The sequence below is a fragment of the Myotis lucifugus genome, unplaced genomic scaffold, assembly GCF_000147115.1.
Source record: "Myotis lucifugus unplaced genomic scaffold, Myoluc2.0 scaffold_16, whole genome shotgun sequence".
Taxonomy (NCBI): Eukaryota; Metazoa; Chordata; class Mammalia; order Chiroptera; family Vespertilionidae; genus Myotis; species Myotis lucifugus.
The window spans coordinates 6,555,854-6,700,032 of NW_005871064.1; the positions used below are offsets into that span (position 1 = coordinate 6,555,854).

The window sequence follows — 144,179 nt, forward strand, 5'->3', positions numbered from 1 at the left end:
AGTAGTCATATTGATATTTAGAAATTTAAACTTTCATAAAAAACTAATATGAATATTTTTAAAAAGAGTAAGTGAAAACTCTAATGTTAGCATTTTAATTTAAATTATGAATATGAGCTCCTGACTTTTAAAATATATATTGGTATTTAAAGACCCTGGCCCAGCCGACGTGGCTCGTGGTTGAGCGTCCACCTATGAACCAGGAGGTCAGAGTTTGATTCCCAAACAGGGCACATCCCTGGTTGCAGGCTTGATCTCTCTCTCATCATTGATGTTTCCTTCTCTTTCTCCCTCTCCATTCCTCTCTGAAATCAATAAAAATATATTTCAAAAATAAAAATAAAAACGCTGAAAGGATCTAGAATCAATGTAATCTCAGCAGCAATGAACATCCTCATGCTCAGATTATGGCGTTGGTTACTGCTCCCCATGAAAAGAAACTAAAGCTCCTTAGCTGTTTCTAGTCTGGGAGAGAAAAGGAGACAGGTGAGCCTGGAACCTCTTGTTGGGTCAGAAAGCAAAGGAGCTGCAAAGATTAGTGGTGTCGTGCCAAACAGAACCAGGAGCCAATGTGGAGAGGCTATCACTGGTCAAAATTGTGACAATTTGGACCTCAAAAAGAATAATGACTGTAGGGGATTGAAACAGACTGAATCAATGTAAAGTCAATGAGTGCATAATAATATTATAAAAAAGAAAAGTCATGGAAATCTTACTTGTCACCATTTGAGATATGTATTAACACAACTCCTCTGAAAACTGAAAAATAAAGGGAAAAAACTTATCATCTATCTTGTCTTTCTTGGGGGAGCTGGGTTTAGGCTAATAACCCATGTAGTGAGGGAAACCTCTTTTTTTACATAGATATGCAGCTATAATTAAAGGAGTAGTGGGTTTTTAAAAACATTTTAGAAACTACTTTAATTGACTGCTCAGGCAAGGATTATCAATTGGTGTCAAAACCAGTAGGTGAATGGTTTGTACTGTTACACATTCATAAGGCAAAGGAATAGCACACAGATAATATTCTAGTCCCAAGAGAAAAAAGTAATTCTACAAAGGAAGGACTAAATTGTCCTTATTTTAATCTAGGGGTCAATGTTACTGTCATTAATGACAGGTCAACCAAATGTTATGTCTTGTGACAGACTACAATATTGTGTATCTGAAATCATCCAGAAATGTTTAAGTTGAATGTATTAAGCCTTTCAACATAACTTCCAGTATATAGCAAACACATATAAGATGTATGTGGGCAAATGACCCCCACAGCCAGACAAATGAAGATTACAATACATTCTACAGGACAACTGACCGATTTTCTTTAACACATCAGTGTCATAAGAAAAAAATAAAAAGGTGGGGTGCTATTCTACATTAAAAGATACGAGAGGCAAAGGCCAGCTGGTAAATGTTTCACAACCAGGGCAAGTAATGGGGAAGCCCCGAATTGCAGTGCTTGCCGGTGTTGCTACTGGAACACCCCTACTAGGGCAATTTCAAGCTACCCGTGTGACATCAAACAGCTAGCAGCATCCCTGGTGCTTAGTATAAGCCAGCTGTCCCAAGCCACTGCTTAGGGGACATAAGCTATTCCACGTGGTCCTGGGTTGACACTGGAGAAACCAAATGGACAAGTCATTTGAACATTATTTGGGAGGATATTTGATGAGTTTACAATTCAGTAAAATGAGACAATGGACATCATCAGTGAGAAAAGAAGCAGGTTGCAGAAGAGTATATACAGCATGGTCTCATTTGGGTGTCAAACATGGCACTTATGCACAGATGGGCTATCAACCGGTACCAGCAGTGTGATCGCCAGGTGATGAGTACATGCTGGTGTTGGGTTTTTAAAAAAAAACTTCTGTAAGATTCAACAATACACCTCTACTGATGCTAATACATGGGGATGTAACATTATAGTGGTATTTTTCAGAGAGAGATGACAAATGAGGCAAAACTGACATTTTGGAGCAGAAGGTACCATGATAGGTGGTGTTAGAGGAAACTTGGCTGCACTGGTAGAAGCTCACAGATAAAATGGAGCTCACAGCTCATCCGTTTTCCCTCCTTTGAGCTCTCGGTGATCCTTGCAGCCCAGACCACCATGAGCTCCCCCGTAGCTTCAATCTGATGGGGCACTTTTTCATTCGTTTATTCAGACACTCACTACTCCACTCCGCAAACTGTTCTTGAGCCCTGGCTTCTTGGGAGGTTGACAGAGAAGCTGGGTATGAAAGAGGATGCCTGTTCGCAGCCCTCGGTGTCTCACCTGGGATTCAGCTTGTTGCTCTTCCTCTTCCCATTACACAGTGTTTAGAGGTCGTTCATTCTTCTTAATTTATGTTGCAAAGTTTAGCACAGGACTATTTCCATACAAGGTACTCATAAAATAATTACTGACTACCAGATGGACTGACTCTGCTTTTGTAACTTCCTCAGGCAATAACTAAACACACAGCTAGTACAGGCTATTGGCTGGTTATCTCCAAATGTTTTTGATCATGTACTCTTCTCCTTAGTTTAAAAAAAAAAAGTGAGCATTATCTCTCAAAGTATGCACATTTTTATCTATAAATTATGTACACATTACATACCACCATGCTAACATAACATGTCTAAATGTTTCTTATTTTTTTTTTGACAGCACATTATTTCATTTCCACAACCTCTAGAAAATACTGGACTAAATGAGCCTTCTTGTTGTCCCTTTTCCTCTTCCTTGCTCTCCTTCCAAAATCCCCAAGGATGTGGGAATTGTCTTTACCAGAAGTTAAAGGCAGTTGTCCCAACCTCCTCCTATTCAGCCCCCTGCATCTGGAGAAGTGTCACGTGAGGGGTCTTGCTCATGGGACTTCTACTCACACACACTCACACCTTTTGGATCTGGAATGAAGCCAGGTGATTGCAGCTCTGTCACCCCCTCCGTAAGTATCACCAGCCTTGAGGCGCGTCCATGCCTCCAGGCCAGGGCTCTTCACCTGCCGCAGAGGAAATAACTTGGAGCAAGTGTGTCATTTCGGCCGAGAGCTAACCGGGTGAAGTTCGTCTGAATGAAATAGGAAGAGCTATCAGGGCTTGTCCATTACCCATGCAGGCGAGACAGGAATAGGAACATCCACTCTGTCACAGCAAGCAGCCGGTGCTTTCGCACTCTTAGGCTCCGGTTAACATCAAGGTGTCTCCAGCTCTAAATGAAATGTCAAATATAATTTGACTCTGGATTCCCAAGATATATGACTGCCCTTGGAGGAAACTTGATAACTCAGCATGCTTGTGTCAAATGTATATCTGCCTGATAGGCCACTCTATAAAGCTGGTCCCCCCTCCACTCTCCCTCTGCCACATAACACCCCCCAGCCAGCCTGAGGAGCCGTGCCCCAGTCCTCACTTTAAAGCGCCCGAGACCTCCTAAAGAAAAATTGTGTGTCTGTGAGGCAGAGGCCAGTGTTCAGAGTTCTCTCTGGGAATCCAATCTTCACAGAATATGACAGCCCAGCATTAAAATGCAGAGACTTTCAGAGTCTCGGGACACAATTGGCATAGCACACATATTCCCTCCTCCTCCGTCTTCTAAATTCCTCATCTCACTGTCCCTAGCTTGGCATTCACTTTCTTCATCTGTGGGAGAATCAGCCTCAGTGCCAAAATCTAACTGAAAAAAAAAGGTAAAGAAAAAAAAAATACAGTAGCCTGTTTCCTTAAGGCAGGAAACTCACAGTGTAAACTTGGAAGCATGAGGGGCTGGTATTTGCTCAGCAGCTATTGGAAAATAGTGATAGATTAGGTAGTGAATGCCATCAAAAGACTCACAATCTGATCCAAAGTGATTTTTAAAAACTAACACGGTAGGTAAAAATTTCTGACAGCCTTCGCCCTGAGTGTACATAAACCGTTCAGTGGAATTTGATCTGTAGAAAACGACCTTTCTCATTGAATTCCAAACCACAGTCTGCATGCGGAATGTAAATATCACCATGAGGCGTGTCTCTGGGAGGGCAAGGAGCCTTCCTCTTCTGAACATCCACACTGCTCCTCACTGAGCATTTAAAAGGAGCCTGGCCTAGCCAGGGCCCTGGCTAGATTGCTCAGTTGGTTGGAGCATGGTCCCATATACCAAAAAGGTGGTGGGGGCCATGCAGGAGGCAGCTGATCAATGTTTCTCTCTCACCAATGTTTCTCTCTCCTCTCTCTCTCTCTCTCTCTCCCCCTCCCTATTCTCTAAAAACAATAAAACCATATTGAAAAAAAGAAATTCGGTCCATTCTCCTTATCGGAGAACTGCCTATCATCATGGAGAGAGTAACAGCCTTGTTGGAAAAACAATGGAGTCCAGGAGGTGCCTGCCCCTTGCAACCCCAGACCAAATTGCCTGTAATCAGTAACATTATTCCCATTCTTATTCCTTTTGCCTACTTCCCTATGCCTGTAATTTGCCTACTTCCCTATGCAATCTTTGTCCTTCTACCCAATGTAAGCAGCTGGTTCATGGGGTGAAGGGGTGGTAGAGCAGATTTTTGTGGATTATCTGCTGCCCTCCCATGCTGCTGACAATATTGGAAAATAAAAACACTCATATCTGATTAAAAAATAATAAACAAACAAACAAACAAACAAATAAATAAATAAATAAAAGGAGCCTGGCAAAATACTATGGAGGTTTCTCAAAAAAATTAAAATGGAACTGCCTTATGACCCAGGAATTCCACTTCATATAACAAGGCTAGGGAATGTCTGTGAAAAAACTCAAAACACTAATTTGAAAGGATATATGCACCCCTATATTCATTGCAGCATTCATTGTGGCATTGTTTACAACTAGAGGCCCGATGCATGAAATTCGTGCAAGAGTAGGCCTTCCTTCCCCCGGCTGCTGGCACCGGCTTCCCTCTGGCACCAGGGACCTGGGCTTCCCTCGCAGCCCTGGCTTCGTCCAGAAGGTCATCTGGAAGGAAATCTGGTCTAATTAGCATATTATGTTTTTATTATTGTAGATAGCCAAGATAGGGAAGCAACTCAACTGCCCATCAAAAGACGAGTGGATAAAAAAGTTGTGGAACATATATACAATGGAATTTTACTTGGCCATAAAAAAGAACAAAATCTTACCATTGGCAATAATCTGGCTGGCCAAATGCATTGACTAGGAAGATGGAACCTCCCAAGTTGTCCTTTAGAAAGATGACTTCTCTGCACAACCAGGCCTATGTAAGGTCCCAGGAGTAAATGACATTTCTATGGGAGAAAGTGATGGTAAAGTAGGTGGAGGAGGCAGCTTTGGAGTCTTTTCCTGAAAAAACTACTTAAAGGGATTGTGCTAGTCATCTATTGCTATGCAACAAACTACCCCAAAATGTAGTCTCTTCAAATGACTATTTTGTTTGCTCACCCTTTTGTGGGCCAGGAATTTAGGAAAGGCTGAACCACGCAGCATTGCTGGGAGCCTGGGGGTGGGGGTGATGAGGGCGTGAAGCAGCTGAAGAAGAAGGGTTCACATCCAATATGGTATCTCCACTTACTGCTCTGAAGCCTGGGCTGGATGCCTGGCAGCTGATTCTGGCTGGTGGCTGGGAGCCCAGGTGTGGCTGTTGGCCAGAGAGCTGACACTCGGTATCACCACGTGGCTTGGGCTTCCCCTAGCAGGTGGCCAGGTTCCAGAGAAAGCAACCCAAGAGTGAGGGCACCCAAAGGCTCAGGCAGATTCTGGGTGACTTCTTATGACTGATCTCAGACAGCCTGGAACATCATTTCTGCCACATTCTTTAGGTCAACCAACTAGACTCCAACTCTCATTGAGAAGAATAACAAAGAGAAGAATAACAAAGACTCTGTAGCCAGTTTAATATATCACAGGGATGTTGAGATGAATTCCATGTGAAGACCTCATCTTTACATAAACGTGGTATAGAATAGATATAATAGTGAAATAAAAGCCAGGCCTTCCTTATGCCCGAAGTTAACTAATTATTATCACAATGAGCAAATCACGGAACCATTACACACACACATACACATATTTAAGCATATATCTACTTAATTGACGCATTTAAAAACTAGGTGATGACGCATGATCTCACTTATTTGTGGAATCTAATGACCAAAACCACTGTATGAAGGTGGGCACTAAATCTTGAGTCCCCTAAAGTATAAATCAGAAAAAAACACTGCCTGGAACAGTTGGCTTCGGCAGGATATAGCACTGGAGGGTACTTTATTTTTTTTTCCTTTAAGAGGGGTCTTCAGCCCTGGCTGGTGTTTCTAAGTGGTTAGAGCATCAGTCTGTGCACAGAAGGGTCATGGGTTTGATTCCCAGTCATAGGCACACACCTGGGTTGCAGGTTTGATCCCCAGCCCTAGTCTGGGTATATGCGGGAGACAACCAATCAATGTGTCTCTCTCACATCAATGTGTCTCTCTCACATCAATGTTTCTCTCTCTCTCTCTCCTTCTCTCTCTCTCTCTCTCTCTCTCTCTCTCTCTCTCTCTCTCTCTCCCTTCCTCCTTCTCTTCTACTCTACCTTCCATTTTCTTTTAGAAAAATAAATGGGAAAAATGTCCTTAGATGAGGATTAACAACAAAAAAAGAGGTCTTCAAAATAGGAAGGCGAGGGAGGCAGAGACACATTTTTCAGACCTTTTGAAATTCACTCTTCCATCTAAGAAAAGCCCCAAGTGAAGACAAGGCTGGGGTTCCCTTGGCTTTCTCGTTCTGCAGCCTCCTCCCTGGATTATAAATTGTGAAGAGCACTGAACTGGTAAGTCTGGAGTCTTGGATTTGGTGGTTCTTGCATTAAATAGCTCAGTAAGCCAGTAGAGCCCTTTCATCCTTGGAACCCTTAACAGCTGCCTCTGAAAACTAAAGAAAGTGGTTAAGATGTTCTCTCAGGACCCTTTCAGCTCTGAGGTTCTTTGAATCAAATCTGCTCCCCTGTAGAGTCCTACAGTTTTGTGATTAGATAAATTCCTTAGGAAATGCTGGGCAGAGGTAATAACAGACGTGGGAAGTGAGGCCATGTGGTTCAGAAAGCCTTCTCTCAGTGTTTGAAAACATGGGGAAGCACTGTCATTGAAATCTTAGGGTTCATGAATAGTGCTTGGTGACTACACACATAATTTGGGGGTCAAAGTTGCACCTGAAAGACTGACATCCAGTTAAAGGAAAGGGGAAAAAGACCATCTAACTTTAATCAATGATGTACTGGGAAGAAGAGGGGATTGAAGAAGTTAACAGATTGTGAGAGTTCATGAAGATGTAGAATATTCAAAAGAGCCAATTCATTCATTCATTTATTTCTTCATTCATTCTTCCAGCAGATATTTATTTACTCCTTCTATGTGAAAATAATTTAAAACTATGCTGAAAAATACTTCTTTGAATAGTGCTTTATAATGTAAACAGTAATGTATTTCATAGTTTCACTAGAGGTCCTGTGCACAAATTCATGCACCTTGGAGTCCCTTGGCCTGGCCTGTGGGATCAGGCTGAAACCAGCTCTCCAACATCTCCCGAGGGGTCCCAGATTGAGAGAGGGTGCAGGCCAGGCTGAGGGACCCCACCGGTGCACAATCAGAGCCAGGAGGGATGCAGGATGTTGGCCAGCCAGGGAGGGACCTTGGGCGTGTCCAACCCTTCTCACTCAGTCCCCATTGGCCAGACTCCAGGAGCAAGCTAACTTACCAGTCAGAGCATCTGCCTCCTGGTGGTCAGTGCACATCATAGTGAGCAGTTGACTGGCTTTAGCATATCATTAGCATATTATGCTTTGACTGGTTGAATAGTCAACCAGACGACTGGACACTTAGCATATTAGGCTTTTATTATATAGGCCTGTCTTAACTCTGTAGGGAATAAATGGCAGATTAGCATTATTCCTGCTTAAGAAGAAAACAAAGCTCAGAGAGGTTGAGTTGAATAAATGTCATAGAGATAATTCATTGGAATTAAAATTCAGGTTTTCTAGTTCAGCTGGCTCAGTGGTGGAGCATCAACCTATGAACCAGGAGATCTGGGTTTGATTCCCCCATCAAGGCACATACCCTGGTTGTGGGCTCGATCCCCAGTAGGGGGCATGCAGGAGGCAGCTGGTCAATGATTCTCATCATTGATGTCTCTACCTCTCTCTCCCTCTCCCTTACTCTCTGAAATCAATAAAAACATATTTTTTAAAAAATTCAGGCTTTCTTATTTTATTAAGTCACAGCCATGGCCATCTGCTCCTACAAGTTCCTAGTTTTGCCCTATCAAGGGGATGACCATGGGTCCACCATGTTAATGTCTGTTTTCCTTCATTTGGCTACTGAGAACATAGGCATCTAGATTATGTCCAATAGGAGGTGGGAATGTGTACACTCTTCCCTTGAGGTAACACACCCTTAACCCTGGACCACAGATGAAGAGGCTGAAGTTGGGCTCCTGGCTCTGACAATAGCTTCACATGAACTTCTCTGAACCTCAGGCCTACACATGCCACACAGGTGATAACACCTACCCAATCCAGTATAGAGTTTGTTTCTAGTCCCATGTCAGGTAGAATATGTAGAAGACTTTTGAAAACAAGAAGTGAAGCACAAATGTGTGGTGTGGTTGTTATGGTTGTTAAGTGTGTGGTTGGGAGCATAGATAATAGCCGATGCTGGCTTGACTTCTGGCTTGGAGATCAAATAAATCCAGAGAAGAGGGACTTGGAGACAATTCCTCAACAAAAAAGCAAAGTCCACCAGCAGCTCCATGCTTAGCAAACAAGGGACAGCTGGTCTCACAGCTCGGCCAGGCAGGAGCCTTGGCACCGCTCCTCAGATCACTGTGTCTGCCTGCTGAATCACGTGGGCCTCGCCAGGGGCTAAGCAGCAGCCTCCTTCTGGCTGGAGAGAAGCGGAGGAGGTTGTGACCACCTGTTCTGCTCAGGATGACACTGTACCTCTTCACAATTTGCTGCAAAGGCAAACCGGGCCTAAGCCAGGTCCTGGGCAAAATCGCAGAGTAAAAAAAACTTCTATCTTCATCCTCCCCATTAATTCTTCGATCTCCCCATTTCCCAAAGGCATAGTGCCCCTCGAGTGACCCCTGCTAGCTCACACCTAAGACTCTAGTCAAAGCCAGTGTGTGGGGACTTTGACATCTCTGCTCCCAAATCCACTGAGACTGTACTGCCCCTCCCTTGTCCTGTGCTCAGCAAATGGCCAGCTGGAAATCTGGGCTGATAAGCCGCTCACCCTGAAGACCTTAACATGATCAAATTTAAAAGTAACTTCTCTCAAAAATATGGGCATGTTGATAATAGGCTCTTAAATAATTTTCCCAAAAGAAAAAAAATCATAAGTGCCAAAAGGATTATCTGCAGGAAAGTCAATGGGATGTCAGGGTTGATATATTTTTTAAAATATTATTTTATTTTTTTAAAATATATTTTTATTGATTTCAGAGAGGAAGTGAGAGGGAAAGAGAGATAGAAACATCAATGATGAGAGAGAATGATTGATCTGCTGCCTCCTGCCCGCCCCCTACAGGGGATTAAGCCTGCAACCCAGGCATGTGCCCTGACCAGAATCTAACCATGACCTCCTGGCTCATAGGTTGATGTTCAACCACTGAGCCACACCGGCCATCCAGGGTTGATATCTTGAAGCTAAGGCTTGAATAGGGGCAGAACTCTCCTTAACTCTCCACCAAAAACCTTGCATTTTCTGGTCCTGATAAAGTTCTCTTTAAAAAATAGAATCATTAAATAAGAACCACAAAACGCCCCCCCCCCTCCCACTGGAGATGGAGCCTGCAATCACGGCATGTGCCCTGACTGGGAATTGATCTAGTGACCTCTTGGTGCATAGGACAATGCTCAACCACTGAGCCACATGGGCCTGGCAAAGTAGTGATTTTTAAATATTTTGACATGATGCACTATTAGAAACATATACATATATTTTAAATCAAACACTGCCTGTGTGTATGTGTATAAACCAAAATTTTCATGAAACAATATCTGATCTTATTATGTATAGTGTACTTTGCCATTGGTTCTAGTCTATCAAAATTGTTTAAATGCTGTCATTAAACTGATTTTATACCTGACTGAAGGGTTATCACCAGGTGCCTAAGAAACCCAATTCTAGAGGAGACCCTCTAAGACAGTGGTTCTCAACCTTCCTAATGCCATGACCCTTTAATACAGTTCCTCATGTTGTGGTGACCCCCAACCATAAAATTATTTTTGTTGCTACTTCTTAACTGTAATTTTGCTACTGTTATGAATCGTAATGTAAATATCTGATATGCAGGATATATTTTCATGTTACAAATTGAACATAAAGTATAGTGATTAATCACAAAAACAATATGTAATTATATATGTGTTTTCTGATGGTCTTAGGCGACCCCTGTGAAAGGGTCGTTGGACTCCCAAAGGGTTCTCGACCCACAGGTTGAGAACTGCTGCTCTAAGATTTCTTGTAACCTTTTAATTCAATTATTCTCTCACACTAACCTTTCTCTTATCTCTCAAGCTTCTCCAAGCAACTGGCCATTTACTTAATCTATATTTAAGCCCTTTGTGTCCGTGTGGAGTGACATTCCAAATCCAGAAAAGACCCACGTATGGAGTAATGTTGGCCACTTCTAACACATCCTGCCCACTGACTTCCAACAGCTTCGAAATGCCCTTGCCTTTGTTCTATCTGCTGCCTCCCGACCCCTCCTCCCCCCTGCTGCCCAATTTTATGCTGTCCTTTTTATTGGTAAAGAAAATCCACTTTCTTCCCAAACCTCAACTTCATATAACAAACCCCAGCCCATGGCAAAAGGTAGCTTCAAGAACAGCACAGGAACCGGGTGTTCTCAGGAGCATGCTCCGCCCCTACCCTTTCAGCCCTGGAGGAGCTGGGCTCTGAGAACATAATGGTTGCACCAGAACTGCCTCCAACAAAGGACAGGTGCTTGTGAAATAGAACTGTGCACCAGAATGAAAAAAAAAATTGCACTTTCTGATAAAGAAATAACATATTCCTGGTTTTCTGAAGAGCAAATTGGGCCAAAGATGACCCTCCGTTGCTGTGTTTGGTTCATTTCCCAAGAGAAAAGGAAATTTCTAAAGGTGGTGAATACAAGGAGTTTTTCAAATGTGTGTTATAAGAATGTGACTTGCTCATGTTCGAGAGGCCGTTAACTGCCTACTGGCCTTACTTAGAGAATATAATTTTGTGAAAATATCGTGGAATCAGAAGATAACATTTTAAGTCTGGCATCTCTTAAATGCAGGTTGATACAAATGGTGACTAAAAACCTACACTCCTCACTGAGGAATCAGCAAAATATACAACATGAGTTAATAAAAGGTAAATAGGTAGAGCAAAGGGTTTTTGTAGGATTGCATAATAAACATGAAATCTCTACCACCTAGGAATTCACAAATGTCAGCTCCCTTTCACCACACATGTCAAACAGGTGGCCTGCCAACTACAGAACAGCAAAAGGTCAGGGGAGGCGTAGGGGGGACTGGAAGCATCATATTGATGGCCTTGGGCAGACTGAAGTGGGTGGGGTGGGTTTCCAGAGTGCATGAGGAGGGGACTCTGCTGATTATCTTACTAGGGAAATAATGAAAAAAATAATGTGGGTCAAGTGAAAAACAACAGTTTGAATCTCACATCTGCTTTCCAATGCTGATCTTGACTAGGGTTCATTTCATATGAATCTCAAACCCTTTATGTATCAAAAAAAAGGTTAACATTGCCTGCCTTTACTATGTAAACTTCATGTTTTATTAAAATAGTTCTGGCAAAAAATTTTTATAAAATTTAAAGTGTCATAGAAATAAAATTAATAATATTCGTTCCATAAACATGTGTTGAGAACCTGGGCTGGGGTGATTTCCCTGGCTTCCTTACAACTATTTGCAATAAAATTAAATGGGAGGAGAGAGCTAGGTGAGGTTTTATAAAAGATGATACATACCAGTTTCCTGAATGAGAAAATGTCACTCATTAGTCATAGAATGCAGCAGGGTTGGGGGAGGCATGGCTGGAAGGGAGACTTGAGAGAAAAGAAGACTCCCAAAGAAAAGAAGAAATAACATGAGCAGAGATCTGTAGTCAGTTCAGGAATCACATGCCTATGTCTTGAACTGGGGAACTGAGAAGAATGGAACACAGGTTCTGACCCCCACCCCCAAGGTCAATGTAATGTGGTACCTCCCATGAGAGGGGCATGCCCAGGATGCAGCAGGTGAGTCAGTCAGTGCATAAAAGTTAGCCAGATGACATGGGAGGAGTAGACCACATCTCAGACCAGGAGCCTACCTGATTCGAGTGTATGTATACCATTGCATGTGAAAGCGTGTAGCACGCAGGGGGGTGAACATGGCCAGTCTGAGAGAAAGCAAAGAGCCCAGCCTTTCTGTTTTATGTTAATGGGGATGGAAAATAAAGATGGCTTGTGCACGGCTTTCAATACACAGCGAATGAGTGTATTCTTTAGCCTGTGAGTGGTGGGGCACAGAAGTCTCCTGAGCAGACAAATGATGGTGTTAGGAAAAGTCATTCTGGCAACAGTGAGCTGGACATGCTGAGGTGGAGAAGAACCAGAGGTAGAGAAAACTGGTTAGCTGGCTGCAAAAACAAACCAGGCCCAAAATGGTGATGGCCCAGACTAAATTCATCAGGAGAAATGGAAGGATCAGACATGTTCTTTCATCGATCAGATGGAGGCGGAGTGTGTTCACAGTATCAATCAAAGGTATTCACTAAGATTTATTTCATTTCATTTATTTAATAAATTTATTTTTTAAATATATATTTATTTGATTGATTTCTGAGAGAAAGGGAGAGAGAGAGATAGAAACATCAATGATGAGAGAGAATCATTGATTGGCTGCCTCCTGCACACCCCCTACTGGGGGGGATCGAGCCCGCAACACGCTCATGTGCCCTTGGCCGAAATCGAACCTGGGACCCTTTAGTCCACAGGCCAATGCTCTATCCACTGAGCCAAACCAGCTAGGGCGATTTCATTTATTTATTTATTTATTTATTTATTTATTTATTTTACTTCTGATGTTTCATTTTTATTCTACTTATTTTAATAGATTTTTTTTAATTGTTGATAGTATTAGAGATATCTCCCATTTCCCCCTCTTTCAATGTCTTCAATACCCTATTGCCCATGTCCATGGGCTATGCATATCAGTATATAAGTTATTTGGTTTATCTCTTCTCGTCTTCCCAATCTCCCATCAAGATATGTCATAGGAGCAACTTTCTGCTCTTCACTAATCAGGCTGCATTGAAAAGATCAACCTCAGAGCCACCCAGCACTGGGAGCCCAGCCCTGACCTGGACCCATGAGGAGATGGAGGCTAAAAAAGAGAGGACTGTCTTAAATCGGCCAGTCTTGGTGGCAGATAAATGAGAACAGCTTCATTCTTGTGACCCCAGTGCACCTCTTGTCACACCAGAATGTTGCCCTAGAAACCATCCATCATTGTCCAGAGTGGACGAGGTACAGAGAGAGGGCTTGCTCCTGAGAGAGGCGGCTGAAGCTCTCAGCTCTAGGTTCTCCTTTGCTCAAAGAGAGAAGCACAAGTCCTTCATCCCTGGGGCACAGGCCTCCCCATCACACCTTCACCGACCAATGTTCACTGAACCCTGCAAAGAAACAGCCCTGGTGCTGGAAATGCAAACACAACGAGGTCTAAAATGAGTCCTGCCAAGGTGAGTTGCGTTTTGCTGAGGTGGACAGCTTGGGCCCACTGGTCAGTAGAGTTTGGCGTTATTTTTGCTGTTGCTAAGTCGGGAAATACTACTGATAGCACTCCATGCGTTCTCAGGAATTGAAGCATTGATTTGAAACTCGGTCTCTGTTGAGGAGATGCCTTCAAGCCTGCCTTGTCAACCTCTCGCTCAGGGCCAGCCACGTCCCTGAAATCTTTAACCGCTGACTGGTCGAATCCAGACAGCCTGCCATGGATCGGACTTCGGCAGCCCTGCTGACCAAAGACACTCACTGCTGTGTTACACCCATATCAACATTTCTTGAATTCTGCTTGAATTGAATCCCAACTTACCTTATATTTGTAGTCAGGTATTGTCACTGCAGGCCGCCTCATTAGGGTCAGCTCCGTTCATTTCTTAGTCCTAATGCTCCTAGTCCAAGGGACTCCTCTGCACATACTCCCTACTGCAATCCCAAAATGCCTTGGAGCAAAACCCCCTGAGAAGGACAAAAGCCACAGGTGTGGGAGCCGGCATTTTCCAGGAAACCCAGAATAAAATGGGGCCCCCTAGGTATTGGCAGCAAAGTACCAGGAAGTAGAACAGAGAGGGCAGGTGCATGCACAGTGCAGCGCCCCTGAGACAAGCGAACACCAGACCTGCGTGTGTTTGGTTACTGGTTCACTTTACTCAGAGTGTATTTAATCTGGCTGAACTGTCCCAATTCATCTGTTTGGGTTATTTATGCGGAAGTGTTGAGCTGTTGTGGCATTCTCCACCTACAGCTACCAGGTTTATTTGTGCTTCAACCTAACACCACGGTTCTCAGAACAAGATGAAAAGTAAAACAGAAATAAACCACCCGGAGCCATCGTAGGGGGGGCTCCTCCCTCCTCTAATGAGCCACGAAAGCCAAACAACGAGGCTTTCTGATGGTGCACACATATTGCTGTAGCCATGGAAACACACTTAGCAACAAAGAAACCTTGACCTTTTCCCATCTGTTTAGAATCCTCACAATGACACATTAGCTTCAACATATGAAAATAAAAAAGGGCATACATGTTACATTTCCTATGATTCCCAGGCAGCACCTAGCCCAGTGTGGATACAGCTCCTAGATGAGGAGGGAATGAGGCAGTTAGTTTTAGCCCAACTAACACTCTGAGGGGGGATCCGGGAGACATTCTACTTGCATTAAGCGAGATGACTCAGATCTGCTCTGCTGCTGACCGAGAGTCCAGGAAAAGCTCAAATACTGGGCCAGGGATGGGCAGCAACAGGAAAAACGCTAGCCAGCGTAAATATTCCCAAGAGACAGTAATGGAGAGCTCTAACACCGAATCTTCTGTGAGGGCTGGCGCTTTCTTCCAGGCAGCTGCTGTTAGCAGCCGGAGGCTGGGACAATCGAGACGGATGCAGTCCAGTTCTGTCCAATCCGATAAGCATTTAAGGAGGCTGTCTCTGTTTTCATGGACAGATAAGAACTGGGGATAGAAATACATAAGACAGGGTCTGTCTCTAATAGTTCTCTCTCTCTCTCTCTCTCTCTCTCTCTCTCTCTCTCTCTCTTTTGTGGTAAATAAAAAGATATTAACTCACTTAAATCAATTACAAAAACTCTGTGAAAGGCAAGATGGATGTTGCAAAAGTAATAAGGGAAGGTCAGTGAAGTGTCACTTGAGCTAAACTTGAAGACGGCAGAAGATTTTCAATAACTTAACTGTCATATGAGGAGAGAGATGAGTCCAAGAAGTATTAACTCTTTAATGAAGGAACCAGCAGGACGGCAAAGCCAATTTGAAGGCACTGAGAAACGGATAGGTGTCAATTGGGGGAGGGGGGGTGGAGAACAAGGGAAATATTGCAAACTTAGATTGGAAACTGGGTAATGCCCAACAGAACAATAAAAACATAGCTTGAAGGTATCTTTTCTATACAATAAAAATCATCTGCAACATATAAATCTTCCACAATTTAGCACCCAATTTTAGAGAATCTGAGCCCTAATCAAATAATAAATAATAAGCCAAACAAAGTTCCCTTCCTCCAGAGTGTGAGATGACCTGTGGGTGCCCTTGCTATGAACTGTTCTAAGATGACCTTGAAAGGGATGAGGATTCTTTCGGCCTTAGTTCCAAGTTTTGGAAAAATTTCCTTAACAAGAGTGGAATATGATTAGGAAAGCAACAGTGGAAACAAGCATCATTACAACTGAAGGAAGAGCTGGGATGACAAGGTCATTACTCAACCCTCCACCCAAGTGCATTATTAGGAGAAAAATAACACTCTAGGCTTTGGAGGGAGTAAGAGAAAATAAGATTCAGTTTTAATCTGAGAACTAGAGGCTGGAGTACATAATCTTACAGGAGTAGAAAGATGTTGAGAATTATTTATTTTCATTTGCTAAAAATCCTTGTGAATGGACTAGTAATGGGGTAGGCAATCACTTTTGAGAATTACTGACCCCACAGGAAAATAAATAAATAAATCAAGAGCTCCAAACAAAAAAGAATGTATTTGTTGCTGCTCCCCACTTAGAGAAATATGAAATGCTTAATACTTGCTATTTTTAATTCAGAGTTAACTAATACATTGAATGCAAGCAATGTGTATGAAAATATGTACTAACCTTCAATTCCATCTTTACAGAAGTTGGAATGGAAGAAAGTGGGGGGGGGGGAAGGTGGGGAAAAGCAGAGAAATGAAAGAGAGAATATAAAGGAGAAATGAGTGAAAGACCAGAGTAGGAATCAAAGAGTCAAAAAAAAAAAAAAAATGAAGGCTAGGAGGAACAGGGAGGGGACAACTGAGATGGAATCAGATCAAGTCACAACCAGGAAGGTGCAAGAGACATCAGAGATGAGTTAAAAGAGCAAAGTGAGAAAGTATAGGTCAAAACTGGGAATAAAGGCATGTTGAGATTTCCATTCTCTGATTATTCGCTTGCTCTGTGGGTTTCTTTGTGATGCTGTTAGAGGGAAGCAGTGATCAGCGCCTGACCATTACCCAACATTCTGTGGGGAAACCCAGAGGGGAGAAATAGCTCTCTAATCCATAGGGGGTGTCACGTGGTCTGAATGAACTCAAGCTGGACCCAGATTCCCTCAGGTGAGAGGTGTTTGCTCCCCAAGAAGCTTAGCAGCTAAGAAGAGGTGACTCATGTTCAAAGCCCCCCCAGACTTCCAGCGGATGGTGTGACCTAAGCGAGTCTCAAGCACTGGACACCACCTGGTGTGGTGTGGCCATAGTAACGTGCCCAATGGACTTCCAGGAGCTCATAGAGTTGAATGAAATGACAGATGAGAACACACTGGCAGGGGTTCCGCAGCCTTCCCAGCCCAGGTGTGGTGCCTGCTGTCTGGATGGAGCAGGTGAGGGGCCACGCCCTCCAGGCCACACACACACACACACACACACACACACACACCCCATGATGCTAAACCCCCTTTCACTCTCCTGTTTCTCTTAGTAAACCTTCTCCCACTTCACACTCAGTGCCCAACACAACCAACTCCGCCTTGGAGAGGTTAACACAAGTTAGAGAGCGGCTACTGGGCCGTTTTCTGCTTTTAATTTCTGTTTAATGATGTATTAGCCAGGGAGCTATCACATCGCCTTAACAGCCTTTCCTGGACGATAAACTGTGCTTGGCGCCCACCTCGGCCCACAAACCCCACAATTAAGTGGTCGTTTGTCCTCGAGAGCCTGGCAGGAACAGGAGTCGGAGGCGGGCTTGCAGGAGCCCGGATTATTAAAGTCATAAATAACCTGGGTGCCCCCACCCAGTCCCCCTTCTTATTTACTTCCTTTCTGTCGCTTTGGAGATGGGAAGATGGGGGACTTAATTGCTTGGAAAGAAAGTTGCCTACGGACTGCATAGCTCTGTCCTCCCAGAAACAACACCATAAACCTGGGAGGCTCAGGGGTTACAGCTCAATCAGGGCTCTGCTGCCTGGGTCTGGGCTTGGCGCTACCCTCACTCCGCGCACGAAAATGCTCCAAGAAGGTGCTCCATGAGGCAGAGAGCCGCCTCTAGGGCCAAGCGGAGGCCCTGGAAGACCAGGTTCTTATTCACCTTGTTCCGTCTCCTGCATTCAGTTTTTAGTAGGGTTTTCATTTTTAAAAATCATTTGGCAAGTATTATTTTAGGTGTAGAAATCACTGAATAGTACCTTGTATTTAATATTCTTAGATGTCATTGTTTTACTCAGATATTCTATCTCATCTGATCACAGATTTTAAATTAGTATTACAAAATATACATGGATGGCTAAATAACAGTTATCTAGCCAGAGCTCATCTCTCTACAGCATTCTTACATCCAAAACATTATATAAAAGCATTACATAAAGCACAGCAGTTTTCTAGAAAGTGGAAATTGATGTCATACATATGTATTTCACTTTACACACAAACCTCACAAATGTCTGTACTTTCCCAGTCCTCAATCTAGAAAGTAATAATCCTTCCAACGGGCTTATTTTTAGGGACCACTCAGTCCCCTCCCTACTTCTCTTGTCCAAATTTAAGCTTGTGAAATTCATGTAACATAAAATGAAGGGAACATTTCCGTGGCATTTGGCACATTCACAGTGTTATGCAACCACCACCTCTATCTAGTTCCAAAACATTCTCATCATCCCAAAATGAAACCCCATACCCATTGCTCCTCCACATCGCCCCTCCCTCCAGCTGTTGGCATCCAGTGATCTGCTGAATTTATGGATTTGCCAATTCCATATATTTCATATAAGTCTCATAACACGTGACCTTTTGTATCTGGCTTCTTTTATTCAGAATAATGTATACAAGGCTCATCCAGACTGTATTGTGTATCAGTACTTTATTCCTTTTTAGAGCTGGATAATATTCCAGTGTGTGGATATAACACATTGTTTTTTTATTTTTCAATTTTTGACCATTGTGAACAGTGCTGCTATGAACATTTGTGTACACATTTGTATACAAGTATTTATTTGAGCACCTGATTTCAATTCTTAGGGGTAAATACCTGGGAATTTTATGTTTAACTTTGTGAGGAACTGACAAACTAGTTTCCATAGCAGCTGAACCATTTTTCATTCCCCCCAGCAGTAGACAAGTGTTCCAATTTCTCTAATTTTATTTCACACATGATTCTCACAAATATGTTTGTATACTTTCCCAGCCTCTTGTCTAGAAAGTAGTAATCCCACTTGAGGGCTCACTGTTAAGGACTAGTCACTCCCCTTTTACTGGTATCGATGTGCCTACTTATACCAGCCCACAGTTTGGCCCCAAATCTGAAAATTCCCATTAAAACTTAGGCAAAGTTGCCGTGAAAAAAACGGTGGTTATTTTAAACATTAAGTTCTAAAAAAGGCTTTTCAGATACGTAAGGTCCCCAACATTTTTATGTACCTATTCCAACCTCCATTCCAGACAAACTTGCTCAGTGCCGTCACTATTATACTCATGGAAAACTGTGCTGGAGGCAACTGGAAGGAGAGGGAAACAATTCTGTACAGAGAAAACAAAGCCCGGCTATTTAAAGTCAAGGTAATTGTTAACTTAATCATGTAACAAGGTAAAAAGTGAGAAAGGGAACAACCAGAGTAGATTATAATCATAAGAATGTAAATACAATTATCAAGTTAACCAAGTCTCACAACATAATATCGAACATGTCAAGAATACAAGTGAAAACCACTCTTCATACCAAGGACCAGGACAAACACAAACTGAATGATAAAAGACAAACAACAGGTACCAACAGTGAGATGCCTCGAATTTTGGAATTATCTGACATGGATTTTAAAGCAGGCATCATAAAATGTCCTCATTTAACAACTATGAACACTCTCAAAACAACTGAAAATTAGAAAATCTCGTTTTTGTAAGCCCGTATTTTGTCTAGGATATCAAAGTTCTTTCTTAATACCTATCTCTATTTTGAATCATGTAAATCAAAGTTTTACCAAAAGTCCAATCTCCAGAAATTTACTTTATAAACTGTTGCCTCTAACACGTGTGTTAAGATTTGCACCATGATCCTAACGACGCTAAATTATGGTTGAGCAGAGAGAAGTTAAAAAGATTCGTGGTCGGCAAACTGCGGCTCGCGAGCCACATGCGGCTCTTTGGCCCCTTGAGTGTGGCTCTTCCTAAGTTAATAACAATGTACCTACCTATATAGTTTAAGTTTAAAAAATTTGGCTCTCAAAAGAAATTTCAATCATTGTACTGTTGGTATTTGGCTCTGTTGACTAATGAGTTTGCCGACCACTGCTCTAGGCCATACAGTGAGTCTTTCTTCTTTTAGTTATTTAGAGGGGAAAACTAGGCTTCTAAACTAGAAAACCAGCTCTGTTGACAGTGGGCAGGGCCCCAGGCCTCTAGCTTAGTGGGCATCGCCATCTAGTGGCAGCACTTTGTTTCTGGTTTCAGTGTTACTAGCATTAGCTGGATGGCTTCAGAAAAGTCACTTAACTCAAGCATCAGCAGTCTCCTGCATAAAATTTGGGATTACAGTGCTGGTACCTTCTCAGCTCCTGAGTGAAAAAAAAAAAGTATATATATGAAGTAATGCAGAGCCTCGGGGTCTTTATTATTAGTTCATAGTTTTGCTGGAAAGATGAAAGTTAGTTTTTGCTTTGATGCTAACAGAAAGCAGAATCCTCAAGGTCCTGTGAATTTAGATAAGTTTGGCTGAAAACTATTGGTTTTTTTCTCCTGCTAGAACTGTGGCATATGTTAACCTATTTAGTGTTTCTGAAAATGTATGAAGTGACTGCCCAGGACCTTTCTATGGTCTGTGGCCCACACAAGGCAATTACAAAGGAAAATTATGGGCCCAGCTCTGATGCCATCACTGGTAAAACTCAGAGGGGTCCATGGAGGGGACGCCATCCTCAGTGAAGAGACAGACAAAAGCAGACTTGGGCTTCTCCCTGGCTTGGTAACAAGGTCCTGCCCAGGACTCTACAGGGATTGAGGTGCCCTGTCTGAGGCCCACTAATTGCCTTTCCTAGCCTCTGGGTTCTTCTATTTCTCACTCTCATTCATATTCAAGACCATAATCTGAAACCTTGAACAGATATGCAAAGTGTTTCTTAAATGCAGACAATTGAAATAGAAATGTTCCTCCCTTGCGCTATTAATTATTTTATAGCTTTCCCCAAGCACCCTTTGTATAAATAGTGACTTAAATGGTGACTATAAAGTGTGCAGAAGATCTCCCCCCCTCCTTTTTCTGTCCCTGCTTCTCAGTTGCAAGTTCCATGGACACCCAATCCTCCCCTCTCTGAGTATTTGAGGAAGAACCACTTTCCTTTTTTTAGTGAGGTTATAAAGAACCTGAAGACCTTCCAGTACAACCCCTGCCACTAACTGCCCATGTGACCTGGTTCGGTGGCCCTCACACTTCGCTGTAGCATGGAATTAACTAGCTAACTCATGAAAAGCATCAGCAGAGCCTGGTACATAGTCAGTCCTCAATAACAAATACTTGAACAATGACAAGCTGGCTGACCAACTTGTTAGCCTGCAAGGAAAAAATTCCCAGACATCAATTCGACATCAATGCTTCTGACACCGTTGTAATAACCTGGTTATGTAACAGGAAAGGAGTGAAAGCCCAAATAATATAGGCATGCATTTACACAGCTTTGCCAAAAAGCTTCCACTAAAGGAAGTCCCTCCCTCTCTATCTTGGCTCCAGGGCGCCTGGCTCTTGTGACCCCTGAGGCAGCAGGCTGTGCTCTCCTGTGCCCACATGGGCTTCACACGCAGACTGATGGACTTTAATCTGGCCTGAATGCTGAACCACACCCACCTACCACATGGAGACTGGACACTGGCCTTATTTCTGACATTGCTGAACTCCCAGCTGCCCCTTTTCCAGGACTGGTATAAGGGGCAGGGGACTTTGGAACCCAAGAAGTGTAACTTCAGCAAATAAAGCCTTCTTCCACATTCCATCCTCCCTTGCCAGTCGTAAAAAATTCACTTTCTGAAGATAATGCAAGAGCCTCAAGCCCACTGGGATCTGAGAAGTCTGGCCCATTAATTCCTCCAGTACAACTTTGAGTTTGTTTTCTGATCCCCAAAATGCGTCCTCTGGATGGACGTTATTAGGCAGCCAAGGTGAGAACTCAATGAAGTGGGACTCTATCTCCACTTAGAACTGGAAAGTATCGATTAGCTATTTCATAACAGAAAAATCTTTGCTTATCTAAATTAGACCAGTTTTCTTTTTTTAACCCCAAACCAACTTGCGTGTAAACACTTGTATGTATGTATGTATGTATGTATGTATAGCCAGAACTGTCCTCTTATTTGAGCCTTTCTTGCCCCCAGGACGGAGAAAGCAAGTGTGAGGTGCTGATTATCAGCAATATCAAGTGTTGGTTATTCACTATAAGCCAGGAACATTATGTGCATCTCTCAGAGTCTCACAATTCTTCAGTCCTTTTCCATTCTACAGATTGTGAAACTAGGTTGAATACCTTGCAAAGATCACACAGCCAGCATGCTGCAGAGCTGGCTTGGAACTGAATTATCCTGACTACAAGTGGGTTCTACTCTACATTATTCCTCAAGAAGAGGTATAGCAGAGGTCATCCACAAGGGTCTGAGTGCTTCACCACCAAAATTCTCTCTCCCTCTTCTTCTATCCTCTGCCCAAAACTCCATCATTAGAGAAGATAGTGCTGTATCAGGGGAGAAAGACATTCAAGTGAGATAAATGAACCCTTAATCTGAGGACTGAGGCTTACTGTGGCTTTAAATCCCATGCCTCACTGAATATCACTTTTATCGCCTGTGAAATATACATAATAAAACCGGTCCTTCTGATCAAATAGGGCTTTTGTAGTTTAGAATGAAAAATCAAAATGAGGTAATATACGCAAAAGCACTTTTTCAGCCAGGTTTGCTTTTATTGTAGAAATTCTTAAGGAACTCCGTTTCTTTAAATCTTAGATTCTTAAGTTTTTAAAAATGTCCATTTAAAACTCTTGCCGGCACTGCTGGCTCCGATGGGCCCCGACGAGAGCAGGTGCATTTTACATGATAACTAGATGACAGCAGAGCACAGAGGATTAGGATACAGTTTAGTCCTGTAACCTGGAGGTAACGAGAGAGAGAGAGAGAGAGAGAGAGAGAGAGAGAGAGAGAGAGAGGGGGGGGGGGAAGGCTCCTATTTCACTAACTACTTATACCCAGCATTGACCCCAAAAAGTCACACTTCTCAAGTGCAAGCAAAACCTAGGACTGGCATGAAAAATACCCCCTGAGCTTTTCATCTTCATTTCAAATATTGATTTATTTTCCAAATAGAAGCTGGAACACCAAATCAACTAAGAGCACCCATCTGATAAAAGATATGCAAATATGTTTATAAATATTACAGTATCATCTATAATGTTGACAGGTCAGATAAAGGCACCAACCTTCAGCTAAAACTAAATTCTAAGTACAGGATGAAGATACAGAGTTTTTACACACACGCACTCAATCTACTTTATTTTCAGCTCCATAGATGGTTACAAATTGCATCTATTATTCATAGACTCCCCAACCCCCACCCACCTTCAGGTACAAACCAGACTCCAATATTGAAGGAACCTCCAATATTTGAATGTTAAAAATCAATAGGTCATCAGATTTATCAGAAAGTATTCTAGATGTGTTGCAAAAAAATGCAAACAAAATTCTATTTAACAAAAGCCTAATATGCAAATTGTCCCCTCAATGGGGAGTTTGACTGCTCGCTATGATGCGTGCTGACCACTAGGGGGAGGCGTGGGACATGTCAGCGTCAGCGACTCGGTGCTGGCAGCGGGCAGCAGTGGAGGCACTGCTGGCTCCGATGGGCCCCGACGAGAGCAGGACCATGGCGGGATGGTGGAGCAGGTGAGTGGGTGGCACCAGGCCAAGGCAGGTGGGAGTGGGGGCCTAATCATCCTGCCAATCACCCCACAGATGGCGACCAGCAGTAGTGGTAGGGGGCGGGGCTGCTCCCCAGCTCCCAGGCGCTGAGGGAACCGGGCGGGGGCCTGGACCAGATCCACCACCCTGCAGACAGCGACCAGCAGCCAGTAGGCCCTGATCGCCTGATCGGGGCCGGGCCCTGGGCTGGGACGAGGAACTGGGGGTGGGTGGCAGTGACCAACCTCCCACGGCACCTGGGCAGTGGGCGGTGACCTCTTGCCGGCTACCTGGGGGTGGGGGTGACGGGGATGGAGGTGTAGTGAGAATGCAGGTTGTCCACGGAGCTTGCTCTCACTTCCCCTGCTACCCTTCCCTGGGACACCAGGGCTCAAGCGCTGGGGAAGCCTCAGTGAGGAGCCCACCTCGCACCCATGCATCCTCTTCTGGGTGAGCCAGGCTGCAGCCGCCGGGATCGCAGGGGCCGGTTGGGCTCCCTGTGGGTTTGCACAGTAGCCGGTTTATGTGAGGCCGGCTAGGAGAGAGCGCACTGCCTGCCCAGCTTCCGTGTGCGGTGCCACTGGCCCGCGGTGTCCAGCTGCGCTCACTGCATCTCCACGTGGAGACTCGAGCGCCGCGACTCAGGCGAGGGGGATGTGTGAGGGCCTGTAGGCCCAGGTGCTGCCCAGGGGCCAGAGGTCAGCTGGGACCTGCCCTTCCTGCCAGATGCTTGTGGTTCGATCACAGGCCAGGCCTAGAGACTGCATCTGTGCACAAATTTTGTGCACTGGGCCTCTAGTTTAAAATAAAAACAAAAACCTGGTTAAACATTTGCCAAGCAAGAGTCCACCCCTGAAGCAGCAGCCCAGGGAGACCTCCTGCTTTCCCCAAGGGCTCCATCCACCATTCCTTTTTGTCTCTTTAATAAATAATTGAGATGTAAAATCCCTGAAGGCAGTGGGAGGGCCCATGTAGAGAAGGCAGGATGTCTGCACAAAGGTGGCCCTAGGATTGATCTGACAAGTGACTGCCCGGGCAGGTCTCCCTTGGACGGGCCAGCCCTGAGTTAGAAGTCCCTGGGAGATGATGGTTTTGCACTGACTTTCTGAAAGGAAGGAGCCTGTGGAGAGAGGTCCCAATTTGCAGTTCTTTTGTTTTTGTGAGCACTGACCTCTAGCTCCCTCCTGTCTCCTTCCTCCTCTCCTCCCCCACATAATTCTTTGCCTCGAGAGAATCAGAATAAAAATAAAGAATAATCAGAGTCAAAAGACCAGAGGGCCCATCTCTGATGTCTTGTGTGGCTGATGAGGCCTTGGGCTCCAGCATATCTGACAAGACATCGATGGAATCGATGAGGCTAAATGAAAATGTGCAGAACATCCGTGTTTTACATGCAGCCATTGGGAGAGAGGAGGCCCAGCCAGCAGGGTCTGGAGGAGCATGTAAAGGAGGAACTGGCCTGTGAGGCTCTGGGACAGGAAGCCAGCAGGAGCCGAGGGAAACCCAGGCATGAAATGAGTAGAAAGAACACTCAAACCAGGTAAACACTGAACACAGGGCTTCTTTGTTTAGGTTGGAGGGGTCTTTTATGAGATTGTCAAGAATGTGCTCATTTTATAAAGTTGGAAAAGATGGGAACCCTAAAACACGGTAGAACTTTTGCTGAATGGGTGAAGGTATGCAGGTGAGTCCTACATTCAGTGGCACGGGTTGAGGCCTCACTGCCAGGCATTACCTGGGCTGGGTATGCACACTCACCTTTCAGTAGCCTAAGGCACCTGTGTATAGCAATTCAGTGCCTGACCTGGGCAAATCCAACTGCTGACAGGCAGACACCGACTGCCCTGGGCTAACGGGTTGGCATGTTCATTCCTACTGGGCTTCAGTCAAGTCACTTAGACACTGTTTGAGGCATTGACCAAGATTTAAAAATTTTTCCGAGTTCACTGAATGGAAGATTAATTACTGTATATATTGAACCAGGCTTCAATGCTTCTTTAAATCCAGCGAACGTATAATTTGAATATTCCACTCTGACAATTCAGCATTTCGTCTTCATGAAGCCTCGCTCAAAGAAATTTCAATAATGCTGTTTTTAATTAGCTACCTCCTGTCCAGTTAATAAAGCTAAAGTACTCAAGTCGCCCACTACAGTCCCAAGTCTCCTGTTCAAGACTGATGTTCTTTGTTCCTCCCACCTCCACCTCCACCCCTCTGCCTCAAGCCCACTGAACCAGAGGGATGAACCAGAGGGTTCATCTGAGTGGCACAGTAATTACGATAATAGCTGATACTTACATGGCAATTACTACGTGCCAGGATCTGTTGTAAGTGCTCTACGTGCATTAACTCATTTAACCTTCACACGACACTATGAGGTAGGGACTATTATTATCCTCATCTTACGTGTCTAGTGGGTCTCTGGAGTGGCTTACTCAGGGGAACCACAGTCAAAGGAAAAGGGGAGAGAAGAAATGTCCTTAGTTCAAGGACATTTACTCAGGATTGGAGGGATGAAGAGATTCTGAGCCCAGCTGTGTTTCTCAGTCAGCTTCTCCTGTGGTCCAGCTTCTCCTAATCCAGGCCTGGAACTAAGTTTTAAGGGGATGAGACAACAAGTAACGCCTCGCTGGGTCCTTGCATAAGGAGAGTGCTCAGGGGGACTGGTGTCTCGCTCCAGTCTAGGAAACTCGGAGGACAAGAGGTAGTCCGTGCATGACTTTGGAGGAAGAGTAAGACGAGTCACTGTTTTGGTGAGGCAAAAAAAAAATGCTTAAGAATTTTTCATGGACTAGAGGTGGCCAACACATGAGAGAGAGCTGGGCTAGAACTATGCACGCTCCAGAAACAGCCTCAAACACTAGTGGACCAGAACATCACAGCTATGTCAGGGCAGTGCTTTTCAGGTAATGACTTTCTAGGCCCCTTACTCTCCTCCCTCCTTATCTCCCTGGTGGAAGGGTCAGAAACGGTATTAGCCAGGCAGTAAAGGAAAGGTCTACAGGAGAGAAGGTGGATGCATGGTGATCCAGAACTCATCTTCTCATCAAAATTCTGATTGTCTCAGAGATGGTATGCCTTCTCACCTGGGAGGTTTCATTCCTTTAGTTACAGACCCCTTTGCAGTATTAATCTTCCTTCTTTTGACTCATCACCATCATCTTATGGCTCTATTATTGTGTATGTTAAAAGAAAAAATCATCCCTTTACCCAACATCCTCTTTCCTCTGTCCCCTCACTTATCTCCTCTACAGGAGATGCAAATGTAACAAAAACACCCCACTTTACTAAGTGCCAATGAAAAAGCTATAATTAAAGAATTACAAGAATTCAGAAGGTTGGAGAGGTCACTTTCAACAGGGTTGTTTTGAGAAAACTTTGGAGGAGATGCCAATAGAAATAGAACTAAAACAAGAATAGAGATAAGTTAAAAGCTTGTAGGCAACAAAAATGATTTAAATATGTAAAGCAAGGAAAAGGCAAGGGAGAGGATGGAGCTTGCCTATTAGTTTGGGCATAAACTCTCATATGAAGCTATGCCAAGGACTTTTCATCTTTACCAATTCTCTAATCTGCACGTGTACTTTATAGAAATCACAGTCCAAGTGCCTCTAGGATGTCTCCTAATTACATGCTTCCTTTCTAGGTGGTAACTCCACTCTAGAGACAAACTCACAGATGAGAATTTAGGGACAAATAAACATTATAATTAATGGCATTTTCTGAAACGGTGACTTAAGTAAACCTTCTTAATCTCCTCTGTCACTTGATATTTAATATTTATTTAGCACCAAGAGAATCAACTATTCTTTTCCTTTCAAAACAAAGTCACAAGACTATGCAACACGTTAATTTGCAAGGATTATTATTGCATTGCTCTTCTCAGTTTTTGTTTATTCCTTTTTCTCAAAGTTGCCTGAGGCAAAAAAGCTAGATGGATTAGTGGGACTTCTAGTCTTAAAAGACAAAAAAAAATCACTTGGTTAAAGTCAGAGAAGATATATTAATAGTTCCAAGGGAGCTATTTCAAAAGTCATTTAAAAACTAAGCTAATTCAAAAAAGATTTACTTCAGAAAGACAGTTTATGCTTAAACATAAATGTAAAAATACCTTGGGCTCCATACTGAAGGCTGCTGCGGGTTACCTTTTGGCTACATTTTCATATCCTACTTTAAGTATTTACAACCTAGGAGAAATGGGAACTATAGTTTAAAAAACAACAACAACCCAAAACCAGTATTTATAAGAGAAAATGAATGTCTTATTTAAAATAAACTGTAAAAGAATGAGCTATAACATGTAAATCTTTAAGTATTGTAAATTAGGCAAAAACAAATACTGTAGACAGAAGGGAAGGGAGAGATGAACAAAACAAAAAACTTCTAAACTGAGACAATTCATCCAAATTCATATAACTGCTCTCCTGATGTGATAACGGAAAAAAAGGATATTTCAAACTCAAAGACTATAGTGTTTTACTATCTATACTAATAAAAGGGTAATATGCTAATTAGACCAGATAGACCAGACGTCTTCCGGACGTTTTTTCGGACAAAGCTGCAGCTGCGAGGGCCGAGGCAGACCGCCACGGCTGGGAGGGCCCATCACAGAGCCCCGGCCAGGTGGGCAGGGCAGGCAGGGCCTCCCTGTGGGCAGCGATTAATGGCAGAGCCCCGGCCTGGTGGTAAGGGCCTCCCTCTGCTCTGCGATTGATCCCAGAGCCCCAGAAGGGTGGGCAGGGCCTCCCTGTGGGCAGCGATTCCAGGTGAGGGTAAGGGCCTCCCTCTGCTCTGAGATAGCTGGCAGGCCCCGTCCACCCACCACAGTGTCACTGGCCGGTGGCCTTGGACTCCCTCTGTAGGGTGATGGATCACGGGGACCCCAGATCGATGACCCACAGAGGGAGGCCCTGCTCACCCTGCCGGGCTCTGCGATTGATGGCAGCCAGCACAGGAGGAGGCCCCACCCAACCTTCCCAGGCTCTGTGATCCATGCTGCACAGAGGGAGGCCCTGCCCATCCTGCTGGGACTCTGGGATCAGTTGCGGAGGAGAGGGAAGCCCTTCCCACCAGGCCTGGGCTCCACCATTGATCCCCGCCCACAGGGAAGCCCTGCCCACCCTGCTGGGACTCTGGGATCAATCACAGAGCAGAGGGAGGCCCTTCCCACCGGGCTGGGGACTGCCATTGATCCCCACCCACAGGGAGGCCCTGCCCACCCTGTTGGGACTCTGGGATCAATTGCAGAGCAGAGGGAGGCCCTTCCTACCGGGCCTGTTTTTGTTGTTTTCATATCATGTTTTTGTTGTTTTTATATCATGTCTTTTTGTTACTGTTTATTTATAAATAAATTTATATATTATTTTCATATACATTTTACTAATTTTCTTTCATCTCTGACACTTCTATTATAGTCATATAGCAATATTAAAATATTTCCTCTAATTAATTCCTTTTCAATGTGCATGAATTTCATGCACTGGGCCACTAGTCCTATATAATGAAAGGCTAATATGCAAATCGACCAAAAGGCAGAATGACCGGTCGCTATGATGTGTACTGACCACAAGGGGGCAGACGTTCAATGCAGGAGCTGTCCCCTGGTGGTCAGTGCACTCCCACAGGGGGAGTGCCGCTCAGCTGGCTCATGGCTAGTGAGCGTAGCGGCGGTGGCAGAAGCCTCTCCCGCCTCTGCTGGCTGCAAGTGGGCGGTAAGAAGCAAGGGGTCCCAGACTGTGAGAGGGCGCAGGCTGGGCTGAGGGACCCCCTCCCCATCCAGTGCACGGATGTCATGCACCGGGCCTCTAGTTTCAGAGCATAAAATTTCTCCCAAACTCTCATATGTACATGAGCCTAGAATTAGCTTCTCATGTCCTAGGTTATTAATAATGTGTATATTTGAAAATAAATATATACAATATTTTAAAACAAAACCCTTCAAGAACATATTTAAGCACTGACATCCAAGGGATTCAGACACCATGTAACATTTAGGATATATGGTATCTGGAAGATTAAACATTCTTGCTTGCTTGTTACTCTGAAGTCTTCATTATACACAGGTTGCTTCTTGGGGGACCAAACCCAGTTTCATTTTCTCCAGTACTATAAAAATTAACAACATAAAGAAACAAAGAGAACATAATTAGATTCAATGTTCACAAAGAAAAATAAACAATAGTTATCTAATCTAATAAAAGAGAAACATGCAAATTGACCATAACTTTGCTATGCCCCAAGCCACGCCCACCAGCCAATCAGTGACTATATGCAAATTAACCCAACCAAGATGGTGGCCAGCAGCCACGGAGCTGGAGCAAGCAGGAGGCTTGGTTGCTCCGGCGATGGAGGAAGCCAAGCTTCCCACCTGCCCTGGCCGGCTGTGGCCTCCGCTAAAGGAAACAAAGTTTCAATTATAGAAGATAAGTAAATCCCAGATACCTGCTTCCAGCCAGCCTCCACTGGGAGCTTGGGTGGCTGGGGGCCGTGATCAGCCTGCAAACAGCCTTCAGCCCCTCACCCAGGCTGGCCAGGCACCCCAGCAGGACCCTCCACCCTGAAGGAGGTGTGGCCAACCTGAAAACAGCCCTCAGACCCTCTCCCAGGCTGGCCAGGCACCCCAGTGGGACCCCCATCCTGATCCGGTTCACCCTTCAGGGCAAACCAGCCAGCCCCCACGCATGCACCAGGCATATAATAAAAGGGTAATATGCAAACTGACCCTAACAGCATAACAACTGGGAATGACTGGTCATTATGACACACAGTGACCACCAGGGGGCAGACGCTCAATGCAGGAGCTGCCCCCTGGTGGTCAGTGCGCACCCACAGGGGGAGCTCTGCTCAGCCACAAGCCAGGCTGACGGCTGCCAGCACAGCAGTGGTGGTGGGAGCCTCTCCTGCCTCCTCAGCAGCGCTAAGGATGTCCGACTGCAGCTTAGGCCTGGTCCCCGCTGGCAAGTGGACATCCCCTGAGGGCTCCTGGGCTCCCAGAGGGATGTCTGACTGCCAGCTTAGGCCTGATCCCCCGGGGAGCGAGCCTAAGCCAGCAGGTGGACATCTCCCAAGGGGTCCCAGACTGCGAGAGGGCACAGGCCCAGCTGAGGGACCCCCCCGAGTGCACAAATTTTTGTGCACCGGGCCTCTAGATTTATTAGATGCTTAGAAAAAGATAAACACATACTTTTCACAGAGAAAACCAAACCCTTAGCTTATTCTAGTCCTTTAAAAAACAGTCTTCTGTAGCATGGCTCGGTGGTTGGGGGGTCGACCTATGAACCAGGAGGTCATGGTTTAATTCCTGGTCAGGAAACATGCCCTGGTTGTGGGCTCAATCCCTCCTTGGGGGGGGCGGCAAGCGTGCAGGAGGCAGCCAATCAATGACTCTCTCATCACTGATGTTTCTCTCTCCCTCTCTCTCTCTCTTTCATCTCAGAAATTACAGAAAAGGAAAATTAATTAAAGACCCGAATAGGCTTTGATGACACAGTGGACACTGGGTGAGGGGGAAGTCCAAGCAGACCGACTTTGAGCTTAGGAAATTAGAAGTATTAGTAACTGTGTTAAGAAGTCAGGAGGGAGTTCACAAGGAGAGGCATGTGAGGGTGGAGAGGAAAGAGGCCTAATTTTTCTGTTTGCTAACCATTTTCCTAATCATCATTATGAAATCCATAACTTAAACGGGTTTTAAATCTGAGGTATATCATCATCAGCTAGTGTGGAAAGGTCTTCCCTCATCAGACATTTGTATGAAATATATTGTTAATAGCAAGTCTACAGATACACCTTTTCAGTGTGTGGTATGCATTGCTTTTCTCAGCCTCGAAATCCTTCCCTAAAACTTCACCATGCATCAAAACTTAACACGCGTTAAGTCTCAGTTGGCATGGCCTCCACTAAACCCAAAGTCATTTGCAAGAAGGGCTTATAATCATCACTGATCACAAAGGACGAAGACACCCAAGTTGACATTCCACTAAGAAAATGTAAGTGGAATGTTTGAGAGTTAACTGTGCATGAAACATGTTCACGTCAGATGGCCGGTGAGATAGCAAAAAAGGCTTCACCCCCCAAAACATCCCAGAAGAGTCAGGAGCTGGCATGAGGAGTGTGGCTCCATGAGGACTCTGGGCAGCAGGTGGAGAAGTGGGAAAATATGCTTCCCTCAGGGAACTGACCTGGGCAAACTTGTGAATCTGCTCCACCACTGCAGCAAACAGGGCGTGGACACTCTCGTCAATCAGACTCTGCATGTAATGCACCGCCTCCTCGTCTGACAGGTCCAGGCGGAATTTATCCTGAACCTACAAGGCCACAGTCTGTTAGTCTTCTGAACAAAGAGAACCAGGCATATTTCAAAGACATAGAATTAAACGGATGTAGACATTACACTACAGTATGAGTTATTTCTACGCCAAAGAAATAATTCATGACTTATAAGTTCTGAAAACTGCTCATTTGAGTGTGCAAGTTTACTGCTTTTGCTATATGCTCTTTTAAAAAATGTTTTTATTGATTGATTGGTTTTAGAAAGAGAGGAAGAAAGGACCAGTTATGTCAGAACTCAGGGTTTTTGATGCCAATTACTCTTTTCCACAACCAGAGAAATTTCATCTCTGACACTGTTGGTGCCCTTTAGAAAGTTTACAATTCAAGTTAAAAAAGCTATACTGGGGCCGAAAAAACAAGGGGAAATGGGTTGTTAAATCTTTCATATATGAAAAGTAGACTGTGATGTTCGAGGATATATAGAAATTACCTTTTTCACAGTTTTATCTGGTTCAAGAGCAATATCTGGAATGTTTGCATCCACCATCAAGGAAAATAAGTTCAAAATTAGATTAGAATACCTAAGGGTGATTGGGGAAAAAATAACAATTCGTTAGAATTTTGCAGTTCTTCTCATATCAAAAACACTCCTAGAAATAGTGGTACCTGAATCTCTATAACAATTACTGTTACCCCGAAGGAAAATGGAATGTGAGACTATTCACCAGCTGTCTCAATGAAAGCAAGCCTCGAAAAAGTATCTTACTCTAGGGGCTTAATATAATACCATTTCTAGGTCCTACACTATGGAACAAACTTTTGGAGTAATCACCAAATAATCACTTTTTTTTCTTCAGTTTTCAGGGAATACATTCTTTTTAATGGGGTGTAAGAGAATCCCTTTTATACCTAATTATCATTTGGCTAAGCAATGAATATCTGCCTTTGCTAAATAACGACAAGGATCTGCCACTCTAAGACCACCTCAGTGCCAGGGGTAAATGCATGAAAGGGAAACACTGCCATCCCACTAACCATTCAGGAGTACCCTCCAGAGACATGAATCACCCCTTTAGAAACCAGTGCCTGGGCTGAATAGAAGCAATGCTAAATGAAGGAGAAAACAGCTAGTACTCTACAGTATTAAAAATGAGCAAGATACTTAAATATCATCATCTTTGGATTATGCTGACCCCAACAGGAACTACAGGTTTATCCTCACCAATCCTCAAACTTTCAGCTTACTCCAAACAAAGAGGAGTGCTACTATTCCACATGCTCAGCCAGAGGTGGAGCCCGGGGGACGGAGTACATGGGTGCACAGAAGCACAATCCACCTCCTGCCCAGACCCCCTCCTGGAACAGCCATGCTCTCAGTGGCCCCTCAGCACTCTAGTGATGAAAGGAGGTTCAGGTTAGACTTTGGAGGTGGGTGTGAGTAAGACAACTTTGGTTTCAGAAGAAGGGCCAACACAGGTGCCCTGCACTGTCCTTTCTAGGGCATGGAGGCCAGGATGCAGGAGGTGCAGAATCCTCATTTCAGCCATCTGCCTATCCATAGTGTGAAAAAGCTCAACCTGTGACATAAAAACCATTTACTGCTGGAACTGTGATGATAATGGAACTAAAGACAAAAATGACTATACACATAAACCTCAAATTACCTAATATAAATATTTTATATTGCCCATGAAAGCCAAGAGGGACTATAATGAAAATTTCTACCTTGATATAATCCTCTCATCAAATTAGGCCCTAACTCACTGATTCTCTTTGGGAAAAAAAAAAAAGTAAGATGATATCAAAACAGTTTTAACTTAGCTTGAAGTTACTGGTTTCTTGTGAGAACTGATAAAAAGCATATCACAGATGTCACTTTACTTCTACTCAAATAATTTTATTCATTCAGCCAACAAATATTTACCGAACACTCACTCTATGCACTGCTCTAGACACTAAGGACATAGTGGTGAACTGAACAATCAAGGCTCCTACATTCACGAAGCTCACATTCTGGAAGAGGTTGGGAGCTCATACAATAAGCTGTTTAAGAAAATAATGTCATACCTGGGTGACTGAAACAAGATTTAAAAAATAAAGTAAAACAGAAAAACGGTCAGAGATTGAGGGGTGGGGAGTCACCTTAAGGAAGTATGATTTTATTTTAAATGCACTGAGAAGCCACTGAGTTTAAAGAGTGGAACAGCACACTCAGATTTGCATTTCTGAAAGCTCACATTGGCCACCTTGTGGGGAATAACAATGGAGGCAGGGGAACTTTCACAGACTCCAGGGTAAGAGAAACAATATGGAAGTGATGGAGCTATATTCTGGGGATGGAGTGGGTGACACACAAGTGGAGGTGGAGAGAGAAAACAGGGACTGAATCTCACCGAGGATTTAGCCTAAGAAATGGGAATGCGTGGTTACCCATCAAAATAATAATGAATGAAGAACAGGATTTAGGGCAGGGAATCAAGAATTCCATTTTAGACATACTGAGTTTGAGATGCCTCCTAAATTCTCAGCAAAGATATCAAGTAGGCAGTTAGGTATACCTCAGAGGAGCTATCAGGGCTGATGGGATTAGTTTGATGTCATCAGCATTTGGATCCCATTTAAAGTTACAAGTCTGGATTAAATGCTTATGGAGAGAGTTAAGGGAAAAAAGATCAGAACCCATAGACTGATAATGAAAACTGTAGACATTCATTGTGTAGAGGTAGACAGAAGAGGACAGGAACCAGCAAAGAAGAAGTGACCAGTAAGGAACAAAGAAAACAGGAGAGAGGGCTACACCAAATATAAGAAAGGTTTTTAGAAACAGAGACATGGTCAGCTATACCAAAGATGCGAGGAGCAAAAATGGCAATAGATACACCTGTATATCTTGATGAAATTAGTTTCAACAGCCGAGTAAGACTAGCAGCCTTACTAGAGTAGGCAAAGGAAGGAGGCAAGTGGAAACAGTGAAAACGGAACTTTCTGAAGTAGATGTTTGAACAACTCTACTTTTCTTGCTCTATAAAATGAATTTACCAAAATTCTCTCTGCCGAGCAAACCCACTTACCTTCGCAGGTGGAGGAAAGCCGTGTAGCACTGCTTCCGGAACTCCTGGTACTGCTCCCTCTGCGTGCCCCCCATGCCTTCCACCATCTCTTTATTCAGCTTCATTGGAGGAGGAAGAGGCTTCGGATCCCGACCCAAGATATATCCAAAGTCTATGTGGAAGAGTTTGCCTAGGTGTTGATAAGAAACACATTTGTTTCCATAATTATCTTAAGGAACTAGGAAGTGGATATGTCATACATTTGGTAAAGTGGTTTCTCTTCATAAAGTCTATCAGTTCATGACAAAGTCTAGTAAATTGATGACCCTCTAATCCCAGGCTTGGAAGTAGCCTTCAGAGCATATCTTGGTTCATTAAACTCACATTCATCCAGCTAAAATTATGCTTAAAATCATTCCACAGTAATATTAAAAATTTAAATCCTACTTTTAGATCTCCATAATCCAGTTAGCAAAGCCTGAACAACTTCTTTAAGATGTTAGTATAAATAAGTATCTTGTAGCAAGTTTCTCATGCTAACATTTAAGCGAGCTACCCTTCATATAGCAGAAGACCATTTCTTTTAAGTATTTCTAGGACAAAGCCACAATCCCCTGCCAAAAAAATCCCTTATATTTCACATTATACAGTTAGCTTCTTCTGAAACATTTCCAACTAATCTGTGTCACTCGTTACCTGCAGACTAAGAAACCAAGCACAGTGTTCATGTCAGCCAAGAGCTGAATACAGCTGCACTGCCCATGAAGACAAACCTGGAGCAGTCATCTAAACTCACAGACCAGGTATGTAAGAATAGGATCGTTCGTTCACTTTAGAGCAGCGGTCGCCAACTTTCGGACCTCACGGATCAACAGTAGTCCGTGGGCCACCGGTTGGCAACTGCTGCTTTAGAGAATGCTTCACCATAGAATTCATAAACATCTTGTGATTTACAAGAAGTTGTATAAGGCAGGGATGCTACTATTTGTTTTCAAACATTTCAGCTAAGTGTATATTAAAATTATTTATTTACTTATCTTTCTTCTCCACACTAAACTGTTAAAGAACCATTAAGAGTCTTATAATAAAAAACCTTGTTTCATTTATTTTTGTTATAGTTCTAAAACCTGGGATAATGGAGAGTCAATGTAGCTATTTTGCATTTATTTAACCAAAGTCATCTCAATCTCACATTTACAGCTTAGACAACTTTCAATAACATTGTTGATGTGAAAAATTTTCTTCTAGAAATCTGAAAGTTCTTATAATGGGTCGTTTTGTTTTAAAATTTCCTGCCTTCATTTCCATGAAGATCTATAATAAAAACAAAAAAGGCCGCATGGCCGGGTAGCTCAGTTGGATGAAGCACTGTCCTGTACACTAAAAGGCTGTTGGGTCGATTCCCGGTGAGCAACCCATAGATGTTTCTCTCTCACATGATATTTCTCTCTCTCCCTCAAATCAATAGAAACATATCCTTAAGTGAGGATTAAAAAATAACAACGAAAGAGGCCAAATCTGGATCCTCTGGATGCTACCTTACTAGTAGTACTTTAGTGTTATTTCAGTGTTCGTGATTGAGTTAGTATCCAACAGCAAGGCAACTTTAATTGTTGCAGGCTGATACTAACAGAAGCAGGATTAGTTCTACCTTGAAATTACATGGCAGCATCTTGACAACGGAGGTTATGAAGTAGGTTCAAGTAGAGAAAAGCGGTATAAGAATATTCACATGGGATATATTAACAACACTCTGAACTCAAACTTCCACTATATTATCCATACCATCATCACACTGCAAGTGACAACTTCAATTTACTTTTGTCATATTAATGTTGCTAGATTAAATTTTGCAAGTTTGTAACATGATTTAATTCATAAATCTGTTTTTTAGTTATGGAAGAGAACATGTACAAGAAGTTAATACCAGGTTTTATGTGGTACATATTTAAGATTATAAAATGCAGTATGTCAACACAGGGGGTTTCATTTCTGTTTAAAATAGTTTTGTGTATTACTCATGATTGAAAACCACATTTAGAATTCTAAAATAGGCTCCAGAGGTCTCTAAACATAATAAAATCAAATTTTTGGAAAATCCTGAGTTCACCAAATTCCCAAATGAAGTCCATGATTCCAAAAAGAAAAAAACTAGTTTTAGAATAAGATTTGGTAATTGCAGTACTCCCTGGGAAAGCATCATCTCCTAATCTCTAACTTCACTTTTATTGTTGGCTCTACGACATCTGTTTCCCCCCTTTTGCCCACCTCCACCTAGCCCCACCCCTCCTTCCCTCTGGCCATCACCACTCTGCAATCTGTGTCTATGGGTTATGCATATAAGATACATTCTTTAGCTAATCCCTTTGCCTTCTTTCATCCAGTTCCCTCCCTCCTCTCTGACAGCTGTGAGTCTGTTCCATGTATCCATGCCTCTGTTTTTATTTTGTGACAGCATGGATGGACCTGGAGATTATGATGCTACATGAAATAAGCCAGTCAGAGAAAGACAAATACCATATGACCTCACCTACATGTTGAACCTAATGAACAAAATTAAAACAGAGGCATCTCCTAATCTCTTAAGGTTCAAGGGAATAGGCTATCTTTGAATTGTCTAGAATTTGGTGAAAAGTCCATGGTCAACTTCTGTTAAGGATTTTACTGCCTTCAACTAAAAACAGGATGGGGAAAAGGTGGGTTTAAAGTTGTTCATATGGAACATAATACAATGATTAATAAATCATAATATAAGAATAAACTCTGTATTTCATATACCCACAACTGCAAAACCTGTATATAGCCTCTGTCCAACTAAGTTGAGCACTTCATTTTGTGCTTTATTCTCTTTCTGGAGTTACCATTTATTTTCTGCCTTGTTAGACAAACACCATTCTACCTTTATTCGTACAGGTATAGCTAAAATTCCCTTGGTTTTATTTAATTATGTAAGTGATGCTTTGTTTTGAGTATAATTCTTAATGGTACTCAGCACTTGAGCAGATAACCTATCTGACCAAGCTTTGATTCAAAACTGCACCCTTAATGAATCACGACATCCCAGTATCAAAAGCTATCAGCCATCATACATGGTTTATTTAATGTGCTCTCTGCTTTTAATAGGAAACCCAAACCCAGTCCCACTTTTCTTCATTTCATTACAGGCATTATTGGAATTCCAATGTCAACTATGCCTCGCTGCTTTCAAATGAAGAGTGTATTTCTATTCTTCTTACAAGAAAACTCTCAAGGAACAGGATTACTGCTTAATTATAAGGCATAAAAGATTCAGTATCTAACAATGAAACCATTATTATGCTTTGCAAGTTCACAGAGTCATGTATTTTGAAAAGAGGCTATTAATGCTTCAAGAAAATGTACCTCTTAAGTAGCAAAGGGAATGAATGGCTCTTTTAAAGTTAATACCTGTAAAGGAAACTTGTAAGGATTTAAAAAATGCACTTCAAAAAATTAAAAGTTTAATTAGGAAATTCAGGAAGATTATTCAAATCTATTACCTTAAATAGTCAGGAGGTAAAGTGTACATAAAACAAACTGAATGTTGACTGTAATTATCTCCTATATACAAGTGGTAAGAGGAGTTAATTAAATTTTCCTGTTTTTTGCATAAGTGACAAGAACTTATTTCTAAAATTATAGTTCAAGACATTTGCAGATCTTGGATTAAAGAGAATGTATACTCCTGAAATTAATAATATTTAATAGAGTTTTTAAATTTCCATTTTGTCTATCTAATTAAAAAAAACATACAGCAATCATTAACATTTTCTTTATAAGATTTCAGTAAATACGAGAAGACTTCTTGATACTAAATATTCAAGAAACTTTCAAAAGATCAGATTTTAAATAATGTCTAAAAAGAAAACTATTCACATGAAGATAAGTCCTTCTTATTATTTAAATAACTAAAGGAATGATCAAAGACTTAAAAAAAATTTATGGCTAAAAAGTGAAGGTCTTATGGGCCTGGCTCTGTTTTGTATTGAGGAAAACCAATCAAATTGGTAGATAACAGTATGTCCAGAGTTTACAATGAAAGTTTAGACAGGAAACAGATTTTCCTGGAAACCCTAAGAATGGATAAAAATGACATTAAAAAAAAACCCACAAAAAAACCCTAGTTCATTTATTCATTGTAAAAGCACTTACTGAGTGCTTACTAAATACATAAAAGTGTTTATAGCCCTTTCTCTCATTTCCCAGAAAATAAACAAGCACATTGAGAAAATAAGTCTGTAGTTTTAGGTTTTGCAGCATACTTAATCTACCAAACTAACTTAAATACAAACAGCTGACGAGGCACCACTATTTGAATAGTAACTAAGTTCTTTCCATATCAGAAGATTCTGAATATCATAAACTGTATTATGTCTTGAGGAAAAAAATAAGACAAATATAGTATAGTTTTAAATATCAAGCTTTACCTTAAAACACAGAAAGGATAACATTAAATCAATGAGCAAACTGTTCTCTTCTATAACTTCCTATGCTACTAAAATTAAGAGTCACTCAAAAGAGAATTTAAAGGCGGTAACTTTAAAATGTTTGAAATTTAGAGTGGTAAAAAGGAATTTTTTGAAGTAAGTTAATTATTTCCTTATCTCTAAAACTAGAGGCCTGATGCACAAAATTCATGCAAGGGGCTTGGCCCTTGCAGCCCCGGGTGGCTGCCCCAGCTTCGTCCGAAAGGTTGTCCAGACGGTCGTCCTGCTGTTTGGCCGTCCAGTCTAATTAGCATTATGATGTTACTATAGATTATGATTCCAAATATCAGCTACATAGTCAAAAAATGGAAAGCATTCTTACTTCCTGATGGTAAAGCAAACTAAACCATAAAAGCTAGCCAAACTCAAGAATTATTTGTTACTAGAGGCCCAATGAATGAAGATTTGTGCAAGAATAGGCTTTCCTTCCCCTGGCTGCCGGCACCGGCTTCCCTCTGGCACCCGGGACCCGGGCTGCTTTGCTCCAGCTGCCGCCAGGAACCCGGGACTCGGGCTGCTTTGCTCTAGCCACTGCCCCCACCCCTGATGTGTGTCTGCTGGGGCTGGGGGCGGCATGCAGTACCCTACCGCCCATGTGCACACGCAGCTCCTCCTGAGCGGTCATGATGCAGCATCCTCCTGAGCCGGTTGTGATGCCTGGCTAATTTGCATATTACCACTTTATATATAGATGTGCTCAGTACTATGGGAAATTCTATTATGTATCTAATTCAACCCTCACAACACTACCAGGAGAGAGGTTCTATTATTATTTACACATTCAGAAGAAAAGACTGAGTCATAGGTATATTAGATAACTTACCCATAGTCACAAAATGGTAGAAAGGCAATTTAAACTCAACTAATCTGACTTTGAGACTGACATATTAACTAATGCAATGCAAAACTATTCCTAAGAATTAAAAAACAAAATGAATCAACTTCACATAAAATTAAAGAATGATAAATAAGATCAGGATAGGAAATATATTTAAAAATTATGATTAGGATAACAATAACTTTTTCTTTACTTGGCTCAAAGGGTTATTACTCTGAAGTGTCAAGACAGACAAAAAAGCCATCATTCCTCACTATAGAAATGTGTAAATCCAGATTAGAAGGGCCATCCTTAGGACTTAACTAACTTCTTTGGTACTACACACTTAGCTCCTTGTTTTCATTTGTGAATGTTTTTCCGTTATTTACATATTAATTCTATATGTTAATTCTATTATAAAGTCTATACCATAAACAATGAACAGGTTTTTCAGTTATAGTGGTCCTTTTTTCATCCCCTCAAATTCTCAAATATAAAAATAAGCCTTTCTTCCTTTCTTCAAAGAGCTGGGATAAATCCAAATCATGTTTCATTTGAGTCCTGTCACAAATGATTACTCTGAAAGTTTCCTCAAAGGACATCAACTCAAAAAAATCCACTTGCTTTTCCCCATGTCACACTTACATTTTAAAATTTCTTGCTCAAATAATGCTATATCAATGCATTAATAAGTGAAACACAGTTCACTCCCAAATTTGCTTCAATAAAACAAGGTTACAACTGAGCACATGGCAATACACTGACAAAGGAACTGACAGTGCTTTACTTTTATGGTGGATACACAGCGCCCTCTGCTGCACAAGCTGAAGAAATGTCAACCAAGCTAAATTGTTAAGTCCCAAGGTTATCTGAAACCAAATGAAAAGCATGGGGCTTCTCGAAGAAAATCAATAACTGAGACTCATATTTCACTTTTTTTTTCAAATTACCATTGTAAAGATTTTAAAATTCTCTTTATACAGTGATGTATCTTCCTCCACACAATCCTAAACTTCTCAGTCTGACCCTTTCTGTCATCTGTATTTACAGGGTAGAACAATGTATTAAGATCAAGTCCCCAAAAGACCCCAGTGAAATGACATCTGGGTATCTCCTCTCTCTCGACACCTCTCACACCAGAGAACTGAACGTAGATGAATCAGTGGAACTCTGATTATAATTTCAAATCAAAGCTGAGTTATAGTGTTTAAACTTGCCCAAACTGAGAAATGAGAACAGAAGACAAAAGGTGTTATTTTTTTAAATGGGAGAAATCTTACTTTTCATTAAAAAATGATCCACTAACACCAAGAGACTGTACAGTTACACAAGACAATCTAAAGCTCTAAATGGTTAATATGTTATAGTCTGTATTGAAAGTATAATGGACCCAAATATCCAATGGAAGCTGCTTCAGGAAATTCAAGGCATTTTTTAACTATAGGCACAGAAATGTACTTCCTGCAATAAATGACATTTAAAATGCACTCTGAATAAATAATAGTTGTCTAAACTACACAAAGTCTTTTTACAACATATATGTAATTAATATAACTTGAAACTGCTTTGAAATATACGGACTGTTAGTAAAAGATAAAGACACAAATATTTTAAAACTAGAGACCCGGTGCACAAAAATTTGTGCACTGGGGGGGGGGTCCCCCAGCCCGGCCTGTGCCCTCTCGCAGTCTGGGACCCCTCGGGAGATAACGACCTGCTGGCTTAGGCCTGCTTCCGGGTGGCAGAGGGCAGGCCCAATCCCTAGGTGCAGCCCCTGGTTGGGCTCAGAGCAGGGCCGATTGGGGAGTTGGGGCGCTGCCCCCTGTCATGCACAGAGCAGGGCGGATCGGGAGGTTGCAATGCCACCCCTAGTCAAGCTCAGGGTAGAGCCGATTGGGGGGCTGGGGCACCGCCCTCTGTCACACTCAAGGCAGGGTCGATAGGGAAGTTGCGGCGCCACCCCCTGTCAAGCACAGAGCAGGGCCAATCAGGGGGTTGGGGCTCCGTACCCTGTCACACACAGAGCAGGGCCGATCAGGGGGTTGGGGCGTTGCCCCCTGTCACACACAGAGCAGGGCCCATCAGGGGGGTTGGGGCTCCGTACCCTGTAACACACAGAGCAGGGCCGATCAGGGGGTTGAGGAGCTCCCCCCTGTCACGCACAGAGCGGGGCCGATCAGGGGGTTGAGGAGCTCCCCCCTGTCACTCACAGAGTAGGGCGGATCAGGGGGTTGGGGCGCTACCCCCTGACATGCACAGAGCAGGGCCCATCAGGGGGGTTGGGGCTCCATACCATGTCACACACAGAGCAGGGCCCATCAGGGGGTTGAGGAGCTCCCCCCTGTCACTCACAGAGTAGGGCCGATAGGGGGGTTGGGGCCCCACCACTGTCACACTCAGGGCAGGGCCGATGGGGAGGTTATGGCTCTACCCCGTCACACACAGAGCAGGGCCCGTGGGGGGGGGGGGGGGGTTGGGGCGCCCCCCTCTATCACCCACAAAACAGGGCCCAACAGGGGCTTGGGGGGCTGCACCCTGTCACACACAAAGCCCCAGGGGGATCAGGGGGTTGGGGAGCTCCCCCCTATCAGGCACAGAGCAGGGGCCATCAGGGGGGTGGGGCGTCTTTCCTTGTCACGAACAGAGCAAGGGGGATGGGGAGGTTGTGGCCCAGCCCCCTGTCACACACAGAGCCGCAGGGCGATCAGGGGGGTTGGGCGCTGCCCCCTGTCACGCTGATCTCCGTGCTCGGGAGGCATAATTACTCCTCTACTATATAAGATTAAAAGACTTGGTGCACGGTGGGGGCCGCTGGGCTTGCCCTGAAAGGGTGTCCTGAATAAGATGAGTCCCCACTGGGGTTGCTGGGCAGTCTTGGTGAGGAGCTGAGGGTACGTTTTCAGGCTGGCGGGTGACTGAAGCTCCCAACTGCTCCTTTTTTTCTTTTTTTTTTTTTATTCTGGGCCAGCTTTAGCTCTGAGGCCTCAGCTGCTGAAAGCCGGTTTCTGGCCTTTGTTTTTCCTTCTGTATTTGATACAATGTTGCGGTCAGGCTGGCTGAAGCCTGGCTGACTGAAAGCTGGTTTCTGGGGTTTTGTTTAGCTTCTATATTTGCAACATAGTTGCTTAGAGTTGCTTAGGCCACAGCGGCAGGTGGGGAACGTTGGAGTCCGCCATCACTGGAGCAAGCAAGCCTCCCTGTTCGCTTCAGTGCATGGCTGCCGGCCGCCATCTTGGCTGACAGTTAATTTGCATAAAGATATGCTGATTAGCCAATGGGAAGGGTAGCAGTCGTATGCTAATTACCATGTTTCTCTTTTATTAGTGTAGATGAATCATTATCATTTTTAAAAGTTGAAGAATGAATTATACTTCCATTTGCCTAACAGAACCAGACTTTCCTTATATAACCTAATTTCATTCAAGTTAAACCTGAAAATTGAAAACATCTACCCTAGTGAGGAAGACTTAAGATGCCAACTGTATGATATACATCTGGATAAAATAATTATAAAGAAGTTAAGAAAAAAAATCACTCAAAAAATGCTGTTTTTTAAAAAGACAATGTACCTTTCACTTAGTACATTTTAAGGAAAGTTTTGTTTTTAAAGGCAAATTTGAAGCACCCTCTAGTGGAAAACTGGTAACAAAAAGTTAAAACTCTGTTTCTGAAATTTTGTAATTCAATTGCCATAAAACAAATAACTATAACCTGGGCCAAAAAAAGTAGATTAGGCAGACTCCTCTTTCCAAATGACCCCGCCCCCCAAACAGAGCAATTCTTAAAGAAAAAAAAGTCTATTATTTATCAATTCCCCTCCCCGCAAATATATCTGCATACAAGATCTGCGACTGTAACATCATAGATGTATGCTACTCTATACATTAAAGATCACATTGTTATAAAATGATTAAGTCAAATAAACACATGGAATCACTCTGGTAGCTTGTTCCATGTGGTTAACAGATTCAACCAAAAAGAGAACTAAAGAAACAACCCAGAGCACTTCTTCAAAACTACAATTCTCTCCAAACACATGGTAACATTTCATAAGTAGCTTTTGCTAAACTAACAAACTAGGTGACAACCCCCAGGGCAATCCAGCTACAGTCCTTCGGTCTTGGTTATTAAAGCCATTGCCTGGCACAGACAAGGTTCCCACGTGCAAGTTCTACCACAGATGGTTTTTACATTAGTAATTTAAAACTGAGTAGATGAAATACCAGATTATGTGAATTAACAGGGTTATCCATTAATAATTAGACGGCATACTATGTATTATGTAAATTCTTAGCATCACAATTTGGAGAAATACTACCAAAACAGAAAATGTCCTTAACTGAGAGACCATTTTAAAAAATAATTTAAAATCTATTTTCTGAGGAAGGCTAAAAACAGTAGAATTATTTAGCCTAGGGAAGAAAAGGGCTACATAGAAGAGCAGATAATTGACTACTGATTTATTGATACTTTAACCAGCTGTTATCAATGCTCTGAGTCATGGTGGCTAGCTGGACGAACATGGTCCCTGCAGGAACCTGCATCTTGAATGGGAGAAGATGAATATAAGAAATCAACACCTTTCATTAGGGTCAGGATTTGTGTTTTATTCACTTTGGTATCCCCAGCACTTACAACAATACCTGCCACATAGTAGGTGCTCAATAAATATTTACTGAATTATATAAAAAAGAAACTTCAGCTAGTGATGACTAGTATAAAGAAAACAAAACAAAATAATCAATAGAGAGTAATGGGGAAGGGTGGGGTGGCAGGTATGTTATTTCAGATCGGAGAATTAGAGGAGGATCCTTTTAAGGAAATGCTATGAGAACTTAGACTTAACAACCAAAGTCAGACTTGCAAAGATCGGAAAGAACTTTCCAGGAAGAGGAAACAGGGCGCTGGCTGAGGCAGGAGTGGTCTGACATTGAAACATTCAGACTGGTCGTGTGGGCGAGCCATGGCAGCCACAGTAAAAAGTCAGATTTTACTCAAACAGTCTGGGCAAAAGAAAGCACATAACTTCTTGATCTATTTTGGAGGTAAGGAGTAGACATGATTTGCTGACAGGTCAAATATGTGAGATGAGGCCAAGGAGTATTAAAAATGTCTCCTAAGTGTGGTGCTTAAACAACTGGGTGGATAAGGCTACTTATTGAGATGGGAAAGCGAGGTGAAGAGCAGGTTTCAGACAGGTGATGGAGGAAGGGGACAACTTTTACAATTAGCGATATAATTGGGAGTTCAGGTAAGCGGTTATATATTTCGGTTTGAAGCTAATAAAATAGACTGAGGTAGAGAGCTCTAAGTTCGGAAGTTGTTTCCAGAGATGTTTAAAGCCATGGGACAAAAGAGTTATCAAGAAGTAGGGGGAGGGGGAGTAATTTTTCCATGGAAAAAACAAAGAATTAAAGATAGAAGTTAAAGTGAGTTCACTCCAGCTAGTGTAGCTCAGTGGTTGAGCATTGACCTATGAACCAGGTGGTCACGGTTCGATTCCAGGTCAGGGCACATGCCTGGGTTGTGGGTTTGATCCCCAGTAGGAGGAGTACAGGAGCACTCATCAATGTTTCTATCTCTTTTTCCCTCTCCCTTCCTCTCTCTCTAAAAATCAATTTATAAAACCAACATAAAGTGAGTTAAGTTTGCTGAGAATTTAGTAAGAGAAAGAACACTTTAACATTCTAACTAGAGTTGTACAGAAAGGGAATGGACTGCCTACACACACCATGACTCTCCACCAAAGGAGGGTTTTAAGAAGCAAGGGCTAGATGACCATCTGGAAGATTACTACTAAAGTGATTCCTATAAAGCAGCGGTTCTCAACCTGTGGGTCGCGACCCTTTTGGGGGTCGAACGACCCTTTCACAGGGGTCGCCTAAGACCATCGGAAAACACATATATCATTACATATTGTTTTTGTGATTAATCACTATGCTTTAATTATGTTCAATTTGTAACAATGAAAATACATCCTGCATATCAGATATTACATTACGATTCATAACAGTAGCAAAATTACAGTTATGAAGTAGCAATGAAAATAATTTTATGGTTGGGGGTCACCGCAACATGAGGAACTGTATTAAAGGGTCGCAGCATTAGGGAGGTTGAGAACCACTGCTATAAAGGATGGGAGTTTCCCCTAGATGGCCTTCAAAGGTACCATATGCAGGGGTGGGGAACCTTAGCCCTCGGCCCATATACAGCCCATGAATTCACTTGGTCTAGCCCTGCCATGGCATTAGGGATGAGTTAACTAAATGTTTGAACAAATATATATATAGCACAGGCTAATTTTTAAATTGATAATTTTGTATGGCCCCAGAATGATGTTATAAATAGCCAAATGGCCCTTAGCAGAAAAAAGGTTCCCCACCCTTGATTTAAAGGGACTTTTAAGACAATGATTTACCTTCACTTATGCATATTGTTTTGTTACTAAGGTAAAAAGATTCCTAGGTAAAAGAAAGAAATCACTGGCATATAAAATGTCTATCTGCTAGTAGCCGTTATACGTTACCTGTTTTTGTCAGCAAAAGGTTATCCAAGTGCCTGTCTCCAACTCCAAGTATATACGTAATCACACAATATCCAGCTGCAATAACAGTTAAAAAACAAACACACTGTGAATAACACATGCAAACCAGGTTATATGGAGCGCTGAATACAAAAGCAATGTGTGCTGCTTTAATTTCAAATTGCTTACTACTGTTTTTGATTTCTCACCTAAATTCTCAAATTAAATTTATAAGCTTTGACTCTATGAAGTTTATTATTTGAAACTCAAAAGAAATTACTATTTGCAACAGAAAAAAACATCGTGTAGAATTTTGTTAAATTATAAAAGCCACTTGTTTCAAAAGTGAAACCAGGTTTCAGGTCTTCCATTTCTCATTTATTAGACATGCGTTAAAGATGATGTGAAAAAAAAGTGTCTACAGAAATGCACATAATGAGTCAGTCATCCCACAATTGTGTTGTCTACAAGATAACAAAGTAAATGCAGGGTTTAAAAAAAAACAAAAAACTTTACAGAAACAATTCTGAAGTGCCAGCCAACAGAAAATAAGTAAATTCATTTAAGCAGTAAAGACATTTATGAAATTCACAATAGGACTTATACCTCATTATTACTATTAATCAAAACCACTAATGACTTTTTTAATCAACATTTTATATATCTTAGTCTTCTTATAGAGCATTTTTTGCCTCCCCCAAATCCACATGTTGGAATCCTAATGCCAAAGTGATGGTATTATAAGGTGGGGCCTTTGGGAAGTCCTTAGGTGATGGGGGTGAAGTCCTCATGAATGGGATTAGTGCTCTTGTAAAAGAGACATCACAGACTCCCTAGCCCCATCCACCACATGACACAAGAAGTCTTCAACCCAAAGATGACCCTCAGCTGACCATTCTGGTACCCATGGTTGGAATTCCAGCCTCCAGAACTGGTAATATTGTTATAGTAGCCTGAAGGGACTGAGACACCTTAACACATTCTAAATGTGTATGGATATGGAAATCGCAGAGTAGCCTACTTCCCTTCATTCTAACATATCAATGGAAGGAAATAGTCTGTCAAACTTACCACAGCTTTTAACATACGTGTCCATTACCTCAGCACTGATCCCATAGGGCCCATTGTCACTTGGTGCGTATTTTCTAAAAAAGTTCTGAAAAGATAGTATTTTACATGTTAACAAATTCAATATAATTCTTAAATACATTAGGCATTTCGAAACTGTAAATAATTACCATAGGTATCTGATCCAAAATTTAGTCTGTAATTATAAAATGTGGATTTTAGGAAGCATATTCCTCAGGAATAAGTCTATTGCTATGCTTACAAACTGTTAAGACAAAACAAACAAACAAAAAACACACGTATATGCTTAAAGAAAGAACAATAAATTACTGCAGTATCGCCATCCTTAACATATCACTTGTTTCATCTTTCTTCTGAAAGTAAATATGAGGGCTGTGGGGGTTTTTTATATCACACATTCTCGTGAAAATGAACATGAGTTGTTGTTTTTAATTACAGTAAACACTTGTTATCCAGGGGTTCCACATACATAGATTCAACCAGCCGCAGACCAAAAACATTTGGGGGGAAAAATGTTACCTGTTGCAAAACCTGAGGCTTGAAGGGTATGTTAGGTGGTTCCCAGACCTCCGATAGGTTTGATTTGGTAGATGGAGTCACAGACTCAACATATAGTTGTAGCACAAATAAGATTTATTATAGCAATAAGCACCCTCTGCCTAGCAACTATCAAAATTTTAAAAGGAAAGCAGGTTGATTGCTATAAATTATATTATTTTATACAGCATAGGCACAGCAAACCACCCTTATCAGTTATGGAACAGAGGGAACACACTGAAAGCCAAATTTCCTGATACAAGCCAAGGGCTGCCTGTGCAATCCATCAGGCCTTCTAAAGAAATAGCCTTGGCCTGCACAAAGGGTTAATCAGTCACTCAATGTTCATAGCGAAAAAGCAGCAGAGACAAATTTCAACCCCAGGCAGTTTGATGTTCTGACCCTGAGCTTTTAACCACTGTACATAACTGTACCCCAAACATAAGAACAGAGTAACCACTTGCTCTGCCAAGAAATCAGAGTAATGCTTTCCTGCAAATCTAAACTCCATACTGAATTAGGGACACTCTAAATCTAAAAAGACAAGAACACACTGTAGCAAATGTCCTCTATCAAGCCCCTGTTGTATTATCTTTCATCTCAGGCGTATCGATTATTCTGTGAGAATATCATTCATTTTTCTTACATAGAGAAAAGGAAAAATTATATTTAAAAGTTAACAAAAATAAACAATTAAGATATAATAAGAACAAATCCATATATTTAAAATGTAAAAATTCCCAAAATACACATGGCTTAGTCCTAGGATCTACTTGCCTTTTCTTATATTAAAGGAGGCAGAGATGTTGCAAGAGGAGGACAGGGGCCTGAGAAAATAATTGTGCAAAAATGCACAAGCAAGAGTATCACTAGAGCACTAAACAAAAATTCGAGATAATCAAACTGTTCATTAATGGTTAAATGACAATATTTCCACACTTTGAAATGTAGCCATAAACTTAAGGCATTTTTAATTTGTTCACCAATTAATTACTGATCTCCTATTATGTCCTAATTATGTCTCATATTTGAGAACCTATATGTCCTAATATGGAAGAATTTCCAACTGTTAGCATTGTTTACTTCTGAGGAAATGAAAAAATACTTGCAGGAAAAAGGGTGATAAAAGGAGACTTTCATTTTAACTTACATACTTTTATACCTTGAAATTTTTATAACAAGAATATATTCATGAATTCTATAAATCTTTAAATAAGTATCATACCTGAATGCTTCCTTCTGTATCAAGAACTTCAGCAACAGGAACTGACTGGATAAACTGCATGAAGCCTACACAGAAATAAATGCATAGCCCTGAGCAAAGTTATTGATTAAGCAATAAAAATAAAGGTTCTGCTAAGAATAACCTTCATTTGCAAATGTATACACTACATACCTGAATAACTCTAAAAGGTCTGCAAACACTATTTAGATTCATTCTGGCGGTTATCTCAAAGGATAAGGTAACTTTTAAAAAAATAAGCTAATTTAATCTGTATGTTTCTCTAGGCCAATTTCTATAATTGTACACAAGGAACACAAAAATGTAAGAGGCCAAACTTCTTAAATCTGGCATAAAAATTTCTTCTTTCTGTATTCTGTATTTTTTAAACATATCAATTAAAAATTTTCCATTCCACATTTAAAATCACTTTAAGAATCTGAAATTGTGTAATATCAATCACCTAACCTTAAAACTGTATTCTGTTCATTAGCTTTTTATTTAATACTCCATCTTCTACCTTTTAATGGGAATGATAAAAGAAAAGTGTAAATCCTTTAAACTACCAAAAAGAAGAGGGAGGAGATAGTATACAGGAGAACAAGGAGAAAAATCTGGGAACAGCAGGAATATAAAACAACAAATACATTAAAAAAATCAAAGTTGAATGAAGGAAAGAATTTCAGGATCATAAACAATCATGATCTGGTTTTGGAGAGCCTCATATCAGCTATTTGCATGCAAATTAAGAGATTGGATACTCTGTTAGAATATGAAATGTCTCATCCATTACTATATCATAAACACGAAATAGTCTTCATTAATTCACTTAAAATTTGTTATTGTTTCTTTACTATGTAGCAAGAACTTTGCCAGGTAAAACATAGAGCCTTGACCATGCCTTCATAGACCAAGCTTCAAACTTACAAGCTTGCAAGTTTTATTGGGATAAATACTACAGATGGAAGAGTACTATGAAAGAGAATAGTGTACAAGCATGTCAAACTCACAGCCACTGGGCCACATGCCTCTTTTAAATAACACGAGTTTGACATTCTTGCGTAGGAGACCTAAATTACAATAGAGAACAGAAGGCATCTGGCAATTTGAGCCATGTTTTGAAGGATAATGAGTTAACAGGTAAAGCTGTGGAGGAAAGAATGTAAAAGATAATGAACACAGCATATGTGAAAGCCTGAAGGCTGAAAGACCACAGTGCATGGAGAAAAGGGAAGGTGGCCAGTGTGGCGAGAGCCCCAGAAGCAGGGGTGAGAGGCAGAGGACAGGCCTCAGGGGCAGGCGCAGGGGGAATGTCGCTCTGCAGAACTAAGCTGTGGCTTTTGCCTTCATCCCAAGAGCAAGTGAAAGCTAATAAATCAATATAAGCAAGATAGTCAAAGACCATATCTGCATTTTCAATAAGATCATTCTGAGAGGAAAATGAGAAGAAGAATTAAATTATCAAAAAGATTTGGAAGTGGCTTGGGAAGGGCAGGAAACCTGAGAGATAACTTGTTTCTCTGGGTATCTAAAGGTATGCAACTCTAAGAGAAACAAGACTATGGAACAGGCGTTCCTAGGGAATCTTGCTCCAGCTTCCAGAGGATATTCAATGTCAAAAAGCTGTGGATGCTATCAATCCACATAGAAAATTAGGTCATTAGTGGCTTTTATTAGCAGAGCACAGTACAAAGCCACTCTAGTAGTAACTCTGAAATGATGATTCAGGACACAGATTGCCATGTAAGAAATTACTGTGAATTATAACCAGGTTTAAATGCAAAGAAAGGTTTTAATTTTTCTTCCAAATATGATGTTTAATGATTGGAGAGGAAGAGAGGCAAGGAAAGAGGCAGGCAGGACAGCCCAGCTGGTCTTCGGTACTGCAAATGAGTTCTAGTTCTAGCATTTTTAATACCTTTCAATTAAAAAAGGAGAAGTATACTCAATGACATTGAAATAGACCACCACAGTGTAAAATAAACTTACCATGTTTTGTACTGGTGGCTAATACTTTATAGGGTGTTAACTTCAAATCCAGATTTTCTTTCCGCAGTAGCTGTTGGTCAAAAGGTAAAATACATGAACTAAATGTAAGATTGTTATGGAACAGTTTTACAGGCAAGTATTATAGCAGTTTAATAAATAAGAGTCAGGAAGTGAACCTAAACTAAGATTTAACTAAATTCCTTAGTTAATTTAGCTTTCATCATCAAAATAAATTTATTAAGCACTTACTGGATGGTGTGCCAATTTTTTATCTTAATCTAAATCACTGTCAGTTTTCAATGAACAGACTTCCTCCTACTAATTTATACAGGTGTTTTTTTTCTGCTCATAAAGTATTTTAGACTCAGAAAAAAAGAACTAAAAGCAAATATGTTCCTTTAAAATCCTGGGATAGGGATGGGATTTGAAAATGATCTAGTTGACTAAGAGGAAGGAAATTACTAAATCCAACACTGAACCAATTTAGTTGGGAAAAACTTTTTTATAAAAAGAAACACATGCAGTTTCATTTTATCCCCATCTCAAGAGCCATTCTGCAGTGCACAAAACAGCTGAATTTGTTCAAGGTCAAGTGGAGACTGCAGAGCTTTCTGTGTTGTACTTGAAATGTTACAAATATGTCCTGGGTCCATATACAGCATATGTACTAAACCAGTTTTCTAAAATGAAATGATGTTCCCCACCAACATAAGGCTATGTTCACCTTGTCCATGAGTGAAATGATTTGAAGAATAAGTTGATCTTGGCGTAAGTCATCCCCATGCTTAAATATAACTGGATATTTGCCTCCATCTTCTGTCTTAAAGAACAACTGTGCAGGCATAAGGGCACTCTGGAAATAAAAATATTGCTTTCAAATTTGGATATAAGTTAATGTATGAAAATTGACTACACATAGAAGAAAATGCTGACATGTAAGATTTGCCAACAGGTAAACAGGACCTGAGAAACAAGATGGTTGGCAGCAAGAGGCATTAGGGAACGCTGGAGAAAACAGTGAGCTAGCTAATAGCCAGGACTATTGGGCATACGGAGCACAAGCCCTAAACTCGGTCATTAGATTTCATCTAATTAAGTGAAAGATTCTGGAGAAAACGTATAGTTATTCTAGAATAAAAAATAAAGGTATTTGAGATCACCCTTTATTTCATAAAAAAGTAATTTAAGTCTCAAAACTACAAAGCCAGTCACATACCTGCCATTAGAAGCAAGGGATCTTGACTCTATCTGGTGCATTTTAATGCTGTACTGTTTTACCTCATTTACTCCAGTATGTCTCTAACACTACAAATAATCATGGCGAGCACATCTCTTCTTTATCATGCATGGTGCCGGACTCCTGACCCTCTCTAGTTTCAGATTGCCTTAGCAGCTATGCAGAGGAGGTGTTAGTTTTATCTCACAAGTGAGGAGACAGGAGAAAAAATGTGTGCAAGGTCATCCAGCTCATATGGGGCAGAGCCTGGACCCGTGACCATGTCATTACAATGCCCAGCAGATAATGATGCTGCACAGGTCATGATGGGTCCTGTGGCACAACTGGAGAAGACAGCTACCACCAGCTGGCTGTTTTTAACTATCCAAGAGTTGGCTGGTCAAAAGAAAGCCTAGCATGCCCTTCAGGACTAAAGAGAATTACTGGACTACATAAAAATATGAAGGAGAAAGTTAAGCCATAGGAACAGGTTGAGTAATGTTAAAAAGGTTAACTGGGACTCATATCTAACCAAGTGAACCTATGAACTGAATGCATAATATAAGGTTTTCAATTTAACTTTTTAAATAAAAGCTCAAATGGAAAAAAGTAGGTGTGACTCTTAAAAAGTAGTTAAAAAAATTAAAGATTAAAAAACAACCCAGATATATATAAAAATACTTTACACATTTCGTACTTAAGTGCCTACTGGTAATATAAGATCTGAAATCAAAGCACTGCTAAATAAAGGGTACCTTTCCCCCCAGCATTACTAAATCGAATACAGATATTACCTGCAATGTTCTAGCTTTAAAGAACTAGGTTCCAATCATCCATGTTAAAGATCCATCATGATTACCTTGAATAGTGTAGCTGTTTCTGGGATTATTCCTCTAATTTTCACCTGGGGTTCTAGAGGCAATGGGATAAGTTCCACATCTGACAAGTTCATCTTTTCATTATCTCCAAGCAATGCCTGTAGTCTCTCATTCTAGAAGACAGGAAGGATTAATTAGGTTAAACTTTTTTTTTTTTTTTAAATATATTTTATTGATTTTTTACAGAGAGGAAGGGAGAGGGATAGAGAGTTAGAAACATCCATGAGAGAAACATCAATCAGCTGCCTCCTGCACACCCCCCACCGGGGATGTGCCCGCAACCAAGGTACATGCCCTTGGCCGGAATCGAACCTGGGACCCTTGAGTCCGCAAGCCGACGCTCTATCCACTGAGCCAAACCAACCAGGGCAGGTTAAACTTTTTAAAAAAATAGTTTATAAATCATGGTAAAGACATAAAGACTGATTCCATTAACTTTAAAATATCTGCAAAGCACCACAAAAAATATGTGCCAAGTGAGAGCTTCCAGGGGCAGCATGCTCTAACAGGAGCACTCCTTGGATTATGAAGAGCTGGACTTGCACATGGTCAGGGAACACATTTCTCTTGCTCATCTGAGAATCAGGAATATACTCAAGCTAGACTTAAAGATTCCATTTTTGTTTTCAAATGATATTGAAGCCACAAAGAGAAACTAACTTCATTTGAAGCATAATTTTTGCATGACCAATTATCAAGCAAGAATTTCATGATGCTGCTCCTGTGCAAGTTTTGGGTTTAAAAAGTAAACTCAACCCTACCCAACTTGAACCCTACCGTTTATTGTTCATTAACTCTGACTGATCAATCTTCTCCTAAGAAATCATCATTTATTTTCTTCAGCTCACACCCACACTGCATTGAACCAACATTTCACGTCACAGTGAAATAGCTTCATCACTGAGCAACAGCTGTCCTATTTAGACCAAGCCCTTCCATTCCATTTCAAAATAATATCCATTTCTTTGAATGCTGTGAGAGTCATGCACTCTTTGAACAGGCAAGCTTATTCTTTAAGGGGCAACCTGACTTGTCAGTCCCCCCAGCACAGAGCACTTGAACTGTGATGCTACTGAAAGGATGTGTGCCTCAAAGGGAGAGCTCTGAATCAGTAAGACAGAAGTTCAGAAAAATGTTTAAAGGGCCACCAAGACATAAATTAAATTCTTTCCCTTTAGTAAGACCTCAATTTTCCTTTTGAATCGGCAAGTTCAAGTTAAAATCAACTGAAAACTGGTATGAATTTCTACATATCCCCTACAAAAATCAGTAAGTCTACCGAACCAAATGTGCCATCAGACATATCTATGTATTTGAAAACCCAGCGGGTGAACGGTGGAACGACCAGAACAACCAGTCGACCAGTCACTATGACGCGCACTGACCATCAGGGGGCAGGCGCTCAATGCAGGAGCTGCCCCCTAGTGATCAGTGTGCTTCCACAGCGGGAGCAGCTGCTAGCAGGCCCAGGGTGAGCCCGAGTCTCTGCACCTATCAAATACCTGAGACAATCCAGACTCTGGCCTGACCCCACCACCAGCTGATGCAGGCCCTCTAAGGTGTGTTCTAGAAAGAGTGCGGGGAGCTGGCATAGGCGGATGGCAAGAGGGGACATGACTGTGGACTCCCCAGGGAGGCTGTCCTGATGACTGAGGATCCTGGAGTACGGCTGCCCTTAACATCCCCGATGGTGTCACTGACCTGGCATCACACATCAAGAACATTCACTGAGTGACTTTGGGGTGGAAAGCTTTCTGCCAAGTTCCTCCAGGACACAGAACACACATTTACCCAAGACATTACCCTGAAATATCAGCTCACATTAATTGCCTCATTCAGCAGCCACTCAGAGGGCGGGTCCACAGCCACTAGGCTGACCAGGATGAGCAGCGCTCCCACAGTGGGCCAATCCCTGCAGGCCACGCCCCCCACCAGTGCACGAATCCGTGCACCGGGCCTCTAGTACTAATATAAAGTAACGTTAACTAATTTGAATATCTAGTTATACCATCATAAGCAATTTCTAGTTGGTGTGCTTGTAAACAGTAAAATAACCGGAAGCAGATAATAAAAGAAGGGCCAGAAATCCAGCCACTTATTCCTACCTCCACTGCTCTAAGCCCTGGGGTCCAAGCCACCATCATTTCTCATTTTGATTCCTGCAGCAGCCTCCTGCTGCGCCTCTTCTTCAACCTCTGCCTCTTACAGTCTCTTATTAAAAACAACTAGAGTGCTGCTGCTGACAAGAAAGAAGGCTCATGTCACTCTCCTGTTCAAACCTCCAATAGCTTCCACTCTCACTCAATGTTTAAGTTAAAGTCCTTAAAATGGTGTATATAATGTGTTTCCTCTTTATCCTATTTTCTCCATCTTAACTTTGTGAACATTATTCTATGCACAGATCTCTGCTAGCAATTCTCTCTAGACCTGATCCCCTGTCTCTGAACTCTTGACTCAATTTTTCACCTTTCCCTCTCTCCACTTGCATCTCACAAGCCTGGAGAACAACAGGAACATGGATTGTGTTGTTAACATAGTAGAAAGGCCTGCCTACTATGGGATTAGGTGAAGCAGGGGTGGGGAATGCCCAGCCCACGGCTGTATAAAAGCCCTTGAAATCATTTGGTCTGGCTCTACCAAGGCATTAGGGGTCAGTTAATTAAATGTATGACCAAACATAGCAGGCTAATTTTTAAGTTGATAATTTTATATGGCCCACAAAAGATGTTTTAAATATCCAAATGGCCCTTGGTAGTAAGAAGGCTCCCCACCCCTGAGGTAAAGATAAGATATCAAGTGAGTCCTTCATATTACGTAGGCTGTTGATTAGAAAACAGTGATGCATGAAGAACAGATGCCCAACTTCCTCATCAAGCAGAAGCCTCACTGTTGAGAGAAAGATCAATGCACAGGCCATGCATCAGAGTCAAAGCCAGTGCTGTCCGAAACAACTGTTTTGCAACCCTGGCTAAGCCACTCTGGACCTTCACTTTCACAGATGGATTCTAATCTAAATGATCTCTAGAGGCCCTTTCCATGTCAAATGGGTTATATTCTAGGATGCTAAGATTCTAAAATAAGAGCCAATAAAACATTATAGGTAAAATATAGACTCAAAAAATTTGGGTACACATCCCAATGCTAATCCTTGCTGAGGACACTGGACAAATTAACTTAACCTCTCTATTCCTACTTTTCCTTACAGCTGGGAAAATAATAATAGTACATAACTTATAGGGTTGTTGTGAGGATTAAGTCAATATATAAAACTCATAAAATAGAATCCCATACATAATCAGTATGCTTAAGTGTTCCTATTACTAAAATTAAGTAAGTTTTTCATAAAACATATCAACCCAAAAGAAAGTACCAAAACTCAGAATTTTATGACATCGAGATATTATTAGTCATAAATACAAAGCAAGTCCCATAGGTTTTACCTTTTTCTTACGATTTCCGCTTTCACGCTGCACTGCCTTCATTAGATGCACCAGCCGATCTACAAACGTCTGCTGTGCAGCCAGCAAGGAGCGCATAACTCTGACAGACTTGTCACCCTGAAGGTATTCAACGGGAAGGAAAATTAGTTCTATGCAGCATAATGATCAGGGTTTCTTTAATAGCATGGGCGATCTTTATTTATTCTTCTAATAGCTGCAAACTTCAATGCACAGTGTAATTGAAAAAGATTAATTATCTTGAGTCAGAGATGAGAAACCTGCGATCTTAAACAACACCAGATTTTCCACAGTTGAAATATTAAGTGAGTCTTCAGCAAGTACTAGTCAATCAAAAATAGCACGTTTTTTTCCTCACATACAACCATGAAACAAAATAGAATTCATTCACACAAAATGATTTCACTCATTGATTCAATAAATTTCTGGATGCCTATGATGTCTTTAGCAATGTGCTGGGGACATGGTAGCAACAATACTGGTAGAACTAAAAATCTACCAAATAAAGGGTAAAGTTATCAAATAGCAACATTTTATATGCTGGCTTAGTAAAATAAAAGTTATAATAACTAAATGCTATAAAGTCTTAGTGATTCCCAGTTCATAAAATATTAAAAAATACAGTGAATTTTCCAATTACACTGGTAAGGACAGCTGGGAAAATATTATCACCCTCATTTTGAAGATGAAAAGATGTAAGCTCAGAGGAACTGAGATTTCTTCACAGAGTGACAAATGCCATAAGTGATAGAACTGAGATTAGAATAGAGCACCAATTTGCTAATTAATTATTTGGTATTTGCTAATCAGTTTGATGTAGAGACACTGAGCTCTGAGGACTATATAAAAGTTTAGTCTCAAAGAGTTAAATAAGAGGTGATTTAAATATTTAATAAGATGAAAGAAGATAAAGGAGTATTTCTGAAAATCACAGATTGATGTGCTTTCTTTTCATTGCTGTGCACCATATTTTCTCTTTAAATGACCAATGCTAGGCTGTGAGTTTTTAAATTTATTTCAATGGATTATATATGATGTACAGTATGAAAATCATGCATCTATACCCACTTGCTTGTTTCATCAATAGCGAAATTTAGGGGGTTGTCTGCCTCACCTTGGTACAACTGCTGGCTGAACTGTGACACTGCTGTAAGAGTCACAAACACCAAGGGAAAATGGATTTACATACCATCTCTAAAAAATGTTTAAGAAGGAAAATATATGTTATATGGAAAGTTTCTGCAATATGACCACTGCCAAACTTTTTTGGAACATACTTAGTTTTGAAAATAAAAATAGTAAACAGAGGTAGAAATGGAAAAGCAAAGTGTTGGGGTTTTTGGTTCCATGTATAAGTTTTTTCATTGAATCAGGGATCAACAAAATTTCTGTAAAGAGCCAAGGAATAAATTCTTTAGGCCCACTGGGCATACACTTTCCATTCCAACTATTCAACTGCTAAGGTAGTGCAAAACTGGCCATAAAGAGTATGAAAACAAAAAGCATGACTAGGTTCCAATAACATTTCACTTAAGAACACTGAATTTGAATTTCACATAATTTTCCTATATCATAACAAATAATATTCTTCTTTTGACTCTTTTGAACCATTTGAAAATATAAAAACCATTCTCAGCTCAAGGGACATACCAAAACAGGCAACAGGCCAGATCTGGTCCAGATTTGTCACCCTATGTTAAACGGTTACCTTCAACAATGCTTGGCTGAATCGTCTCATCACATTCAAGTACATCTCATGGGTCTTTGGGTCTCTCTGCTGAGTATCTTGATCTTCACATTCCACTATCACATACCTTAAAAATATGTTGTCATTCAGATGATGTGAAATGAATCTCAGGTTCATTTTGTAAATAATTATGCCTTTCCACTAAAAGATTAAATCACATTTGCAAAAATAATAAAATGGAAGTAATGAGGTATTTTATCATCACTCTTTTAAAAGTGGAAATATAAAGGCCAACATATACAACCATCTATAAAAGGTAAATAAATAACTAATTTGCACAATATACTAGATTTTCTAAAAATTTTGGGATCAAAAAAAAAAAAAACGAGCATTTTTTCCTATACTTTCTGAGGTACAGAATTGCTGGGTCATATGAGAGTTCAAGTTTTAATTTCTAAGAAACCTCCACACTGTTTTCTGTAGTCGCTGCACCAATTTACAGGGGTTCCCAACTTTGTAAACACGGCCACATTTATGCACACAGATGCATAAACCAAAAGTTTCAATGGATTATAGATGATATACAGTATGAAAATCATGCATCTGTACCCACTTGCTTGTTTCATCAATAGCGAAATTTAGAGGGGTTGTCTGCTCCACCGTGGTACAATTAGCTGACTGTAGAGCTAAAATCGGAACACAGGACATTGGACTCCTTGGTCAAAATTCTTCCTGTTCTACTCAGCTTACTCCCACATTGTTTTATCTTGAGAAGCCACAAGAAACTTTTCAACCTTGTTAACTAATAGTGTTTTACAAATCTCAAGTCACAGCCACCGTATTTCCTTGTTCTATTTCTGGGAAAGAGTATATTCAGCCATGTAGAAGGTAAATTTCATGAGAGCCGAGAGCTTACCCTTGGCACTTCCATGCCTGGCACCTAATATTCAATATATTATTGTTGAACGAATAAATGACTTATCTCATGGATTTAACCATTATTTCTAAGTTAATAATTCTCAAATAGGTAAATACATTCCTTTTAACACACCTACGGATTAATTTTGATTTCATTATGTGGTCTGCTTTTACTTGCAAACTTGCACTATGCCCATTTTATGCATTCACACTTCAGTCAGGTCAATCCCCTGACTACCCCGTTGTGCTTCTGGTCATGTTGCAGTACTGTCCACAAACACCTTCCCATCTCCACCTTCCCATAGTCTACCCATCCTTCCAACAGAGGGCAACACCCTATCTCTTTCAGGAAGTCTTCGCATGTCCTAACAACTGCTTCCTGTGTGTTTACGCAGCAAACTCATTTACAAATGAGCAATACTGATGACCACCTCTTGCAGGCTCCTTGCTCTCCTAGACCACCAAGTCAACACAATGGCCACAGAGATTTCGTGTGATTGAGGGTATAGACTGGTGCTCAATATAAAGGTCAAGGATCAAACACCTCTCAAAATCATTTAAGCCAAAGTTCTGCTGCACAGAACAGTCCATATAAAATAAAAATAACAGTACCATTTCCAAATATGAAGGGTAGATTTAGACCATGACTAGAAAATGTAGATTTGAATCATTTCTGAATTCTTTGTTCAGAGCAGTAAGCTAGATTTTACAAAGCACTCTAAGGTAGTCCCTTGAAATCTGTCATCTTCAAGTAGAAAGGCAGACAAAACTGTCCCGTTTCCCATTGTAAGATGACATCAGTGGACTACCTGTTTCCTGGCAATTTTGTTTTGTGGGGTAAATAACCTTTATTACCTTGAAAAGTCTTAAAAGTTAGAGAAAAACATGTCAAAGCATCCAAAGTTTACTTTCAATTCCATCATACTGGAATAGCTATAAAAATAAAACTCTGAAACGATTTATAGATCCTGATGCCCAACATTTCACAGATCGGAGACTATAACTTCTCTCTGTGGCTTAAAAGGTTGACACTATTCATTTTAAAAGGATTGTCTGCACAACAATAGGCCCCTAAGGGTTCAGCTAGAGCAGAAATCCCATTTAAATCACTAGAAAGGGAACAAATGAAAAAGGAAATTCAAAATGTTCAAAAGGAAATAGAACAATTAAAATGTATATCTGACCTACTGGACAGTTTTTCTAAACTCAGTCAAAAACAAGACAGTCTTTTGTTTAATTCTATCATGGAAAGGAAAATGCCTCATTGTTCTTAAAAAATAATGAACTTTCAGAATGGAGATCTATTAATTCGTACTGTTTAAGTAAGCATAGTAAATTGAGCAGTAAAAATTAGAGATTATTTCTATAGTTAAAAATATATCAAGTAAGTGGAGAAGTTTTAAATGTTCTCTCAATGTCCAGAGGCTTCAGGCAGGGCTTACCCAGCTGGCTCTTCCCTTTGTTTGCTCTGCAAAACTGGATAAGGTCTCCTTGTCTAGTGTTTAATCCTAGTGTTATTTTTTATTGAACCAAAATATTTCTCTTTGTGGCTTAGTCTTCTTGTCCTTTACACTGTAGGGTTTTGTGACAGATAAAGGGAATCATGCTTCATATTAATTATATCTCAAAAAGTGAATTAGTCTTCCTGTGCCTTAGTTTCTTCCTTTCCTTCAACTCAAGAGACCATAAAATAGAGGTATTTAATACTTGCCCTATTTAACTTCACAGGAACAAATGAGAAAAGGTCACTGAAAATACTTTGTAAATGGCAAAGTGCTAGGTAAATGATCTAATCTTCAGGTTCTACCAAGTTCAATTACATGATGACTTTGCCTCAGTTTCCTCGTCCATAAAATAAGTAACCTCACATTCCCACTTTCCATTTCTGTATGCTTCTGATGTTTTGGTAAATAATGTGAAAATACACACTCCTAAGGGACTATAAAGCATCATACTTAAACTTAGATGCCATAAAAGGCAAGCAGACATCAAACTGAAAAAAAACAAAACAAAAAAACACACTCATTACCTTAACCTGATCTTAGATACTGGAAAGTTAGTGAAAAGAAGAGAAATGGTGGTGCTAACAAGCATTCACGAGCACAGTTGTAAAGGAATACAGCTAGATATAAATACCATACTTAGGCTTTTGATGGTTGCTCACACATTATTTTAAACTGACTTAATGTTTATGATATTGGGAGGGAAGGGGCCTACAGAAAATAAACAGAAAATTATTTTCACATACCAGTATAAGTAATTAGCCAGTGTTGAGTTTTTGCAGGCTCTTGATATCAAAAAGGTGCAGAGATCTTGCTGAAAGAATGAAAAGAAATGTGTGTATATATGTGTGTGTATATATATATATATATATATATATATATATATATATATATATTACCAACTGCTATTAACTGTTTGATATCTAAACACATATTTGTTTTAAACATCAGGGGTGTCAAAGATTCTTCTCAAATTAGAAGTCTTAGGGAGAAATTTAACAATACATACTAGTGCTTCTGCAAATGCACTTCCGAATACACTTTTCAGAGTAGCACCAGCCAAAGAGGCCTGTTTTACCTCAAAAGTCAGTCTACTTATCTAAAAAGATTTAATTTTTCTATGAGTTAAAAAACAGCTTTGTAGTGTATCAACCTTAGTATCAAAGCCACACATTTCTACAGTGTAATCACAAACACCAAAAATTACAGTAATGTTCATAAATATGTTAGCAATAAATATTGAGTTTCTTTAATAAAATACTGAAGCCAGTTTATTTTTACATTGCATATGAATCTATTCATATGCCCAAAGCACCAATAAAAAGCCTCGAATTGAAGATCATCTGGTGCTTTTTGCTGAGAGGAAAAGTCATAAACATGCATCATAAAACAGGTTATTCAATAAAGTTGTAATATTTGGTTTATTAATCAAAATCAATGTTTTAAAAGCCACAATAGGCCCTGGCTGGTGTTTCTCTGTGGTTAGTGTTGGCCTGCAGACTGAAGGGTCTCAGGTTCAATTTGCAGTCAAGGGCACTTACCTGGGTTCCAGGTTCCATCCTGAGACCCAATGGCAGGAGGCAACTGATGTCTCTCTCTCTCTCTCTCTCTCTCTCTTTCTCTCTCTCCCCCCACCCTCTAAAAATCAATGGAAAAAAATACTCAGGTGCTTAAAAAAAAAAAAAAATCCATGTTTCAAAAACCATTCTAGGCCCTGGCTGGTGTGGATAAGTGGTTAGAACATCATCCCATGCATTGAAGGGTCTCAGGTTTGTTTCCTGGTCAGGGCACATACTCAGGTTGTAGGTTCGATCGCCAGTTGGGGCACGGGTATGAGGCAACTGATCGACATTTCTCTCGCACATGGATGTTTCCCTGTCCCTCCTTCCCCTTTTTCCTCTCCTTTCCTCTCTCTCTACTATCAATGAAAAACATATCCTCAGGTGAGGATTAAAATCAATCAATAAATAAAAATTTAAAAAATGAAAACCACTCTACAGTGTTTATCTGGTAGGATCTCTCCTATAGCAAACTTGAGAAGCTCTGCACTCACCTCCAAATTTTCACCATCTGAACCTTCTTTCGTTTTAGATGCAGGGGGAGGGGAAGACACTGGAGGAACAGGACTGGTTATAATTTGGGAGCTGAAAAAATAATAGGAGATATCACTGATATGTAACATATTCTGTTTGGAACAGCAGATACATTTTGTTTTGTTTCTTTAGCATATTCATCTCGATTGTGTCCGGATAATGTGTCGCTTCCTAAGGTGTGTTCTGTGCAACACCAGAGTCACAGTATGCTTTGGGAAAGAGGCCTTGTGGTCAATGAATATAGATAGTAGCTGCTTGGAGATGTGCAAGTCTGCATATTGCTAAATACTATTGTTAAAAAAAAAAGCCCATTTTACTTTAAACAAGCATTCCAACATTTCTCAAACATATTTGGTCACAAAACCACCCCTAACAACTTAATATCTTTTTAAAAATACACAAATTAGTGACCAGCAGACCATGATTTGGGAAATACTGGGTTACAGTGTATATCCTGCCATAAAATCTTAAGCAGACCCTAAGAAAACATTTTAGGTGGCATAAGTAAGGAGGAAGGTAGCATGACTAGAGATAGAAGGCTTCCAATGTATACTGGGATAAAATGTAAGGGGTATCTTCTCTTACAAACAAAAACAAAAATTATCTCTGTTTTTCAGTTCTTCTCCAAATGAAACACAGAAGATAAAAACAGAAGATAAAAACAGTATTAACATAATCATAAAAAATTTCAGAAATATAATCTTGAGCCCATGTGACAATTGAAATATCTGGACTGATTCAGGTAATCTGATTTCCAGAACTCATTCTCAAGACTTTACAAAATAGCTTATTATCACTGGGCCTCAAAGTTCTTGCCCAAAGGTTCCTATTTATTGCAAATTTTAAGATTTGATGAAAAACATAATGGCAAAGTAAAAAGAACATGGACTCTGGAGTCAACACTACCATTTGCAAGTTATGAGCTTTGGGCAATTTACTTAACTTCTAGTAAGTCACTGATATCTAAATTCTGGATATGAGCATCTGCCTCAGTAGATTACTGTAAAAAAGCAATGTATATAGACTACCTCACAGTGTCTGCTACAGAGGTGAGAGTTCTTAATTGTTATTATTGTTACTAGCTGATTTTAATTAAAGTAACATGCTCTTTATTTAGTATAACTAGTAAAATATACAATTTTACAATAAAATATTTGAATTCACTAACATGCCGTCCTTCATTTACTTTAACAGTAAATAGTATCTAACACTTACTGAACATTATGTGTCAGACACTTTTCTAAATGCTTTATGTGTATTAACTCATCCAATGTTTCAACAACCCTTAAAGATCAGTTACTATTGCTATCCTCCCTGCTTTTAAGATGAGAAACGGGGGCCACAGAGAATATGCAACTTACACAATGTACACAGCTAGTAAGTGACAGAGTCAAGATTTTAACTTAGGTAGTTTGACTCCATAGCCTGCAAAAACTGTGAGTGCACATGCCATATTCATTGCTAAAACTTCAAACTTAGTACCAACTAGGATTTTGTACATGTAGGGAAAATGGAAAGAAGACAGTTAGAAAGGAGGGAAACTCTCCGATGTGAAAACCAGTCCTCCCTGGATATCCATACCTATCTATTTCTGCAGAATTTATTCCAGAACTTGATGTACTCTCTGACACTGAACCCTGACCATCCTTCTTGGTAGGTTCTAATCCATTCTTTATATCGTCAAAATTTTCATATTTGAGAGCTTGGACCAGTTGTAATAGGTACATCAATAAATCCTGGAAAATAAAGAAATGAGATAATATTAAAAAAACAAATGCAATATGGTTATAGACATAACTTATTCCTAAATATTATGCTAACAATTCACTTTCTCTACCACTTATCAGCTGTGTTTCCTTTGTCAGATCACTAGGATACCTAATCTTGTGGTGTTTCACTGGGTCTTCATCTATAGATGGACAGATCATACAAGCCTTAGGAATGAGGTATGAGGATTAAATCAATTAATAGAAGAAAGTCACAGACTAGTGCCTGGCACAGAGTAAGTGGCCAGTAAATTCCTTGTTTAAAGTAGTATCCAAAAAGCAAAGCAAACACCAAAAACAAACAAACTTTGCCTCACATAATTTTTTCTCATAACTATCAAGTGACATAAGCAACTATTATCACTTGATAGAAAGGAAAATGAGGTGAGAATAATACAGTATGTAGTGTTTCCAAAGACACACACACATATATATATATAGGCCTATAGAGTCAGAGAAAAGACAAAATTCAGATCTTAATATACATCTAATGAATCAATAGTTTTTTTAGCTGAGTATACATAATTCAGTACTGAAGTAAGGGTCAGAGAAAGGGAAATCATGAGCTAACTTAACCACTATAGTATTTATGCTATATTTTTGAAATTTCAAAAAAAACAAAACAAAAAAACCCTAAAAATTAATCGTTGAACCACACTTAGTAGTTTAGAATGCATGTAATGTTTCTATTATTCTCTACACCTCATAACAAAAATTATAAATGGTCTAGAAAGAGTTCAGTATCTACATGAACACTGATAACTCTAGACACAAACACTTAGCCTCTAAGTTTGAGAAAACAAAAGCCAGACAATCAGAAATAATTATTTACAACTTTTTTATTTAGATATGAACTCACACTGAGGGATTGTGTTGACTATACCATAGAGGCCTTTATCTAAACTTTATGACTCATGTCAAATATAAAGAATTAATGACTTGAGTGAAGTTTCTAATGAATTTAAAAATAAGTATTTTGATATTTCAAATAAATATGTAATAATTTTTTTACTTGCAATACAGTAAAGACAATTAGGAAGGAGAAGATAATATGCCAAATCACAATGCTAAGAACTGCTCTTTAATAGGAGAGTGAATAACATCCTGTCCTGATAAAATTATACAATATCTGAGATTTTCCTCAGGGAAGCCAATGAATGGGAGGGAACAGGGAGGAGAGAGTAAGAGGTGTTATAGATGAAATAAGATTGGCTATGAGTTGGTAATTGTTAAAGATGTGTACTTTAAATGCAAGCACTTACAATACTATTTACTTTAGTGTTTAAACTTTACAATAATTAAATACACACATACAAATATCAACCTTAATAAAGGCTGAGCTTTGCTTCTTGAAATTCATATACCACTATAAATTCAAAATGATTTAATTGTGTTTAATAAAGATCTTTGATAAAGTTCTATGGGATCAGCATTCCTAGATACATACTGAGGTTTGAGCATAAGTACTGCAGGCTGGCATAGACTATTAGGTTATATTTGAGAGCACATTCACCCTATAAAAATTCATAAGTAAAAAATATTGCTGGATTAGTCTACCTTATTAGGAATTATTAAAATTCAAGATGCAGCAACTCTTTGTGTCAACACAGACTGTTCCTCCTTCCCTCGGGGCCTGAGATATAAAAACAGCCAGCATCAAGTTTGCAGGCTTTGCTTTCCAGAGGATTCAAAACCACCTTCAGAAAGTCTACACATACACACAACTGTCAGCAGTGGAAAGTTTAAAGGAGTTTGAAGGAGAATAAGATGACCATGCACCTCTGTTTTAGAGGCCCCAAGGGCTTTGCAAGGCTACAATTAAATGGGGCTTGTTGTATACTGACTAATAGAGGGGATCTGAATTATTCCCTAGCTGGTGCTGCATTAAACCATTTTTCATTAGAATTCCTCTTTCCAGACAGAGCAAAGCAAGCTCTGCTGCCAGGTGAGTGTCCTGGGAGAGATTGTCCTATCATGAAACAGATCAGGAAGTAAATTTTCATTTCACAGAGGAGTCCCTGGAGGAATATTTTAATTTTACTTCTGAAAACATACCCAGTATATCCTCTTCTCCCCTGAAAAAATCTCCTTACCCCTCCTCTCTCTAACACACACACACACACACACACACACACACTCAGCCTATGATCAGGCTCTAGTTTAACATGTACCCAAAGAGGAATAATGAATACTGATGTACCTCATCATCTGCCTGGCGCAGCCGGGCCACAGCATAGCGCCTCACTGTGGGGTTGGTGTAATGGGAGGACAGTAGCTCCAGGGAATCCTCCACGTCCATGGGCTTCCATTTCCCCAGCAGTTCCAGTGCCTGTTTGGCCTCCTGAGGTAGATCCCAATTAACACATTTCAAGAATTTTGTCAAAGCCTAAAATCAGAAAAGATGTTTAAATTAGAAACAACAGCCTATGACCTGGGGCAGGGAAGGTCAAGGGTTATGAAGCAGGTTCCCCTTGGTCCTGATGAAAGAGTGGCAGAGTCAGTGATAGACTCCTTCTGTGAACACTATAGTCATAGATTCAACCCTAGAAACAATGCAGGGCAGGAAAATACAAAAGCATGTTCCCTGTAACTCCACAGATCAAACTACTTTCAGAGCACAATGAATTTTTTCAGTTTTCTTTGACTTTTCTTCACTATGTTATTTTATTTATTTTTAAACGTGTGTGTGTGTGTGTGTGTGTGTGTGTGTGTGTGTGTATATAGATATATATATATAATTGATTTTTAGAGAGAGAGGAAGGGAGAATGATAGAGAGGAAGTCATTCATTGGCTGCCTCCTGCACAGCCCCCGACTGGGGATTGAGCAAACAACCCAGGCATATGCCCTGACCGGGAATTGGACTGGAGACCTTTTTGTTCCTGGGTCAATGCTCAAGCACGGAGCCACACCAGCCGGGCATGCTTTGGTATTTTAAAACACTACAGGCCTCAAGACAAAGTTGAGGCACATCTCATGAACTCTCAAATGCTTCTGAGACGAGCTGACCATTTTACAACATTTACATGTGACATAAAACAGATAATGAATGAGAAATTCTGAAAGCAAAGCAGGGTAGACTCCTCACCACTAACTCACCTTGAACATTTCTCTAGAATCATTGAGTTTCTTAGATACTCACATACATAAGGACTCAAATAAATGATTGTTATGTCTCTCTTCATAGAAACAGACAAATAAAAACTCCACAGAAACAAGTATAAAAATAGATAAACACAGAAGCAGTAGCAAATATTCTATGATTCAGCTAACTGTTTTAGTAGCTTTCTGAAACCTCACTACTTTAGATTGGTAGCATACTGAAGTTTTCACCAGACTGTCAGGTAAGTAAATTACCTTGGAGCATGTCACTCATGGTTGCATACATAATAGATGCTCTTTAAAAAAAGGTGCTTACCTGTCAAAAATTCAACTTTTCCAGGAAGTTTTTGGCAACTTTCAGCTCTTCCTTCAGTAGCTGCCTTAATCCTAGTACTTTCATTTAAATGATGCTCTTCTAACTGCCAAATACTTTTGAGGGCTTTCTTAATTCTACAACTGGAGTCTGCATTCCCCAAGGATAGCTATCTATTTCTCCTGCACCTCCTGCACACCGTTTAGTACAATGTTTCCCCTTCCAATAAGAACACGGACTGCCCTAGGAATCACCCATGCAATTACTTTTCATTTCTAAAATATATTTCTAGGTTGAATGTGGAAACAATGCAATGCTTCTTAAATAACTACAGCAAAAGGCTTTCCATTTCATCGTACATCAGCAATCTTAATAGAAACATGTGGCTATGTGCTTATTATAAGCAAATCTTGCAGCATGCCTATATTCAATTCAATAACTGAAACAATCTAACTCGCACATTCTCAGATTTGTAGACTTATTAGTAAGATTTATAGCGTACACTACTGCCAAGATACATAAGGCACTGTACAAAGATGTCCACAACTTTATAGGGTTAAATATTACAAATATAAACAAGGAGGTAGTAGAATGAAGGAAACAAGAAGAGAAATGATAAAGACAGAAAGCATAAGACTCTGAAGACAGCAATAATAATGATGATACTCCATCTTAAATTCTTAAAGATGCTTTATTGATCTCTGTAAAAGTACAGGATTCAAACGTAATGTGATCCCTAGAGTGCACACACAAGCTTGAGAGCCAGTGTGTTTGGGGTCAAATCCCAACTCTTGGCTCCATCAATTATTAACGGAGTCATTTGGAGCACATTATTTAACTTTTAAGTGACCTTTTTCATTATTAGGTTGTAGTTAAAATTAAGTTATTGAATACAAATGTTTAGGACAATAGCTAATACATAATAAATACTTGATAAATGTTAATATTTTATTATCCAATATTTTAACCCATTTCTGATGTTGAGTCAAACATCAAATGTTAACATTATCACACTTATTACCATGTTTTATATTAATAGCAATAAATATTTTTTTGTGTGAAAAGATGCAATAAATATTTTTGTTAAACTCCCTTTGATCTTAGAATCACCTCACTGGTACCGCCTAGTCTTACAATCATAAGCACAATCACTTTATAGCTGTAAGATACAATACTTATCATACATATTTCTAATTTTAACTCCTACCAACTCAGTTATTAGAAATTTCTACTTGGTTGCTAAAGGAAAACCTATTCCTCTACTCAAGACACTCCTGATACCAAGCATGTGAGTTTTCTATACCATTCAACTCCCTAATTTTCAGAGGAAACCAACTAGGCATTCTACAATTTAATTCAATTTTGACATTAACACCTGGGGCCAGTCTCACATGATTAATTCCCATTTCAGATGCCAAACTTTGGATCCCCAGGTTGCCCAGATTTCTGAATACATTCCTCCAGTTTGATAATTTGCTACACTGGCTCACAGAATTCAGAGAAATACTTGACTTACTACTGTTGGTATATTATAAAGGATACAAATGAATAACCAGATGAAGAGGTACATTGGGCAAGGTCCAGAGGGGTCCCAAGCACAAGAGCTTCTGTCCCCATATAGTCTGAGGTGCCACTCTCCTGTTCATCAACCCAGAAGCTCTATGAATCCCATCACTATAGGTGCTTATGAAGGTTCCATTACATAGGGATGATTTATTAAATCACTGTCCCCTCTCAATCCCCAGGCCCTCTCCCAGAGATCAGGGGACGGAGTTGAAAGTTCCAACCCTCTAATCACAAGGTTGGTTCCTCTGGCAACCAGCCCCAGCTTCCAGGAGCCACCTCATTAGCATAAACGAGTGGTTCTCAACCTTCCTAATGCCACGACCCTTTAATACAGTTCCTCATGTTGTGGTGACCCCCAATTTCACTGTTACAAATTGAACATAATTAAAGCATAGTGATTAATCACAAAAACAATATGTAATTATATGTGTTTTCCGATGGCCTTAGGCGACCTTTGTGAAAGGGTCGTTCGACCCCCAAAGGGGTTGCGACCCACAGGTTGAGAACCGCTGGTATAAACTCAGGTGTGGTTGAAGAGAACTCATTATAAACATGTTTCCTCTCATCACTACCACTATGGAATTCCTGGGTTTTAGAAACTATGCCAGGAACCAAAGACCAAATATATATTCCTTGTTATATTGTAATATCACAGTTGTTTTTCTAATAAATTCAATTAAGAATCACTTCTTAAATGCTATGGACCACAGATTTTAAAATATTTCATAAATTTAACTGGTTTTGTTGGACAAGCTGTTATAAACTTTCTAAGTGCAACATCAAGTCTAGGCTAGACGGCTTTCATTGGCAGTAATGAAGACTGCGTGCCAGCAAGCCCTGACGGTCACATAGACAAAAATAGGTGGAAAGACCAAATTTAACAACAACAAAAATAAGTATAACTTTGTAAGAACAAATTTCCACCAATTTGTTTTCTGGGCACTGAAATCTCCTCCAGAAAATCTTTTTAGCCTCAGGAACCAAATGCCAAATAATCTAACGCACTCTTCCTGGGAAATTGACCTTCTTTTTGTAGATAAATTAAGGGACAAGGGTACAGGAGTATCTGTTTCCTACAAAACCCATTTTAAATGATTACAAAGATACAAATGTGTCTGTGTGAATATGTTCTCTGGTCACTTCAAGGCCAATATATTGAAAAGTGCTTCCCAAACATTGGAAAATATCATCCACTCGGCCTAGTGATCATAAGAATCCTATAATACGTCCTGAGAATTGAAGTTTCATCACCCACACTTCGAAAACTTAAAATCAACTGGTTAAATGAAACTTGTCATACACTTTATATCACTTGAGCATTTTATTTCCTTTGCACCTATCTAGAAGTAATTGAATTTCAGTGGGAAGTGACTACTTTTTAAACAAACAATTTTTCTTGCAAGCCTTTCTATCTGAAGCAGTTTTGCTCTGTAAATCTATTCTATGCTTCTTGAGCCTATACATTCTAACAGTTTAATTCAATATCTTGCTGTGTATTTTACACAACACTGTGCTGCATTCAAAATACAATTTCTGTGACCAACATTATTCTTCATTTAACAGAGTATCATATCCTAACTCAATTTTTTTTTTAAACACAAAATAAGAAATCTGTGATTCTATTGAGGAATATTTCCTTTCTTGTGGTGATGAAGAGAATAACACTCAAAGCTAGAGTAAATTTTAAAATTCTTCTCTCATTCTTGTTATGGATATAAGGAGAATGAAGATGCTCAACTACAAAGAATTTCCAAAGGCCTCAATAAAAGATAAAGATTCAAAGCTGAAGAGTTAAGATGAGTTGCAGCTGGATTTTTATCTTTATTTTGAAATCAAGAAAATACAATTGCTTCAGAAAAACAAGTTAAAGCAGGTAAGGACCATCTCATGAGATTATAAAATATACTAGAGACCTGGTGCATGAAACTCGTGCACAAGTAGGTCCTTAGGCCTGGCTGGCGATCAGGGCTGATCAGGTTCCCTGCCTCCCGGCCTCCCCCTTCCCTTGCTCCCTCAGCGCCCTGCCACTGTAGCTGGTCGCCCGCCATGTTCCATGCCGCCCCCTGGTGGTCAGCATACGTCATAGCGAGCAATCGAATTCCCGGTCGAACTCCCAAGGGGACAATTTGCATATTAGCCTTTTATTATATAGGAGGATTTATTCATTCTCACAGAACTTTAGAACAGTTTTCTGACCAATATTACTTTTCCTTTTGTTTCTCTATTCTGCCCCCAATGCATTTCATAATTTCTGCTGAGGCATGTGCATGATGCTGGAACTAGAGAGGATCTCTATAACCCTCTATTTTGTCTTCACTGATGACTTTCTATTCTAACTCATAAATGTGAGCACATCAAGGAGCGGCATTGAAAATCTTTGTGTTGCACAGGTTCCTTAATCTAAGACTCAAGTTTCCTCACCTGTAGAATAGTGACAATAATACCTAAATTGGCCCAGCTGGTGAGGCTCAGTGTTTGAGCATTGAAACCTGAACCAAGAGGTCACAGTTTGATTCCTGGTCAGGGCACATGCCCAGGTTGCAGACTTGATCCCCCAGTAGGGGGCATGCAGGAGGCAGCTGATAGATGATTCTCTCTCATCACTGACGTTTCTATCCCTCTCTTTCTCTCTCCCTGCCTCTCTGAAATCAATAAAAACATATTATCATTAACACTAATACCTAAATTGTGGGGTTTTTATGGGGCATAAAAGATCTTTGGCATAAAAGGCTGTTTAATAGATACTGGCTACTATTATCATATTTTAAGAGTTATTGAATCAATGTTCTAAGAATTTGCAGACTATTTTAAGAACTGGAAGAGACTTAAAGTTCACTGTCATTTAATCAATCATATTATATCTGAGGAAATTAATGTTTAGGTAGGTAAAATAATCTGCCTGCAGTAAAAAGCTTATTAGTGGCAACACTGAGAGTCAAAACCAAGTCTGCAGATGCAGGTCTAGTGCTGACTTCATCATAATTTCCTCTCCCCAGAGACTTTATCTGGTCTATGGCTTCATTATGAAAAGCAAATGTCTAGTTCTGACCGAGCCTCTATCCTGCACTCCAAGCTGGTTGTCACTCTACCAACTCAATTTACACATTTCAAATTACATTTCTCATACTCTCTCTAGCCATATGTCCTCCAGAATTCTACAGTTCCTTTAGTGATGTAAATATTTTGCTAGCCAACCCAGGCTCAAAGAAGTGAGAAGAAAAGAGGCAAATCAACATGTACTCTGCACCTACTATTCACCAGGTACTTGGACAGGTTATTCACCTGCAATATTTGACCTGCTAAGGAACATTTCATCATTGAAAAATGAGGAAACCAAGCTTCCAAAGCAATTTGCCTCATCTTACCTACTAATAATAAGTTGCAGCACCAGAAACAAAACTCATGCCTCTGACCCAACCCATTCAGTCGCTATCAATGCATCAACAAATGGGTACATGTGTCTTTGTGTGTCTACCTCTACATTTTTTTAAAAATGGATTATCACATACTAGTATATTGTTCTGCAACTTTTTAATAAATTTGACAAGAACTCTTTATTTCTATGGCAGTTATGCCTCACCTCATTCATAAGCAACAAACATTGTAGATACATTTGATATATGAAAACATTCAAGAAACTTACTTTTTCTTGGTTAGTAAGATAACATCTAAATTTCCAAACAAGATCTTGTTCTTCATATGTGAGTTGCTTGGTTGGTGGATAACTCACAATAATCTACAACAAAGAAAAAAAGAACTACTTTTATCAAATATATTCTTCCTCTATATATTCCCATTTAAAAATTTTCATTTACTTAAAATATTTCTATTATAGAACTACTGTGGAAGCATAGAGAATGTGCATGCAGCCAAGTAAGACTTAAATTTACTGTCCTTATCAGTCCAAAAAGGATATTACTAAAGGGGAGAAAAAGATAAGATGAAAAAGTCATACTTCATATAAAGTATATAACGACAGACCTAATTTAATTAAACCAAACCAAACCAAACAAAATAACTAAAGACTCCCCCTTAAATGGGAAAAATCCAAACAAATCTTTCTCTTATCCAGTCACCATGCACTACCATGCATGTGTGCACACCAAGGCCTCTCTTGGGCAATGCAGCTTAGGGCCATAGCGCCAGCTGTAAGAGTGCTATTGTGTGAAAGTATATGCTATTTGTAGCTCTATCTCCAGGACGGATATATTTACTGAAAGCCCCCAAATAATAATAAAACTACCAAAATTTGAAATAACTTTGGGTTCATTAACCTTCATAAGTGAAGTGGTATCACATCAATTATAACCAACATACCCATGTAATTATTTTTATTTTAATATTTTATAAATTCTTACATTTAGTTGGTCTCTTGTGGTAGCATTAGGCTTGAGATCATGGTCAGAAGGTCCGCTTCTTAAACTCCGGGCAAGCTTGTGGTGTTTGCTCTCAACCAAGTTCTCCTATTAATTATTTAAAATATTTATCAATGATGTAAACTTCACCAAAAGGGAGTTTCAATACCAGTTAGAAATAGAAAAGTTAATAGTTACTTAAGACCATTTTATAATACTATTTTATTTTGGTTACAACTTGAGTCTCCTATGTGTTTAAAAATATATCACCATTTTGAGATAATAAAACTAAGCATGCCTTATGCTTCACTAGTGCCCTAACAGGCATGCACATGGCGTTCCAGCTTCTTAAAACATCTATCCCCATTCTCCAGGTATTCAAGGTTTTTATGTTCTCTCGTCATTCAATACCACCTCTCTCTAAGATCTTCCCTGACAACCCAGACTAAAGCTTCCCCTCTTCCTATGAGCTACTAATACCTTGTGATACCCTGTAGTACTATCACCTTAGCAGTTTTAATTCCAATAGTAGCTTGAGGGCAGAGACAGTGACCATAATAATTAATTGTACATATTTGGTGTTAACTATTTTACTTATGGTCAAAATCATGTTTTATTTTATTTTTAAAAGTTTTTGGTTAATCCTAACCTTGAGGATATTTTTTTCCATTGATTTTTAGAGAGAGTGGAAGGGAAGGAGGAAAAGGAAGACAGAGAGAAAGAAACATCAATGTGAGAAGAGACACATTGATTGGTTGTCCCGCACACATGCCCGGGCCCCAACTGGGGTCAGGAACGAACCTGCAATCCAGGTATATGCCTTTGACCAGGAATTGAACCCAAGACCCTTCGGTGTGCGGGCCAACACTCTAACCACTAAACTACACCCGCCAGGGCCAAAATCATGTTTTAAAACACTGTCTTGGCTAAAGAGACTTTTTATTGCATTTATTTTGGCACGTGTAAATTGTCTATTCACGTCCTTTTCCTAATTTTCAATGGGCTTTTGGTCCTTTGTTCTCCAGTATTTAAGACTTCTTTATGTATTAGATATCTGCCCCTTTGTCTGAGATGTATGTCACAGTTTCTTCTAATTTATCAATTGTCTTTGTTTTGGTGTTTTTGCCATGCAGTCAATTTTTTAATATAGTCAAATTTATCAATCATTTCTTTTCCTGCCTCTGGGTTTTGAGTCATCATTACAAAGTTTTTCCCTACACTGAGAGTAAAGTACCAGTAAAGTTTCATTTTTTAACATTTAAATCCCTGATTCATTTGGAGTTTTTCCTTATGATCTGTGGGAGGAATGGGTTTAATTTAATATTTTCAAAATGGCTAATCAGTTCCCCAGCACTATGCTTCAGTGATGACATGCCACTTTTATCATGTACTAATTTCCATATTTTCTTGAATCTATTTGTGTATTCAGTTCCACCAGTCTATCTGTGCATATATATATGTGATAGTATCCCACTTGTAATTGTAGTTTTATAGTCTGTTTTATTGTCTGATACCTGGTATGCCAGCTAAGTGGCACTCAAAGTTACTTTATTAAAATATATTTCTCTAGTAAGCAATGCTGAACTGAGTTTTTGAGCACAGTGGGTGAGAAGAGTAGCTTGCTTTTTTAACTTTTCTTTTGTGTTTGCTTCATTTAAAAGTAACATTTTTTAACAGGGGCCCTAGTTCCTTTTTTAAAAAAATACATCATCCATAATATTAAAGCTATAACTGCTGATGAGCATTTTCTTTAGAAAAGAACGCTCTAAATATACAGACATCTCATTGACCTGACATTTTGGTAGGAGTTACACGAAAGTAATACCTATGATCCCAATATGACAAAACTTGTTTACTCTTGGCCATTTTGAAGGTACCCACAGAGTACATTTATTTGTGTGCTTCAAATATTCAGAATGTGAAATATAATTTGATTTTATAATGAAAACTCAGGGTCAAATGTAGATATATTGACTCAATTTTATTATGCTATGCATAGGCTCTGTGAAGGTATTTAGGGTGTTTGTTTCTAAAAGATTCCCAAGTGACCTTTCTTTTCTAATCTTTTATATTCTTTTTACCCTATCTCTTCCTCTGATGCTAGGTCATCAGCTACTACTTCCTGATTCAATGACCTATATTTACTTCATGTTTTCATTTTCCAATGTGCTACCTTTAATCTGCTTTAGTCTGATTAGGAAGGTAACTAATCTAATTAGAAACTCATAAAATAAGAATAAAATGGTTCAAAGTGAAGTAGATGCATTTTAAGTATGACTATCATGATATCTATTATGCTGTTAAAAGGATTTTTTTGGCTGGAACTTTCTAAATATAAGGTCTTCTAATTAAAGTTCTGCTGCAAAAGAGGAATTTACTCTTTGTATTCATGAAAGAGAGATTTCAAAAATGCAGTAAGGAGGTGTCTCAAAATCATCCAAGACATCATGATTCAAATTGAATAGTTCTAATAACTACAATGATCCTCCATATTTTGCAACCAACCCCGTCTCCCTAAAAATTTCCATCATTGATGCTTTTACATCCTGGTATAAACCAATTCCCCTTCTAGATGACGGGGAATTGTTTCAAATACAGGCATGCCTTGTTCTATTACGCTTCGCTTTATTGAACTTCACAGATATTGCAGCATTGTTGTTGTTTTTTTTTTGTGTGTGTGTGTGTGTTGTTTGTTTCTTTACAAATTGAAGGTTTGTAGCAACCCTGAATCAAACTAGTCCATAAGCACCATTTTCCAATGGCTTTTGCCCACTTTGTATCTCTGTGTTATATTTGGTAATTCTTGCAATATTTCACATTTTCTCATTTTTATTATATTTGTGATCAGTGATTTCTGATGCTACTATTAAAATTGTTTTGGGATGCTAAAAACTCACCATATAAGACAGCAAACTTAATTGATAAATGTTGTATGTGTTCTGACTGCTCCACGGACCAGCTGTTCCCTATCTCTCTCTCTTTCCTCAGGTCTCCCTATTCCGACACAAAATATTGAAATCAGGTCAATTAGTAACCCTACAATGGCTTCTCTCACTTTAAATCAAAAGCTAGAAATGCTTACGCTTAGTGAGGAAGGCATGCCGAAAGCTAAAATGGACCAAAAGCTAAGCATCTTGCACCAATTAGCTAAGTTGTGAATTCAAATAAAAAGTTCTTAAAAAATATTAAAAGGGTCAACAGTGAACACACAAATGGCAAGAAAGTGAAAACAGCTTTATTGCTGATATGAAGAGTTTTAGTGGTCTGGACAGATCAAACCAGCCACAACATTCCCTTAAACCAAAGTCTAATCCAGAGCAAGACCCCACTAACTCTCTTCAATTCTATGAAGGCTGGAAGAAGTGAGAAAGCTGCAGAAGAAATGTTTAAAGCTAGCAGAGATCGGGGAACCAAAAAACTCCTGTGACTTACTTTATTGGGATATCCACTTAACCAGTTAACTGCCACGATATTTTGAATTTAATTAAAAAAGGTCCACCTCGTCCTAGACAGTTTGGTTAGGACAGGTGAATAGAGCGTCGACCTGCGGACTGAAGGTCCCCAGTGGGAGGCGTGCAGGAGGCAGCCAATCAATGATTCTCTATCTCTCCCTCTTCCTTCCTCTCTGAGATCAATAAAAATATATTTAAAAATGAATAAATAAATAAAAAAGGTCCATCGCTTGTGTCTATAGACACTTATGGCATACAAATGGTTAACTGTGGTAACCTGGACCCAACCGTGCAGTACCTTCAAGGTGTGCCTGTACCTGTTCCCCTAAGTCCTCACTGCATGACTACATGCCTGGCTCTTCATAATCTAAATAACATGGCTCCCCAACACTACACTATCCTGACCTTATTTTTATGTGTTAAAGTTTCTGATAAAAATCCCATCTGAACTTGATTCCACATAGCTGAAGTGGATTTATAAATCACTTTTAGGTAACTGAGGTACTTATATACTTTTTAAAAAGAAGTGTATGATGTCGATCTAAGTCACAATCACTCTGGATTGGAGCATTTTCATAAGAAATTGGATAATAACTCACCATAGACATCTGAGGGTCAGGAACTTTCACTATCTCAAAGCTTGTTAAAATTGGAGATGACTCATCACCATCCTGGATTACAATGTAATAAATTTCCAAAATAAGAAGGTAAATAAAATGTAACCAAATGGTAAAAAACAATACATGTTAATGTACACTCCAATGTACTTTAATTCTATTTAATGAACATCCTTCCTTCCTTTCAAAAATTAATCTTCTTTCAACTACATTTTATTTTTTTTTCAACTACATTTTAAAATATATTTTTACCTTTTGTTGCTGATAAAATATTTCAAGAAAAATAAAATATAACAATACAAATTTGTAATATAGTTTTTTTTAGAGATATGAAGTCTGGAAATCAGCAGATGGTTTTTGTCTTTTTTTCTAAAACTGTTTACAATGACAGGAGGTGAAAAATAATATGTTCAAATTGTCAAACTTAGAATAAGAAATCACAGAGCTAACTAAAATACAATACAATGGATAAGTTTCATCACTTGCAAAAACTACTAACTAGATGTTGGCAACTTCAAATAACCACAATTGAGTTTCACTCAGAAGTAGAATTATAAGCGTGGGGTTAATGTTACTCAGATTTATACACAGCTAGAGACTCAGCAGCATGGCTTCTCAGAGGGATAGCTACTCAACACAATGCAAACCTGAATAATGAGAATCAGTCCATCAGTTCTTAAGAAATAAAGCTGTCTTATTTTGTTGGTATTATCATTTTTTGAAAAATTTTGATCCAATTCGGGCAAGAAAGGTAATTTAGGATAATAAAATGTCACTGCATAAGAACTGGAAAAGACTAAACTAATTAAAGTCAAAATTCATTTTCTGACAATTGTATACCCAACATCAAATTTTCCTGTCAATTTCCAAATGCTCCTATAATTTCAATTTTAGATATGTGCAACCAAATCAGGAGACTGAAGGAGGGGAAGTACTGTGACTTTACTTTAGTTCAGTAATTGAGTCTTAGAAAACCACGAATTCCCACAGCCATTGTTTAACAGGCTGATTCTTAGTCACAATACCAGCAAACACATTTATCAGCCCAACTGTGACAAGTAATCTTCACTAAGGCTATGTGTCACAAAAGACAGGTGACAAGAAAGTCTATTTCCATTAGATTCAATACACTGGCCCAGCAATCTTTACACTAAGTGGAAATATGACAGGATGGGTACACAGGCATTAATTTATGGACAATTTTTCAAGAAGCAGTAGAAAGGGGTCAAGAACCTTTTCAAAAATACTTGAAATTCTTCTAATTTCTGTTCTGTTATTATTTCATCTATTATCAAAACAGTCTTTCAAAAGATCCTTCACATCTCCAATGTTTTAAATTACCACCTCCATCAGTATGCTTTTGCAATATAAGCTCGAATAATACTTTTAATGAAATTACATATGGCATAAAGTATAAAATGTAATTTTATTAAAATGTATTGGTGACAAAATTTCATTCACCTACATTTCCCTTTCTTTTTATAAGGTAATTTTTCTAATAAGTTAATAAACAATGTTAGTCTATCTTTCTATCTCCTTTCCCCTCCCAAGAAATATCATTTATAAAATAAAAAGCTGAAACAAGTTAATGTTTCCTAATCTTTTACTAGAAGGAAAGGATATAAGCTCAAGGGGAAAAATATAAATATTAACTTGAAAAATACCAGAAAAGTGATTATAAATTAACTATACAAACCCTATACCTCCATTATAAATACATGCTTCAAATAATAAATTATAGTTGTAAATACATATTTTTTAAATCACTTGTGACAGCTTGAACACACTAAAGTTAAAATGTGATTTAAAAGTGCTGCTTCTAATAAACATATATACTGCATACTAGAGGGCCGGTGCACAAATTCTTGCACCAGTAGGGTCCCTCGGCCTGGCCTGCGGGATCAGGCTGAAACCGGCTCTCCGACATCCCCCAAGTGGTCCCGGATTGCGAGAGGGCACAGGCCAAGCCGAGGGACTTCACTGGTGCACGATCAGGGCAAGGGAGGGACTGTAGGAGGGCTCCAGGGCATGTCTGGCCCATCAGTCCCAATCGGCCAGACCCCAGCAGCAAGCTAACCTACCAGTCAGAGTGTCTGACCCCTGGTGGTCAGTGCACATCACTGCAAGTGGTTGAGTGGCCTTAGCATATCATTAGCATATTACGCTTTGATTGGTTGAACGGAAGACTGGACAACTGGGCACTTAGCATATTAGGCTTTCATTATATGGGATAAGCTTAGCTATATACTAGAGAAAATATTTTTCTATTATGTCATGTATTAAAAGACTCCTCATTCGTACTGATGTAAGCACTTGCCTTACTATTTCTACAACGATTGCAGATATCTGGTTTATATTTTTTGAACTAAGTACAGTTATTTTTGTGGTACTTGAATAAAGACCCTTCAATAAGCATTTAAGACACAGGTATTTTCTGGAGGCTACATGTCAAACCACACACCACTTTCTTTCATGTAATGAGCAGAGCAGAGGAAATCCAGAATTGCATGTTATCACTCAGCCTACTGATAACATTATTTTCTTAATTCTGCATATATTTTACATATAAATAAATGTAGATTTGTGAAGTCTTTCATAAGCATACTTATGTTTGGATCACATATAAAATTCCATTACATTATATATAAATACTCAAGTAACAAGCAATCCTTAATGTTCAATAGCATACTACTTAAAAAAAAAAGCATGATCCCCCTTTTTACTTTTCAAATGAATTTTAATTGTTAATAAAGCTATTGCTTTAATATCTTACTTGCCACTTTTCAGAATAATTAATCAAAAAGTTTTTGATCTCTTGCATATTTATTGAATTCTGTAACCCAGAACTGCATTCTATGAATGATCGGCTTTTGTAATCTTGGAGCTACAGGATGATTTGTGCATACATAAACAGCTGCACCTGACAGCTGTCTTCTGCTATCCTGCAACCAAATAATTCATCTCAGCAGGAACAACAGTAATTTTTTTTAATGTTTCCCCTCCCCTCTACTTTAGAGACCATAACAGTTCCAAGGCAAATACCTTTTCATAATAAACAATGCCATATTCTTTATCGTCGCACTTGACACATCGAAACTCAACCATCAAATACATGAAATTAGAACTTCGTTTTTCACTCTAAAAAAAAAAAAGATTTTTATTAATTCTGCATATATAATGTTGAAAAATAACCATTTTCAACATTCTCCTAAAGAATCAGTATGTATCGTTATTCCCAATTCAGTAATACATGGATCTATCAGGTACAACTTAGAATGTGACAAATTTTCATTTCGTTATTATAAATGCACTGTTTCATGCAGCACTTCTATCTTATACACAGCACCACTCTTTTACCCAGTACCATCTACTAGTCACTTACAACTCTCTCCTAAACTTAATGACATCATTGGTTTATTCAGTAGTTTGGATTTTATTAAAATCTTGATGATATTATGTATACACTGCATTAGAACTCTTTACTTTCAACAATAAGGATGTTTTGTACTTCTAACAATTGTAAGCAAAGAACAATTCATCCTTAAACCATATGACAAATCTAACTATATCAATTAATACAATTATGACAAAAATCAAAAGTTAAAGTGTGAAAACAAAGGACTGAGGTCATTTGACCTAACAAATATAAACTTTATAAGTTTTTCAAAATTTATAAGTGATCTTGAGAGGACGTGCAGGCATTTGTAAATTTTTATCAAATTTTTTAAAGTATACTGGAAAAGAGTTACTTCCACCTTAACATAAGAAATGTTGATTCTGTGTATAAACTTGTCCCCTTAAAAAAGCAAATACTATGTTGTTAAAGAAGTGAAAATCAAATGAAGTCTAAAAGGTGGTTAGTCTTGACCCAAAAAAGTTTTTTAAATGGTTTTAAATCTACATGTATAAAATCATATAAAAGTCTAAGGAGGTCACTTAAATTTTCAGCTTTATAAAGCATATTATACTCTATTAGGGTAACTAATGGTCTCTTATCTTTTATGGGGGGGGGGAGGGGGGATGGGAAATGCTGGGCAAAGTAAGCCCTAACATTACATTTTCTACCCTAGGGGAACCTAAGTTGAAGGATAAAAAAATAATAGCGAAGTATTTTGATTAAACTATTTTTGGAATGCGACCATTATAAAAATTCACAAAAATTAACTTCTATTACAGTTTGAATATGAGAATGTAGTATGAATAAATTTGGGAATGACGCCCATATTCATACTGCATATAAATGGTTAAACACCACTGATTTTTTTAAAAGGTAATGTCGGGATATAACTTTTACAAGTCTTCATTATAAAAATGAAAAATTTTTCTCTCTCTCCACCTCCTGAACACTTTTCAAAGAACAGTGATCTGTAGATGTCTCTATAAGCTAGGCATATCACAAAATTGATACTCCTCTTCCCTAATGTAATTAATATAACTGTTTTTTTCTGCTATCTTGATACTGAATGTTAGACCAGACATCTATTTCAGTGTAAATACACAAAAAAGAAAAATATGTGTTCTCACTTTCAGGAAGTTTCATTGATGTCATCTTTTAAATAAACATATTCTATACCAATATATAAAATCAAGAAATAAATCAACTACTTGAACCACACAACTTCATTAAGGGTGCAGAGTCCTATATGCAGTATGTAAAACAAGAAGTATCTAACTGGGGAGAGAACTTGCTAACAATGATTTAAGGTAACTGAAATGAAGAGGTACCACTGTTGATAAATGTATCTAATATTGACTTGAACTTGAACATAATGAGCTGCCAAATGGAGATAGAACACACAAATGAAGCATCAAACTCACAAAGGCTTCACTTATATAATATTTAAGACACTTGCTATATCCACTACCTATTTATAACATTGAGATATAAGAAAGGCATATATCACACATTTTCACTTACTAGCATAGAACTCCCTAAACTACACTTATTCAATAGCCCCAATAGATACCTGGCAATAAATCTTGTCAAAAAAATTCTTGATTTAGATAGCTGAGAGAAAATATTTTGAAATAAAAAAGGGATACAACCCACCTCATTTATCATTTCAATTTCTCTAAATGTCAATCTGTCCAGCCAATCTACTTTCACCATGTGTCCTTGTCGATGGGCTTTGGTGAGCTGCAGAACAAATATAATGAAGAAAATTTTAACCCAGACCTCACAGAAAGGAAGGTGGAAAGGGGACAACGATGTCCATCACACCCTTTCAGAATCATACTGGAAATACTAGCTAATGTAATAAGAGAGATTGAGAAGAAAAGAAAATTGTCTAAGTTCACAGATGACATGACCATCTATGTAGAAAATATGAAAGAATTTACAAAAACAAAACAAAACACCCCTATAACTAATAGCAATTACAGCTAGGTTGCAGAACATAAGGTTAATATACAAAACTCAATTACTTTCTTATGTACCAGCAATAAACACATTAAATCTATATATATAAAAGCCTAAGCGACCCTTACGACCCAACGACCAGAATGACCGGAGGATCGGCTGGTAGCTATGATGCGCACTGACCCAGACTTTGCTGCTGGGGCCCCAACAGCCCCGAATCTGGTTCACCTGCACCCCGGACACAGACAGGGGGAGGAGGAAGCCCAATTCCTCACAGATTGGCCGTTGGTTAGCTTGCTGCTGGGGCCAACCTCCCACGGTACCTCCCCCCAGCCGGCCGGCCCCTGCATCAGCCCCAATTGCCGGCCAGACCAAGGGACCCCACCTGTGCACGAATTCGTGAACTGGGCCTCCAGTTGAAAATAAAAACAGAGGTATGTAAATGATATCTCAATAAAGCTGTTATTTTTTTTAAGCATCATTTATATTAACACCCAGAAAAATGAAATTGGTAAAAATCTAACAAAATATGTAAAAGATCTATATGAGGAAAACCACAAAACTCTGATAAATGAAATTAAAAAAAAAACAACAACACTAAACAAATGGAAAGATATTCCTGTTCATTGACAGGAAGACTCAAAATTATGTAAAGATTTCCAGTTTGATTAAACTTGATCTATAAATTTAATGTAATCCCAGTGAAAATCCCAGCAACTTATTTGCAGATAACAAAAGGACGGTAAAATTTATGTGGAGAGGAAATGATCCAGAACAGTCAACATAATATTGAAGGAAAATAACAAAATTTGAGGGCTGACACTACCCAACATCAAGAATTATTATAAAGCTACAATAATCAAGAGAGTCTGGCATTGGCAAAAGAACAGACAAATATACTAATGGAATAAAAACTCTGGAAATATATCCACATAACTATAGTTAAATGATCTTTGGCAAAGGAGCAGAAGCCATTCTATGCAACAAAGATACTCTTTTCAACAAAAGAACTAGCTAGACAGCTACATACAAAAAATGAATCTAGAAACAGGAGTTACACCCTTCAAAAGAAAAAAATGTAGTACAAGCCTCACTTTTCATTTTCAAGCCAATAGAAAACTTTAATTGGATATCAGCTTTACAGAAGCACAGAATCACAAACATTTTGAATATGCAACCACAGAAGATTGCTGAAATAAATTATAGCATATCTATACTATGCAAAAACTTGAAGTCTTTACAAACATGTTGTACTAGTACAGTAAATCCTTACTTAAAGTTATTGATAGGTTCTATGACTTCAAACAAAATGACCTGTAACAAAACAAATTTTACCAAAGGCGAATTGATATAACCAAGAGTTCTGTTCCTACAGCATCTAATCAACATTATAAGGAAATGACATCATTTGAGGATCTGCTGTATCTTAAATGACCTGAAACAATTTTGAGACACCATTAAGTGTTAGAGCAATATTCAATTAAACACACACACACACACACACACACACACAATATGATGACAGTTTAAAAACATCTTCTATATACATAAAAGGCTAAGTGACCGACCATCCATCCTTCTGTCCCTCCGACACATATGACGCACACTGGCAATTTAAAAATAAATGTTGACTCACACATGCATGATACATGTGAAGCTCTCGCTGGTGCCAATCGCACACGTGTTTTAATTTTATAAAACTATATTATATATAGTATATTGACTATTTTGACATGTAATTTTTTGCAGTAACATAATTACTGCACGAATCTTTCTTCTAATTAATTTCCTTTCAATGTGCACGAATCCGTGCACTGGGCCACTAGTCTATAAATAAATTCATACATAACACATATTAATTTATTGAAAGCATATATCAAGCAACATATTAATGACGGTTATTTTTGGGCAGAGGGTCAGAGGTAATTTTTATTGTGTCTGTGCTTTAACCATCTTCTACCATGGTAGAAAATGTGTATTATCTTTGTAATAAGAAAAAATAATGTTATTTAAAAACTAAAGCTATTTAAAAAAACAATTCATTGTGCAAAGACTGCTGTTGAGAAAACCACCAAAAATTAGCACTTATTAAGATATGCCAAATAAAGTTATTTTACCTCATATTTTAAAACCCAAAGAATAAAAACCCGTTTAATTAACATTACTTCACCATCTGAAATGAAAGCCAGGTACTAACATAATTGTTCTCTCAAATTATTTCTTACAAGGGCCTTTCATCTAGATCAGTGGTTCTCAACCTTCCTAATGCCTCGACCCTTTAATACAGTTCCTCATGTTGTGGTGACCCCCAACCATAAAATTATTTTCGTTGCTACTTCATAACTGTAATTTTGCTACTGTTATGAATCGTAATGTAAATATCTGATATGCAGGATGTATTTTCATTGTTACAAATTGAACATAATTAAAGCATAGTGATTAATCACAAAAACAATATGTAATTATATATATGTTTTCCGATGGTCTTAGGCTACCCCTGTGAAAGGGTCGTTCGACCCCCAAAGGGGTCATGACCCACAGGTTGAGAACCGTTGATCTAGATCCAACTGAAGAACCATATAAATTAAGCAATGCTACCGTTTTTCAACATGTGGTTAATAAAAACTGTTATAATATAGAAATTTATAGGCTTTAGGCATCAAGCTTGCTCTTATCAAGAAACTTTAACAGGAAAGTTACACAGTAAACGGATTTCTCCTCAAAAAGTAGCTATACAGTAGGGGATATTGGTGCAGATACACATAGGCTTTCTTAGGGAACCTAAGGGGGAAAATAATGACAAAGCTATATATTTTTTACTTGTTTTTTTCTGTGCCACTTAAAAAACAACAACATACAAATAAGCAGAAAAAAATCCATTCGGCTCTGTCACCAGACAGAAAACTTTTAGATTCACAGAGCCTATGCAAATGTTCAAAATTCTCTCTTGAAGCATTTATAGGAATATTGCCCAATAAAAATGCCTGATACTGCCATTAGGTAAGACTATCTCCCCCTAACCCCCTCACATAATCATACAGGATAGTGTTTCTTGAACTACCTCCTATCTTGTTCTTCTAAATTCCTTTCAGTTAAAGGCCATAATATTACTCTTTTAACTTTAACATTTCCTTGATCCTAGACTACAACTGAGCTAAATTAATAAACAGTCATTGAACAGAACAGCATTATCCCTCAGCTAGTCCATTTGCATAATGCAATATGGTTCACTCATAAATTTCTATTATTAAAAAGTATAATTCTCTTCAATAAATATTAAGACACTGAGTTTTATCTGTATCAAATAAAATGCAAGCAATGCAGTAATTTATAATTCAAGACAAAATGCAGCTGTATATAAGAATTCACTTGAACAACTACTGAAAGTAAAAAAGGAGTTGTACGCGTCTCCTAAAGAATTTGCACACATGCCTGTGTATTTAATTCTTAGGTAGCACAAAAGTGCTTTCAGCTTCCTGATTAATAAAGTCTTTGCCACAAATCTTCAATTTTACTTTGAAACTTTACATAGAAATCTTATTCAGGAAGAGTAGTCTTTGCCTCATAAAAGTTGCATTCAGCTAAACTTCTCAGAGATTAATCTAGTCTTAAAACCACGTTACCTCCTATTTTTTTCTGGCAGGAATTATAGCTGTAAAGACAGACATAAATCAATATTATTTCAGGGTTCAATCTTTCCCTCTCAAACTAATTGTCTACTTGCTACCATTAATTTCAAGAAAAATCGAGAAGTTTAGACAGTCTCAGACAACAGTAAGCAAACCAAAATGACTGATAGAAAAGATTCTACTATGTATCATCAGGAATACATTTCTAAGAGATTCCCAAATCCTTCTTTTATGACAGAAAAAAATGGCAACATAGAACCAAATAAGCTATGCTTATAAAAGTTACACATATTATTTAGTAAAAAAACCTGTAGCTAAGAGGTAATTTCGATGTCAATGTTGCCACTAAGCAAGTTTTCATAGTTTGAATAATTTCAGCATCGGTCATCATAATCTGTTATTATTTTCATTTACAAACATTGAGAAAGAAAATAAAACAAAATGAGACTTTTCTATCCAATTTAGTCCAATACTGCATTACATATACTGTTTATACCATAACTAATATCAGTTCATAAGTGAACTGGTAGGAAGTTAGAAAAATAAAGATTATCAAGTTAAATCATTATCACTATGGAAAAACTGACACTTAGGTGAGGAGACCTAATCAAGTACAGATATTACAAAGAATAATAACTTCCCTAGAAAAGCCCTAACATAAACTCAAAACTATCTCTAGGGACTCAGTATTATATTCTGAAAATAGTAAACTATGTCATTAAAAGGAGGGAAAAGATTTTTAATAGGTCTTACTAAATAATGTGTTCTATTAAACTGCTTTTACATGAATGTTTTCTCACATAGCTGCTTCAAAGTAGAAATGTATTTAGAACCCAAGAAGAGTACACTTAACATGCTATACTATGAACAAACTGCTCTGAGGTTGTTTCTTTTTCAGAATAGCTAAAAAATGTTAATAATGGTATAATTATGATTCTTATAAATAGGGAAAAGAGAGCCCAACTACCCAAACTTCTTCAATGAAAAATATTCACAAGTACAGAAGTAACTGGTTATTCAATGAGCCAGTGTCAGAGCTATAAATCAGGTCTTTTGACTCCCAATCTTTCTACCCAGTTATAATGTAACTTATTACTATTTAAATCTTCCACCAGTTTTGATAGTTCTATTAATTTTAAAAGCATAAAAAGAAAGGTAATGCCTCTATTTTTCAAAACATCTCCTTGAATAATCCCATGTTCCCCATTTCTCTAAAATCTAACTATAGAATACATACAGAATTTAAAATCCACATAAGCGGGGGGGGGGGGGGGGGGGAGTAAGAGATCATGCAAGGGACTTGTATGCATGCATATAAGCATAACCAATGGACATAAGACACTGGAGGGTAGGGAAGGCTGGGGGATTGTCAAGGGTGGGGGGGAAAAAAAAAGGAGACATATGTAATACTCTTTGTAATACTTTAAGCAATAAAAAATAAATAAATAAAAAATTCACATAAATCATCAATTTGAATCTATTCGAGTATTTGTAACAAAAAATGATGTCCAGCTTATAACAAAACTCATTTCTTAAATCATATTTCTTAAATCCAAAACATTTGCCAACCTTATTTTCTAATTAATCTTTTCCCTTTTCTAGATTCATCTAAATGAACTGAATAAAAGAGACTTCTTTACCAATACTAACTTTCTAGCTGTTCACACAAAGAAACTAGCAACTGCTTTCTCTGTGTGGCTCCTAAAATGTTTCTATAAGTGTATCAGCATCTGTTCTTCTAAGTTAAAAAAAAATGATTTGAGAAAGAAGGGAGAGAGGGAGAAAGAGAGGGAGGGAGGGGGAGAGGGAGAAGGAGAGGGAGAGGGAAAGGAAGAGAGAGAGAGCTTTGTTGTTGCACTTACTTATGCATTTATTGGTTGGTTCTTATAGTGCCCTGACCGGAGATCGAACCCACAACCTTGGCATATGGGGACAATACTCTCTAACCAACTGCTAGGACAGCATCTGTTCTACTTGACTTTTATCCTTAGTAAAGGGTTTTCACATGTCTGTACCCTGAAGTTCCTACCATATTGTGCAGACAGCAGGTTCAAGTAATCCTGCAACTAGAAAGATAATGTCAAGAGAGAAAGCCCTTTTAACACTTCCTTCAAAATGAGAGAAATATCTCACACAACTTTCTGGTTCCTTCAGGGTAGCTCATGCTTGATGGTTCACTAAGAATCAGCAATCTCCTGAAGACTAACTTAATTTCCAAGGTATTGAAAAATGGTGTCCTGTGTAGTAGACACAAATAACCTGATTACCAGGAAGACAATAATATGGTTACTCATCCATTACAAATTAGTACAATGGCACTCTAGGCCAGTGCTATCCAATCGCACTTTCGGCAATAATGAAAAGATTCCATTTCTTCATTGTCCAATGGGTAGCTGCTAGCCACATGTGGCTAGAGAGCACTTAAAGTGTGATTATGACAATGTAACTATGGTACCAATGCACACTTACACACTGTTCAACATTCCCCCACCTATCTGTATCACTCAGACCACAAAACATTTTTCATCTAGTTGTTACTTTCTCTTTGCGGCCTCTTAATCAAATTGACAGAAACTAAAGCACATTCCAAAGGCATCAAGCAGAGATGCTAAAATGAAAAGAAGACAGTAGAGAAGCATGCTTTTGCACTAACCTTTCATGTCTAAAGACATGGATTCAAGTATAGTCTAAAACATCACATCTTACACTACGTCACTGTACCAATGCTCACTTACACACTGTTCAACATTCCCCCACCTATCTGTATCACTCAGACCACAAAACATTTTTCATCTAGTTGTTACTTTCTCTTTGCGGCCTCTTAATCAAATTGACAGAAACTAAAGCACATTCCAAAGGCATCAAGCAGAGATGCTAAAATGAAAAGGAGACAGTAGAGAAGCATGCTTTTGCACTAACCTTTCATGTCTAAAGACATGGATTCAAGTATAAATCAAACACTAAAGCTTGGTAGTCACATCCAAAACCCCAGGTGGATATGCATCCTAGTCATAAAACTCTTAAAATATGACAAGCTGAAAAACAGAGCAGATGGGAACAATGGGCAGATTTGCTCAAGGCCACAATCATTAAAAGGCTGGGTCATGGACAATGAAAGTGTAATGAATGTTCCAGAAATCTGGCCTTTATTTTCACAAATCAATTAAAACAGAAATACTTATTTATTTTTCCCCCCACCCCCCAAAAAAACCCCAGAAATATTTATATTAATAAAAATTATTAGGGCAGCCAGAACCGGTTTGGCTCAGTGGATAGAGCGTCAGCCTGCGGACTGAAAGGTCCCAGGTTCGATTCTGGTCAAGGGCATGTACCTTGGTTGCCGGCACATCCCCAGTGGGGGGCGTGCAGGAGGCGGCTGATCGATGTTTCTCTCTCATCAATGTTTCTAACCCTCTATCCCTCTCCCTTCCTCTTTGTAGAAAATCAATAAAACATATTTTTAAAAAAAATTATTAGGGCAATTTAGAGATGGGAAAGAGAAAATAATGAGGGAAATGTGGGGGCAGGGGGGAGGCGATTGTACTATGTTAATTTCTTCCTGTTCCCAGTAAGTCTAAGAAATCCAGTTATATAAACTTAACTAAACCAGGGGTCCTCAAACTACGGCCCGCAGGCCACATGCAAATACAAATATTGTATTTGTTCCCGTTTTGTTTTTTTACTTCAAATAAGATATGTGCAGTGTGCATAGGAATTTGTTCATAGTTTTTTTTTAAACTATAGTCCAGCCCTCCAACGGTCTGAGGGACAGTGAACTGACCCCCTGTTTAAAAAGTTTGAGGACCCCTGAACTAAACCAAAGATTATTCAGTTTTGTCTCCTTTTCTCACACTCATTTTTCCTCAAAGGAAAACTACACATGTTCACAAAATGATGTACAATCATTAGAGAGGTTAATTCCATTAAAATTCTTCTGAAAGGATTTGATTTTTAAATTGTTAAACCTAGAAGTAAGGCTTTTAAACTTCAGTTATTCATATTGTGGTTATAATTCTATTTGCATAGCTGAGCAATAAATCAGAATAAGAATATTTAATCCAGCTTGGGTTTGAGGTTCTTTGTTTAATAATCATCTAACACCATCTTTTCACAGGCCATTTAAATAGTTCATCTTCATTTCACAGTCCTCTTGTGCCATTATCCCCAGGCAGTCAAGACTTAGGCAGTACTATAACTGAATAAACTTTCTTACATTACAGTTTGAAAACTGTCACTATGCTATTTATTTTGGCTCGTGGGTACAATGTACGATAACTATGCTGTCGTATTATTAAGATTTATGTACACCTTGTTACTCTTATACCAAATGCCTTCTCGACAATTAGAAACAGGCATAGTAAATTCACTGGCTGGAAAATCAAAAGTGCAACAGGAAACAAACCATTCCATTCTATCCCCGTAAACCTCATCTATTTGTATACTCATTTCTTGTCTTAAAGTGAGAGTGTGTAAAATATAAAGTATTACATCTACAATTTCTGTTCCTTTTGTATAAAAATAGAATCATAAGCATATATTTGCTTTCCCAGTTTTTAAAAGTGTATTGTACCAAAAAGGATCTTCAAATAGTATTTAGCATAGTGCTTTGGGAACAGATATTGACAAAAGTTATTTTGTTCTGACTTAAGCTCAGATTTGAGCTTAGCTTTTGTATTTCTAAATAAAAACACTTCAGTAAAACAATTTTGAAAGATAAAGTCTTCTTACAAAACTCAGTCTTCTTACAAAAACAGGAGTGGGAGTGGAGAGAGGACAATTTAGACTAAGTAATCTTCAATTCCAAACAACGTAAGGTTCTCTAGCATGTAACACGTGGCATCTTTAAGACTATGTCACCAAAAAAAAAGTTCATCTTGAAAATATCACCAAAAACTCCCCATTCTCTAATCTGATGGGATTACAGACACAAAAGGCCACACAATGTATGATTCCATTTGTATGAAATGTCCAGAATAGGAAAATTCACAAAGACAGAAAGACTAGAAGTTCCAGGGGCAGGAGGGAGGAGGGAATGGGGAATGACTGCTATTGGGTACATGGTTACATTTTTGATGAAAATGTTCTGATATTAAATAGTGGTGATGATTGCACACCTCAGAATTTACTAAAACTTAAGTTACTGTATACTTTTCAAGAGTGAGTTTTATGATATATGGATTATATTTCAATAAAGCTACTATTAAAAAATTAAATCTAAATTAAAAAAAAATAATCTGACAGAATTGAAAAGGTTAACTTATACTACATTAGACATCATTCAGAGCTTCCCACCAGTTGGAAAAGCTTATATTTTTACCTTGGCAAGGCGGCTCATCTGATCTTCTGAGAGTGTACTGCTTGTTCTGCCAGGAGTTTTTGTGGGTTCTGACCCATCTGCTTCTACATTAGGCCAGACTTTCAAGTCATGCATCCCTTGACGAAACATGCTAGGCAAAAAGAGAATGTTCAGGGTAGAAGTAAATTAATGCAGTTCATTACAGGAAATTTTTAATCCCTAAACAGAGAGAATTCCACTCTAGGAAATGCATGTCTCTCTTGCCAACCTTTAAGCCTCCAGTGAGTTGCAATGCAATTAACTAAGCAGCTAAAACCCATGTCACACTGCTTTTCACATGCCATTCTTTTCTCCTCCAAGCACTCAGACTTTTACAGAGTCCTAAAGGTAGACTGGACAAACAGAAGGATCCTCATGGGCCATACACCCTTCGTAACTTCAGTGGAGATCTTAAAATAATGGAAACCAAATTGCGACCCAATGAAGGAATGTCACATTTACAATGATTGAAACAAAATTTAAATAATTACTTAACTGTCTACTTTACATGACAAGTCAGCATAGTAGACTGCACAGTCAAACTGCTGGGGTTTGAATCCCACTTGTGGCATCTATTACCTAAGTGACCTTGGGTACATTGCTTAACTTCTCTGTGCCTCAGTTTCCTAATCTATAAAGTGGGATTATAAAGAGTACCTGTGTCTCACAGGGCTATTAGAAAAATTAAACACATCAGCACAAGTAAAAAGTACTTCAATAGTACCTGCCACATAATAAGTATTCAATAATGTTAACTAATGTTATCTTTTTCACTAGGTACAGGTTGATCCTCCTGTCTTCTTTTCTGTAAGAGCAATGCCTAATGGGAAATACAATAGTGGATTTATACAAGAAAAAGTTCCCATGTCTACAAAATATATAATCAGAACTTCAATCTAAGCTTGATCATCTGCTTTAAATTGAAACACTTTATAACCTTTGATTGTCCTGTTTCCTTCAAAAAACTACTAAGATGTAGAATACAGGTTGAACAAACCCATAAAGCAGCGGTTCTCAACCTGTGGGTTGCGACCCCTTTGGGGGTCGAACGACCCTTTCACAGGGGTTGCCTAAGACCATCAGAAAACACATATATAATTACATATTGTTTTTGTGATTAATCACTATGCTTTAATTACGTTCAATTTGTAACAATGAAATTGGGGGTCACCACACATGAGGAATTGTATTAAAGGGTCGCGGCATTAGGAAGGTTGAGAACCACTGCATAAAGGAAGTTTGGAAAACTGTGTTTTTATAGATATGCTACTGTCGTTTCTGAGTGGTTTTATTTTATTTTTTTTTATAGGGGTGGGAGGTAAAAATAAAGAAAGTCTTCTGTTAATGTGTTCTTTCTTTTTTAGGTGTATGGTGTGTTTTTTTGTGTTTGTTTTTTTAACAAAACTGTTCAGACAATATATCTCCTAAAATAGCATCGCCCCAAAGCTGAAAGAGCAAGCTGCCAATTGCGGTGGAAAGAATAAGACTGTAAGTGTGTGCAGGTGAATAGGCAAGCCCAAAGCATTTTGTTCTCACATTAAGTATTTTTTAAAGTAAGGTACACGTTGCACATATATTGATGTATTTTCTTGATCTTTAAAAACATTACACTTTAAAAGTTTTACATACATTTTAAAAACTATTATTATCACGCTTTGACTAATGGAAACTTTCTTCACAGATTTTCCTGAAGTAATAAAGAGGATTTTCACTGAACATTATGCAAAGTAATGATGCCATAAACATTTAGACTGGGAACTATAAAGGATAGCTGCAAGCTCATGAGCACAGTAAGATTAAAGACCGTATCTGTTGCAAGGTTTAGCTCTAAGGTTGGCAGTAAACAGGTAATATCCAGCAACTATATCTGGGAAAGTTTACCTTATAGGCCCAAAACAAATGCACTGACTTGTAGTAAAGAACCAAAAATCTTAATATTTAACATGTTAGAGCTTTCAAAAAAATTTACATTACAAAAAACACACATATACAAGCCTTTCATAAAGTTCATTTTCATTCCCTTTCAACTGAGTATTAGATTCAACATCAAGCAGACCTGCTTAGACTCTAAGAAACTAGGTACAGTGAGGCAGCAACATCACTTTAAATGATTACCCTTAAATGTACCTTCAGAAACAAAGGATGGTCTCCCTCCTTTTTCTCCACCTCCCTATACCCCAGTGAATACTTTGACTGACTGAACTTAAATAAAAAATAACTACGTTTGGCAGGAAGTCAGTTTACTAAATGATTTAGGTGCCTTGGGATGGATCCGGAGAGAAGATTTAAGGACAGGGGACATGGAGGGCAGGGGTGGTAGCAAGTGACTCAAATGATCAAGTGAACGTATTACTTTCTTTTGACACTAATGGAAACTTTGTAGAGAGTTACACAGCCTCCAGGTGGCAAGCCAGAAGATGCTCAGAGCATCCTGTCCACTTGGGAAATTAAGCCAAGCAGGCAAGACAAAAGGAACAGCACAGCAGGATCCCCTTCAGATGCCTGCAGAGGCCCCAGCAACAGCTGCTGCTGCTGCTCCAGCTCCCATGCCAAGCCACTGCAGCAGCAACTGCCCAGACCTCCGAGTTCACATTTGGAAAAAACATCTGCAAGAGAAATCTGCAGCTTGCCTGTAGTTCTTTGCCAATTCAATCTAACGATCAATCCATTCCTCACCTCCTTAGAAATCTCACAAGCTAGACATTCAGAATGAGGACAATTTATTCTAACCATATTCTAACAGATTAGTCTTTCAATTATTATTACACTATTCTCCAAGAAGTACTGCTTCACACTGACTCAAGTATACAAAACAGATACTGACAGTCACAAGACTCCGAATACTATAATGCAACTATTAGGCATTTTGAGGAACCCTTTTAAAAGCTACGAAGGCCACACCAGGACTACTTAGGGAACAAGGTGGGGAGCATGTGGTGTTATTTCATTGTTTAAGAAACATTTGAGGAAACTACCACTTGCCTAAGTCATGAGAATGGGGAGGCACGTGGCATGACTTTTAATGGCAGGTGGAAGAAAGTTGCACAGGCTTCTTGCCAAGGCCACCCAGAAGCCTCATGCTGCGTTCTCTCCCTGGATGTCAGCAGCACCACACACAGCTGTGCAGCAGTACAGTCCATGTTTGCACTCCGCTGTAGCCCCTGAACATCCTGAATGTCACATTCCTCCACAATCCAAAGCTGCACAGGAAGGGCAAGGCCATGCCAGGGACTCCCTGGGCTTGTCTCCCATGAAACCAAGTTCACCCCCAAGGAAAGGCCCAGGACACAGAGAGAAAAAGGAGGTATTTTAGTTGCATAATAGGCTTTCTTCGAATTCCTTTTTCTGAGATGAAGGTCAGTAGAAGCATCAGCCTAGAGCAGTGATTCCCAAAGTGGGCGCTACCGCCCCCTGGTGGGCGCTGCAGCGATCCAGGGGGGCAGTGATGGCCACAGGTGCATTTGTTTTAACTTTTTTTGTATTACCTTTCTATTTTGAGTTCAATAAATAGTTTCATAATTTCAAACTTCAATGTTTCTAATTTACACCTTTCTTTACTATATTTTACGAAAAAGGTAGAAACATTAATACATATATCTTTCTGTTTAATTGCTATTAAAATTTTTTAAAAAAATTAATTTCCAGGGGGCGCTGAGTAATATTTTTTCTGGAAAGGGGGCGGTAGGCCAAATAAGTTTGGGAACCACTGGCCTAGAGGGAATAGGACAGGTTTTTCACATTTCTTCCCCACTGCTCAGAGTGTCCATAGAGCTCTATTACTACCTAATGCTATTGTTTGAATAAATGCCCTACTACCATATAGGTGTAAAATGAAATGTTGATGTAAAACCTTATCTTTACCTTAAATAAAGTGACAGTGAGCTGAATATCCCCTTATATCTGACTAGACACAGAGCATCCTAATTAAAGGATTTTTTTGGTTAGGTATCATATACATATTTGCAAAGCAAACAGATTTACTATCATTTGTTTCTTAGGGTGTTTTTTTTTTTTTTTTCTTAAAGTTGTAATATTTAGTAACATAGTTATTTTCATTGTATTTATTTTTGTCATTACCCACCAAAGTTAAATAACACTTATTTTCCATGTATACCAAGATATTAAAATTTTGCTTTCAATTAAATGGAAGTAAAAAAAGTGAGCTGGTTTAAATAAAAATACCAAGTAAATAAGACTGAATGTATTTAATATAGATATATGCAGGAATTCTGAAAGTGGTAAGTCAATGACTCATTTTTGAGAAACCCTGCTCTAAGGGAGGAAATTTCTCAGAATCGGAGCTGCTCGCTAACATGTTTCATTTGTATCTAACATCAGATGTGTTCAGAGAAACCAAGTTTGGGGCAGAAAATTGCCCAAGGAGCCTGGAATAGCTTATCTGCCAAAAAGCACAGAAGCTACTTATGACTACAAAGGACATGGGTCAACTTGAAGGGGCTCCGATTGACCAAAAATGGGAGTTTCTGAACATTATAAAGCTTTAAGATAGCAATGGAAACATTTCAAAAATGTTTAAGACTACAAGTTCATGACAAAACTTAAAGACAAAAAACAAAAATCATCAATTACTTTTGCAGGTTACCAGGGTACCAACTCATTCTTAAACTTGATAAGAGATCAAGTTCTTCAAAGAAAAATTCCAATTAATATACTCAGAAAGAGTAACAGAATATCAACAAAAGGGATAGAAATATGGGTTGTGTTTTTTCACAATAAACTTCTATTATCTGTAAATCTTTAAAAACAGAATTAACAACTGTTCTATTATAGTCATTACCACTATTAGCAAATTAGTGCTTTTTAACCCTGCTCATTGTCCTTTTTATCACTATTATGACAAAGCAGAAAAACAAAGCTCTCACAGTATATGCCACATAGTCTTTTTTCCTAAAAGATTCTAATTTCCAATACTATTTTCTAATAGGAATCACATTACCAGTCACTAACAGTAGAGTAATATAAATTGTGTTTCTTAATTAATCTGTCTGTATATCCTATACGAAATTCAGTCTCAAGAATTATGGAATCATGTACCAAACATGTACACACAGAGAAGCAGACTGGCATGAACTTCCCAAAAAGAAAAAGGATGAGAAACTACAACATCCCTAAAGATTAGAAGAGAATGCTTACCCGTATTTTCCAAAGAGCGAAACCGTTGTCCCACCCACAGGCACTGCCTTTCCTGGCCCATACACATCCCATATAGTCAGGGCCACTTGGGCATTCCTGGGCAGGTCAGGGTACTTCACAGGCAGTTTTAGCCATTCATTCCAGCTATGGAAATAAAGTCAACATAAGCATATATTATATATTTAAAACTTTCTTTTAAATTAACAAACCATGCCAGAAGATTTGGCCAGAAAAAAATGCCTCAAAGATTAAGTTAGTACTACAAAAAATAATGCGAGTTACCTTAGTTTCGCTCTAGGCAACTTCAATTTTAAATATAGAATACATGAAAAAGTTTAAAAAAAACAAAACTCATAAAAAAACAACACCGGTAAATCCTTTAATAAAAAAACTCAGACAATATCACTAAGACACAAGAAATATGATAATAGCTAATAATAATCTGGGAAACCACTTAAACCTGGTTATAACCAAACTTGTTTTGAACCAAACTGTGATTTCGTATAAGCATTCCCCGGAACACAGGTTTTGTAGTATGAAAAGAAAAAAATCAAAATTACTGCCTTAACCGGTTTGGCTCAGTGGATAGAGCATCGGCCTGCAGACTGAAGGGTCCCAGGTTCAATTCTGGTCAAGGGCATGTACCTTGGTTGCGAGCACATCCCCAGTACGAGGTGTGCAGGAGGCTTCTGATCGATGTTTCTCTCTCATCGATGTTTCTAACTCTCTATCCCTCTCCCTTCCTCTCTGTAACAAATCAATAAAATATATTTTTTTTTAAAAGTTGGTTTCATACAATAAAAATGTGTTTTTGATTTGGGGGTCATTTTGTGAATCAGTCAAGTTCTCATAAAAATATGTCAATATACTGAATACAAACAAATTTACTTCCATCTTAACTATCTAGGTCAATCAATCCTTACAAGTATTAAATAATTTTTTAAATTCCTCTGTAATCACTACTAAATCATACTTAAAACATCTATAAAGACTTTGGAGAACAGTCTGGAACTCACCATATGCAAGAAAACAACTTACTTCCATCTTGTACTAAATGCCTTGTAGGATGTTCTCACTGGCAAGGCCAAAGGCTTCCCTTCTGCAAAAACTTGACAAGTAACATAAAGGTCAGAGCAGGTCTCCTGGTACAGTCCTGAAAACTTCAGCATTGGGTCTTCTAGAACAGCTTTATAACTCTTTTGTTCTCTCTTCCCTTCCAAACTCCCTCTGGAAGTATAAGAACAATAATGTTTAGACAAACATTTTTTAAGCATATAGGCAACAAATACCAAAGTTTATGATTGCATCACAGTGACCTTATGCTACCTAAATATTTTCCTGTATATGAAGTTAAAGTTACTTTTACATCTAGTAAAGGAATCTTAAAATCCTAACACACTTACAATCATTTCTATCTTCATCAATATATTTCGCTATCTTAAGCTTCTTAATTTCAAATCCTGTCATCAACGCTTGGTCTACCTTCCAGACATCACCAGCTTTCCAGGCCTTAGTTTCACTTTTATTAATTTCAAGTTGAACACTTATTTATCTATTCTTTCAAAACATTTACTGTACTAGGCATAGTGGCCCAGAAATGAAAGATAAAACAATACAGCACTACAAGAATATGTTAAGTCCTTGTTTCTGGGGTGAAAACTTACTTTTATTTGCATATTCTTTTTGTATTTTTCAATTTTTTTTATTTATTTACTATGTGGATGTACTCTCTGATCATTTCTTTAAATTAAAAGTGATAAAAGATAAGCACAGGAAACTATGAAAGAGGTAGAAACACCAATTGGAAATCAAAATTGTAACCATGTTCTCATTTTATAAATGAGGAAGCAGGGACTCAGAGATCAAGGATCACAAAGTAACAGAGCTGAGAATAAAAACCAGGGCAGACAAGGCCAAAGCCAATGTTCTTCCCACCACAGAAAGACACTGTACATCAAAAAGTCTGGGAACTTGGGGGCTCCAAGTCCCAGAAAGATAAACAAGAACAGCACAGACCAAAGCAAAGAGGAAGATGGTATGTTTGGAGAACTTGAAGTTGTTTGGTATAGCTAAAGCATAAAGCTCATGCAGGAAGAAGCTAGAGAAGGGAAAGTAGGGGGGCAATGAGGCTAAGCAGTCACCAAATTCAGTCCAATGCCTTATACAATGAACATTCAAAAATCTAACTGAATTATTTGATATGAGAGTACTACACTCAGATTGGTATTTATCACACCTTTGGCAGGAGTTTCAGAACCTAATGGAGAGGTATAACTGAAAGCAAGATCAGTTAGATTTTCATTAAAAATTATGAAGGAAAAAGACAGGCTAAGGTTAGAGCAGTGGTATAGAAAAGATATTTAGCAAGTAGATTCAAGACAACTTGTGAATGATTTAATAGAGAAGGTAAGAGACGATGTCGCATGACTCAAATTTTTGTGTCTTAAACTGGATGAATGTTACTAATAATCACCAAAACAGGGTGAGACAATATAGGAAGTTCAGAGTTAGAGGGGTAGGCTAATGATGTGCTCAATCTGGGACAAGTTACTTTTAAAGTGCTTGGGGACATCTAAAGTGACCGTGTCTTATAGGCCATTTGATATTCAATTACAGTGCTAAGAAAAGGGACATCAAAGAGCAAATTGTTATTAAAACCATAGAAATAGATTAAAAGGCGTGGGGAGAAAAAACAGAATTAAAGAATTTACTATTCTCTGATTTTATGATTCTAAATTGATACTTCCAGCCCCCCCCCCCCGAAAAAAAAAAGCACATGACAGTCTGAGAAGCTAAAAAATGGTTAGTACCAAATTTTACCAAACTTCTGATTAATGCTTTATCTTTGCCTTGAAATAGTCAATGTGTGTATCTGTTAATAATGGACCATTTTTTTGTTTTTCTTTCCTTTTAATGTTCAAAAGTTCCAGAAATTTATTAATATGTCCAAGAAATACTGAGAGGAATGAGACTGAAGTTTTGAAAAAGCCCTGTACCAGATGATGGCACACATACAGGACCTGTATAAGCACCTAGGAGAGTTTGATGCAGAAATTACCTTAAATGGGTGCATAAAGTATTATACAAATGGGCAGTGTAGTTTTTGACATATTGTTTTTACCATCAGCCAAAACAAATAGCAAAGTGTCAGAGTCTTATGTAACTTCTGCAAAGAAAAAGAAACAGTCACTCAAAGGTGCACCTGACAACTGAGAAGATGTATTCACTGCAGGCAGGCAGCCCTCTGCCTGAGGATCATTGGTTTACTGCTGACATATTACCAGTGATAACTGTGATGAATAATTTGTGGTAATTTTTGCGTATGAACACACTCCTCTAAGACTGCCTTAAAGTGGACAGAATTTCCGACTCGGTTCTACCTGCGCCCCATCTCCGTTCCATTGCTCTCATCTCCAGAGGTCATGCCCTGGGCCTTTCCTTCAACAGCGAGGCCCCAAGACTTCCCCGCAAGGCTCTTTTCTCCTATCTGCTGGTCCCTTTGCAACTGGCACCCTCATCTTAGACTCGCTCCCCGCGCCCCTAGCGAAACAATGCCAGACCGTCCAGAGAGTGACCCCAACCCTCTATCACTTCCCGTGCTTCTTGCTCCTACTGCACATCCATGTGCTCATCTCATCCTCAGCTACCACATCTGCCCGTGTCTACAGAACTCTGCAGTCTCTGCTCCACCTCCCAGCCCCGGGTTCAAGGGAAGACCTTCCAATTACCGCCGGCCGTTAAAAATTTAAAAGAGACTAGATTTCTGCATCTGCAAAATGGGACGAGTGACCCCTCAAAAGGTTGCTGTGCACAGCAACAGGCTTCGAAGAAAGTAAAACCGCCTTGGACTTCGGGGCTTATTCGCCGCTCTCCTCCTCCCGCAGCGCCCTCTCCACGCCGCGTCCCCCGTCTGCCCCGGCCACCGCTCTCCCCGCCGCCCCCGGCCGGCCTCCAGGCTAATAACCATCTTCTACCCTCAGCCCACAGGCCCCGCCTCCTCTCCTCAAACTCCAGCAATGCCCGCCCCGGCCCCCAGGCCCTCTTACATCTTGAGCCGCACGTTGATGTCCAGGTCACAGCTGTAGATGTAGTGGAACTTCTCCGCCTCCCCCATCGCGCCTCCGCCGGAGCAGCACCGACCGCAGGAAGCGAGGCGCTGGAAAGACGCTGGGTTTGAACCAGCAGAGTCCCACAACACGGGCGCTTCCGGTCCCGCCTCTCGGCCAGGGCGGAGCCAATCGCTGCCTGGAGCGCGACCCAACGCGCCGGAACTCCCCGCCCAAGCTTCCCTTCTGCGCATGTGCAAAGCAGTCTTCCGTCTGGCTTAGAGGTAAATAGAATTCCGGCAACACAGCCGATCTGGTGGCTTCCCAGACTTTCAGTATTCTTCCTGTTTGGACAGAACTTTTTTGTTGTTGTTTGTTTGTTTCTAAATAAAAAAATTTGTCATTTGAGCTTGAGCTGTTCCTAAAATCAATCCGAAAGAAAATGCGTTTCAAAAATAATTGTAGCAACTTTCACTGGCTACAGGCTAAACCAGGAACAGTCACAAGACTTAGAATTTTGCCATTTAAATTTCAGTGATCTTCCCAAAATTTGTAGATTTAATAAAAAATTTGCTTTCTCAAGTAACGATTTTCTCTTTCTGCTATAAAGAGTGAAGAAAGGACTAGACAAAGAGCAAAAAAACTTATTTCCACTTTTGGCATTTATGCTACTTTGGACAAAGCAGTTGGGTGCTTATTTGCACGGGGTATATTCAGACCCACTGTAGCTTTGAAGACTGAACTCTAGTTGAAATCCATAAACGTCCAGTAATGACTCCAGAACTCAGGTTACTAAACCCTCTGAACTACAATGCTTGTCTTTATAATATTTAATATTATCTAAAATTTTAATCTTCATTTCCAACTAAATTCAAACTCTTGGAAGGCAAGAATAGTGTGTCAATATACTTCTATACCTGCCCCCTTTAGTGCCTAACACATGAATGAGTTTAATAATTCCTTGTTATTATTATTGGTGATATGAATAAAAGTCTCAATTTTCTGTGTGTTTATTTGTAGTGCCTTTCAGAGCAAAAAAAAAAAAAGGCTAATGTACAATTTTTTGTCCAAAGTAAGTTCTCAAAAATATCTGTGGAAGCAAGATTAAGGAAAAACATAATAACTATTCTCCTATAACTAAAAGCTGCAACAGAAAGAGAGCAGACTTAATTTGTTCTTAAGTATAACTACCACCAATGGTTGGAACTTACAAAAAAATGTACTTGCAGCAATCGATAAAAATTGAACTTTTGAATCATCAGAGCTGTCCAACAGTAAAACAAATAGTTACAAGTGCCCTGTCTATGGATAATTCCAGCAGTGGGTGTGAGGTTTGATGTCAAGTTTCTCAAACGTGAATAAAACATTGACAATTTGTAAAGAACTCAATTCTCTGATCCCAATACTGACAAATTACTTTTATTATAGTGTTATTTAATGTCTAAACCTAAATGAAACTTCATAGACAAGCATACACATATATTTCTTATGAATTATTTTAAAACCAAATTTAAAAATTAAATATAAAAACTTGAAATTAACAACCTTAAAGTAACACTATTTTTTTGTTAAAACTACTGTGTACAACATGAATATGATATTGACTACTCTTACAATACCAGCTCTTTGAAATGCTGCAGGTCTATTCTACTACATACCACATGGCAGTTCAATTTTCTTGCCTCATTTTCTATTCAAATTACTATGAAATCTTCATGTGTAAGTACTATAATGGCATTTGGCCTTTACTTGGCCCCCAAAACATTTTTTGTCCTAAGTCTATCTCTGTCCTTTTTCGTTAGCTCATAACAGTTAAAGTAATAGTAATTGACACCAACAGTCATGTCTCAAACACAACACAGATAAAAGCATAAAAATGAAATGTCAGTACTTAGTTCTAAGATACTTATTCATAGAATCCAGCATAAACTTATATTAACTTTTAAAAGATAATTATGGAGAAAAACTAAAGTCACAGAAATCAAAACTGGCAGTGCATTTTCTGGACCAACCATGGGTCAGGAAAACGTTGGTTAGTAGATCTGAATATCAGAATACTCTTAGCAAGGCCATGCCCATAGGGGAAATGAAAGCTTTAGGCACTTTATTATGAAAGGAAAAGCATGATATTTCCTTTCCCAGGTGATCTTTCACAACTCATAAACATAGCATATACTTATACAACACAACACTTTTAGAATCCATAGCACAGACCACTGCCTGTCTTTAGAAAAAAACAAACAAAAAAAACAACCTTTTATACATGGATATTTCTTTTGTGTGGCAGGCTACTTCATTGACTATTTGGTTCCATATTTAATTCACCTTTGGAGTTGCCATTTTGATTTTGTTTTCTTATGCAATCTTGTTTCAATTTTATGTTTAATTATTCAACTAACAGATTTTAATAATGGTTAAGAATTTTTTTATAATGGTCCATTCCTTTAAGTGACCCAGGACTCATGAAGTGATAAACAGGTTTGTTTTTGTCAATTTCTGTCACCCAATTAATCCTCTTTAGCTGGTAATAAAAATTGCACTCTTAGCTTTAAAAAGCTGCCATCTATTATTGAGCTTTCATCAAGAAAAATAATAAATGTGATATTGTGAAATTGAAATGATCTCATAAAATTGTTGCTCCAATTTAAAAATTGCCTCTAGGAGTTTTCTAATAACTCCAGGTCATTTAGAATCTATTAACATGGTAGAACAGATAACAGTGAAGAAACTTGAAAAATCCTATCTCATAAGCCAAGACTCTTGGCCATTTGTCAAGTGACAATGTGGAAAACGATATACTTGAGAATGTCTACTAGTGATCCTGGAGCAGGAACTCACAGGGCCTGGGTGGTTCCATTAAAAAAATGCAACTTCAATCATCTACAAAAGGGAAAGGTCAAAAGCAAAAGGCTTTTCTGATACCTTAGAACACATCTTGCTAACGGATGCACAAAATAAATCAAGATAAAGTACAGATTCGTATAGACGCAGTTCAAAATGATGGTGGCTTGATGCTGAGATGCTGAGTATAGTTCCCAGGGAAGGGGGTAGGGAGGTGTGCGTTCTCCTTGTTCCAGGTGTGGCTGCCTCTATAATAGCTCTCTGCAAAACAAACAAGGAATGCTATGTTCTCTTTTTCCTTAAAAGCAAAATTCCTCTTTGGATTTCTTTTGGTTAGTGAATATGGGTACTAATGCAGGTCTTAAGTAAATGTGAATTGGTGCAACTTGAACTTTTGAAAAGTGGGGGATACTCATATTATGATAGAAACTCTTGAAAACACTGTGAAAGAAGAACAAAATGAGGGATAGATTTTTGAGTGAGTTGATTTAACTAGTGTTGGGGAGGAAGGTGAGGTGCGAGGAGACTTCTCTGAGAATGTGATGTTAGCCTTGCAATGCTGAGATGTCAAGGAAGTTTCTTTGCAGGGATGGGGGAGAAAGACTGGAACTCTCTCAGGGCCCAGTGCAGTTTTGTAATTCACAGAGTTCATGGGGCTAAGAGTTTTGTTTTTTTAAATTAAACATTTTGATTGAAGACAACATAAATAATAATCAGACATTTCTCACACAGTTTTTTTTTGGCTCTCCATTCCAAGGTCTGAGCACTACATACCTGTCACTCCCATATTGAGTGAGGAGGGTGAGGAAGCACAGAGAGCTCAACCCACCATCATGTTCCTGATAACACATTGGTCAATTTCAGGTATATTATTTTATTTAATTACCTCAACAAATTAGTGGATTAGGTACTGTTCCCCTATTTTACCGAGAAGTAACTATAAAGTGGGTTAGATGATTTGTATATGATTCTGAGTAAATACAGGGCAAAGTCACTGACTTCATAAGCATGATATACTTACCATGATATGTTCCAGAGAAATTCTTGGATTTACTTTTTGCAACAGGAAATAAATTCTAATGGAAGTTATCTTTAGCATCCTCTGTGTTATTTAGCACTGCTATTGATCCCTCTTCCTTTCTACAGATTAACTACGTGGATGGAGGAGATTTTGGCCCATTCAGCATCTTTGCAAGTCATCCATTTATTTAACAACTAGGTGCCCAGTGCACAAATTCATGCACCTTGAAAGGAACTGTGGGCCATGAGGCTGCAGTGGGCACAGGCGTGGGTCTTGGCCCATTCTCCGCGCCCCCGCCTGGCCCTTCCTCCTGAGGCCCAGGACCCCTCTCTGCTGGCAGCCCTGCTCCCACTGCCACCTCCCACAGGCTGACAGCACAGGCCCCACACACACCCGCTGACAGCGCCCAGTGATCAGGACCAGCGCTGGGCGCCGGCAGTGAGTGTGAACGGTGGCTCTGGCACTGGCTGCGGGTGCGAGCACCAGGCAGGACCCCGGTGCGCGAGAGCAAAGAATTGTCAGTAACCACCAGAGGCTCACCCCAGTGACAGCGACTGGTGCCCTGCCTTGCTCTGGCGCCCCCGCTCACCTGCTCCACCATCCTGCTGTGGCCGATGCCCGCCATGTTTTGTGCACGCCCCCTGGTGGTCAGCGCATGTCATAGCGACCTGTTGTTCAGTTGTTCGGTAGTTCCAGTTGTTCCGCTGTTTGGTCTATTTGCATATTAGCCTTTTATTATATAGGATATTTAGTGAGTGCTTAAACTATGCCATGAACTACACCAAGCATTGTTATAGACATTAGCTTCTACAATTTCATCAGGGAGACGATGGGAACACCATCTGCATATGGTACCATCCCAGCATCCCTCAGTGTGTGTTTTCTATGCCATCATGCAATCTGTCCTGTAATAACATAGGCCCAAAGAGCTGTACTTCATTTATTCTATAATATTGGGGGATGATAATGACACCAAACCTGCTGCTCAAAAGCCAATAATCAAGAGGCAGGGTCTGATGGAAGGAAAGCAGGTTTATTCAAGAACCAGCAGCTTCATAAGATAGGGGAATGTTGTCTCAAAGACAATCTTAACATCTCAGTGCAGACAGGGGTTTTTAGGAGCCAGGGAGCAGAAGGCAGAACAAAGGAAACTGGAGGGTGTTGTGGACTCTCATTGGGGGTGCTATGTGCTAGGGGCACAGTCGGCTCTGATAACCATGGGAGCTGGTCAATCTATGGCCTGTTTTTTTCCTCAGGCATTTCAACTCCAGGAGCTTAGCTCTAGTTGGCTTCCTTTGAGGTTAGTTCCTGGAATCCTTTAAGCAAACAGGCTGTTTATCAGTGGTTACATGTGAATTTACAAGTCATCATTTACAGAAACAATATTAGAAGAATGGTTGCATGGGTTTACAATATTACCTTTCTATATTTCTGAGAATTCACTGTTAGAAAAACCATTGCAATGAGTGTATCTTCAGCCCACATTATGTTTGATCTGCAATTCAGCCCTGTGTTCATTCTTCACTTTGTGCTTCTACATGCCCCACAGGACAGATAAGCTGCTGTGTTTTTTGTTGTTGTTGTTTTTTTTAAAATATATTTTATTGATTTTTTTTTATAGAGAGGAAGGGTGAGGGATAGAGAGTTAGAAACATCAATGAGAGAGAAACATCAATCAGCTGCCTCCTGCACACCCCCTTCTAGGGATGTGCCCACAACCAAGGTACATGCCCTTGACCCAAATCGAACCTGGGACCCTTCAGTATGCAGGCCGACGTTCTATCCACTGAGCCAAACCAGTTAGGCAAGCTGCTATGTTTTTGACAATGCTTATTGCCTTTTCTGTGTGCATTTGGGTTTGTGCATGAATTTTAATCATAGAAAGGTTATTGACCCAACACTCAGACTTGCTTCTCTGAGACAGAAGGAAGATGTGCGATTATTATTATAGACAATAATTGGTGACACAGGTACTTCTTTGAGATTCCAAATGGGGTTCTAAATCATTTTGCCACCTACCCATATTCTATAAATGCACAGGAAAAAAATGACAGAGACCCTAAAAGGAAGGAAATACCCTCATTGTTTGTATACATTTCTGGGGGACACCCTATATTTAGTACCACATTATTTTGCACTAAACAGATTGTTTAGTTTGTACTTTTTAATGTTGACTTCACTGTTTAAAATGTCACAGTATAGTACTTAAGTGTTGTCTAGTGTTCCTAAGTGTAAGAAGGTTGTGATGTGCCTTACAGAGAAAATATATGTGTCAGGTAAGCTTCATCAGGTAAGTAATAGAGCATTTGGCCATGAAGTCAATGTTAATGAATCCATAATATATATTAAATAGGTGTCTTTATACAGAAACACATAAAACTAGATTATGTGTTGATTGATGAAAATGTTGGGACCAGAGGCTCACAGAAACTTAACCCTATGTATATTATAGCTAAGAGCAATGGTTCCTTATATACTAATTCAGTGTTCATGGCTACTTTATAGAACAAAACTACATAAGTAACCAGAATTGAAGGTTACGATGTTGCAGAAGACCCAAGAGACACCAAGTGACGCTTTAAAGAAATGGAGGGACACTGTTTAATTACGCCAGTGGACTCAGGGAATAGCTTTCCAAATCTGAGTACTGAAACATGCAGGGGCCTTCATTTTATATCTCCCTGTGGTCTTTGTCCCGCAAATATGGATTATGCTTCCGGTCATTTTCATGGGCCTTGCAAGAAGACCCTCAGGTGTTGGGGGTCTCCAGGCCATATCTGATGGTTTGGCCTGGCGCCATTGTTAATAATCCTCCCTCTAGGGCAGTGCACTGTTCACAGTTTTATGGCCTCTGTAACACGTTCTGCAAGACCAGTTTCTGGGAAGGAGGTAAAGACTTAATTATAGGTTATCAAGAATGGATTGCTGGCATGGATTCCAATTGCTAGCCCCCAAAATATCAGGGTTACATTTGAATTAGCCCTTTTTAACCTTCTCAATGATAGTATGAAAAGTAATATAGTGTTCCATGGGAGTACAGTAGACTGGCTCTTTACATTTGTAGGGTGTAGATGAGACAAGGATGGTTTTGCAGAGGTAGAAAGGATGAAGCAGAGATCTGAAAGATGAGTAAAAGTTGGCCAAGTGTCTGTGATTGGAAGGAAGAAACATGTTCCCGGAAGAGGAAATAGCCTGGGTTTTCTTAAAAGGGGATGAATTGAGAGAAACACAGGACACAGCAGGTAGGGAGTATATTCATTTGCCAGGACTGCTATAACAAAATAGCCTAAACTGGGTGACATAAAAAACAGAAAATTCATCTCATACATCTGGAGGCTAGAAGTCCAAGATCAAGGTGTCTGCAGGGTGGGCTTCTTCTGGAGGCACAGAGGGAGAATCTAGTTCATGTCTCTCTAGCTTCTACTGGTTTGATGGCAGTCTTTTGTGTTGTTGAGTTTACAGAAATATCACCCCGATTTCTGCTTTCATCTCTTCATGACCTTCTGCATGTGTGCATGCCAGTGTCCAGATTTATCTTTTTGGTAAAGACATCTGTCATATTGAATTAGGGCCCACCCTACTTCATTAGGAACTCATCTTAACTAATTACATCTGCAATGACCCTATTTCTACCTAAGGTCACATTCTTTAATATAAGAACTTTGAGGGAAAACAATTCTACCTATAATTGACAGGAAAGATTACAAAAGAGGGTTAGAGATAGGAGGAGCCAGGGCCTGGTTAAAGAACACTAAAAACTTCAGACTTCAGTGTTAAAGGCAAGGCATAAAAAAAGGAAGAACCATGAACTTTCCATAGACATTCCTCCAGATTATGTGATTTTAGTCTGTCCTAGTGTTTGAGTGATTTTACCACTTTGCAAGTTGTAGGCAACTAATAGCAATGCAAAACAATTCCTACAGACATATCCAAATTGACTTCCCTCCACCATCTTTGGAAAAAGCAATTTTACCTTAATTTACATATTCATGTCAGTATTTTTGAACTAAAAAAATAGGCAAGATATTTTAGTTCTAGTTAATAACTGGAATGAGATTGACAATGTTGAACTTTATTTGAGCCCTGTGTTCTTGGACAACAGAGAAGGTAAGAAACCTCTACTCTTTGTGATCTGGGAAGATGGTTTACTATGAAGAACCACCCTTTTCCCTATGACTTACATAAAACTTGCTGATGAATCTCTTTAATTTTGACAAGTCCAGACACAGACTCTAAATTTCTATTCTTTGTCTCATAAATAATTAACTAAGCTGTTTTTCTTCCCCAAATTAGCCAGACACAGAGAGAAGTATTTCTTGTTTAGTGACTTACTGAGAACCCCCCTGATTATAAAAACAATCCCAACTGTAAAATCTCTCCAGCTATAACCTATCTATTTCTCCCTATAAAAGCTTAAGATGAAACCATCCTGCTGAGACACTCTGATCTTTAGATCTGGAGTGTTCTTCCTATAGTTGTAACCTGAATAAAAGTAATTGTCTTCCTTGTTTGGTGTTTGTCTTTGACAAGAACCAATCAATCATCAAGTCCAAGTACCTCCAAATAGCCCTGAAATTGGAGTAAAATCTAGAATTTAATAATCAACTTGTAGGTTCAGTGAAATTATTATTTCCTGTCAACCTTAGTTCCAATGTCAAATTAATTTGCTTCTATTTTCCCTTCCAGAGCTGAAATCTCATCCTGTAGTTCTTGCATCTATTGCTTGAACATATTGCTATTGGGACCAATAATCTCTAATTAAAAAACCCCACAAACTTCTTATTGGATATAACTATTTATAATTAAACTGAAACAATTTAAAATTATATAAAAAGAAAAAATTCTGCAGGTAAAATTATACAAATGCTATTTTGTCTTTAGTGGTACTTACTGCATAAAGTCATTTAGTCATATGAACATTTGATGACATGCATTTCAGTATTTGCATTTCCAGATGACTTTAGGATTACTGAAAGTGTTTTTCAGTGCAATGTGCAGAAATTACAGATTCCCATTTTCTATAGAAGGCATCCTTTTAAAATGCACATTTTGCTTATACTGATTTAAATAGTTCTGCCTTGACTTAGAATTTTTCTGTGGTTTATTGATTTTTTTTTTCTTAGCCTCACAAATGATTTCACCTGGAAAGGAAAAAGACCTCTCTCTCTCTCTCTCTCTCTCTCTCTCTCTCTCTCTCTCTCTTTCTCTCTCTTTTACCTCACTCTTTTTAATTTCATTGAAACAAGATGATATGCATGTTATATGGGTAAGGTAATCAGAATTATGAAATAGCATAATGTATTTACAGGTTAGTATTGCTATATACAAATATAAGCTTTATTCATTCAATACATGTGTGGAACACCTAGAATGTGTAAGGGACATGGTTTTGCCTGTTGTTACTTTTTCTTTGATTTTTCACCCCACATTGATTAGCATGGAATATGACCTTTATTTTCTATAATCACAAAAGGTTCCAGGACACCAGGACACCAGGACAGATACACACACACACACACACACACACACACACACACACACACTCTAGAGGCCTAGTGCATGAAATTCGTGCACAGGTAGGGTCCTTAGGCCTGACCAGTGATCAGGGCCTATCGGGGCCTTCCAGCTGCCAGCCGGGGCCTGCCTTCATTCTGTGCTACCCCCTGGTGGTCAGCGCATGTCATAGTGAGCAATCGAACTCCTGAGGGGACACTTTGCATATTAGCCTTTTATATATCTATATATCTATATCTATATCTATATCTATATCTATATCTATATCTATATCTATATCTATATATATCTATATCTATATCTATATTTATATAGATATATCTATATCTCTCTATATATGTAATTGATTATCTTCTGAGTAATTGCCCCTAGGTGCATAACAATGAGCAAATCTTTGTTTTTATTAATATGTTGATCTTTTAAATACTGATACTTAATAGTAAATTAAGTAACCTTGGGACTGGGAAAACCGTAGCCAAAAATTTTTAAAAGTGAACCAAGAAATTCAGTTTTGCCAGTGTCCCCAGGGAAGAACAGTGATTAGAAGAAGAAGAAGAAAAAGCAAGCATCTCCCTTTCTGTTTTGCCTTATGTAGAAGGAATGCTAAGGCTCCCTTCTGAAAGTGCAGTAGATTGTTAAGTGAATAAATAGATTTAGAGGAAAGGTGGGGGGAGGGGGGGCGGCAAGTGAAACATCACCACAAGGTGCTGACCTCTGCCTTGCCCCATTTTATGCCTAAGGAGACTGGCAGGCCCCTGACAGATTTGAATCTTGGAGTGAAATAATAAATTCTCTTTTGTCTTTTTCCTTCCCTTTCCACACCCCATCAATCAGAGATTATATCTGCACAGAGGCAGTCTCTATCGTTATGAAGCTGGGCGCTTCCTGATGTAAAGCTGTATTTTAACAAAGAGAGAAAAGGGGAAGGTGAGAGAGAGAGAGAGAGATGCCTGGGGCAGGGTCATTCTCTGACCCCAAGCAATCTTCCTACCCCAGTCCAGGTTAAAACAAACACGTCTGCCCTATCAGCGGCTACCGTGCCTCCTGCCTTTAGAGGAAGAGGCTTCCTCAGGATCCCGCCTAATGAGTGCTGCCTGCCACTCTCAGACAGGCTTGGAACGCACACTGAGCCCTTCTCTCTGCTTTGCACTTCAAGAACTTCTGAAGCTTCAGGGGAAATAAGAATTCGGATTTTTTTTTCCTCTCCTCCATTGTGATGAGCAGTGTTTTTCCTGCAGAATGCATTGAAGCACCATGGAGACTCACATGTGGCTTTCAGGTTAGGGGCACTGAGGCCTAAGGCGTGTGGTCTGCTGGTCCAGGACGAAAGCATCAGGAGGTGCGTATCAGCACTGGGCCAGGAGCAGGCACCTGCCCTCCCTCCATGGTCCACCAGCCCTGCCAGGTAAATGAGAGGACCTGCGGTGACAGAGAGGGAGAGAATATTTGGTGAAAAACCCCAAACTGCTGTACCGCAGTCCTCTCTTACCTGCAGTTTCGCTCTCCTTGGTTTGGATTATCTGCGGTTAAACATGGCCTGAAAATAATAAATGGAATGGAACCCGGCCACATGGCTCGGTGGTTGAGCATTGACCTATGAACCAGGAGGTCACGGTTTGATTCCCAGTCAGGGCACATGCCCGGGTTGCAGGCTGGATCCCCAGTGTGGGGCGTGCAGGAGGCAGCCGATCAATGATTCTCTCTCATCATTAATGTTTCTATTTCCCTCTCGCTCTCCCTCTCTGATATCAATACAAATATTTAAAAAATAATAAATGGAAAAACCCAGAAGTAAACAATTCTTAAGTTTTGAATTACGGCTGTTCTGCATAGTGATGAAATCTCGGTACACACAGCTCCCTCCCGCGAGATGAGATGCAGCGTCTCCACGTGCGAGCGTAGTCACGCCGAAGCCATCTTGGTTACCAGGTGGAACGTTCTAGCAGCACAGTGCTTGTGTTTAATAACCATTCTTTTACTTAAATATCCCCGAAGCCCAAGAGTAGCGATGCTGGCAAGCCAGATATGCCAACGAGAGGCCATAACGTGCTTCCTTTCAGTGAAAAGGTGAGTACAGTTCAGTAAGATATTTTGTGAGAGAGACAGAGAGTATATTCATATAACTTTTGTTACAGTATATTGTTATAATGGTTCTGTTTTATTAGTAGTTACGGGCGTTCCTATCTTACTGTGCTAGTTTATAAATGAAGCTTTATCACAGCTGTGTACGTATAGGAAAAACACGGTCTATTTAGGGTTTGGTTCTCTGGTTTCAGACGTCCACTGCAGGTCTGGGAGCCCATCCCCACGGATATGGGGGAGGCACTGCTTTGTTCTCCCTTTCTCTGCCTTCCTCGGCGTTTCTCACCAGGCCTGCCAGTCCCGCCGCAGGGCCTGAGATGCGCTGGACGCGAGTTGTCCAGCTCTGGGCTCTGAAGGGGCACAAAGGAGAATGGTTGGACACAACAGTGAGGTTCCACTGTTTAATCCACCTCCTGGCCTTGAGTAGATGGTGTGTTAAGAGGAAAAATGAAACAACAGCTTTCAGAAATGAGGTTGAGGTTACCGTCCGATTGCAAAAGGTAGTTCCGGAAGGCCCAGGGAAAGGATTCGGAGAGAAGGATGGAATGGAGTCAGATTGCTCTGGTGTGGCCCAATGGGAATGATTATTCAGGCAGTGACAGAGGACCCGGACTTCGGGTGGTGAGGGGCACATGCCTGGAACGCTTGTTGTCCTTGGAGCAGTCAGAGTTGTTCCTAAGTGGGGTGATGGTCCCTGAGAGCTCCACTCTGGGAATTCAGTTCACTGGGGTGCCTATTTTAACCTCAGAGGGAACGTTCCCTCCTGCTGGGATGATCTGTGAAATGACTGAGCGGGCTTCCTGACAGGTGTGGCTCAGTGGCTGAGCTTTGAATTATGAATGGTTTCATTCGCGGGGTCAGGGCACATGCCCAGGCTGTGGGCTCCATCCCCAATGGGAAGAAAGTAAAAGAGCTTCCTATTTCCATTCAATAAATTTGGGAGGCTTTATTACTTGTCAGGAGCCTAGCACCTGGGGCCAACTTGCCCTTAATTGCTGGTGACCCTGGATGAGTTACTTAATTCCTTTAAACCTCTGTTTGCAAGCCATGTAAAATTCGCTCCATTTATCAGAGTTAGTAGTTGCTCAATACATAATAATTATTTTACCATTGAATGCTTACTATGTGCCAGGTATTTTTCAAGCTGCTAGGGATTCATGGTTATTGTCAAGGAGTTCATAATCAAATGATGATACAGCAAAACAAAGAATTACCCCTCCTCTCCTCCTACACACACACACACACACACACACACACACACACACAGTTGTGCATGCTGTGATAGAACTATACACAGTGAAACTATATATATAAGAGCCTAAGCGACAGGTCGACACAGGAGCTGCCCCCTGGTGGTCAGTGCGCTCCCACAGTGGGAGTCCCACTCAGCTGACCAGGAACAGCAGGGCCAGGATGAGCGGGAGCAGCTCCTTCCCAGATCCCCACAGGCCACACCAAGGGACTCCACTGGTGCACGAATCCATGCACCAGGCCTCTAGTACTAAAAATAACTAAAAAGTGAAAGGAACCAGATGACTTGTGGCAAGATAGTAGCATTTGGTTTAATTTTCTGTGTGTGGGGAGGCAGTCATAATTGTTCTGAGGACATCTTTTTTTTTAAAATATATATTTTACTGATTTTTTACAGAGAGGAAGGGAGAGGGATAGAGAGTTAGAAACATCGATGGGAGAGAAACATCGATCAGCTGCCTCCTGCACACCTCCTACTGGGGATGTGCCCCCAACCAAGGTACATGCCCTTGACTGGAATCGAACCTGGGACCCTCCAGTCCACAGGCCAATGCTCTATCCACTGAGCCAAACCAGTTAGGGCGGACATCTGCTTTTTTAACCTGAGCTGCTCAATTCCACTCTGAGAAGGCACAGCAGAGTAAAACCGACATCTGTATTCTTTTCTGGATGAGCAAAGCAGCATGGAGGAGGCAACACCCCAGAGGCCTGAAGGTCCTGTTCTGTCCCTCCTTCTTTTCAAGCGGTCCTCCCCACCTCTCCTGATGAAAGTTCTCACCTCAGGTTGTTTGGTCATGGAGGACCAAGGTGAAGGGTAACATGGGAAGTGTTTTCTATGTGGTTCCTGTTTTCTTTTTCTTTCTTTTTTTATTTCTCCTTCCTTTTTAAAAAAAGTTTTATTTTCGCTAAATGAGCAGGCAAGAACCCCAAACTTACTGTTTCTCAGAATCAACAGTAAACAGCCCTGCACGGCTGATAATGTTTGGAATTTCTCTCTCTCTGGGATTACAGGCCTTTTCACAATGCTGATGCATGGTTTTTAGCTATGTTAGTTCTATAATGTTAGTTCTGAATGTTTTCATAATATTCCCCTGGTAGTTAGAAGCAGGGAAAGATTTATTTTAAAGGGGAAAAAAAGAGATCATTATTTCAGCCCCAGAGTCACAAGTTAAGAAAGGAAACTTGGAAAGTGTAAATGTAATACTCCCAGCTCAAATTCCAAACCACCTCGAGTTTGCCCGGCTCCATTTATTTATCATTTCAATTACGGAAGAGATCTGTGGCTACAAAGAGCCACATTGTGTCTATTTTCTAAAGAAAGAAGAGGCAATTTCAGGCCATTTATTCTTTAAACTCTTTCATGTGAATATTTTTTTCACTGTTGAGCATTTTACGAAATGAAGAACTTTACCTATAACCAGTTTCTTTTCATCCTCAAGTCATCTGAACTCAGCGTTTTTCACCTTTTGTGATAGTCCTGCACCCCTTGTAACTGAAACTTAATTATTATGTTTACCAATGATAAACAAATTCACTTTAACAAATCATATAAATTTTACCAAAGATCTTTAAAAATTTCACTAATTTACATGCTACAACTATGGCTATTCTCAAGCAAAGTGTTTGTTCAACCATGGTTTTCTGACACATCATTCAAGAAAAGTTAATATGAAATATTTTTTCTCATGACACCATTAAGACCTAAAACAAAAAATCTCTTCCCCCCAAAAACCCATTTGTTCAGGTATATTTTAAAGATGTTGTTTACTATTTCAAGTGCAATCTTTGCACTTATGTGGGAAAATCAGATATGTCAGGTAAGAGCCACTCATCACTAATTCAAAAAAATTACAGAGGCTATTGAAAATATCACAAGTTCTGGTAAAGCATCTAATAAGAAAGATGTAAATATGTGCTAGAAACATGGAGTACTCACATTTCATATAACTGTACATTTTATATGCTTTTACAGCATATTGTAACATTCAAAACTAGGATCTTGACTATCTTTCCACCTTTACTGAACAGATCAAAATATTGGCATTCATTTTTTGGGATAAAATTGTCCTTCAAAATAAAGAGTAAAGTCTGGCTGGTGTGGTTTAGTGGTTGAGCACTGACTTATGAACCAGGAGGTCATGGTTCCATTCCCAGGCAGGGCACATGCCTGGGTTACGGACTTGATACCTAGTAGGGGGTGTGCAGGAGGCAGCCAATTGATGTTTCTTGCTGGTCTCAGTGGTAGAGTGGAGATGACAGAGAAGAGATAGGTCAATAGATTTTACCTTATCTCAATAATAGAAAGAAAATGGGCTGTGGTGGTGGTGGGGGGAGTCCCAGGAATCTGTACTAAAAATCATGACTGTAGAGTCCCCCAAAGAGGGAAGAGAATGAAATTGAAAACTTATTCAAAGAAATAACAGATGAAAAATTTTCCCAAAGATGGTAAAAGACATAAATCTACAGAGTAAAGAGCTGAGTGAATATCAAATACAATAAATCCAAAGCATCACATCCCCTTTGATGATAGGTATTAGCCAAAAAGAGCAAAAGCTTCTTGGCTAGACGGGAAGGGCACATAATATTACTTAAAGACCCCTATTGTTCTTTTTACAGAAAAACACTCCTTAGAGCAGTGGAACTTTATTAAAGTCTCAAGCTACTCATTTGCATGCTTACTTTTCAAATCTTTGTTTCTCTTTTTTCAGTGTTTGTTTTACAGGGAAATATTTTGTGTGTCCTTTGTCCAGTAAATACTTATTGAATATCTGTATTCTGATGTAGGCACTGTGAAAGATACAGGTAATACAAAAGGGGAAAAAGGCAAATTATTTCCACCTTAGGATTTTGATGGGAGACACTAATATTGATATGGCCATGTAATCAGAAATGTCAGTGGAAGTTGTTCCCAAAGGAGTCATGGTTTACACTCATGTAGTTTTGGTTCTTATGGGAGAACATGTATTTCTTTGAAAACATGAGCACTAAACTTCTTATTAAGTGACTAGAGGCTCAATGCACGAAATTCATGCAAGAGTAGACTTTCCTTCCCCTGACTGCCGGCACCAGCTTCCCTCTGGCACCTGGGACCCGGGCTTCCCTCGCAGCCCCGGCTTCATCCGGAAGGTCCTCCAGAAGGGTGTCTGGTCTAATTAGCATATTATGCTCTTATTATTACAGATGGCAGCAAGGACTATTGGATCACGTGTGCCTTTCTATTTGCTGATGGGTAATGACAGATACTACCCTGGAATCAGAAAATTATTCAGATCAGTAAATAATTAAGGGTTGGCTTCACAGAAAGATCAACTCCCCACAAGGTAGCTTTGTGAAGGGCTGCTGTCATTGAGAAACCCCAGAACAGCTACACCCCAGTCAGTTTCTGGTGTCTACACTCAGATGGTGTCCCCATCCTCCACAGTGCAAAGCACCACAGGAAGGGAATGCAGCTATGGAGGGCAAGATCCTTCTTGTGGAGCCCAGGCTCCTGGTGGAGTTAGTGGTATTCAGCCAATCACATTGCTCCACAGGATGTCATGTGATGTGAGGAGACATACATGCATCAGTCCTTTGTCTCTAGTGGCTAGCCTGATCCGAATGATGCTTTCTTATGTTGGTCATAACCCTGTTTATTAAATATTTTTTAAAAAATCAATGTATGTCTGAGGAAACAAAGATTCACACTGCCTACATCCTTTGCTCAAGGTGGAATTACAATTTCAGAACAGGTCTTCCAACTCTCAGACTCAGGTCCTCTCAACCTCATCCAATGATCATTTCCTGCAGGATTGAATCAAAAGAGGATATAAATTCCAAATGAGAAAAATATATGAAAAATATATTATTCATAGCTTGAAAAGTTAAACAGAAAACTTTCTTACTTAAATGTTTAAAGATAGGGGAAATTCCCATTATTGGCCAGATAGAGGTATTAATGTTTCATTTACTAAAGTTATAAGGTCAATGTGTATTTATCTTTAAAATTTGAGGAAATGATTGTCTTCATTAACAAATATTTTTTTTTCATAAAAAGGATATGCCTTTAACTGATTAAGAAATAGAATGACCATCTAATACTCAACTTCTGTAATATCAAATAAGAAATAATCATTATTATACTCTCTGTAGTGGGCAACTGCTGGGGCCAATCCAGCCCACAAGATAATCTCCCTCTGAGGGACCCTTGATTCAGAGTTAGCTCCCAGCATCCCTGTATGTATGATGTGATCCTCCTTCCTGGCCTATAGCAGAGTGGGTGGTCATCTGACCTATACAATGCCCAAAGGTCATCTCTCCTGGGATATGACATAGGCATCTCAAAAAGACCAGTCTGTATCAGGAATTATAATATGTAAGTAAAAGCTGAGAAAGCCAGCCTGGAGAAAGAGAGAGAGACAGAGAGTGAGGGAAGAGAGAGAGAGAGAGAGAGAGAGAGAGAGAGAGAGAGAGAACATTTCAAAAGAAGTAGAAGGGAGATATTCAGAGACATTACTTCTACCAACTTTACCAGATCTGGTTTTCAACTTTTTTGAGCCTTGGAGGCATTCTTGAATTTGGATTCATTTAAACCCCTCTATATCATTTTAATAATTTCTTCTGTTTGTCTTATATCAGCTTTGTACTTGCAGTTAAAGTATCTTATGTAATGCTTGGGTTTCAAAGGCTCTATATGACCTGGTATTATACTATACGACCAGCCATGTTCCCCAGTATTTTCTAAAGCTTTCTTTACATTTGTCATTCTCCTCTTTTACTTACATGGACATCACATCTCTCCTTTTGGTAAAAGTCACACATCCTAGCTTAGAATGCTTTATTTTCTTTCCAAGTAACAACCATTCTTGATAAAGTTCAAGCTAAACACCCTTTCATACAGATTTGCTCCATCTTTAGATTCATAGCCTATATTAGGGTTGATAGGTGATGTTGCAGCAATAAATTACCTTGAAATATCAGTCATTTAACAAATCTTTATTTTTCATTCTGCATTTCTAATAAAGGTCATCAGGGATTTTGCTTTCACACAATCACTCAGGGACCAATACCTATAAAAATAGCTGTGCTATCTGAAACACACAGTAACCTTAATTACTGAAATTAAATTAATTCTTTCTAAATAATTTATGGAATATAATATTCCATTTAATTATGAAGAAAAGTCATATGTACTCAACCTTATAGCATATTTGTGGACCAAGAACTAAGTGAACAGAAACTCTGAGATTCCAAAATATGTTGTAATTAGAGGCCTAGTGCACGAAATTTGTGCACTGGGGTGTGTGTGTGTGTGTGTCCCTCAGCCCAGCCTGCACCCTCTCCAATCTGGGACCCTTCAGGGGATGTCCGACTGCTGGTTTGGGCCCATAGGGATCGGGCCTAAACTGGCAGTTGGACATCCCTCTCACAATCCGGGACTGCTGGCTCCCAATTGCTCACCTGCCTGCCTGCCTGATTGCCCCTAACTGCTTCTGCCTGCCAGCCTGATCACCCCCTAACCACTCCCCTGCTGGCCTGATCGATGCCTAACTGCTCCCCTGCCAGCCCAATCACCCCCAACTGCCCTCGCCTGCTAGCCTGGTCCCCCCCAACTGCCCTTCCCTGCAGGCCTGGTCACCCCCAACTGCCCTCCCCTGCTGGCCATCTTGTGGCTGTGGGCACCGCCATCTTTGAGGGTGTGGCAGTCAATTAGCATATTCCCTCCTTATTGGCTGTGGGTGCTGCTATCTTTGAGGGCTGGGTAGTCAATTAGCATATCCCCTCCTTACTGACATTGGGTGCCGCCATCTTTGAGGGTAGGGCAGTCAATTAGCATATTCCCTCCTTATTGGCTGTGGGCTCCTCCATCTTTGCGACGGCATGAGCGTCAGTTAGCATATTCCCTCTTTATTAGATAGGATATTATAGCATTTATCAATCTTATTTTCTACCCATGCAGATGCAAAGACTATTAAAGTTTTATTTACAATTATAGAAATCTGAAGCGTTGGGAAAACTAAAGAAAGGAAACAGGTGGCAGCCAGTTTGGGAGAAAATTTTCTCTGCAGATTTTTTTTCCCTTCCTTTAGAAAAAACAGATGCCAAGACCATGTCAATATTCAGGTCTCAAAGATGACAAATGATGCATGAATAAAAAATAATTCTGTTTGGTCACCATAATGCAGCCAGAGGAATATGCTAATTTATGTAAGTTGTATCTTTAAGTAAGATTAAGAAGCTATTACTATAATAATTCCTATTTCTTTGCTTATGTCTTAGAAGGAAATAAACCAATGTAAGAATTCTGCTTCTGCCTGCATTGTACCTTGTATTCCCTCATCTGCTAACCCCTTTCCCCCAACTCCTGCTTTACCATCTTTAGGAAAAGGACATTAGTGTGAATGGGAAGGAGGTGGGAGAAGGGGTACAAAATGGTGCTGCTAGAAGTAACAATATATCCATTTTATGAGGATAAAGTCCCAACTCCTCTGGCTTTCCTGGGACTACAAAGATGGGATTCATCTATTCCTTAACACTGAATCCACCATGAGCTATATCCGTCCTTAAAGGAAGGATGGCTGAACTCAAGAGCCTTTCACCTGCCAGTCAAGCTGGGAAATGGGAGTGCAAGGCAATTGTTGTCTTTTATTTTCATTTTCTCTCTATAAAAAAGCCTCTCTTTCACCCTCTAAAAGTGACTGATGTTAAAGAGTTGGTTGTGTTGAAACATGAGAGAGAGCAAGAAAGAAGTGAAATAATCCCTCTTTAAACCTATGAAAAGGTTTTATGGCAGTCATTCTGCAATGACAACAGAAGTGACTGTTGACATCTGGGGAGAATAGGACATTCAAAATCAACGTAGAGCTGGACGGTGCATAATAGTGTATTATAGGGAATGGGCATTCATAATGCTGACCCTATTTCATGAAGAAAAGGAGGGTATGGTCACTATTCTCTGCTTCAGAAGTCAGAAAAATAAAGCATTTTCAAGATATTTCTATCAAGTGCGGTTAAGGAAAACACAATGTGGGGCTTGGCTGCCAACCTGTTTCAGTTATTGTGTGGTATTTACCTACATGGAGCAATTCTTTTCTTAATGATGACAGGTGTATATATTATCACTGAATTTTGATTTCCACAAACAGTTTTCCTTACATCTGCTGAGAAAGAGAATACATATTGTATTTAGAAATACAACCCAAGAGAGAAACAGAAGAAAAATCAATATTTGGCAACAGAAGTCTTAGGTTCATTATTGAATAAAACTGGAAGAAATCTCATAAAATTCTATGAACCAATCTCATGCCTTCAGATAAAAAAATGTCTGAAAGCATCAGGATGGTTTATAACACATTCTCTTCCGGAACTCCTCTACAACAATGTCCCACGTATTTTCTTAGAGCTTTCTAAGGAAAGCCCCCAAATTATAATAATGATGATAATCAAGATATACTTTGAAAAAAACTAGCCCTAAAATTTTCCCCTTGAACTTTTGTATAACAGCTTTGTTGAGATAAATATACAAGAACATTCACCTTTTTAAAGTGTACAATTCAGTAGTTTTTGGTATATTCTGAGTTGTGCATCCCTCGCCACTAATTTTAATACATTTTGCTTGATATTTTATGCTGCAAGATAATTACTACTTGATTGATGACTTGTTCTGATATTTCAGATGCAGATGGCAATTCATTCATTCTATTCAACAAACATGTATTTAGTTCCAAATATGTGGCCAGCAGTGTGCTTAGGTAAGGTGATAATAATCTCATATCTAATACTTCTTGAGTACCTATTATATGCTAGGCATTGATGTTATCCACCATTTCATCTAATTTTCCCCAAATCCTTATAGGGTTGTTGACCCATTTTTATAAATGAGAAAACCAAGGCTTAAGAAATTAAGCAATGTGCCCAATGCTACCACACTTGTAAATGGTAGGCACTTGATCAATCACACATATTCCCTATGTCAGTCTAGGGAGGGAGGGAGAAGGGCAATGCTAAGACCCCATTTGAGGCATCTGAGTGTGGGATCCTGGGGAGGTACCAGACATCATGAGGATGTTGGGACTTGGCAGTCAGGGAATTGAAAGGTAAGCATCGGTAGCTTATTTAAAATGGTGCGTGTCACTAGAACTGCTGTTAAATTTAATTGTTGGAGGTGAGTAACGTAGAGAACAAAGGACTGTCTCCTGAAATGAAAAAAAATAACTTATGTATCTATCTATCTTTCTTTCTTTATTTGTTACTGTTAATTCACCAGAGACTTTATGATAACTAGAGGCCTGGTGCACGAAATTCATGCACGGGGGAGGGCGGTCCCTCAACCCGGCCTGCACCCTCTTCAATCCGGGACACCTGGGGGGATGTCCTATGTCCGACTGCCTCTCGCAATCCTGGACCACTGGCTCCTAACCTGTCTGCCTGCCTGATCACCCCTAACTCCTCTGCCTGCCTGATCACCCCTAACCACCTCTGCCTGTCTGCCTGATCGCCCCTAACTTCTCCCTTATTGGCCTGATCACCCCTAATTGCTCCCCTGCTGACCTGATTGCTCCTAACCACCTCTGCCTTGCCCTGCACCTGGGACCCAGGATTCCCTCCTCTGGCCAGTTGCAGGCACCCAGGACCCGGGCTTCCCACTCTCTGGCCGGCTGCAGGCACCCAGGACCCGGGGGTGGGCAGCTTTGCCTGTGCCGCAGCTGCAGGCACCCAGGACCACGGGGCAGGCGGCTTGTCCCTCTCCTGGACCGCAGCCTGGATGGTCCCCATTCCTCTCTCGTGAGCTCATTTGTGCCTGGCTGGTCCCCATTCCTCTCTCATGAGCTCATTTGTGCCTGGCTCGTCCCCATACCTCTCTCCCCAGTGTTGTGTCTGAGTCCTTACGGTGTGAGGGTGTGACGGCCATTTGTATATTAGCTCTTTATTATTTATGATAATTTTTTTCATAAAGAGCAGGACAGTGGTCCATAAACTGTTGTTTCCAGGCTCGTGTGTTGGAAGCCATCTTCTGACCTACATTGCTTTGCAACGGGTTCTGAATGTGGTACAAATGGATTCAATCAATACTAGTATCTCTGTTTTTATTAAAGGTGAAATATGACAAATAAGATTCATGCTTGTCAGCAAGGCTACTTAGCACTTCATGGTTTTCCTTTCCAAATGTGCTACTGCAAATATTAAACAGACAAATGATTCTACTGTGATGTGAATAGAAGCCACACAGCTGTAACTCCATGGACTCTGTGAATATGTTCCCTGCAATGTCAATTAATTTTGCTTCCTGAAGCATATTCTTTCATGTATAGTTTCATCCATGCTGTGTGTTCTGCCTGAAATGATTAGAGGCCTGCTAAACTGGATAAAAATAACAAATTAAAAACAGAAAAAAACAACAAAACATAATGGCTTTTCAGGAGTGAGGCCAGAACTCAGAGTCTGTTTTCTTTCCATTTTCTGTGTTTTAATTTATAGTGTAAATTAATCGCCTCTCTCCCACCCCTGGATAAGAATGGTCTTTTGCACTCTATTAACCCCACGTTCTAGAGAGAGGCAATTTCCTAACAGGTGAATTAACAGTAGATAACATTACTTCAAATGCCAAGTCATTTAATGTATAATTGAAAAAAAAAATTTAGGAGCATGTAAGGCAGTGTCTTAACTTCTTAAAAAAAACAACATTATAAAGAGCCTTTACAAACTAACTATAGACTCCCTACCTCCCGAGAGTGATTTGCCTATTAACAAAGCACAAGAACTCCCACTACCAGTACATGAAAAAATAGCCCCCAATTTCCAATTACTTTTACCGCTGACAGTTCACTGGACTGTTAAGACGCATTCGGCACTATTGTGTGGATGTGGCGAAGCCAGGCAGCCGTGTGCACCTCTCTTTTTGATTATGCTGTAATTAGACTGTTCCACTAATGGAAGGAGGGAAAAAAGTTTCGAGAGAAAATGACATCTGGTGAAGCTCGCTTCAAAAAAAAAATCACTGGCACAAAAGAATAAAAGAGTAACCTTTTTGTCATGAACACTGTGAAAGGTTTTATGCGTTAACTAAGCTGCATTAAAAATGAAAAGTTGGAATCTCAAATTAGCACAAGCATAATTGTATGTTTGCTTGCAAATAATAAAGCAAATAGGTGATTCAGAGAAGCTCATTAGTCAATAATAAGGCCTTTCAGAGATGCACACAAGAGACTTTCTGGATGCAAGCGAGCATCTCTAAGAATTCCGGATTCTGTGCTTCTGCTCTGTGAATTCATTGAGGATCCCCTGACAGTATGCTGAGAGTGGAAGCTTGCCCTTTTGTCCTTGAACTGGCTTCACCTGAGAGCTCAGCTCTTCCTGTAGGTTATTAATGTATAAGTCACCCTATAAAAGTTCTCTTGATTTATTTTTCTGGTGGAGAATTTAATTCCTTCTCCTCTTAAAATTAAAAACTCAATTTAGTCTCTCTGCTCTTTCACTGTTGCCCTGACACCCACAGTCTCTTTCTCCCTTTCTCTCCTTTTCTTCCTACTTTTTTCTCACTCAGCTTCGAATTTTTAGTATTTTGTGTGAATGTGACATTTTCCTTTTACCTATAGTCTTTCCCTATTCTCTCTCCCCAGTGTGAATTGAAAATGGCAATTCTTTATTCAGTGCACTGCAAATGACTGGCAATCTATTGCAGGTACGAATATAACCAATGTCTCCCTTTTTGGTCTTATAAATTCTTCGAAGCTTGGGTGCCCTTTGCAGTTTCTCCTTTTTTGTTGTTAACAGAAATAGCAAAACGAGTTTGGGGGATGGAAAATGTTGAAATTATAGTTAAATGCATTGCTCTGATGAAAGAAAATTTTTATGTCTCTGGATTTTTATATATCACTGATTCATGTCTGATTTATACCTGATTAACTGTCTATATAATAGTTCTCTGGTTCTATTTCTCTTTTATATGGCATTTAACAAACATTATAATTTTTAGCCTATTTCCATGGTGACCATATTTTTCAAACAAAACTTTAGGATCCGGAATTCGACAAAATATTTTTGGCCAATTCTGCTGTTGAAAAGCATGTTTAGATTTCTATTGTGAGATTGCGACAGACTGGAATACTGAGATATTTTCTTGTTTATGGGATGATGGGTCATTTAAAAGGAGAACCCAGGATGGTTTTCAGCATAGGGCTGTGATATAGGCAAAGTAGAGGAGTGTTATGTGCAACTTTTAACATACCAGTTATATCTTCGTTATTTCCTCTCTCAAGAAAATGTATTTGAAAGAACATGAGTGAAAGTGACATTGTTCATGGCAGAGACTCAGAGATACTCTGTTTTATTAAAAATCGCAGTTTAAAGTTTTTTCCCTATTAATTTCTAATTACTTACATGGCACAATAAGATTGATCTTAAGGTCCTTGACAGCTGTTGTGCACAAATGAGTATGCCATGACACCTTGGTTGAGAACCGGTGATTTAAGTTATGGTCCCCTGTGTCAAGGAACATAATGTAGTTTGAAATTATTTGTGATTGTCAATGGAGAAAAAGGGGGGGAAAGGAAGAAATGACAATTTAAAAGGGCCCATTTCAAATATAAGATTTTTCATCTTGCCTGTCTTGACTGCCTCTGCCATCGACATTATTACTGTCATTAATGTCATTCGTGTGATAGCCGCCATCATCAAACCCTGCAAATCTGGGACTCTCACACACAAAAGGACACCATGTGTCTCTACTCTTGAGGGCCTTTGTGTTGTCATCTCACATAAAAAAACACACGAAACATTAAAGAATGAACAAAAAATTATTTTAAACAACTACATGTAAAATGTATTTTCAAATTTTTTAAATTACTCTAAAATAAATGTTCTTAGACTTCTCTATACAAACTTTATACTGCATACCTCATTCATTATTAAGACACGTAACATGTAAACTAAAGTTGAAAAAGGAGAAATTGAACAGCAAAAAAATAGAGCCACTTCTCTTTATGAAATATTGGTGTGAGTTAAAATTTTGTAAATAAGAGGAGCATTTTAATTGGAACACGCTTTTACATAAATGGGACTGCTCAATTGTAAACTAATCTTGCAGCAAGTTATCTATTAAATAGGACACACTTTTTTTGCAATAGAAATAATTGCTTCTCAAACTTTTTAATCTATGTTTTAGAATTTTTTAATTCATATTTTTTTATATTGGGCTTTGTTAGTTTGACATCCATTCAATGTGCAATCCTTTGGCTTCATTGTGTAAATGGGATTTGTGTAACAAAACACATACTTGAAGAGGGTTCTGATTTCAATTTGCAAAAATGTCGATCTTATAACACTTGTGACCCAGAATATAGGTATATATTTATGAAATTATTTAGAACCTCAGACCTGGAGGGTTGATATATTTTTTAATATTATTATTGATTTCAGAGAGGAAGGGAGAGGGAGAGAGAGATAGAAACATCAATGATGAGAGAGAATCACTGATTGGCTGCCTCCTGTACACCCCACACTGGGGATGGAGCAGCAACCTGGGCATGTGCCCTGACTGGGAATCAAACCATGACCTCCTGGTTCATAGGTTGATGCTCAATCACTGAGCCATGCCAGCCGGGTGGGAGGGTTGATATTTTATGCTCTTAGTTTACAGCACACCATCACCATGAGTTAATGCAAAAAACTCTTTCATGACTCTACACTGCTCCTATAATTATACCTTTATTCTATATATATCTTATTGTGTTTAATATATACCGATTTTGCTTGTCTGTGCTTATATAAGATGCATGTTTTAGTTGACTGTATGTTTAATGTCTCCAAATGGTGTTGGTATAACATTCTGTTTTGTTTTTTACATTAAGCACTATCTATTAAAGATCCATTTATTTTGCTGTGAACATGGATTGAATGTTTAAAAGTTAGTAAGGAGCTGGTAAGCAAGTAGACCTGAATCTATTATAAAGAGAAGTTTGGGGACTAGATTACAAAAGCAGGTGTGGATCAGAAACACAGACTGATACCTATAACATCGTTATAGTGTATGGTTAAGTACCAAAATATGAAGTACCTGGTAATAATTGGTAAAATTTAAGAGGAGAAGGAAATAGGTAAGGGGTGGAGAAATAAAAGAAATCTGGAAATCGAAGGAAGAGAGATTTGAAAAGGCTGCAAGGAGAGACTTAGGTGTTGGAAGTGGGGCAGGGGAAGTGGAGTGGAAAGAGAACAATGAGAGTGAGGCATAAACTTGGACACTGCATGCTACAGGGGAGCGAGAAATAATTGAAATGACCCTTGAGAGAGTTGTAGCAAGATTGCAAAAGTGGTTTTGTTGTGGACTTGCTCTTTCTTCATTGTTCATATGCCCTTCTTTTCACTGATGGCCTCTTTCTCTGCTGTTGAAGACAGTGGCTAAGCTCCAGCCCACACCCTCCATACGAATGGTGAATCAAGAAGAGTATGCTTTCTGACCTAGAGGCTGCTTATATCTAATTTCATGGGTAGACTATTTCTGGTTCTTTCTGGGATGCCTATTCTTTGGACCACTTGCTGAGGACCTGGGAATGGAATACCACAATTGATCAGGTCTCTACCACATGCCTAGGTCTGAGAATGAGGAGCAAGCAAGTCCCCATGGCTGACAATCCCCAGGAGACATGCAGATGGATAAAGGGGACATTCCCGCCCAGGAAAGAAGGAACTAGGCAGAAGAGAGCAGCAGATACCTTTTGAAGTTTCCCTAGGGGTTCTCACAGCAGTTCCAAGAGGCAGATAGGACAGGAATTCCCATTCTTGTTAATAGATGGGGACACAGTAGCTGGCCCAAAGCCAAATAATTTGTAAGTTGTTGAGCAAAAACTTGACCAAAAACCACTGACGGTTTCAGAGCAGGAAAGTGAAATGACGGAAGTGCTATTTAAGGAAGATTAACAATATAGAGATAAGCCCTGATAGTTATGTCTTATTTCTGAACAAAATTTTCTTCTGTTCTTTAACTTTGCTTTTTCCCTTGTATATTCATATAGCTATGACTCATATGACAGTTCGTAAAGGGTGAATTTCAGAAAATCAATGCCAAAAGCTTTTAATTATACAGAAAAATAGCATATATCTAGATCTTAAGCACATACACAACTTGCATACACTCATGCACACTCATACACACAGTCCTATTATGTTTAATGAGAGTTTATTTTGTTCCGGGTGCCTCCCACATACTTTACATACATTATCTCATTTAACCCTCACACAGTGTCCTTATGATGTAGTCTCTATTGTAATTTACACTTATAAAGTCACAGAGAGGTTAAATAGTTTGCCCAAGTTCATGTAGATAATAGGTGGTAGAGCCAAAATTTACACACAGCCTGGTTGCTAAAACAGATGTTCTTCTTATCCACTAAGCCATCCAACTAAATAATGTATGCATATGCAGGCAAAATGTGTGTATATTTTACTATATAGATATATTTCACATAATTTATTTGTGATTGCTAAAGCCAGACAATCTGTAATCAATCTAAACAGCATGTTTATTCCATTGGAACTCAAGGAAATTCCTTAATTTAGTGTTCCACTGTTCATTAGAATAAATGGAAACACACAAGCCTGGAACAATGTAAATTTAATTGCCAATAGACGATCAACTCCAATTCTTTTTATATACATAAACCCTAAATTAGTCATGAGGGAAAATTTCAGATGTCAAACAGTCTGATGTTCACAATGCATTGCCTTTTATACCATTTCGTGACTTTCTCTGTTATATATACACCTTTGCCAGAACTTAAATCTTACTAAATGTATTTTTAAATGTTTCATTGCAAATACAATTGTTCTTGAGTCATAATGTAAAAGATCAGCACTTGGCAGTTGGAAAATAACATTTTGATGGTAGCCGAGGCTTGGGGAAAAAAACTCTACCAGGGATCCTGTCAGCATTCAGCTGACAAAGGCTACTCCTGCTTGTTTCAGGGGAAGATTTTCAATCTGTCTGCAACTAGCTGCCAAAACTTTTGGATGAATAGGGAAGAATACAGTCAATCACCCAGATGTTTCACCTGTAGGAGGCCATGCAACCAGCTACTTCGAAACAACCAGGTGTCTGGAACATGGAGACAACACATCTGGAAGAGGTGTGTGTATGTGTGTGTGTGTGTGTGTGTGTGTGTGTGTGTGTATTAACTTTTTGAGGGGATATATTGATGCCATTTGAAATAATTATTAACCCTTCTTGTAACCAACTCTGAGATAAAGTATGTATGATATAGTTTAGGGGAATGTTTAAGTATATTTCATATTATATGTTGGTATTATTGACAAAATGTAGATAATCCTCTCTCAGCATATATATGAGTGGATTATCTAATTCCCTATCCTATTTAGATATTGCATATTGAATGCTTCATCCTGGTAATGGTTCATTAAACAATGTATCCAATTCTAGTTTTTCTTGGCTTCCCCACATCTCCATCCCAGCTCCTAACACTTTATGAAGATCATCTAGTCCTAAGTGAATACAAATGACCAGTAAAGATAAGAAAACCTGCCCTACATCCTTAGTAATGCAGGGAATGTGCGTTAAAGTAATGATACTTGTAGAGCTTTTAAACGGGGGTGGCGAGGGATGGGTAGTTGAGCAGTATGGTCATAATGCTTTTTAAAGGTTTAGCTCAAGATGTAAATCATAAGGTTCTGAGATCTTGAAAAACATGAACAAAATGGATGCTTTTGGGATATCAGAATCCTAATCCTAGATGGATAGAGGTAATGGGCAGCTTGTGAAGACAGGGACATAGGAACAGGGTAGAAGAAAGATGTACTATTACTGAGCTGGGGCATTAAGGAGGGAGAATAGAGGAGTGTGGATTGGGCTTGGTGTACAGGCTGAAAAGCACTAACTCCACCCTGTGGAGCCTGGTGATATGGCCTGTGGTGATGAGTCAACTGGCAGTCGGGGCCCAGAGGGAGTGCTGTATTTTGCAGCTGATGTCCTATAGATCCTTGGACATATGGTGATACAAATGACTGAGGTTCAGATATTATCAGTGTCCCCCGCTCCACCAGCGGGTGTTTGTAATGGGCTTCCAGTTTTATTGTCTTACAACTGGAGACAGGATTCCACATACAAAAATAATGCTGTTATTTAGTAAAGTACCTTGGCAAGATTCAGAGTGATCTTCATTGTGTCTGCAGGAACCCAAGCCAAAAATGAAATACCCACATGGCTCTGAGTTCAAAAGATAAAGACACTGAGGCAAGAGAGGGAAGCAGGGAAGAGTCAGTGGAAAGATACAGGGCTCAGGCACCATAGGCGAAGTGGCCGGTAGAAAAAAAAATCCTGGGTGGGTTAAAAACAATCGAGTGAACAAGTTTACTTGAAAGGCTGGCATTCGTTTTGAAGTTATTTGAAATTCTATAATGAAAGCTTCCCTTTGCCTTTCTCCAAGATTATTGATGATGTCTGATGGGCTTTTTAATGAGACCTGAGAAAGGGGCTTACTACCTTCCTATCTGAGTTGATAAGATGTAAATGCAGAATATATATCTGAGAAGGTGAGAAGCAAGACCTTCAAGCAAGAGGTCATTATTAAGATACCTCCGCCCCCAATTCCCAAGAATTTAGAGAGAGTGTGGAAGGGCTTTGTATTTCCACAGGACATTGCATGAAGTTTGAGCCAATCAGATAAGTTCTAGATACAATTTCTAGAGCAGGGAACCATGAGCTGACATCTAGGCTACTGTGTAGGTATGGAGCTCTATTCTTTTCTTGTTAAAATAATAAATTATTTTTCTCCATTAGGAAATAGATTTAGTGTAACAGCTGAGCACTGTGATAAATTGTCTGCAACTAGTGTGGACCATCTGGCTGTCATGAATAGTCTTAAATAAATCGAACCAAAAGTAAGAAATCTAAGGAGACAGTAGTTTCCATCTTAAGAGAATGTGCAAGGTTTGGAAAACATGTTCTGGTTTTCAGAGGCTTGTTCATCGCAATTGGAACATCAGTCATAGGTGATTATGACACCATACTGGTTCCAGGCAGTCAAAGCAAAAATAGGATTGTGAAAGGATTCACAGGTCTCAGAATATCAGAGAGACTCTTCAGACAACTAATTGCTACTCTGCTGCTATACATGTGTATTCAGGGACTCCACCTTGATCAGGCATTAATGGGAAATTAGTGGTGTTTGAGCCACTATCTCCTGGTTATTTCTTTTCCTTGTAGGTTAAATCTAGAGTATCAACTTATTTATTTATTTGTTCATCCTCAAGCAATTATTGAGTATTCACTATGTGTCAGGGACTATGACACAGCACTGAGGGCACACAGATAGACAAAATGTGGTCCCTAGCCTCGAAAACACACAGTCAAACTGAGTGGAATTACAAGTTGTGAGGCTTGGGCAAGGTTTCAGTGGGAGCATGGTCAAGAGAGGTACTGACTCTGCCTGGGAGAGATGGAAGGACTTCAAAGAGGAGGAGATTTAGATAAAAGCACACTGTGACCAGCATCAGGGACTTACGGTAGCCTCTAAGAAATACAAGAGGCTTCTTGGGCTGAAATGAAGTATAGACATATGGAAGGCCTCATTTTACTAGTGGGCATTGTATTTCTCCCCATTATTCTAACCACTGAATAACATAATAAATTTAGATGAAGACATATATCTTAGTAATCATCTCTACCATCAATATGGTGTATATTATATTAGCTAATGTAAACTCTAAGCTTTTATAATAAATAGACCCCAAATTCAGTGGCTTAAGAAACAGTTTATTTCTTGCTTATATAAATTCAGGGCAGATATTCTTGGTCAGAAGGCAGCCCTTGCACAGAGATTTGGGGAACCAGGATCTTTCTGTCATACCCATAGATTTTTTGAGGGTATAGTAGAGTTAAGGTGAGTTGTCATGTCCAGGTGCAAGAATGGGATGGGGGAGAGAGGATGAAGCAGGTATGCTGCTCCTTAAAGCCCCCTAAAGTAATATGCACTCGTTTTACTCTTACTCAGTTAGCTAGAAATTAGTCTCAGAGCTGCATCTAACTACAAAAGGGGCTGGGAAGTGTAATCCAGTCTTGTTCCCAGGAATGAAAAGAGACTAGGTTTTAGAGGCCAGCAAGTATTATTTGCCACAGATATAAAATTAAGAGTGATAAAAATTCCAACAGTCTGGGTTAGTCTAAATGGGTCTAAGCATAAAAGATAAAATTTCTCAGCGTACTATGTAAATTTTTTTTCATTTAGGCTAAAAATTTAATTGCACAACTGCAGAATAGGAAAGTATTCATATGGGGAAATTGACAGTGTTTATGTGGGAAAAACAAAGATTTTGCTTAACTACTAATTCAGTATGAGCTCACAGTTTGATGTGGTTCCTGAAAAACACAATAACAAACAAAAAAGAAATACAATTGTAGGCTATATCAATACAAGTACAGGAAGGAAATAAATACTGATCCAGAAAAGATTTAATTCAGAATCTTTTAATAGTGTTCTGGTGCCCTTTATACAATGCACAGGGATGAACAGAAAGAGTCTAGGATGATAAGGTGACAGGATCTAGAAACTATGTTATTTAAGGAAAAGCAGCAAAGAAACCAGGTTCTGTCCCAGAGAAAAAAATAATAATAGCATAAGAAAAGGTGTGTGTGTGTGTGTGTGTGTGTGTGTGTGTGTGTGTGTGTGTAACTGTAAAGTAGGACAGGGTGTGGGTTAAAGTAATCCTAAAAAGTCAAAGAAATTTAAAGTTTAAATGCTTGAAGGTTAGCCATATGGAAGAGAAAGTAGATTCGTTCTCTTCTGCATCATGAAACCAAGGAAGAAATCTTTGCCTTAATATGATGAAGATCTGAATAATAATTGAAGCTCCCGAGAATGGTGAAATAGACTGCTTAGAGAACTGTCGAGATTCACATCACTGGAAGTGCTTGATCAGAAGCTGAATGACCTTGTGCTAAGCCTGCGGTAGAGAGAATGTTCTCTAAGCTTGAACTAGGTGATGTCTAAAATATTTTCTAATTCCATGACTCAGTAAATTTGGCATTATTACCATGTTATTTTGGATGACCCAAGCCAAAATAAAATTCCTATTGAGACACATGACTAAAGGCCACCCCTGTTAACTTGGACAAGAGGCAGAGACTGTGTGGCCAACATTCTGGACACTCCCATTTCCACTGGGAAAGCTCTTTTGAAATCGTTTAACTAGCAGTTTGTGTGTGTGTGTGTGTGTGTGTGTGTGTGTGTGTGTGTGTGTGTTTTCATGAGACACCATTTTTCTTGAAACTGAACACTGACAGACAAATTAGGGTTATTTAGACTTGAGAATTTGGCAGACATTAAAAAAAAATGAACAATGTGAATCTGTCACTTCAAGGAAACAATGATCAATATTTATTGCCATTGAAAATATTTGAGCTCTTAAGCAAACATTGATAGTATAGACCAGGGGTCCTCAAACTACGGCCCGCGGGCCACATGCAAATACAAATATTGTATTTGTTCCCGTTTTGTTTTTTTACTTCAAAATAAGATATGTGCAGTGTGCATAGGAATTTGTTCATAGGTTTTTTTTTTTAAACTATAGTCCGGCCCTCCAACGGTCTGAGGGACAGTGAACTGGCCCCCTGTTTAAAAAGTTTGAGGACTTGCCAGAACCGGTTTGGCTCAGTGGATAGAGCGTCGGCCTGTGGACTGAAAGGTCCCAGGTTCGATTCCGGTCAAGGGCATCTACCTGGGTTGCGGGCACATCCCCAGTGGGAAGTGTGCAGGAGGCAGCTGATCGATGTTCCTCTCTCATCGATGTTTCTAACTCTCTATCTCTCTCCCTTCCTCTCTGTAAAAAATCAATAAAATATATTTAAAAAAAAAATAAAAAATAAAAAGTTTGAGGACCCCTGGTATAGACCCCTTCTATCTGCCACATGAAAATGATAGCTCCCCAACATTTAAAGAATTTTCTGATGAAGGCAGTAGTGATATTATTAACAAATGTATTTTTCAGTATTGGATAATAAAATGTGTCAATATTTGGATGATCTAGAACTCAATTAGTATTTTCCCAATGACCAATGCTTCATATCATAAAATCATGCATGGATAAGAGATCCACTCAAAGTACACAATAAATCAAGATATTTTAATGTAACAGAGTACAAAAATCTTTGATTAATCTGATTTGGGATTCCATATTAAAACTAACTTTAAAGAAATTACCACTTGTTAAGTTTTCGTGTAGTATTAAAGAAGAATATCTACAGTTATCTAAAATTGCTACTAAAATACTCCTCCCCCTTCCATGTACATATCTATCTGAGGCCAAATTTTCTGCATGTACTAGAAGAAATCCAAATCACACATTGCAATAATGAATGCAGAAGTAGATATAAGACTAGAGCATATATTGAAAAGACTTGCAAACAATGAAAAGCAATGCCACTCTTCTACCTAAATTATTTTGCTTTGGAAAATACAGTTGCTTTTCATACAAATCTATTATATATGTAACTAAATAATAAAGTTCTGCAGAGGGGTTCTCACATCACTGTGGAGTGTGGCATCTTTGGGGGCCTTGAAGTAGATAGACTGTGAAAATGACCAGTTTTCTTCACTTCTCTTTGTAGTTCATCCTATCAGAAGATGGGGTCTGTTTCTTTATATTTGAACTGATTTTGTGATTTGCTTTGTCCAATTGACTGCAGTGGAAGTGACAGGGTGCTAGTTGCAACCTTGAGCCTCAAAAAGTCTTCTGCTCTTTCTGGGTAGTTGTACCATCATACGAACAAACCTGGGCTAGCCTGCAGGAGGTTGGGAGAACACAGCCGAAGAGCCCAGCTGTCCTACTGTGGCCATCCTAGATTAGCCAATAGTAAGCTAATTAATGAAATAGGAAATGCTTTTTCTTTTTTTAAATTAAAGTTATGGGGTGACATTGGCCCAAATGAACATATAGGTTTCAGGTATGGATTTCTATGTTACAAGATCAGTATATTGCACCATGTGCCCAACACCCAAAGTCAAATCTTCTCTGGTCACCATATATTAGGATCCCCTTCTCCCTCCACCCCCTTCCCTCTGGCAATCACCGCACTGCTGTTTGTATTCACGAGTTTCAGTTTTATATCCCACATGTGAGTGAAATCATATGGTTCTTAGTTTTGTCTGACTGACTTAATTTATTTAGCATAATGTTCTCAAGGTCCATCCATGTTGTTGCAAATGGTGCTATTTCATCCTTTCTTATGGCTGAGTAGTATTCCATTGTGTATATGTACCATTTCTTCTTTTTCCAGTCCTCTATTGCAGGAAACTTTGGTTGGGAAACTATTTTTTCTATTCTCTACCCACAAAACTTCTGATATCAATATTTTCCACCCACATCAACCAATACCCCAATTCTCTGGACACCAAATGGGTGTCCTACAATTCAATTATGACATTGTTTACCTGGAGTTAGTGTAGACACCACAGGTTACATGCTAAGGTCCACAGGCTGCTCCCACTTGGGATACCATTGAAAGTTTCTGATCAACTGGCTATAACTTGGAGGTTCCCAGAACCATCTCCTCAGGCTTGATAATTTGCAATAAGGGCTAACAGAACTCAGGAAAACACTGCTTAGATGTACTGGGTTATTATAAAGGACACAGATGAATAGGCAGATGGAGAGGTACGTAGAGCAAGGTCTGGAAGGGTCCCGAGTGCAGGAGCTCTGTTTGGGGGTGCTGCCTCCAAGCATGTGGATGTGTTTACCAACCCTCATAGTTTAGGCATTTTGCTGCAGGCTTCATCATGTAGCCATGCTTTATTATTAATTCAATTTCCAACCCCTCTCCCTTCCCTAGATATTGTAAACTCCAAGCTTCTAATCATGGCTTGATCTTTCTGATGACTAGCCCCCATCCTGAAGCTATCCAGGAACCCATAGGAAGTTACCTCTTTAGAACAAAAGATTCCTCTACTATGTAGGAAATTCCAAGGACTTTAGGAGCCTTGTGTCTGGAACCAAGGTCAAAGACCAACTATTAAAACAATGATGCTCCTAGCACTCCTATTCCTCAGGTCATTACAAGGGTTTTCGGAGGTCTTTGTTGGAAACCAGGAGAAGAGAACAAATATATATTTCTTGTTATGCTACACCAGCACACACACAGAGAGCAGAGCTGCCTACGTGATCCCCCACTGACCCCAGGCACCTAAGGAGGCCTCATTAAGACTGAACAACCCCGTTAGCTCATAGACTTGTGAACAGTAGTTTAAAGCCACTACATTTTGGGGTGATTTTTAATGCAGGAGTAACTAATTGATATGTGTCTCAATGAGAACCAAGACTAAAAGAGTTCCATTTTGATATCCTCTTATAGTAAAATGTAGCTTGAAGGAGGAATAGGGTTGAATAAGCAGGCAGGGGAGGGGACAATCATAAGGAAATGAAGAGAGGTTAAAATGTATTATTTATTCATGAGTCAATGGGTAGGCAAATGTGGAGAAATAGGCTAGAAAAGTGAGTATGAGTCAGACTGTAAGGATTTTGAGTTTAGGGCAGGAGCTTCTTTTGTTGTCCTATATGCAATGAAAAACGATTGAAGGTGGTGAGTGTGGTTTGCTCTATCCCAATCTCTTACTCTTCTCTTTCATTTCAGCCACCACTCAATTCTAAAGAGTTTGCAAATGTAGAGTGCAGAGTCAATAGAAGCACCTGGGTTTTATTGCACAGAAAAGTGACTGGCTGTAAAGGAGACATTCTCAATGTGTTTCCTTGTGACTAACCTCCAGCCTACCTTTTATGGCTAGAAGCATAGTTTGGCAGAAGATGAGCCAAGGTACTTCTATCCTGACCAAAGAGAAATTGGTAGAAGAAATACGTTTCTCTAAAAAAGAAGGCAAATGCAGAAAAAGCATCTTGTTTAAGTAAAAAGGATGAAAAGCATGTTTCGTTATACAGGGAAGGCTTTAAGTCTTCCCTTTTCTTGAAGAGCCGTGTTAATTTTTTCCTGACCGCTAGATGGCACTTGTGTACAGCATTTGAAATCGATTCCAGCAAAAACAAGAGTACCTGTGGTGGAGTCTGAACACAATCTGAGGTTTTGCTCTCATGCAGTGGGCTTCCTCCCCCACTCTGTGTCAAGAGGGGTATAGGAGAGAAGGCCTAAATCTTTTTCTGTGCTTTTCTGACTTATAAAGAAAAATGAACATGGCAGACGTGGTCCTGATTAGATTGGGAGAAAAAGGATGGTGCATTCCGGCTGGATGAATCAGGAGAGATGATGTTCTGTCATTCTTTAGATATAGACCTGAAATACTAACTTTAAATTTATGGTTGCCGGTACGAGCCAGGTTCTGTTTACCCAGTCGGTACATTTGGGTGAAGCATGAATAGTGTGTCTTTCAATTGGTTACTTTATCAACATTGACGATTTCAGAAGATAGAATAACTCTTACCCTTTTGGGTGAAAATAAATGGATCTCACAAGTCTTCTTATCAGATCACCATAGTTTGATTCATCTTTATGAGAACTGGCTGCCTGGTTGTTCATTGCTGCCTCCAACTCATCTGGACATTTTCAGATGATGCAAAGGGTGATAGCAACTGTGAACAGCATCCACAAATGTATCAAGACCAGTAAATGATACATCTTTAAAAGAAAAAAAAAGAAAGAAAAATAATAGCAAGCAAGCAGGCAAGCAAGCAAACAAACAAAAACTCCAGTGACGCAAGACATCCCAGTAGAAGGCCAGAGGAAATGACAATCTTGCCTAACCTGTGCCCCTCATTCCTCTGCCCCTGGAGCTGCTATCAACATTTAAAACCATACAGCAAACCACGACTTCTTTCTGGGAGGTAAGATACTGGCGATCTGCCAGTGGCAGCCCTGCCAGCCCCATTCGCTTGTCACCACAGTGCTGATGCTGATCTCTTCTGGGGCTCCTGTAATCTTGGCCTTTTGGTAGCCTCAGCTTCCTCCTGTATAGCCTAAGCTGCTGTAAGCACGTGTTTGAAGCATCGTCAAATCTGATATAAAGGGGACATCTGTCCGAAAGAAGATTAGGGTGGGCTCAGGGTATCCTAATAGGGCAAAAAGAAAATGGCAGATTGAGTCATAGACGTAAAGGGAAATCGGAAACAGATATATGTTCCGGGAGGAGGGGGTTGTTTGCAGAGATGGCAGGAGCCCTCTTCCATGTCTCTGGTCCTAAGCCTTTGACCTCAAGGATGACCTCTTGGTTCTCTTCTCAGTTACTTGGAGCTCTCATGCTCTTTTACAAATGTCCTTATCAAATCCTTCCTGCTGAAAAGGATTGATAAACTAATTCCTACCTAAGATTGACATTTTAACAGGAGACAAAAAGCATACATTTAATAAGGGCAATGGAATACTATTCTGATGATAGGAATTCAAGTTTTGGTGGGCATTTTCAGAGGTACCACCCTCTTGATTGTGAAGTCACCATCTTGGCTATCTACTGTTGTATGGAGATAGTTACAAAACTATCCTCTATCACATACATGTATGTATGCGTGGGAGCCTAGTTAGCTTCGTGGTATTGACAGCACCAAAGAAGCTCAATCTGACTAGGAAATAAATAGGAGTTAAATTATTGGTACAGTGCCAGAATTGGAATTTGGGGAGGTCCATATATAAAAACTCAAAAAAGCAAATACATTGAAAGCAGGTCCTGTGGAAGGAGTGACAGCAGAGGGCCTTGGGGAGGCTAGCTGAGTTGAGGGCATGTGAAAGATACCAAAACACCATGAAGGAAATAATTCATGAAGGAAAAGGCAGGAATCACAGGTCCAAATGGCAGTCAGGTTCCAGAGTTGACAAGGTCTGAATAGGACCATGCCCCACTGAGGGCAGGCACTGTCAGGCACAGTGAACTGGACCGAGAGTAGAGGCATGTTTACTCCCTGCTCCATTAGTTTTCTCTGTTATCGTGGTGCCCTGAGCCTGAAGGCATTAATCATTGACAGAAGAAAGTGTAAGGATTTGGGTGATACCTACTATTATTATTAGGGACAAACAAAGAGATGACCAGAAGGTACCCACGTACAATGAAGTGGATTTATGACCATTATGGAAAATGATCATTGTAAGGGTCATGGATTCCTGTACTAGACTTTTCTGCTTAGTATACCATTTCTTTTTTTTTTTTTTTGCTATGAGTATGTTATTTCCTTTGAGTAATTAACCTATTCTGCTCCATGTGGTTCTTTTGGGTCTGCCAAAACACAGTATCTCAATCTTCTGGTATGTCATCAGGCCGCATCAACCACGTACCTGTTATATAACTGGCTTAGGATCCAAAACCAACCAATCATAAGTCTTCTCTGAGATTTCAGATAGATGGATACATAGATTCATATATGGCTGACAGTTAGATAAAATGCTCTTTCTCTTGAACAGCAAAGCTGGGATGATGTACACCTGGAACTTTCTGTGGCCTTGTTCCCTCTTCTCAGTCATGGAGCAAGACTTTCTGAAGTCATGGAGAATGAGGCTAATGGGCAGGAAGAAGCAGAGATGTGACCAGCAAAGGCAGAGGTGATAAAATAGCTCCATCTCTGATCCTCCCAGTAAAATGACCCAGTACATTCCTTTTTAGCTTAGACTATTTGAGCTGGGTGTCTGTCACTGGCAGCCATGAAAATATTGACTAATATATTCCCCAACCAGTCCAACTGAGACTTCTAATATGGCATATGTGTTGCTACTTGGAATTCCATTAATTAAATTATTTTACATTTCTAGCTCAGCTTGCCATCCCATTCTAATAGAGAAAACAGTCAATATCTTTAGAAGAAAATATAATGGTAATTCAAATTTTGGTATTTTGATTCATGCTCATTTTATGTCCTGAAGCACAAGTATTATCTATCCCTGCAAGAATTATTGTTTAGGACAGAGTCAAGTAATATTTGCAACAATTTACCACATTTTTGTAAGGAAACTTATAATGAACAAATTTTTCATCAACTCCTTGGCTTTTTTCTTAAATACTGTATTGACTCACAGTGTACTGTGCTGGCCAACATTCTTCTCTTATGGTTTTTTCCCAAAAAAGGATCAACAAAGAGGGGAGAAAGATTTCTTAGAATCCCAAGGCAGCATAAACCTAACAGCAACAAGATTAGAGGAAGGAAAAATATGCATCAGCAAGAGCTAGATGGTAACATTGCTTTTAGATCCCTAAGACTTTCCCTGACCCCTACCCCACTACAGTAGAACTAGAGGACCTTAGTCCAATCCAAGTCCTTGGTTTTGTGGACATGGAGACCCAGGAGGTTAAGTGACCTAGCCAATGTCACAAAGCAAGTTTGTGAAGAACTGGGACTCTGTTCTCTTTTGATATACCAAATTGCATGTAAATACTTGCTTGAAGAGAAATTATTTTGTTTTCATTTAAGGTGGTTATTTCTCCCAATTAGTGAGTCCTAGATAGTAGATTTAAAAGGGAGTTAGGCAATCTGATATAAATAGAAAAACAAAAAAGTGGTATATTTGTAACTTATCTTTTTTTTCCAAAGCACCACCACACCATATCTTTTTGTTTTTCTGTCCCCTGAGTATGCCTTAGTTTCCTGCTTTTGTTGTTTGCATAATTTTTGTGGTTTGCAAGAGTGGAATAGCCTTTCCTATCCCTCAGCCTGGTTCATTACACCTGTGGTAAGCACCGTCTCTGTGCTGTCCACTCTCAAGACTGGCCCTGTCCAACAGAAGCAGAATGCAAGCCACACACGAGAGTTTAAATTTTCTTGTAGCCACACACAAAAAAGTGAAAAAGTAGTTTTAATAATGTATTCTACTTAACCCAATATATCTGAAATATTATCATTTCAACATATAATTGCTGTAGAAATTTAATGGGATATTTTATATTCCTTTCTTTATAGTTAAGTCTTCTAAATCTTATATACATTTTATACACATCTCAAGAGCGCATCTCAATTTTGATTAGTCACACCTCAAGTACTTTATGGCCACATGCAGCTATTGGCTGTCCTATTGGACAGTGGAGATGACGAGCCCTAGAACAGACTTATAGTTTAGCCAGATCTTAGTAGCTTCTCAAGATCAAAATCAAGCTTCATTTTTTTATTGTAAGTTTCCCTTTAGTTTTCAGGTCAAAATCATTTCCTACTCTGAACTAACATTTCTGTTACTGTGAAAGCTCCCCTTCTGCCATGAGTACCACCAATAAAGAGCCGGGGCGGGGGGGAGGGGAAGCCAGGCATCATGCTAGACCTTAGGCAGGTGTCTCATTCTTCCTTGAGTCCCTAAGACACTTTGCTTGTCTCTCTTGGGGCCCTAATATACTATTATATCTCATCCTATGTGTTTGCTTAGATAATGCACTTTCCTAGATTGTAAGGCATCTGTCCACAGGAGCTGTCTCTTCTTATACCTGTATATTCCATCCTGTCTTACTTGTGGTAGACCATTGATACAAGGATATTGAATCATACATGGAAGGGAATCAAATCCTGTATATTATATCTCCCCATTTAGACAATAAACATCTTAAGGGAGAGTCCATACCATGTTTTTCTCTATGTGCTCTCAGAAATTCATAAGAAAAATTTATGTACAAAAATATACTTACCAAGTATTATTAATTGCTTTTGATCTAAGGTCAGGTAGGAGATGGAGGTCTTATTCTCACTAGATGGTTGCCAAATGGGCTTTGTTAACAATGACCCCATGTCATTGGGTAAGATGATTAATTTTCCAGAATTAAAAAAATAATTATAATTTCTATTTTAAAAGGTTCAAGAGACTTTAAAAAGGCCCAAAGATGTTCAAGTTTAATATAAGATTATACTGAGGTAATGCCTATTGGTTCCTCTATTACTAAGTTTTCTGAATTTTCTGTCCTATGAAATTAGATTTGAATGGAGCACAGATTTAGTGGAAATAAATGGGCTTTAAATTGAGAAAGACGTGAATTCTAATATTAGTTTCTAATATTAATTCTAATATTGCTGTCTCCAACTTATATAGTTTGGTTCTGTTATTTTGCCTCTTTAAACCTCAATTTTCACATCTGTAAAAATGGGGGTCATGATATTTATATTAGTTGTACTAATGATGACATGAACTTATGGGTTCAAAACCCTTTACCAATGTCTGACATGACCATAAATGCACAATAGATGCTGTGCTCTCTCCTTATCTCTTGCCAGAAGGAACACAATTAGTAAATGATAAGCTGGGGTTATAAAGTGGTTCTGTCTAAACTCTGACGGTATATTATTTCTCTTTGTGACTTCCCATGTGGCCTCAGGCAATAATGCCGCTACAGGATAAACGGCCATTAATCTGGAGGAGAGTCTCTGAAGCAAGTCTCGGGGCTCTGCCCAGGACTCTGTCCCACTGCTTATTGAAGACCTGTGTGAGAGAAAGCTGATGAAATTTATAAGTGGCACGGAGCCAGGCTGAATATCTAGTATGTCAGATGTCAGAATCAAGGCTCAAAGAGGTCTTTAGATGCTGGTGTAATGGCCTAAATCCAATAAGACAAAATTTACAGGGAATAAGGTGAGGTCTTGCACTTCAGCCTGAAAACTCAATTGGGGGAGATGTAGCTGAACAGCAGACCTGTGAAAAAAAATCTCAGGAGGGTCCTAGCTGGCAGTACACTTGATATGACTCCATAGTAATAGGGTTGTTCAAAAAGAGAAGTCAGCCTTAGGTTGCATTTGTGGATGTTTAGCATTCAGAAAGAGAGTAGCGATCAGTCTGGCTCTCTGTGCCTGCTGGACAATACCTGGAGTTTTCCAGTCCAGTTTGGGTGCCATACATGAAGAGGAAGAGAGACAAATGAGGCCACGCTCATCATGGGGTGGAAATGTTTGGAACCATCCAGTCATCATGTTCTCATTCAGTACATTTTTACTGAGTGTCCACTGTGTTCTAGGCACTTCCCTTGGCTCCTGGGATACAACAGCAAACAATTAATACCTGAGGAAACTCAGGAAATTTAGTCTGTAAAAAAAGAAAACTTAGCAAGTATGCGCTATCAATTTTTCAGAATTTTAAGGGCATAGCATCCTTCTGGATAATCACAGTGCTAGTGCTAATGTACATATGTGAAAACAAGCAGACTCTGGGCCATGACTCCATCAATTGAAAACACCTGCTGATGCAAAGGGGTGCTTTGCAAGTGGGGTACACAGTGTAAGTTGATTGATCTCTTACAGGCCAAAGAGGGAGTCAGATATAGTAAAATCCCGTGATAGTGAGGCCATGTTAAAAGGGATTCTAATACAATGTACTTGGCAATTAGCCCCTTTGTTTCTCTTCTTCAAAAGGGGCTGGCTAAATTTGTCTTCTTCGGGGTAGAGGGAATGGAGAGCTCATTTGGATGTGAACAGGGAAGAGAAGAAGGGAAATAGTGGGCCAACCTACCCAGTTAGCAGGCCTGTATTCTGCTGGCCCAGCCGCTG

The 144,179-nt window shown here is 39.4% G+C and overlaps 1 protein-coding gene across 3 annotated transcripts; it reads right to left on the reverse strand.

Annotated features, from left to right (window-relative positions):
- Window positions 1-29,491: 29,491 nt before the first annotated feature.
- On the reverse strand, window positions 29,492-102,215 carry PIK3C3 (phosphatidylinositol 3-kinase catalytic subunit type 3). 3 transcript variants are annotated; one of them, XR_002828321.1, is made up of 25 exons: window positions 102,062-102,129; window positions 99,054-99,242; window positions 98,016-98,159; window positions 92,844-92,973; window positions 83,589-83,675; window positions 81,581-81,676; window positions 78,521-78,592; window positions 74,473-74,577; window positions 73,758-73,850; window positions 67,335-67,520; window positions 64,950-65,104; window positions 63,329-63,419; window positions 62,022-62,089; window positions 58,877-58,982; window positions 57,151-57,267; window positions 53,692-53,823; window positions 52,341-52,469; window positions 51,617-51,686; window positions 49,631-49,695; window positions 47,851-47,935; window positions 46,783-46,857; window positions 34,956-35,124; window positions 32,378-32,465; window positions 31,794-31,921; window positions 29,492-29,721 (listed from the first exon to the last, which is right to left on the reverse strand). XR_002828321.1 is itself a non-coding variant. In XM_006085149.3 (25 exons), the coding sequence occupies exons 1-25, from the start codon at window positions 102,127-102,129 to the stop codon at window positions 29,707-29,709; spliced, it is 2,664 nt and encodes an 887-aa protein (XP_006085211.1). In that variant the 5' UTR covers window positions 102,130-102,215; the 3' UTR covers window positions 29,492-29,706. The 3 variants fall into 3 exon arrangements, 2 of the variants coding, with proteins under 2 accessions (XP_006085211.1, XP_014308047.1); XM_006085149.3 differs by having other exon boundaries at window positions 31,794-31,919; window positions 32,375-32,465; window positions 102,062-102,215; XM_014452561.2 differs by lacking the exon at window positions 102,062-102,129 and having other exon boundaries at window positions 31,794-31,919; window positions 32,375-32,465; window positions 99,032-99,153.
- Window positions 102,216-144,179: the final 41,964 nt, after the last annotated feature.

What these genes read in the sequence shown, in the direction of transcription:
- PIK3C3 (XM_006085149.3), bottom strand. Translation starts at nt 102,129, where the DNA reads ATGGGGGAGGCGGAGAAGTTCCACTACATCTACAGCTGTGACCTGGAC. An exon ending in TCGCTCTTTGGAAAATACGG is followed by an intron (nt 92,974 to 98,015) that starts GTAAGCATTCTC and finishes CTTTTTGCCTAG; the next exon opens with CATGTTTCGTCAAGGGATGC. An exon ending in AGATGAGCCGCCTTGCCAAG is followed by an intron (nt 83,676 to 92,843) that starts GTAAAAATATAA and finishes TTTGTTCTGCAG; the next exon opens with CTCACCAAAGCCCATCGACA.